At 38.5% G+C, this 117,600-nt stretch overlaps 1 protein-coding gene and 1 pseudogene across 3 annotated transcripts; both read left to right on the top strand.

The window, feature by feature from the left end:
• The first annotated feature begins 19,773 nt into the window (after positions 1-19,773).
• On the top strand, positions 19,774-20,300 carry LOC116868220 (annotated as a pseudogene).
• A 24,510-nt stretch (positions 20,301-44,810) lies between these two features.
• On the top strand, positions 44,811-116,748 carry SEC63 (SEC63 homolog, protein translocation regulator). Of its 3 annotated transcripts, none has more exons than XM_032858257.1 (22): positions 44,811-45,094; positions 62,100-62,199; positions 67,361-67,475; positions 69,008-69,120; positions 76,526-76,587; positions 77,190-77,248; positions 78,593-78,643; positions 79,855-79,963; positions 82,036-82,130; positions 82,229-82,361; positions 83,872-83,964; positions 85,373-85,527; positions 86,717-86,764; positions 87,337-87,484; positions 90,253-90,335; positions 93,038-93,097; positions 93,306-93,476; positions 97,431-97,589; positions 101,944-102,045; positions 105,502-105,600; positions 115,391-115,495; positions 116,522-116,748. In XM_032858257.1, exons 1-22 carry the CDS (start codon positions 44,971-44,973, stop codon positions 116,663-116,665), a joined length of 2,328 nt encoding a protein of 775 aa, XP_032714148.1. In that variant the 5' UTR covers positions 44,811-44,970; the 3' UTR covers positions 116,666-116,748. The 3 variants fall into 3 exon arrangements, with proteins under 3 accessions (XP_032714148.1, XP_032714147.1, XP_032714149.1); XM_032858256.1 differs by having other exon boundaries at positions 44,813-45,094; positions 93,303-93,476; XM_032858258.1 differs by lacking the exon at positions 86,717-86,764 and having other exon boundaries at positions 44,971-45,094; positions 93,303-93,476; positions 116,522-116,665.
• The last annotated feature ends 852 nt before the right edge of the window (positions 116,749-117,600 follow it).

Raw genomic sequence — 117,600 nt, 5'->3', positions numbered from 1 at the left:
TTCTTACTGAAAAATATGTATTTCAGGTCTTTAAGCTTTCATTTGGGCTTTTGCCATGCTGCACAAAAAGTAAATGAAGATCTCCAAAGAGAAAAGTGTTGACATTGATGGGGAATTTCTTCTAGCAGAAGAGTGTTTAACAGGAAGGTGGGATGACTCACTAAGTCAGTATTTTCCAAAAGCACCCTGCAGAATTCTAATCTTAAGAGATTAATTTTAAGATTAGTCTCTCTTTTGGAGACTTCTAATGTACATTAACACATTAAAGGCTCTGAGAATTGTGACAAGAAAGATATCTGCTTAACATTTATTTTATTCACCCTTTTTTCCCCTTCCACAAAACCTTATTAGTCCCCCATGTAAGTTTTTAAGAAAAATTTAAAACGATATTTTGGGGAATGCGGTCTTGAGCTAAGGTGTCTCTAACTATAGTATAATTCCCTGTAAAGGTTTTTGTTATCAAATTATTTTGAAATTTTTAAGCCAGCCCAGGCTTAAGCTCATCCCAGGAAGAGTCTGGTTTCAAGAAAATTTCTTTGGGGACCAAGCCTAATCTTTAAGCTGGGGGACCTGCCCATATATCACATGACCAGCCAGCACCAACAAGAAGGACATCTGGGACCCCTGCTTTTTTCTTTGCCCTGTTCACACCCTGAGTTTCTGAGAAATTCCTGATCTCCCTGGCTTGAACTTTCCTTTTATCTCTTGTTTTTGGCCTCATAAAAATCCGTTTGGGGAAAACCAAAACAAAGTACATTCGATACTCCTCTGATGTTGGCTTCCTTCCCTCTGCTTTGATTCACATTTACTCCTTAAATTTTATCTCCTTCCAGCACTTCAGAAATAATCCAACCAGATCGAGTTTATCCTAAAGGCCTGGTGCTGGATTTTGTCCACGCATTTATTCATTGAAGAGATACTTCTGGCTCCATAAGAGACACAGTCAATGAGCCAGGAACTGGGGCTCCAGCAGTGACCCAGAGGGATATGGGCCTGACCTCACAGACTTTCTGATCTAATGACAATGTCAGTGAGGTGGTCTAGTGCCCAGGCCAGGAACTAGGCAGGTCCCAGGTGAGAAAACCAGGAATTACTAACTTAAAGATAGTGGAGACTTGACCTTAACTGAAAATAGGCAATTGCAATTTTTTAAGATTTAAAATTGTATAACCTTTTTAATAGGTTGGTTATTGTTTCTTTGGCTGGTTTAATTTTATATGAAAAGCAAAATTCACTATAAGAGCATGATGATTTCCCTCTGGATTAACTGATCTTGTAGATAATATAACCATAACCAAGTTTGCTTGGTAGCTGCATATTCTAACTTCAGTAAAATAAGTGGAGACCAATAAACAGCTTCTTCAGAGCTGGTGGTATAACTCAAAACATTCATTTTTTTTTAAGTTTTGAGTCATTTTATTTGTTTGTTTGTTTAAGTAATCTCTATGCCCGACCTGGGGCTCAAACTCACAGCCCCAAGGTCAAGAGTCGCATGGTCTGCCAACCGAGACAGCCAGGAGTCCCATTCAAAATTTTTAAATGCTAAGGGGACAAACCACGAAAGACTGTGGACTCTTAGAAATCAACTGAGGGTTTTGGAGGGGAGGAGCATGAGGGGTTGAGAGGACCTGATGGTGGGGACTGAGCAAGGCATGTATCGCATGGAGCACTGGGTGTGGTGCATAAACAATGAATCTTGGAACACTGAAAAAATTAAATTAAATTTAAAAAATGCTAAGTGAATGGAGGGTATTCATATGTGCAGAAAAAAAATTATGAAGAACTTTTTATGTCCAAATTCTTTTGAACTGAAGATGGTGATTTTTTTGCAAGGTGCTCCTCAGGATGGGTTTGGAACCACTGGGCTTGGATAACTGGAGGAGAGCAAGGTTTTGAGACTCAGATCAGAGAACTTTGGCTTCAGACACAGTACAGTCTCTTTCTCTTCCTTGTTCTCCTTTGTGAATATGAAATTCTACCAATCCCTGCTTCTCTTTCTTCTCCCTGGTTTTGAGATGAACTGAGCTCCTTTTCCAGCTCCTTTTCCAGAGTGGCTTTTTGGAAGCTTGAGCTGTTCCCGGCCTCAAGGTGGATGGGTTCAGAGCTGAGGCAGCCCTTTGGGAAGGGAGTGATGGTCGCTTTCTCATCAGCCATTGTGGGTGACATGGACTTTTGGATCAAGATGTACTCAGGAGTAACTCAGGGGAAATTCTCTACCAAATCTCATGTTCCTGGCACCAGAACCAAAAGAAAAATATTTTTAAGAACCCTTTCTCCTGGATCCTGTGCTCATCTCCAAAAATGTGGTTATTATTCCCCAACTAGCCTTATCCATAGGCAGAGTAAGTAATTCTTCATTAAAAAATGACAACCCGTACATAAGTCCTGGGGATGTAATGTACAGCATGATGATTATAGTTAATAATATGGCATTGTATGTTTGGAAGGTGCTAAGAGTAGATCTTCAAAGTTGTCATCACAAGAAAAATAATTTTGTAACTGTTTGTGGGGACAGATGTTAACTAGATTTATTGTGGTAAGTTTCACAATAATACAAATACTGAATCATGTTGCGCACCTGAAAAACTGGAACGTTATGTATGTACCAGTTATATTTCAATTAAAAACAAATGCACAACAACAACAACGGTCATGTGAGGGGGAAAAGCTACCTTCACATCTGGGTGGGCTGTGGGCTAATTATGCTAATGATCATTCCTGTTCGTCCAGCTCCTGCCTTTCTCCAATATACTATAGTACCTATTTGCACTTATACCAGCAGATGCGTTAGAGAAAAGAAAAAAAGCCCAGAAAATTAATTCAGCCTTGCTGATGTTTAATGAGGATGACTACAGGACATGTCCAGATTCTTGTTTTTTTGAACCTTAGTTTTTCCTACAGTCTGTCTCTTCTTGCTTTTCTCATCTTTTAAATATTTCCTTCATCTTTTCTCAAAATCATTTCCTTGCTTCCTAAAATCACAGACTCATAGAGCTAGAAGGTCAGGATACTCCCCAGTATCTGGTTTAATAACCCCTGGAGGGAAAACTGAGGCTCAAAGAGTTGAAATGGTTTGCCCACAGCAGTTGGAAAGCAGGTCTTTGACCCATGGCCCTAAATTCTTCTTCCTGTGTAAGGCTGCCTTGCCTCTCTCAGAGAATAACAAGGAAAAAGAAGATTCCAGTGCTTGCAGAGGAAAAAAAAAGTCTCTTTTATTTGGAAAAAACCAATAACAATATCACATATGCATTTGTGCTTTCAAAAATATTAATTTTCTGAGTTAAAGAGCTATACCCATGTAAAAGAATAAAAGAGAAATCCCAATTAAATTAGAAAATAAAAATACTTCAGATATAAATTTATCATTAGATTTATGACTTGTTTATGGGCACCTGGGTGGCTCAGTGGGTTAAAGCCTCTGCCTTCGGCTTAGCTCATGATCCCAGGGTCCTGGGATTGAGCCCCACATTGGGCTCTCTGCTCGGCAGGGAGCCTGCTTCCCTTCCTCTCTCTCTGCCTGCCTCTCTGCCTACTTGTGATTTCTGTCTGTCAAATAAATAATTAAAAAATCTAAAAAAAAATTTCTGACTTGTTTCTCCAGTTAACTAATTAGCTGCCCCATATTTCTTAAGGACAAGGCTCTAATAATGTCCTCCTAATCACACTCTATTGAGCAGTGGGCACCCTCAGCCCTGGATGAATTAATTCAAGAGGCTTAGAACTCTCTTTCATGCCTACTTGTTTCTTTACTTTCTTTTCACAGATTTGGTTCACTCTTTTTCTTCTTCTACATTCTCAGGTGTTTGAAAGGTACCCATTCTAGTGTCTCTTTGTTTAGGTATGCTATAAAAATTAAAGTTGACACAAAAATGAAAGATCAAATAGAATATACTCAATAGAAATCTTCCTAGGGAGGGCTGCTTCCAATTCGGTCTTTAAGTATAACTTCAGAACATAGGACCTATGGCTCAAAGGGGTTGACAGAGACTGGCTGGAGAGTTGCTCATAGTTATAACGGGGTTTGTAGAGACCCATAGCGCCCTCTTAGTACCCTGCAGAAGAGCCAGCGTGTATGCAAATGGGAAGTATCCCCCAAACATTCTACAAGAGAATCTTGAGAACCACGTGGTCAATCTAAACCCCTCGTTTTGTTTAGCCTGCATGGCCCTCATGCCTTGACTTCATCTGCTTCTGCTAGGCTCCTGGCGGACCACTGTCCTCTCATTCACCATGTTCTGGCCCAGCTGTTTTTCCACTCTACTCCTTGAATTCCACCTGCTCTTCTCTGCTTGGAGGCCCTGGTGCTGCCCTCCCCTGTGCCCTTGACCTAGGATGCTCTCCCTTCCCAGGAGTGGCTCCTCATCCCCAGAGGAAGCCTTTCTGAAGCACTTAACCTGCAGGCGGCACCGCCTCTATCCAGTCCATTTCCAGCCCATTGTCCTATTTGTTTCCCTCATAGCACCTACCTGAAATGGATTTCATGATCTGAAATTATTGACTTAATTTTTAACTGTTTGTTGTCTGTGCCATTCCCCTCTCCCAAGAAGGTAAGCTCCATAAGAATCTGCTTGTCTCGTTCACCCCGAGTGTCCCCAGCATCTCGGATAGCACCTGGCATGTTGTAAACACTTGACGAGTATTTGTTGAATATCTGAATTAATGAATCCAACGAGCTGGAGGATTGTGGATTATTGTTCAGATAACAATGGGCTGTGCAATTACAATGTCAGCCAGACTCAGAATTGCCTGCCAGCATCCAAACCTCCAAGGACATCCATGTGGGAAGTAAGACACGTAGACTCCTCAGCCTAAGCCTGCTTCTAACTGGAACTTTGTCTAAACCTGGGCTGTACCCTGATGGCTCTTTGTACTGCTTCTATCACATATCAGTTTAAATTCCTCAATCAGAAAAAAGCCCAAGCTGTATCGGGTGGTGTGATGCACCTATTCATGATAGGTTCTGAGGACACAGAGATGAGGCAGGCTCCATCCCTTTCCTGAAAGATCTTGTAGTCTAACAGGGGGAAGACATGAGGGGCTTTGTTTGTAAATGGCCTAGACCATGGAAGTTTCATTAGCACATGAAGCAGTCTTAACAGTGCTGTACTATGATACAAGTTGTTGACAAGTTTCCTGAATCCGTCACCTCTTCAAGCCTAGGACACTTTAGATTCTGCTAATGTGTCCAGTGTTTCAAAACCAATTATGATTTTTTTTTTAAACCTACCCACTACTGAGCTCCTATTATATGCTAGACCTTGCCCTGGGCATTTTTTTTTTACACTTTTTCTCCCAAGGTAATTCCAATGTTATTATACTCATTTTTACCTATGATGACACTGAAACTCTGGAAAATTCAGTATCTTGTTCAAGGTCATAAATCACATCCAGGTGTTTCTAATGCCAGAGCCCAGGTTCCCTGTGCTTCGCCAGAGGCTCTTGTTTCAAATATTGCAGGATGCAGTTCCCCCACTTTTCACCGACCCTGGACCTCTTTCCAATTTCCCTTCTCAGCTCATGTCAAAGAACATCTTAATACATACCAGGTCACAATCTCATAGACCCAGTCTGTCTTTTTACAAAAAGGGTGCAGTCCAGTGGTGCATTGTACTGATAAAATCATTAGAGAAGGCTGTAGGAGTTCTAAGGCTACCTAGAAGACATGGGGTAAAAATGACACTAAATAATCCATTGCAGATGTGACGGACACAAGACCTGTAATGGGCTCAGCTTCTGCCTCCCCTTTTGTAACCACAGAGCCTTTCAGAGTGACACCATGTATCCCCTAAGTCTGTCCAGATTCTTCTCATCTCTTGCCTTAGCATAGGTATTTTTGGTCCTTAACAGTTACCCAGAAAGTATTCACTGATGAAAAGTAGCTGTATCTTCCAAGGGGTGTGACTTCCCCCAATGAATGAGCGCTTGTTTCCTGGTGAAGCCAAACTCTTCTCCACTTCAGGGATGTGATTCCACTCCTCCCAGTCCCCGTGGATATGATTTTCATAATTTACTTGGAAAATTGTGTTTTTACTCCTGCTCATTAAGTCTTATAAATATTACGATTTGCATGTCACATCCCCCAGCGAGTTTCCCCTTTGTAAACTCTGAGCTGTTTGGACAGGTGCAGAAATAGGCTGGGAGGTTGGAGTTGGTGGGAATGAAGACAGTCACTCCCTCTCTCCTCCCCACGCCAGTACCATCGGGCCATGGGCAGGGCACTGATGAGAACGTATAAGCACAGGGAGGAAAACTTGTAAGAGTAATTACTATTCTGCTGAGGAAATAAAATTGAATTTCCTTAAAACCCCCTTGGAGCATCCAGCAAATACTAAATTGTCTTTCAGCCTCTTGAGTCTGAACTAGTTTTGCAGGTATGTGTGACAACAGACTTCAAAACAAGGGCTTTTAGAGGAAACAGGTCTCTAACAAGCCGCTCTCCTCTCTAAACATGCTTCTAAAAAGGCATATGCCAACAGAGGAAGCGGGTAGGCGTGGGGATGAGGAACTGGGAAACAGTGGAAGAGAAAATGAGGGGATATGAAGAGGGAGGAGAGGAGATAGGGAGAGTCAGAAACAAAGGACACATTGGGGCTTAAGGGTTCGGCTTTCTTTTCTCTTTTGTTAGCCCAAGTAATGGAGCGACCCATGGCTTTCAAATCCACTTAAGCTCTTCTTGGGAGCTGGTGGTGGCCCGAGGCACAGGCTGACTCTCAGAGGAGAGCCTGGCAGAGATGGAGGCAGAAGTCAGACAGAGAGGTTCTGACACGTGAGCTGTCAGGTGATGTCAACAACAGCTGATCTGTCATAAGACCTTAGGAAGAAAACCAATGAGAACCTTGTTTCAGAGCAGCTAGGGCCCGGCCAGCTCCCTGCTAGGTGCTTAGAAACAGATTGACTGGCATAATGGAGTGGTTTTGTAATCTGTCATAATACCATAAGCCACAGACCCACAGACTTTGACCCCTCACAGGTATAATAAGCTCCTTTATTCAGCCGCACATGTTCTTCCTATGGGGAGGGAGGAAGGGGGCCCTTCTTCTAATTACATATCCACAGCAGATGTTTTGCTAGAGAACAAAGCACTGTATTCATTAGCAACAATCTTATAAACCAGGTTCTTTTTACTGGCCCATCAACTAATTGACAGTTAAGAATTCGTATTAATAACATGCTGCAGCCAGGCATGGCTTAAGCTGACAGTTTTATTAAAGATGTAGGCGAGGTGTACAAGCCGCCATGACCGTCAGTCCTCACGGAGGAATCCCGCTTACGAAGGGTCTTAACATGCCTGTGAAACCATGTCACCCCGGCCGAAAATTGTTCTCCTTGGGTCCAAGCCTCGGAGTCAGCAGGGTTCCTCGCTTGGGTGATTTTTTTGTTGTTCTTCCCTTTGCGACACTTCTGAACAGGGCAGTGATTTCGTCTGTTTTCTTAAAATCTTGTTGTTATGGTTCACTTGTTCTGGACCAAGGTACCTGGGTGGTGAATTATTCTGAGTCTTCCTTCCTTCTTTTCTGTGTCCTCTTGTTGAAAATGTTACCTTGGGTTTAAAAAGAACTATTTTTCAAGTCATTAGCAACTCCATCCAAAGTTACATGGTGGTAGAAACAGAGAAATCCCACACTTACCCTTACCCTATCACTGCCTTTTTCCAGTCTTTGCCTTCGAGCCTCCACCAATTTTCCAAGACCCAATTTAAATACTCCCTCCTCCGTGACATCTCCAATATCCTTCACTGATGGAAACCAAATATTTTCCTCTTCTGCGTTCCCAGCACGTGCACCAAACTTGTCTCATGCCCTTGACTCACTGACCGTCACCCCCTTGGCACAGAGTCTGTCCCATTTATGCCCTTATCCTTATCCTCCCTCCCGTGATCCCTTGCCTAAAGAAAATACTTACTATTTGGTGGGTCTGATTGAATTTATTCTTTACTGCTTGCTCTCATCTCAGTCTGTCGGTCTGTAAATGCTCTTTTGATCTCTGTTGTTTTTATAACCGCCTCTAGAATCTAGTCCTTTTCTGTGGCAAGACTCACATACCTCTTCTCGTCTCCCTGCTTCCGTCTCAGCCTCCTTGAGATGGAGCTAGCTTTCTTTCTTTCTTTTAAGATTTTATTTATTTATTTGACAGAAAGAGAAAGATCACAAGTAAGCAGAAAGAGAGGGGGAAGCAGGCTCCCCACAGAGCAGAGAGCCCGATGCGGGGCTCGATCCCAGGACTCTGAGATCATGACCTGAGCCGAAGGCAGAGGCTTAACCCACCGAGCCACCCAGGCACCCTGAGATGGAGCTTTCTAAGACATGCATACCATCACTCCTCTCCTCTCAGTCCTTCCACTGGTCTTCCGTCGGTCATTCAGCCCCCCCAGACACTTACAGAGCATGCACCATGTGCCATGCGCTGCGCTGGGAGCTGGGAGTTCAGCAGTGAACAAACCCTCCAAAATCCTGCACTTGGGGAACTCACACTCCGGTGGGAAGGATCACAATACTGAACAAGAATACCGCATGTCAAATGGTGACAAGTTCTACAGGAGAAGGAGAAAGAGGGACGGACAGGAATGAGAGATGGGAAGGCGCTATCCTGGGTCAGTCAGGAAAGGCTTCTGCAGGAAGGTGACTCGGAAAGGGGGCCTGGCGAAGGGAGGGAGCAAGCCAAGTGGGAACCTTAGGGGAGAGCTCTCCAGGCCTAGGGAACACAGGGAAGAAGGTCCTCTGGTGGGAAGGGGCATGCCAGTGTGATTGAACAGAATGAGGCTCAAGTAGGAGGGCGGGTAGATAATGTTGGACCTTGGGGGCATTTTGGGGACTTTGGGTTTTACTCTGAGTGAGAAGGAGAGCTTTGAAGGATTTTCAGCAGAGCTTTGATTTAACTTGTGTTGTGGTTTTATTTATTTATTTATTTTTAAGATTTTATTTATTTGAGAGAGAGATAGCCGAAGAGAGAGCATAAGCAGGGGGGACGGGGAGAAGCAGGCGCCCCGTGGAGCAGGAAGTCGGATTTGGGGCTTGAGCCCAGGAGCCTGAGACATCATGACCTGAGCAGAAGCCAGATGCTTAACCAACTGAGCCATCCACACATCCCCTGATTTAACTTCAGTTTGTACAAGCTCCCCCAGGCTGCCCTGTTGTGTGGAATACTGGGGAGCACTGGGTACAGACAGAGGTAGGGACACCTGGTGAGAGGCTTATGCCGCCATCCGACAGAGAGATGGCGGCTACTCGGACCAAGGTGGATCCTGCTGGTGGTGGGAAGAGGCTGCACTGGATGTTTCTGAAGGTAGAGCCAAAAGGAGGATTTGCTGGTGGTATGCATGGATGGAGAGAGAGAGGGACAAGTGGAGAGGACTCAAAGGGGACTGCAAGTTTTAAAATATTATTATTTATTTTAAGTTACTGGAAGCATGGCTTAGGATGAAGACAATGGGCTTTCCATTCTAGGACTCTCTTTGGCCCACCTCTACGTGGTGTCCCCTGCCTCCCTCTTTCTGTTTTCTGTGCTCTATTCCTACTCCGCCCTCACATTCTCTCAGATGCCTGGGTCTTTTTTCATGCTAATCCCTCCTACTGCGCAGCCAAAGTGTGGACATCTGTCCACCAGGCAAACTCCTACTCCTTCTTTAAGACCTCTAAAATGACACATCTTCTGTGAGGTCTGCTTGCACACAGGCACACGCACGCACACACTCACATAACCCTGAGCAGGTGCATCCACGCCCAGCTGTCTTTCCCATGGCTCTTTATTGTTACTTCTGTGGCACTTGGCTTGCTTATTCAGATTTCCTGCATCTGGGGCCTCCTGGAGAAAGCATGCTCCCAGAGGGGGGACCCTACCATGTTTATCCCTCCAACCTACTGCGGCAGTAAGTGAAAAGAGGTGGGGCTTCATTAGTTGTTTACTAACCCAGTGAATAAACAAGAAACATGGAGGGATGTGCCTCTCCCTTAAATCTCTCCATCTCCACCCCCTGCCCTTGCACAAAATGTTTGGGTTCCTCCCCCGAGCCTGTAACCGCATGACCATTCGTGCTACCTGGCAGGGCTGGGACGAAGGGACTTGATGAATAAGCACTGATTTGGTTGGGAAAGGCAGGAATAAAATTTCATTTGCACTTAAGTATGCACTTAGGACTGCTTTAACTGTTCCCCAAATTAGGCTGCGTTGCAAGGAATGACAGCTTTCAAGTTCACTCCCAGGGAACTCTCACAGGTCTTGGAACAGAAAGATTCATGGACCCAGTTAAATAAAAAGATGTATTGAATCTATTTAAAACACAAGATGGGAAGCAGGTGGACAGAGATGGGGTGAGTTAACACCCTTTTGGTAGGGGGCAAGCAGCATGGAAGGAAGATTATCTTTCTCTCTCTGTTTACGTTGTCCTTAGGAGGACCAGGGTTGGGGTTGCACAAGGTGGGGTGGGGCAGCAGAAAGAAGGTGCCTGGAACTACCACATGCTTGCCTTACGGGAAAGACCCATGGCAAGCAGATCTGCACAGACTCTTAGCTTGCCAATTAGCGTGCTGAATAGCTATGTTTTGTTTGTTTGTTTGTTTGTTTCTTTTCAGCGTAACAGAATTCATTGTTTATGCACCACACCCAGTGCTCCATGCAATACGTGCCCTCCATAATACCCACCACCTGGCTCCCCCAACCTCCCACCCCCTGCCCCTTCAAAACCCTCAGATTGTTTTTCAGAGTTCATAGTCTCTCATGGTTCATCTCCCCTTCCAATTTCCCTCAACTCCCTTCTCCTCTCCATCTCCCCATGTCCTCCATGTTATTTGTTATGCTCCACAAATAAGTGAAACCATATGATAATTGATTCTCTCTGCTTGACTTATTTCACTCAGCATAATAATCTCTTCCAGTCCCGTCCATGTTGATACAAAAGTTGGGTATTCATCCTTTCTGATGGAGGCATAATACTCCATAGTGTATATGGACCACATCTTCCTTATCCATTCGTCCGTTGAAGGGCATCTTGGTTCTTTCCACAGTTTGGCGACCATGGCCATTGCTGCTATAAACATTTGGGTACAGATGGCCCTTCTTTTCACTACATCTGTATCTTTGGGGTAAATACCCAGTAGTGCAATTGCGGGGTCATAGGGAAGCTCTATTTTTAATTTCTTAAGGAATCTCCACACTATTCTCCAAAGTGGCTTCACCAGCTTGCATTCCCACCAACAGTGTAAGAGGGTTCCCTTTTCTCCACATCCTCTCCAACACACATTGTTTCCTGTCTTGCTAATTTTGGCCATTCTAACTGGTGTAAGATGGTATCTCAATGTAGTTTTAATTTGAATCTCCCTGAAGGCTAGTGATGATGAACATTTTTTCATGTGTCTGATAGCCACAATATCATTGAACAGAAATATATGGAGACAATCTACAGAAAGAAAGACTTCAAAGGTAACACGATGTCAATAAAAACATATCTATCAATAATCACTCTCAATGTGAATGGCCTAAATGCGCCCATAAAACAACACATGGCTGCAGATTGGATAAAACGACAGGAACCATGCATATGTTGTCTATAAGAGACCCATTTCGAACCTAAGGATACACCCAGACTGAAAGTGAAGGGATGGGGAAGCATCTTTCATGCCAATGGGCCTCAAAAGAAGGCCGGGGCAGCAATTCTCATATTAGATAAATTAGATTTTAAACTAAAGACTGTAGTCAGAGATACAGAAGGACACTACATAATTCTTTTTTTAATTTTTTTAAAATTTTATTTATTTGACAGAGAGAGAGAGAGAGATCACAAGTAGGCAGAGAGGCAGGCAGAGAGAGGAGGAAGCAGGCTCACTGCTGAGCAGAGAGCCCGATGCGGACCCTGAGATCATTACCTGAGCCGAAGGCAGAGGCTAGGACACTACATAATTCTTAAAGGGACTGTCCACCAAGAAGATCTAACAATTGTAAATATCTATGCCCCCAATATGGGAGCAGCCAATTACATAAGAAAACTATTAATCAAGATAAAGAGTCATATTGATATGAATACATTAATAGTAGGAGATCTTAACTCGCCTCTCTCAGTAATAGACAGATCATCCAAGCAGAAAATCAATAAAGAAACAAGAGCATTGAATGACACATTAGACCAGATGGACCTCATAGATATACAAAGAACATTCCACCCTAAAACAACAGAATACTCATTCTTCTCAAGTGCACATGGAACCTTCTCCAGAATAGACCACATACTGGGTCACAAATCAGGGCTCAACCAATACCAAAAGACTGAGATTATTCCCTGCATATTCTCAGATCACAATGCTTTGAAACTGGAGCTCAATCACAAGGAAAAGTTTGGAAGGAACTCAAACACCTGGAAGCTAAAGACAACCTTGCTTAAGAATGCTTGGATCAACCAGGAGATCAAAGAAGAACTTAAACAATTCATGGAAACCAATGAGAATGAAGACACTTCGGCCCAAAACCTATGGGATACAGCAAAGGCGGTCCTAAGGGGGAAATACATAGCCATCCAAGCCTCCCTCAAAAAAATTGAAAAATCCAGAATACACCAGCTGTCTCTACACCTTAAAGAACTGGAGAATCAACAACAAATTAAGCGAACTCCACACACAAGAAGGGAAATAATCAAGATTAGAGCAGAGATCAATGAGATAGAAACTAGAGATACACTAAAACGTATCAATGAAACTAGAAGCTTGTTTTTTTGAAAGAATCAATAAGATCGATAAACCATTGGCCACACTAACCCAAAAGAAAAGAGAGAAAGCTCAAATTAATAAAATTATGAATGAAAAGGGAGAGATCACAACTAACATCAAGGAAATAGAAACAATCATCAGAAGTTATTATCAACAGTTATATGCCAATAAGTTAAGCAACCTAGATGAAATTGGTGCATTCCTGGAAAACTATAAACTCCCCAAATTGAACCAGGAAGAAATTGACAACCTGAATAGACCGATATCTAGTAACGAGATTGAAGCAGTGATCAAAAACCTCCCAAAAAACAAGAGCCCAGGACCTGACGGATTCCCTGGGCAATTCTACCAAACTTTCAAAGAAGAAATAACACCTATTCTCCTGAAGCTGTTTCAAAAAATTGAAGCAGAAGGAAAACTTCCAGACTCTTTTTATGAAGCCAACATTACCCTGATCCCCAAACCAGGCAAAGACCCCACCAAAAAGGAGAATTTCAGACCAATATCACTGATGAATATGAATGCTAAGATTCTCAACAAGATCCTAGCAAATAGGATCTTTAACAGCACAACAGCACATTAAAAAGACTATCCACCATGACCAGGTGAGATTCATTCCTGGGTTACAAGGATGGTTCAACATTTGCAAATCAATCAATGTGATCGAACAAATCAATAAGAGAAGAGAGAAGAACCACATGGTCCTCTTAATTGATGCAGAAAAAAACATTTGACAAAATCCAGCATCCGTTCCTGATTAAAACGCTTCAAAGTATAGGGATAGAGGGAACATTCCTGAACTTCATAAAATCTATCTATGAAAACCCCACAGCAAATATCATCCTCAATGGGAAAAAGCTCGTAGCCTTCCCGTTGAGATCAGGACCACGACAAGGATGCCCACTCTCACCACTCTTGTTCAACATAGAATTAGAAGTCCTAGCAACAGCAATCAGAAAACAAAGAGAAATGAAAGGTATCCAAATTGGCAATGGAGAAGTCAAACTCTCTCTCTTCGCATATGACATGATACTTTATATGGAAAACCCAAAAGACTCCACTGCCAAACTACTAGAACTCATACAGCAATTCAGTAATGTGGCAGGATACAAAGTCAATGTACAGAAATCAGTTGCTTACTTATACACTAACAATGAAAACACAGAAAGGGAAATTAGAGAATCGATTCCATTTACTATAGCAAGAACCATAAGATACCTGGGAATAAACCTAACCAAAGAGGTAAAGGAACTGTACTCGAGGAACTACAGAACACTCATGAAAGAAATTGAAGAAGACACAAAAAGATGGAAGACCATTCCATGTTCTTGGATTGGAAGAATAAACATTGTTAAAATGTCTATACTGCCTAGAGCAATCTATACTTTTAATGCCATTCCGATCAAAATTCTACTGGTATTTTTCAAAGAGCTGGAGCAAATAATCCTAAAATTTGTATGGAATCAGAAGAGACCCCGAATTGCTAAGGAAATGTTGAAAAAGAAAAACAAAACTGGGGGCATCACGTTACCTGATTTCAAGCTTTACTACAAAGTTGTGATCACCAAGACAGCATGGTACTGGCATAAAAACAGACACATAGACCAGTGGAACGGAGTAGAGAGCCCAGATATGGACCCTCAACTCTATAGTCAAATTATCTTCGACAAAACAGGAAAAAATATACAGTGGAAAAAAGACAGTCTCTTCAATAAACGGTGCTGGGGAAATTGGACAGCTATATGTAGAAGAATGAAACTCGACCATTCTCTTACACCATACACAAAGATAAACTCGAAATGGATAAAAGACCTCAATGTGAGACAGGAATCCATCAGAATCCTAGAGGAAAACATAGGCAGTAACCTCTTTGATATCAGCCACAGCAACTTCTTTCAAGATATGTCTCCAAAGGCAAAGGAAATAAAAGCGAAAATGAACTTTTGGGACTTCATCAAGATCAAAAGCTTCTGTTTGTTTGTTTTTAGATTTTTAAAATTTATTTGACTGAGAGAGACACAGCGAGAGAGGGAACACAAGAGTGGAAGAGGGAGAAGCAGGTTTCCCGCTGAGCAGGGAGCCTAATGAGGGGCTTGATCCCAGGACCCTGGGATCATGATCTGAGCCAAAGGCAGATGCTTAAAGATTGAGCCACCTGGGTGCGCCATAGCTCTGGATTTTATTTGCATTTCTGGGGCAGAGCATCCATGATGCCATAAAGAATAAAACCAAGATCACTGGCAGGTGGTTGATTTTGTAACTGTCAGGCTTCATGTAGCATAACCCATACTCCATGACATGTCTTTCCATCCTTTCCTGTCTATAGGTAACACTCTTGTTGTTCTGTCCTTTAAAACATATAGCATATTTTCCAGGTTACCAATTCACTTATTACCTAACCCTGAGCACATCTTATGAATTCTAGCTATGTTTCATAGTCTCTTTGCTCACTCATCTACATTTAACAGATGCTGGGAGTTCTAGCTCTCATAAGCTACTCGTTTACTTTCTATCTATGTGGATCCATTCTCATGAGTTTTATCCTCTTAGCTGTTTTGCTTTCTTTTATAGCAGAATTGGATATTCTTTTTTAAAAGATATTATTTATTTATTTGAGAGAAAGCGAGAATGTGAGTTAGAGAGAGAGCAAGCATGAGTGGGGGGTTGAGGGGAGTGGCAGAGAGAGAGAGAGAGGGAGAAGCAGACTCCCTGCAAGGCAGGGAACCTGACACAGGACTTGATTCCAGAATTCTGGAATCATGACATGAGTAGATGCTTAATGGACTGAGCCACCCAGGTGTCCCAGATTGGATATTCTTTTTTTTTTTTTTAAGATTTTACTTATTTATTTGACAGAGAGAGACACAGTGAGAGAGGGAACACAAGCAGGGGGAGTGGGTGAGGGAGAAGCAGGCTTCCCGCTGAGCAGAGAGCCCAAGGCGGCGCTCAATTCCAAGACCCTGGGATCATGACCTGAGCCAAAGGCAAACCCCTAACGACTGAGCCACACAGGCCCCAGATATTCTTAAATAATACAGCAAACACATGCACTTACAAGCTGGAAAAGAGAGATTCTAAACTGCCAGTTTTAGTGTATCTGTGCCCCTAATACAACACCTAGGGAGGTAATTATACCCAGTAAGTTATGCCTCTCACTCCCTACGGTGCATTCCCATGATTGGCTTCCAGAAGAACATGTTTAAGGGCAAAGGAAAAATGAAAGTCATAAAAACCTCTGGGATCATTAATTATGGAAACCCATGCTGGCTGGTTAATAACCATAATAGTTAATTGGAAAATTTTGTTTCCACTCACTTTGTAACTCAAAATCTTTTTTTCTTTTCCTGCTTACTTCCTGATGGTCCTAAACTGTTTCCAAAATGGTATTGCTTGGCTGAAAGGAAGGGAGTCCAAGGGCAGTGATGAGTATTTGCATGTATGGATTATATGTATGTCTGTGTTTATAGATTCACTCTGATGTTTTTTATTGTGCAATGTGCTTTTTAAAAATAATTTTTGAGGTATACTTCACACACAATAAAACACACCCATTTAAGGGTGCAATTCAATGGGTTTGGACAAATGTTTTCTTCTATATAAACACCACAATCAAGACAGAAAGCACTTCTGTCATTCCCCCCAATTTTTTCATCCTAGTGGCAATTTGACACAAAAAGTAAAAGGCTCTAAAATGTCCATTTTTAAAGGATTTCATTTTCCTTAAACCCCAATTCTTGCCTCCGTGAGCAAATTGAGATAAATTTAGAAAAACCTCCCCTAGTGGTTTCTTTCCAATAGGCGCTGGACAATACTTATACAATTCATGGTTTTTTGCTATTGGTGTCAGGAGAATAGGGCTTTTAGTCACTGATGTCAGCCTGGCCTTCTGCATCATCTTGAGAAATGGCCCAACCATGGTTCCAGCCTGACTTCTTCCCACTTCTGGACCCTCAGCCATGGTCTGACAGGATGCAGGGCTGCCTTTTAAATGTACCGCATTTAACACAAAACAGAATGCAAACTCTATGCATTTGTTTATATGAATTCCCGGTCTGTAAAGCCCTTTCCAGGGACCAGCTCAAGCCCTGCCTCTCTGAGAAGACTTTCCCAACCTACCGACGCTTTTCAAGATCCTCTTCCGTGCAGAGCGTCCATACTATGTGCTGTTCAGCACCCACGGTTACGGTCATCAGTTTAGTGTTTTGAGGGTGTCTGTCTCCTCCATACCTGGGCTGTGGACTCCTCAAGGACAGGAACTTTCTTCTCAATAGCAGTGTCCAGTGCCCAGTGAATGATCTGTGAATGACTGAGCTCATGAGACTTCCTTTGGCAGAATACATTACATGCGAACAGGTCTCAGAACACTTCTTGACTCACAACAGATAACTAGATTTTTATCCCATGTCCAACCTAGCCAACAACCTCAAAGGGACACCATGGGAGTGCTGGGTCCTGCACTTGAATGTAGAAGCCATTCTGCCTCAATGAAACCTGATGTGTAACCATACAAACTTATAGAGTATATAAAGCATGCGCATTTTTTTGTTTTTTGGAGAGTAGGAAAAGTGTTGCAGGAAGGAGAGGGAAGGGAAAATATCCATGGTTACTTTTCTTACAAATATTGTTTCACTGTATGGGAAGCAGTCATCACCGGGCTCCCTGAGTGCTTGATTCCTTTCTCCTTTGGTCTCTTTGGTTCCTTTTATCATGCATCCTCATTCTCTCCAATTCCTTCAAACTTCTCCCTCATGCCATGAACAATTTCAGTTTTCTTTAATTAAAAAGAAAAAAGAAAAACTATGTTTATCTCTCTGAGATCCTCCAACTCCCACAGCTGTGACTATACCTTCTTCCTTCGCTTCTCACCCGGTTTTCATAGTCACCTACCTTCATTGTCTTCACTTTCTCTGTCTTTTCACTCCTAAGCTTGCTCTAGCCTGACATCATCTACTGACATTTCTCTTGCAAAGTCTGCTGAACTCGTAACTGCCAGGACAAAAGATCAATTTTCAGTACTATCTTTGTTTCATTCACAGGCCTGATCATTCTTTTTTCTCTCTCTTTCAAATTTTCTTCCATTTCTCCCTAAGTTTTTCAGTCTCTTTCCTGTGAGCCTCTTTGTTTTTATCTTATCTTCCAAAATATTGCCATTACTCAGAATTCTCCCCCGGCCACTTTATCTTTTCCTTTAGACAATCTCTTTTCTCAGTTGCATGTATTTCCAAGCTTGAACTGTTTCCCGTATGATGATAACAGTGGAATGTGGTTTTCCATCCCAGCCCAGATTTTTCATCCAAGATTTAAGCATTGTCTATCAAATCTTCAAAGTCAACATGCCCCAATTCTACTTGGGCTGTTTAAACGGCACCACTATCTCTTCAACACCCAAGTCAGAAACCTGGGTAAGTAACATCTTGATTTAGCTCTCCTCTTTCCTCCCGCCCTTCATTCATGCAGGTCCCACTCCTGGTAGAGTAAATATCTTTTCTCTCAAGTTTCCCATATAATGTACATTGGAGTTGCATTTTACTTGGCAAGGTCCCAAAGGCAATGGGCACAGTGACAATTGGGAGAGTTAAAATCAAACTGAAAGATTTTTGTTTCAGTCTATGAAGGATTAAATGCTACAGGAATGTCCCTTCTATCATAAACTACTAGAAAACCAGATAACATATTTGAAACAACAGTGTCAGACATTGGGCAACAGGTCATGTGAGATTGTAATCCCTGAGAAAAGGTAAAGAAACAAGGGAAGACTTACCAGTATTATAGCTCATTGTCTGGAGGCAAATTCTAGGCTGTAGGGCAAGAAGAAAAAACTAAACAGAGCCTGTTGATCTTGCTGAGTTGAAAGGCAGAGATCTGAATTTAGGGAATCTGAGGTGTACAAAAGTCAAGGGAGGTGAACTCCAGAGAGCTACACAGGAGTTCCTTTGAGTCTTTGGCTGAGTACTGATCTGATCATATATAAGAGGAAACTCCCCAAGGCCTGGAAATAAACCACTCTAAAAACAGTAGGATAATAAAATGCTCAAAGTTCATGCAGGGATGAGAGTAGTTTGCATTTCTGCCAGCCAGAATAGAGGCCTCATATTAGATAAAGTACTTGCTCTTGTATCAGGCTTAACTTAGTTCTAGAGTAAAGGGTCCTCTACCATGCAGTTCTTCTGGTGATGAATTCTTTCAGCTTTTCTCTATCTAAAAGCATTTTATTTTGTTTTGTTTTCTGAAAGATATTTTTGCTGGGTATAGAATTGTGGGCTGACAGGTTTTTGCTTTTTTAAAGTGTTGTTCCGCTATTTTACTGCCAATGAAAAGTCTGTTCTCATTTTAATTGTTCCTCTCTATATATAATGTGTAGTTTTTTCTTTCCTGCTTCTAAGGTATTGAAAGCAATTTGATTATGATGTGCCTTGGAGTAGTTTTTTTCATGTTTCTTGTGCTTGGGGTTTATAAATTCCTTGGACCTGAGTTCTTAGTTTTCAACAAAGTTTGAAAAATTTCCAGCCATTATTTCTCCAAGTGTTTTTCTGTTCCCCTTCCCTTTTTTTGGAGGCTCAAATTGTTATATGTTAATCATCATATCAATATGTAATATAAATATAATATATTCATATTATGTAAATATGTCTATATTATTATATTATTGTGATAATAATATAATATGTATACAAAGCTACTTTGAGTTGTCCCACAGATCACTGAGGCACTGTTTAATTTTACATTTCTTTTTTCTCTGTATTTCATTTTGAATATTTTCTGCAATCTCACTAATTTGCAAAGTTGAACTTGCTATTATCTCATCCAGCGTATATTTTATCTCAGACAGTATAGGTTTAATCTCTAGATTTGTGTTTTAAAAAATATTTTCTGGAAGTGCACCCAGCAGTCCCGGGGATCTGTCTCTTGCTTCAACAGTATTTGGATGGAACAGATCCAGGAATGCTCCTTCCACCAGCCTCCAAACACCCTCCAAACTTTTTTCTAGTTGCAACTTTTGGAGCCATCTTTTCAGCCACTGTCTGCCTCCAGGTCCAGCCAATACCTTATTTTGAGCTTAGCTTCTTATTACAGATCAACCATGAGCTCCCAGATTTGTCAGAATTATTCCACTGAGGTGGAGGCTGCTGTCAGCCACCTGGTCAACGTGCATATGTGGGCCTCCTATACTTACCTCTCTCTGGGCTTCTATTTCAACTGTGAAGATGTGGCTCTGGAAGGCGTGGGCTCCTTCTTCTACAAGTTGGCTGAGAAGAAGCAAGAGGACGCTGAGCATCTCTTGAAGATGCAAAATGGTGGTGGTGGCAGTGCCCTCCTCCAGGATGTGCAGAAGCCATCCTAAGATGAGTTGGGTAAAACCCTGGATGTCATGGAAGCTGCCCCAGTTCTGGAGAAGAACCTGAACCAGGCCCTTTTAGAGCTGTATGCTCTGGGCTTTACCAGCACAGATCCCATCTCTGTGACTTCTTAGAAAACGACTTCCTGGGTGAGGAGGTGAAATTCGACAAGAAGATGGACAACCACCTGTCTAACCTTTGCTGTGTGGCTGGCCCCCAGGCTGGGCTAGATGAGCATCTCTTTGAAAGGCTCTCCCTCAAGCACAACTAAGAGCCTCTGGAGCACAGCAGCCTTTGAGGGGACCCTCAGGCATCTCCCTGGTGCCAGCGCTTCTGCCTGAGCCTCTCCCTGCAGCTACTAGACATTTTTAACCACCCTGGAGCCCTCTCCCAAGCCATGGACCAAATGGAAACAACAAAGCCTTTTGCAGCAGCTGGTGAAAAAAAAAATCTTCCTTGTTTCTACTTAACGTTTTGAACATATGGAAAATACCATTTTCATACTGTCTGCTAATTCCAACATCTACACCAGGTCTGGATTGGCTTCAATTAGTTGATTGTTGTCGCTGCACAATGATACATATTTTCTTGCTTCTTTGTGTACGTCGTCGTGTTTGGATGGCTGACATTGTGAACTTTACCTTGTTGGGTGACGGATATTTTTTAATTTTTATAAATATTCATCAACGTTGTTCTGAATACACTGAAATCATTTGATCTTTTTGGGCCTTGCTTTTAAGAAGTTATGGAATAAACTAGAATAGTGTTTAGTTCAGGGATAATAATCATTCTCCATGGTTAAGGCAATACTCTTTTGAGGATTCTACAAATGCTGTGAGCAGGAAGGACAGAAGGAGAGGGAGAAAAGGAATCTCCAGTAGGCTCCATGCCTAGTGTGGAGCCCTACATTGGGCTCATGATCCTGAGATGATGACCTGAGCTGAAATCAGGAGTTGGAGGCTTAACTGACTGGGCCACCCAGGCACCCTACATCCCGTAAGTTCTACATCCTAAATATTTACCTGTCTCATCACTACTTCCTAATCTTCTCTCCCTTTAGACTACGACAAGTCTCTCCTCCGAACTACCAACACACCTAGTCCTTTTCTCCCACAGCATAGCCAGAGAGATTTTTCTGAAACAAAACACAAACCATGCCTCTCTTCTGGCCTCTCACTACCCTTAGGATAAAGCTCACAGTCCATATTGAAGACTCAAGGCCCTTCTTGGTCAGGTCCCACCCTGCTTGCTCTCTTGAATCTTTTGGGAAACCATTCTTACCTTTCCCTCCTGGCTCCTACTCTTTCATCCTGGGGCTACCTGACTGGAACACTTCTCCCAGGGATTTTTCACTCAGTTAATGCCCGATTCTTCATTAAGCTCCCAGTTTAAATACCACTTCGTTAGGGAAGGCTTTCCTGACCACCTGTGTCCCTTCCCCACAACTCTGGTGCCGTTCCTGCCAGGCACTCTCATATTTCTTTGCTTCAGTGATCATAGGATTTATTTCACCATATTTTTCACTGTTTCTCCCCAAACAACTGCTGTGCCTATTCCCCATGGTGTCCCAGCACCTACCCCAGTGTTTGGTTCTAAAAAGAACAAATATTTATCCTGCATAATATATTGCATGTCTGCTCCTTCCATCCCACGCCCAGAGCCCTGTTCTAGGCCATGCCCCTATAACCCTGGCTTCCCGAAAAAGCCTCAGATCAGCCTCCCTGCCCGAGGGTTTCCTTCATCTAATCCACCCTGCTCACAGCAGCAAGAACCATTGTCCTCAAGCATCATTTTGATCATATCACTCCCCTTCTTAGAAGCCTACAATAGCTCCAATTGCCTCTTGAATTAAATTAAAACTCCTAATCATGGGTCTCAAGGGTCTCTACCAATTAGCTGCCTCCCTTCCCCCACACCTAGCTGCTGTCATCTATCCACAGTTCCTCCAGCATGGCTTCCCCTGCTGCCCTGGAAATCTGCGCCATGCCCACCGCCCCCCTCAGCTAGGCCCTGTGGCACTCTCTCCTCCTTTCTTAGCTGCTCTCTTTCGTTCGGCCATATCGTATCCCTTCCCGCACTGAAAAAACATATGGCTTAATAGTCATTTTCTTCATGGCTGTTTCCTAAATCAACCCCAAGTGGCTTTGTCCTTTCTCGCATAACCTGTTTTCAGGTGTGTAAAATATTTGCGCTTAGTGGTATGTTTTCAGTGTCTCGTGCCCTATGGCTCCTGCTAACTTATTTTGGGTCGTGTCTTCCCTATTAGTGTCCGGCAATTCCAAGGACAGGGATGATGTCTTTTCATCCCTTGTGACTCCCTGTAATCCTCAGGCAGGTTCTGTGCCTGAGGTCCTTGTTTACCTTTGCAACAGAGATGGAGGGGAGACTGGAAAGTGGGAATTCCTAAAGGAAACTGGTTTTCCTTCCGGTTTGCCCGACCAGACTCTAATCAATCTGATGGATGCAGCCCCAGGTAAGCAGCACATAGTTTGTGCTCAACATCCTTGTTCAGGGGGGTGGGAGGTTGGTGGATCTGAGTGTTGTGGTGAGGAAGAGGAACAAAGACAAACCTGTGGGCTTTATGTATATTATTTCACGCCCGTCTCCCAATAACCTGACAAATCACAAATGATCATCCCTGACTTACAAATACATTAGGAGTCAGAGAGGTGAGTATAATCTGCTTGGTCACCGATTCAGGTCTTCCTGATCCAAAACACCTGCTCCTGGCTTCATATCAAGGAAGCTGTTTCTGAATGAGTAGACCTTCTAGCAGGGGGCCCCAAATCTAAACCATAATTAGAATATACATTCTGACACATTTGTGTCCACACGACGTATATCCAACATATGCCACAAGGTTGTCTACCCCTTTATGTCTGAATAAGATGCTCACCAAGGCTGAGCCACAGGACTCTCTGCTCACCCTGTTTACATGTCCAGCCCTTGCGAAATAAGGTTCTTTCATAAATGATGGCTTTTTCAATATTGGTCAAAGATTTCTTTAAGAATTTGATGAAAGACAGGGACTCTCTCCCCAGAAAAAATACATCAGCATGATGGCTCCATAAGTCTTGACTTATTCAAAGATGCAAAGGCTAGCTTCAACATGGAGACCTATGAGAAAACCTGGGGATTGAGAAGAATTTAGAGAAGGGGCTTTTGGGAAAATACATTATATGACCCTTCATGTAATAGGCACAAAACTGGTTGTGACTATATTAATCTATGGTCCCTACTGGTAAATTTTAATCACACTTATATTTCCAGATCGGCTTTCGTTGTGATTGTAGACAATACTAACCTGCTATCTTTTCAGGTTTGTTTGACGCTCGCACCAGTCTGCTCTATTTTCAAGGGGGAAGCTCCTTCCCAAACAGCAAACTCATTTTTCTGGGAAACTCTTCCCTTTGTAGTTGAGGAGAATGGAAAAAGGAAAAAACTGGAGGTTTGGGGGAGGCTGTTTGAGGCTGAAGAGTGACATCTCTTGGTGGAGAGAAGGAAGGGACTTTTAATTAGACCGCTTTTCGCTGGGACATGTTGGAAAATGAGTGTTCATGGTCTCAGAGTGTCCGTGAACCCCTTAAAGTTGCATGAGAAATTTGGAGTGTGAAATGTGTATTTTTCTGAAAAAACAACGGTTCAGGGCTTTCATCAGATTCTCAAAGGGTTCTTTGCTCATGAAAGTTAAAGCATACTGGGTTGGCCCTGTATTTTCTGTGTTTGAAGTCAGATCACCTGCAGCAGAAACACTGCGGATGTCCGTTAAAAAGTCAAAAAAGGCCTCTACCCTTCATCTTCTGAATTAGAATCTCTAGAGGGTATGACCTGGACTCTGAATCTTTAACAAGTTCTTTAGCTGATTTGGTTAAATTTCTGAATATGATAGGAGGGTTCAATGTATAACATCACCTTTTAGAATATGATCAATGATTACTGTGTAGGGAAGTGCTTACATTTACCCAGAGACCTGGGTTCGAATCCCAGCTCGTCTACTCACTAGATGTGTTAGCTTGGCAAATGATGAAAGCCTCTGAACTTTAGTTCCCCCACCTGTAAATATGAGGCTAATTTATCTGTCTTGAAATAATACTGCTTAACACATAGTAAGGGTCCAAAAAGTATTATTTCCTGCTCATAGCGTTTTCTTAAACATCGAAGGTCTAATGTTTCTTTTTTTACGCGCTCTGTGAGGCTTTTTTCATGGACGTATTGTCAATAAACAAAACGAAACAGGTTAATCATTTTTTTTTTTAAGATTCTATTTATTTCTCAGAGAGAGAGAGCACAAGCAGGCAGAGTGGCAGGTAGAGGCAGAGAGAGAAGTAGGCTCCCTGTGAGCAAGGAGCCTGATGCAGGGCCCTGGGATTGTGACCTGAGCCGAAGGCAGCTGCTTAACTAAATAAACGACCCAGGTGTCCCAGGTTAATCATTTTCTACAATGCATAGCCATGTATAAAGGGGTTTTGTTATGCCATCCAATATGCCTGAACTGTAAACTATAAACTTTTCTTTGCCTTAACAGACAAATAAACAACATTCATATTTTGCAGGCTCTATGGACTCTCTGTGGACTCATGGTGATTTTAGAAAATGGAAAGCATACATGTCAGAATTTACCACAAGGACAAAGTCACCTGTGCTTGATAGTCACATTATTGAGAATGTTTGGTTTTATTGAGAATCCATGCACTGGTACATCCCCAGAAGCAAATAGCAAAAAGGAGGAAAGAAGAAATTCCTGTTGCTGTACAACAAGTCCTACTATCCTCTGGTAAAAACGCTTCCCGCCCCCAGGCTCATTCCATCTCCTTCCACCACCGCCTGCCCCCGACCCCCAGGGACATTGGATTGTTTCAAGCAAATTCCTTCTGATTTTGTAGTTCTGTCCTACTACAGCTGGATGTATTTTATCATTGGAAAATTTTTTACACAAATAGCCATTTTTACATACCAGTGAGCAGTTATCCCCGCTCAAGATGTAAGCAGAAAATATAAAGGAGATATAATGTCGAAATAAAAACAACAAATTCTTTGAATTCATTTTCACAAAGAGTAACTGAAGTTCTCATTGGATCAATTAAAGAATTTCAGAATTTGTCCCTGGTGCTTTTTTTCTTTTTTGAGGCTAGACATTTATTTCATTCAATGGTGGAAGAAGACTTGTTTGTTTGGAACATAGGAAATTCTGACTCTGTGGAGAACTGGTATCCAAGAGGTCTGCTTACCTTAGACTTACCATTTTCTCAGTCTTCAATCTATCAAGGCCTTCTTGAAGATTAGCTTGGGTTTTGTATTCTTTGATTGCCATCTGCTGGTGGTCTTCCATATTGGAAAATAAAAATGTCCGGGAAGATTCCAACAACTCGGTTGTTGCTTGATTTTAGCAGTTCTTGCCATGTTACAGAGAACAACACTTTTAATGTCCAACAAAGACCATGATGACACCAGAGAGCCACGCCGAAATTCCAGAAAACATGTCTCTCAGAAACATTCCAGGTGTAGCTGTTTCCTGGGAAGATGCTTGCACAGAGACTAGGAATCACTCTGTAGGTCCAGTTGCTCATTCGTTTTTTTAAAAAATACATTTTTTTAGAGCAGTTTTAGGTTCACAGCAAATTGAATAGGGAGTAGGGAGATTTCCCATATATCCCTGGCACCCACACATGCACAGGTCCCCCTACAAACATCTGGCACCAGAATGGCCCATTTGTTAGGGTTGATGAACCTGCGCTCACACCTCATTATCACCCAGAGACCATAATTTACATCAGGGTTCACTCTTTGTGTTGTCTATCCCGTGATTTTTGACAAACGTTATAGTATCATACAGAATAGTTTCACCGCCCTAAAAATCCTCCGTGGTCTGCCTATTCATCCCTCCCCAACCCCTGGCAACCACGGATCTTTTTATGGTCTCCATAGTTTTGCCTTTTATAGAATGTCATATAGTTGGAATAATACGGAACATAGCCTTTTCAGATTGACTTCCAGTTAATAATATGCATGTAAATTTGACTTCCAGTTAATAATATGCATGTAAATTTCTTCCTTGTCTTTTCATGGCTTGGTAGCTCATTTCCTTTCAGCATTAAATAATATTCTATTGTCTGGGTGTAGCACAGTTTACCTGTCCACCTGCCCGAAAGACATCTTGGTGACTTCCAAGTTTTGATACTTATGAATAAAGCTGCTTTAGGCATTCATGTACAGATTTTTGTGCGGACATAAGTTTTCAACTTATTTAGGTAAATATCCAGGGAGTGCAATTGCTGGCTAGTATGGTAAAACATGCTCGTCTTTAAAGGACTAAGTAGGCAGAGTTGGCCATGAACATCTACAACAAGAATGCTTTTTTCAACCTTTAGTCCCTGAGCCCGCGGTGGGGTTCAGGTGTTCAGGAATCCTGCCAAACTCACACACAAGCTATTGGGTAATTAATGTGAGTTTTCTGGGGGAGATGCCTCACTATTTTCATGAGATGCTCAAAGATGGCTCTGGTTCAAGAAGCACAGATCCCTGGAAACTTTGAAAGGAGTATAATTGAGTTGGAATTAGAAAATAAGAAAACGAACATTCCTGGAGAACTTAACATGAGCGCATGTTAAGTTCTCGGTAAGTAATAAGTAAACAGCTCCCACATTAAAAAAGAAAGAAAGAAAGAAAGAAAACCCAAAACAAAAAAGCCATAATGCTGAAAACAACAGCTGGATTTATTGAGAATCCAGCAAGTTAAATAGTTTATCTTTATTACTCTATCTCTAAACATATAACAACCCTAAGTTTCCAAATTATTTCCATTTTATAAAAATGACCAGGGATCAGAAATACTGCATTGCTCATGTTTGTGCAGCTAAATATGAAGCTGAAACTCAAATGCAAACCAGTTTAGACTCTGTTCGCCAATAACAAAGACAATTAAAACAAAACTTCTGCTTCCAGAGGCTTCCATGAGAACACAGGTGCTGCCCCCATCTGTGGTGAAGAGTAGTTACTCCCAAAGAGGTGGAGGAAATATTTGAGCGAAGTTTTGAAGGACAATAAAGACTTGGCTAAGCAGCAGAGATGGGGCAGAGATGGAATTCCGAGAAGGAAAAAGCACATGATTCTGTGGCATAGAACATGAGAAAGAGGCTGATTGAAAGTTCCAGAGCTGGTGCCATGATCCTTAGGAAGAATGAATCCTTGCCAACTCTTGAAGCAATAGGGCAAAGACTAATCATCTCTGGTCTTAAAAAGAAGAAATTCCAAAAATGAATTTAAAGTAGATAAATTGGACTTCATCGGAGTTATAAGCATTTGTACTTCCGAGGACACCAATAAAAAAATGAAAAGACAACTCACGGAATGGGAGAAAATACTTTTAACTCTCCTATCTAATATTGGACTTTCGTCAGAGTGTATAAAGAACTTTTTCGACTCAACAATAAAAAGACAACTCGATTTTTGAAGAAGATTTAATTTATTTATTCGACAGAGAGAGGGAGCCAGAGAGCACAACGGGTGGGTGTGGGGGGATAGGGAAACAAGCAGAGGGTGAGGGAGAAGCAGTTTCCCCACTGAGCAGGGAATCCGACGCAGGACTCCATCCCAGAACCCTGGGATCATGATCTGAGCTGAAGACAGATGCTTAACTAACTGAGCCACCCAGGGGCCCCATAACCTGATTTTTAAAAGGACAAAGGTTTTGGGTAGACACCTCTCTAAAGAGGACAGACAAATGGCCAATAAGCCTATGACGAGATGACCCACATCATCAGTCATCAGGGACATGCAAGTCAAAACTACAGTTTCATACCACTCAAGTCCACTAGAATGGCTAAAACAAAAAAGACGATAGGGGCGCCTGGGTGGCTCAGTGGGTTAAGCCTCTGCCTTCGGCTCAGATCATGATCTCAGGGTCCTGGGATCAAGCCCCCCATCGGGTTCTCTGCTCAGCAGGGAGCCTGCTTTCTCCTCTCTCTCTGCCTGCTGCTTTGCCTACATGTGATCTCTTTCTCTCTGTGTGTCAAATAAATTAATAAAATCTTAAAAAAAAACAATAACAAATGTTGGTGAGGATGTGAAGAAATTGTAACCCTCATACCAGATCACCACTGTCCAATGCTGGTGGGATTTTTAATGGGGCAGCCACTTTGGAAAACAGTTTGGCAGTTCCTCAAAATGTTAAACATAGTTACTGATGACCTAGCTCAGCTAGGTAGGTTCAGCTCCTAGGTACATACTCAAGGAAATGGAACGCACACCTCCTCACTGACAACCTGTCCCTGAGTGCTCATAGCCATATTATTCATAACAACCCAAATGTCTGTCAGCCAATGACTGGATAAACGAAATGTGAAACGGCCATGTTCTGGAATATTATTCAGCCATAAAAAGGAATGAAGCTCTGATGCAGGACACAATGTGGATGAACCTTGAAAACACTGTACAATTTGATAGAAGCCAGTCATAAAAGACCACATTAGGCAATTGTATTTATTTGAAGTATTCAGGGTAGGCAAATTCACAGAGACAGAAAGGAGGTTATAGTGGTTGCCACAGGCTGGGGGGAGATGAAGGGGATATCAGTGGCTGTTCTTGGATACAGAATTTCTTTTTGGGGTGATGGTGAGTTCTGAAATTAGATAGTGAGGATGGTTGCACAGCTCCATGATTATGTGAAAACCTCTGAAATTGTATACTTTAGTAGGATGAATTTTATGGTATGAGAATTATATTTCAAGAAAGCTATTGCTCCAAAAGGGGGTGCATGGGGGTGGGAATCATATTCATGAAGCAGAGTTGTCCTATCCATGAAACTTTATCAGAAAGGGCAAAGTGAGGGGGGCCTTAGGGAATGACAATAATAACAATTATAACCCCTCACTTCATTCACTTAACAAGTAGTTGTTGAGGACCTATCATGGTCCAGATGCTGGGGATACAGAGAAACAGACAAAATCTCTGCCTTCGTGGAGGTTCTATTCTAATGGGGAGATAGCCAGTAAGCAAATAAGTCAATGTGATCTCAGATAGTGCTAAGTGTTACTCAGGAAAAGAAAGAGGGGCAGGAGCTAGAAAGGGATGAGAGAGGGAGATGCTATTGTAGATGAGAGGCCTGGGAAGAGGTCTTTAGGGAGTGACACATGCACAGAGACCTGAATAATGTGAATTTTGTCAGTATTTCTCCTATGCGGCACTGAGCTTAGATGTGCATGTTATTTGATCCTCTTAACAACCTATAGGGTAGGGGTACCTGGTGGCTCAGTTGTTTGGGTGGCTGCTTTTGGCTCCGGTCATGATCCCAGGTCCTGGGATCGAGTCCTGCATCAGGCCCCTTGCTCAGCAGAGAGCCTGCTGCTCCCTCTGCCTGCTCTGCCTGCATTCCCCCTGCTTGTGCACTCTCTCTTTGATAGATAGATAGATAGATAGATAGATAGATAAAATCTTAAAAATAAAAACCTCTATAGGTTAGATACTACTGTATTCCCATTTTACTGATGAGAAGATTGAAGTAGAGCAAGATGGAGCTGGTGTTCATACCCAGGTTTGTCCTTTTATAAGCACTTTATCACTCTTCAAAGCTCTTTCATGCAAATGGAATAATGTATGCAGAAGTGCTTTGTGGATGATAAAGCACTATGCAAATGCAAGTAATTATAACTATTTTAATGTAATCTGGTTTGACCTCCATGGCATCCCTGGGAGGGAGATAAGGTGTGTAATGTTAGATCATTCTTAGACAAAAACAAACACACACAGCTGTGAAGTGCAAAGTAAAGTGACTTGCCCAAGGTCACCAAGTTAGTTAATGGTATCATCAGAACTAGCACCTATTTTTAAAGTTTTGTATTTTTATCTCTGGAGTAATAAATTCCCTGCATTTTTCTTGCCAAGCCTATTTATAAAACTATATTAATTATTAGAGTGAAAAACAGTTTAGCAGTCCTAAGTAAGTCTTCAGATGATCTTTTCTTCTGTATCTTTGACTCCACTCACTCTACAGGGTCCTTCTTTCTCCCTATCTTTTCCCATTCCCTAACTTTTCCAGACACTGACACACTCACATACAGACTCCAAGAATTAGAAAGAAGCCATCACATGCCTGTTAATTACCACAGGGAAGAGGCACTTTCTGTCTCAACTGAATGAGACCCAGTCATGAGCTCTCAAGATAGAGAATTAGAGTGCACTTAGTAAGAGAAATATGGATTTCTTAAGGTGACTATATGGGGTTTGAAAATTACTCTTCAAAGTGATCATACATGCTTGATTCTAGAAGCTCTAGGCCAGAGGGAATTGACAACATCCTTGAATGTTAGGGCTGTTGAGAACAGATAGTAGCATTTATTCTTTGCTTCATCCAAGGGACCAGAGATGGGCCCTTCCCCTGGCTATTGAGGACCAAAACCAGAGGCTTAGAGACTGTAGGATTTCAGAAACCCCACCCCGGGGATTTTTTGGGTGAATGGTGCCTTGAAGCTAAGTGTCTGGTTAGGGGCCTGACAATACTCACCTTCACCAACTTCCTCCCCATCTCCCATCCTCTGTAACGTTTTGTTCTGGACCTCTTTTCTGAACCTTTGGATAAATTATTGCTTAAGCCTTCTGTAGGGATCGAAGATAAGGCTGTATCTAAAACTGAGGACTCAGACCCCTTCCGAGTGGGCCTAGGAACCTCATGGCTGACCAAGAGGGGCCCTGCCCCAGAGGAGGGCAGCAGGAGTAATTTCTATTATCTTTCACCTAGAAAAGCAGCTAGGTGCATCCTATGAGGGAAAGAAAATAGAAGGGCTGAGAGCATGTTATATGAACATAGCAGAGTCATCTATCTTTAGAAAGAAAAAAAAAATGCAACCATCACTTCTCTCTTGACATTGCACACACCTCCCTCCTGTGCCCCTTCTTCCACTTCTCATTCCTGTTCCTTCTCTTCCTGACAGAATATTCCAGCTGCGGAGCACCTACACTCATCCCTGTCTCTCCTTTCCCTTCTAATTCCTACACCCTGGCTTCCCCCACCCCAACTATTCCATGAAATTGCTCTTCCTAAAGGCATCCAGCAGGGGTAGCCATCTTGCAGTGCCTACTAAATCAACATTTCCCAGAATGCATTTCCGCAGACCCTTGTTATGCCCCTTTTTTATTTTATGTTATGTTATGTTATTTTATTTTATTTTTTAAAGATTTTATTTATTTATTTGACAGAGAGAGATCACAAGTAGACGGAGAGGCAGGCAGAGAGAGAGAGAGAGAGAGAGAAAGAAGCAGGCTCCCTGCTAAGCAGAGAGCCCGATGCGGGACTCCATCCCAGGACCCTGAGATCATGACCTGAGCCGAAGGCAGTGGCTTAACCCACTGAGCCACCCAGGTGCCCCTATGCCCCTTTTTTAAAAGGGGGGAAATGGCCAAATACTTTGGGAAACCTCACATCTTATCCTTCATCTTAGAGATTTACATTCCAGTTAACATATCAAGAGTTTGGGGGTGTGCTTCAATCTCCTCTCTTCTCTTTGTTCTCTCTTCCTGCCTGATTCCAGTTCAGCACACCTTCATCTGATACCTGCAGGTGAGGGGTGGGTCTCCGCAGCTATAGCACAGGATGTATGACTGGTAATAAGGCAGCCCAACAGCTATTCATTTATTGGGGATGGAACTTTCCATCTGAAGCACTGGGGCTGCCCTCATCTTAGTTTTGGAACCCAAATCTGAGTCATTGACAATCTGAACAAATGAAACTGAGATTAATTTTTTTCTTCCTTTTGCCCTTTCTAAAAATCCTCTGGACCCCCTGACATTATATTAATGATAGAGTCTTAGAATTTGACTATGAAGTCCAGATTCCTTATTCTGATCTTCCAAGCCCTTTACCAACTGGCTTCACCAGTATCATCTTAATCCCATAACCAGGTGACTTTGCCGGAACATATCTAAGATTCAGATGCCCTAGGCGAGTGGAGCCTGATGAACTTCTTTACTTTATAACTACTTGCATTTACATGTATCAAAACTGAGGAGACCTCGGTAAAACACTCGAACCCCGTCCACAACTGGGGTGAAGACATGTATAGACAAGTCTGATTGACTGGGGGTCCCAGGTGGAAGCTGAGAGAGCACATTGGTAAGTAAGGGGAATCTTGGTGCCAGGAGTGGGGTAGGGAGCAGAAGCACAGAGGAACATCTCTGTCCTGGATTCCAACTGCCTGGATTCCAAACTCACCTCCACTGCTTCCCACATGTGTGTCCCTGGGCACATTTCTTTATCTCTCTAAGCCTCCTGTTCCTTGTGTTAAAAGTGGGTGCTGTTCTAGTACCTACTTTACAGAGTTGTTTGGGAATGAAATGAACTAATGTATGTAAAGTATTCAGCAAATATCCCTGTTATCAATCAATAAGGCTTTAGCATCAAGGAGTTTATAGGAGCGGTTCTGGAGAGAGTGGAGACTGACTTTGGAACTGCTTTTCATTTGTATGCTCTGGGGAGAAAATGTCTTTGTCTATGAACTGAAGGTTCTGCGATTTCTTGGCACTCAAGAATCCTTCCTGTGGACTTCTCCATTGGGTCTTCTATTCCCCACCCCCAACTTCAAAGAACACTCTGCTGCCATCACCAAGCAACATAGTGATACTGGGGCATATTCTTTTTGCAAGGGCAATGACATGGACTTCAACAATCAGATGCAAAGGCTCTAGCACTTAAGCAGTAACAACAATGATGGTGAAGGCTGGGCAATGGCCTCTCTGGATTCCACTGCAGTCTGAGCCTCTAGGGTTGTAACCTACTTGGCCATGGCGGAGAGCAATTTGCAAGTTCAAAATGGGCACATGAGAGAGCTCCCCTGGTCATTTGTGCAACTTCTGTATGAGGCTGGATTTCCCACAGCCTGCCAAGCAGGGATGGAGACCCATCAAAACTGGGACAATGAACCTAAATCTGGGGAAGCTCTAGACCCTTAGGCTACATTTATACACTAGTAGCAATCATTTATTGAGGACATACTGTTGCCAAGCACTTTCATTTTCCAAGCATACATGAAAAAGTTATTCCCATTTTACAAATGAAGTTAAGCCATTTGCCTAAGATCACATGGGTAGAAAGTAGTAGAGCCGGGTTTTGAACTGTAAGCTGATTCAGAAGCCCAAACCCTTCCTTTCTATGCTAGTCTGCTTTTCTCTATCTATACTTCCAGCCATATCTTCCAGTATTGCTCACACACTCTGTCTCAAATCTATCTCATCAGTTTGGTTTACAGTTCTTCCTACTTTTGTTTCCTAAAGTACTGCTTTTTTGAGGTTCAGTAGGCATATAGTGCCTTGCCTACATGGGAATCATAGTCACCAGTCCCTTCTCTTCTAGCTATCACTATATACTTCTGCAGCTTTTATTTACTGACAGTAGATTTGGGGGAAAATCTACAGCTTTGCTACTCAAAGTGTAGTTCATAGTCCAGCCACATAAGCATGGCTGGAGTTTGTTAGAAATGAGGAATCACAGGGGTGCCCGGGTGGCTTAGTCAGTTAAGTGTCTGACCTTGGCTCAGGTCATGATTTCAGGGTCTTGGGATCGAGCCCCACTGTGTTCCCTGCTCAATGAAAAGTCTATTTCTTCTTCTCCCTCTACTCTTCCCCCACTTGTTCTCTCTCTTTTTCTCTCTCAAATAAATAAATAACATTTTTTTAAAAATTAAAAAAAAAAGAAATGAAGAATCATAGATGCCACTCCAAACTTACTGAATTAGAACCATCATTTTAATAAAGTCCCCAGGGGATTCATATGCACACCAGAATTTGAGACGCATTAGTCTATAGATTTGAGCAGAATCCCTGAAGCCACCTAGCTTTGGGAGTAGCTCCTGATTCAGTACAGAGCTTTCTAAAGCAGATCAAGAACCCTCAAAATCATTTGATGGGGTATCACCTACTCCAACACTTAAGCAAGCTGTAGGTTTTCACGGTGGTTGAAGGCAATTCCCATGGTAAAGGATTGTGAAAGATGCTTCAACATGAAGAGGAGCTTACCTTTTATAAAGGACAGTAGTCATTCTAAAATATGACTGCCAACTAGAATTAGAGTGGGAGGTGGGGAGAGCAATTCTGATGTAACTGGTATAGAGAATGGCCTGGGCATTGGAAATTTCTTAAGTTCCCCAAGTGGTTCTTATATGCAGCAAAGTTTGAGACCACTGACCTACTGTGAATACTTTCTTCCAGTTAACATAATTCTAGGGTCTATGTTATATTCAAAGGTAACACAGGGTTTCCTATATTTGATTTTAAGACTCACCTGGAGAAATTGCTGAAAGTATAATAATCAGGCCTTATTCCCACCTCACTGAGTCAGAATCACCAGGGGCCTGGGAGCTGTAGTTTTAGCCAGCCCTTAGGTGCTGTTCTCCCCCTCACAGAGGAGATTTGGAGGACACCGTTTCCAAAGACCAGTGGATTAGAAGCTCTAAAACCTGTAGCAGTTCCTTGCTTTTATCGTTTTCTTATTTCTGGAAGAGCTCCTGATCTTTGCCCATCAGGAGCTCCTTGGGTTTAAAAGTGTAGAAAAATGGTCTTGGCATCATTCTACAGTTGTCTAAAGGGAAATGTTTTCTTATAAAATGCTCAGGCTGACTGTAGTCTAGAGCTTAGCACAGGTCTTGGCACAGGGTCTCAAATATTTGTTAAATAAATTTATGAGTGGTAAAATAACTCTACAAAGGAACACCAGAGTGGCCAGGAGAAGGAACCAAACAAGCAGACTAATTCCCTTAATTCCTGACTTTTGAGTCAGGAAGTTTACTTCCATAAACTTGACATATGACAAATAGATAAATTAGGAAGTGGTTATTCATTGCACAAAAGGGTGATTTGATTTACAGATAACTCATTAGAGCAGTATGGTTCCCAGACTAAGCAGAATCAGCATCACCCAGGAATGCGCGAGAAATGCAAATTTTCAGGCCACACTGTACAGCCTGAATCAGAGACTCTGAGCGATAGTCATATCACTCAGTAAAATGATAGTAAAATCCATGTTTTAACAAGCCTCCGAGGGGATTCTCTTGCAACTAAAGTTTAAGAACTACTACACCAGAGTTCTTTATAGGACACATTCCCCACCACAACGAGACAAAGGATGTCCAAGGACATACTTGCTGTTAAAGGGGACTTTAGCTGTATTCTGGGATCAAGTATCCCTATGCATCTTCAGGAAGCTTCCACACCGGAGTTGAGAATATCTTTAAGAAAGCACTTTATAAACAAATTATGCATAATTTGCATAATTTGCTTACATTTATGCATAATTTGCTTATATTTAATCTGAATAGTTTTATAGGATAAGACAGAAAAATATCACAGCTCTACTGCTCAGGATGAGCTCTTTTTTGACCTTTTTTCCGGTAATATGCTGAGCTGTAATGTAAAATATATTTCTTGCTATGAATAATGGTCAAAAGCAGTTTGAAAAGCACAGCTGTATATGGTACAAGATTTGGCAGTTCTTATGCATGTGATTGGAGAGTGTCATGTAAAATAAGTAGGCAGAAGGGCTCATTATAAGGATCAAATCAGTAATCCCTGCAAAGAAAGAACATTTCTCACGTTCTAAAAAGGCTTTTTATTTCTGTGGTCCTGCCTCCAATTTCAAGCAGCAAGCTGCCTTCCCAGGTTGGTCAATTGTTTTTCCCAGAGTGTCTGGGTGTTGGCGAGAGGAGATCATCGACAGATGATTAAGACACGTGTGCTAGGCTACTAGTTTGTGCGCACTACTGAAACTAACAACTGTTAAAAGCAATTCATTTAGCATTTACCTGATGTGGAAATGACTGAAGATCATTCAACTGAGAACAAACGGAGGCTGTTTATTCAGAGTTTGCCATAGCAAGGGACTCTGCCACCATCACTTGGGTTTGGCAGAGACTTAAAGCCAGGGGAATGGGGGAACTTTATAGTGCAAAGAAGGGAAGACTTCGTGTACGCTCTGATTAGAGGTTGTGGGTTTGGAGAAGCTGGAGACAGGCCAACTCAGAGCGGCTCATCCTGTGTGATTGGCTTAGGCAGCGTATTTGGCTGGTTGATCCTGATTCGAAAATGGGGGCACAAAAAAACCTGGGAAGCTGGCAATTTTTGCAATACTCCTGATGTTCTGGGCCGGTTGCTGAAGAGACTGTGTTTTGATTTCCTGAACTGGTTGCTGTAAAGTTTATGTGTTAGAGTTCTACTGTCACAGAGGTCTCCTTACCTATCAAAACAAGGCAAAGACTTAACCTGTAGGGCAAGTTTATTCATTGAAACACTTAGGGTCTCTTGCCAACTTGCCCAGTGAATCGGAAGTGAAAATGAGGGTTGAATCCAGGCAGCCTATAACTCCAAGTTTCCCTCCCTCTATCTGAGTAGTTAGTAGTTGCCAGGGATGACTCAGGGAAATGTGCTTTTGGTGGACTGAAAACGCCCACTGATGTGGAAATATCTTGGTTCATGGTCATTCAGCTCAAGGGTGGCTACTCTGAGTCTGTGCTAATCTGAGTGAGCCATGAGAGCTGCAGATCCCAGAGTGACCATAACCTTCACTCCTCCGTAACCCAACAACAGAGCAGGCTCCCAATCCAGCTGCTTGCTCTGGTCTTAGGCTGCCAGGCAAAGGTTGCCAACCTTAGCAACCCAGGCAAGTCGAACTTCCAGTATCTTCTTATTTCAATTAAGGGTCTCAGCCAGATGCCAACTGAAGCCCGGGAAGTAATGGCTAAAGGATCTCACCATTTAACTGCCCACTTTCCTGATCAGGAGCAGCCCTCCCAAAGGTTGAGAATCTCCCACCTCATGAGGCAGAACCTCCATCTCACCATAGAAGATACTCACTTTCTCATCTCACCAAATGCTCACTTTCCCTGTCTTCCCGGCAACTGCAGCACGGCTGTGACCCAGACCCACCCAGACCCACCCATTACGCACAACTGTATGGCTTAAGCCTCCACTCTATACAAACGCAAAAATCCCACAACACACTCCTTCCTATTTCTGCTGTTCCACAGTGTGAACCAAATAAAGTGGGGAGAAACAGGAAAGGACAAAAAGGGAAAAAAGAATCAGTGAAGCTTGCTTTATTTATTTTTTAAAATTATTTATTTATTTGTCAGAGAGAGTATAAGGAGGGGCAGCAGCAGAGGGAGAGGGAGAAACAGACCCCCACAACTGAGCAAGGAGCCTGATGTGGGGCTCCATCCCAGGACTCTGGGATCATGACCTGAGTTGAAGGCAGACACTTAACCCACTGAGCCACTCAGCCAACCCAGTGAAGCTTATTTAATTATTATTACTTTATTACTTTTTAGATTTTTTTTTTTTTTGATAGAGAGGGAGATCACAAGCAGGGGGAGTGGCAGAGGGAGAGGGAGAAGCAGGTTTCCAGCTGAGTGGGGAAGCCCTGTGTGGGGCTCAATCTCAGATCTCGGGATCTAAGCCAAAGGCAAACATTTAACCGACTAAGCCCCCAAGCATCCCTGAAGCTTGTTTTAAATGGAAGATTTTGATCAGCTTTCGCTCAAGCTTAAGCAGAAAACTTTCTGAGATTGTAACATTTAACATGAATTTACATAACAGGTAAGAGATAGAACATATAGAATATAACAAAAACAATTTTAGGGGCACCCGGCTGGCTCAGGTGCCTCAGACAACGAAGCAAGTGACTCTTGGTCTCAAGGTTGTGGGTTTGCATTCCACTGTGGGAGTAGAGATTACTTAATAATAAAATCTAAACTAAAAATAAAAATAAAAATAATTTTATCAAATAGTGGGGGAAGAAATTCAATAAACAAAGAAATCAATATAGATATATTACTTGGTGAGAAATGCCCTAAAGAAAAATAAAGCAAATAAGGAGATAGAAAATGAAGGAGAATGTTACTTTATTTTTTTTATTAAGTAGGCTTCACACCCAATGTGGAGCCCAACTCAGGGCTTGACCTCATGACCCTGAGATCAAGACCAGAGCTGAAGAGTCAGTTGCCTAACCAACTGAGCCACCCAGGCACCTCAGATACTGTTTTATAAGGAGATCAGGAAAGGCTTCTTTGAAGAAGCAATATTTGATCAGAGACCTGAATGATGAGGACTTCAAAGGGGACTACTTGTGTAGCTGGGGGAAGAATATTCCAGGCAGAAAAACTCACTATTAGCAAAGGCCCTGAGGACAACAAGGAGGCTGGAGTTAGTTAATGAGGAGGCAGTGGTGGTCATGGACCCAGAGAGGTGGGGCATAGGACAGATGACTTAGGACCTTGCAGATGCAAACCTTGGGTTTTCATTCTAGTGAGATAGGAAGACTGTAGAGGATTTTGAGGAAAGGAGGATTTTAAGTGATCTTACAGGGCTTTGAAGAATCTTACATGTACACACACCCAGATGTGTGTGTATATAAACCTGGGGAAATCAGAGTAAGATTTATAGATGGTACCAATGTCAATTTTCTGATTCTGATATTGTATTTTAGTTACATAAGATGTTGCCGTTGGAGGAGGCTTAGTGAAAGGTACATGGACCGCTCTCTACTATTTTTGCAACTTCTTGTGAATCTATAATTATTTCAAAATCGAAAGTTGAAAGGAGGGAAAAAAAGGATCCCTGACTACTATGTAGAGAACAGATGTGAGGCCTAAGAGAGGTGGGCAGCAAGACTGGAAGGAGAGGGGGAACAGGATGTGAAACAGAAGAGCCAGCCAAGTGAGGTAAGGTATGTCAAAGAAGTCTTTTTGGGGACATAACTTTTGTATTCGATCTTAAGAAGGTTTGATTGATATCAAAGAGTGCAAACTATATTCTGGGTAGAGAAGAAAGAAGAAAATAATAGAAATGGTGACCTAGTTCACCCTCTTGTTTCCTGCAGGACTGTCCTTAAACCATGCTAGTTCAAACCATTCCTTTTTTTCTCTTTCTTTAAGGTAGCCCAAGGGGACCGCAATGTCTCCCACTCATTCACTCCTTTAACAAAGTTCATTTTAAAAGCAAAATTGCTAATATGTAGCTTGGACTTAGACCTGGAATGGACTTAAAAGCATTTTTTAACTGTTAGTCCCATTCACAGACAGACTGGACTTTATGCTATTCTCCAAATGTTCTTTGAGCTGACTCCCATCTGGATTTTTAAATTCAATTTCTATTTAAGTTTTGAGGCCTAACTCAATGTCATCTCTTCCTTGAAGCCCTCTGATGTTTTCTGACAAGAGAAATGCCTCTTTCCTGTGAACTCAGCAAATATTTTTATCAGTATACTTCTTGCAGCGTTTGTCAGTTCCTTCTTTGGGTTTTTGCTACTTATTGAGATAGTATGTCCTCTTCATTAAATTGTAGGTGTATTTCCGGAGGTCATAGACTGTCTTAAACTCCCAACACTTATATTCCCTGCATTGGCTAACAGTCCAGCTCTCTGGACGTTAAACATTGAATGACTGAATTTCTTTTTTTTTCCACGTTAATTAATTGCATTTATTATTATACAATATATATTAGATAAGTAAAAATAAAATCAATGATTATTTTTTTTGTTTAGTCCAGTGAATGAAACTGGTTTTATTTTTTCGTATCTTCTTTCAATCTTATCTTTCATCACAGTTAGTTTTTAGATTGTTGAATTTCTTCTTCTTCATTTTTTTTAAAGGTTTTGTTTATTTATTTGAGAGAGAGAGAGAGAGAGAGAGAGAGAGGAAAGTGAGCATGAGCAGGGGGGAGGGGGCAGAATTAGACTCCTCACTGATCCCAGGACCCTGAGATCATGACCTGAGCAGAAGGCTTAACCAACTGAGCCACCTAGGCAACTCCCTGAATTTCTTCTTTATAAGAATCTGCATATTTGAAGGTTAGAGTGTATATTCATTTTGGATTTAGAGAGATATTTTTACATAGTGTATAGTTACTTCTGTGTATAATTGTTACCACCTTCAGGAATATCCCTTCTATCTCACTCTCTGGGCAAAGTCATGCCCTATTGTAACATGAAAGAGTGATACAACTTGATTAGAGATATCAGTATATTCCAGGAGGCCTGGCACCTGAAGTACATAGGTAATAGTGGGGAAACACAGTTTGAAATATACAGAGCCAGAAACTACTCTATGGAAAATTCTTCCACTCAGTAGGTGTTAAAATTGTAGGCAGAGGATTTGGTTCTCATTAAGCCTTATCAAAAAGGAAAATCTCTCTTGGTAGGATATATTCAATATGCAATGTATACAATTATAAATGTACCATATAGTCTTAGAAAATCCTGATGGAAATCATGCAACTAGAATTTATCAGAATTCTTCCATTTGTAGTACACAAACCTATAGCAATTATAATTATTATAAATATTAACTATTTTAGTAGACTTTGTTATTTTCTTTTAGATCAGATTTAGGTTCACAACAAAATGGAATGGAAGATACAGAGATTTCTCATATAATTTCTTCCCCCACTCATGCATAGCCTCTCCCATTATCAGTATCCCCCATAGAGTGGTACCTTTGTCACAACGGATGACCCTACATTGACACATCGTTATCGCCCGAAGTCCATAGCAAATATTAACTTTTGTACCTAATTTTATAATCATAATTTTATATTCTTTTTCCTAATTAGGGTCTCCCCCATTTTATATGCTTTAGGACCCACAAATATTTGTTTTTCAACAAGATGATTTAAGTTTTTCCTGAAGTTCTAATCTCTACTGAGAATTTTTTTCCTTCTTAATCAAATACATACATTTGAAATTTGCCCAAAGTGAACTCTTCTGTTTATGTATGGCCATTCTTCCAAGCTGTATTTCCATCTCGGTGGGAAATCTCATCAAGAACTGTTTTACGCCTTAGAGGGCAATGTCAATCATTATTATTATTTTTTAAATAAAGCACATTTGGGTATGTTGGTAATTAATTCACAAAAGAATGACCTGAGTTTCTTGAGATATCATTGACAACTGGTTTTAGTAAAATAAATTCTCAGTTTTGTAATCACAAAAGTAGGGATGGAATAAGGACAATGTTGACAAGTCCAACATACTCATGAAAAAAGAACCGAAATACAGACCTACTCCCAATACTTATGAAAGGCCACTGCCCTCAATTCCTCTTTTAAAATTGTTTTCATGGGGCACCTGGGTGGCTCAGTGGGTTAAGCATCTGCCTTCAGCTCAGGTCATGGTCCTGGAGTCCTGGGATCAAGCCCCAGGTCTGGCTCCCTGCTCAGTGGGGAGTGTGCTTCTCCCTCTGTCCCTCTCTATTGCTCATGCTCTCTCTCACTCATGCTTTCTCTCCCTCGAATAAATAAATAAAATCTTTTTCAAAATTTGTTTTCATGGTTCTGGAGTTGAGCATAATCAAGTCCCAACATCTTTCCAACCCATACCTCCCTTCATATTCTCTCCAAGTGTAAGACTGGGGTTTCATTGCATCCTGAGGTTATTACAGGGGTAGGGAATGAAAGAATTAAAATGGTTTGATGTCTTTTATCTACTCAAAGTTCCAACATGTAGGTCATGATCTGAAATTTTAACTGTAATAATGGCATGGAAGCTTTTTGTAAATCATAAGTCTTGTACAGATTTTACTTTGTTGATTACAAAGTTTAATGTAATGTTTAATGATTTGTCATTACTATGGGGGGAACTCTTCATCTCTGTTAAGGACAAATAAAAAAGAATTGGTTAATTTGTCTTAGAAGAGATTTAGCTCTTTTAAAAATTTTTATTTGTTTTAGAGAGAGAGCATGTGTGCAGGGGGAGGGGCAGAGGGAGAGACTCTGAAGCAGACTCTCCACTGAGCATCGAGCCCCATTTGGGTCAATCTCATGACCCTGAGATCGTGAGCCTGAAATCATGAGTTGGAATCAAGAGTCTGACACTTAACAGACTGAGCCACTTAGGCACCTGAGATTTAGCTCTTAATGAAGGAAAATCTTAAGTCTGAAATGAAGTAATAAGGGGTTTAATATTAAGGATGATTTTTGAGGCTTTGGCAGTGAAGGTTATTGTAGGGTGGGGGGAGAGAGAAAAGACTAGAAATAATTGCATGTCCCTGCCTAATTAATTCGGGTCTTTCCAGTCTCTTTGAGGCTAATTCCATTAACCGGGAAATTAAATAACATTGATTATGGCCACACAAATGTATTTTGCGATGTATAAATGTAAGTCAACACCAGCAGTATGGGGATGATTTGGAATGAAGGACAGATTTGCTCTAAGGAAAGAGTAAATTATTAAGAAGAACCTAAAAACAGTCAGGCTTTCTATACTTGAGAGGAATGATCTACCTAGCAACTGTAATGAAGATGATTAAAACATTAAAGACACATAGACAATACAAAAATGCCCTTTAAGACATGTTGTTAGATTAAGAACAAAATGTGTTTGTAGATCTAGTTCTACCATATTCACTTACTATTACTAAATATTTCATTAAAAGGCTCTCTTAAAAGAAACTATTGTGTTAATTTAAAAATATCACTGAATCAGAAATTGTGATTAATTAAAGGTATGGTTCAGATTTGCTTTGAGAATATTTGGGTGATCCGAGTTTATTTATGTGCAGTAACATTAAGTTCTAGGATAAAATGTCTTTCTATTCTTAAAAATAGAAGATACCTATGAAAAGAGAGGAGCCAAAATACAGACCTGCTCCCAATACGAAAGGACAAACTATAGCCCTCAATCCCTCTTTAAATTTATTTTCATGATTTCAGAGTTGAGCCTAATCAAGCCCTAATATCTTTCCAACAGCTCCTTTCACATTCTTTTTTTAAAAATTTTTTTTCCGTTCACATTCTTTAATCTGCTTAAAAAATCATGTTTTAGATTGCTTTAGAATTTAGCAAATAAATATGATTTGTTCAAAATATTTCATGGTTCATAAGCCCCTCTTATGCATGATCCCAAAGCTGCAGTGAAAAGATTATTCCTGCAGGAAAAAAGTCAGAAGAATATTTATCATCAATAATTTATATTGTCACAAGGTTATAAAACTGATGTATTACCTTTGCACAAATGCTGAGTAAATGTATAATCAGAGTAATAAAAAATAACCTGTTCAGCATTGTTAAAACCTGGGACAACTTAATAACAAATTCAACATAAACAAAAGAAACTTCAGGAACCTACCCACTTCAGCTGAGCCAATTTTATGGCTAATTTGTTTCTGGAACAAGGCAAATTGTTCTCTGCATATCTGCGTTTGGGTAATCAGACTGCCATGCTGACTTCATAGTTCAAGCCTCTTCTCCTCACTTCTCTCTTATTTTTTCACCTCTAATACAGCTTTTGAAAACTTCACATTAGAAGAAGGTAAGGAGGGAAATGCAGAGAAGACGATTTTTAAAAATTTTCTTTCAAAATCGGTAGGAGACTTGAAAGTGAAGAGACAATACATGTGAACATAATCCATTATGAAGAAAAGCTTTACCGATTATGATAAATGCTAGTTTTGAGGACACAAAATAAATGACACGTGACCAGATTTCTCTTCCAACAACGGAAGGCATATTGAAAGGAAGTTAGTAAATAGACTGTAGTCTTAAAACATGTTTTAAAAAATAGTGTAATGTGTGGTATTGGCTTATTACATTTTTCTAAGCATTTTCACTATAATTCCCTTTAATCTTCACAACCACTCTGTGAGTTAGGTCGGGTGGGTCTTTCCTTTTGATCCAGAGCGGGGAGATGGAGACACGGGAATAGACGTCAGGCAGGACTGCAGTGGACCATGAGGGTCATTCCCAGATTAGGACATCAGTTCTCTCTCTCCCAGTTCACCTGACTCTGGCCCTTGGGACCTCAGACGCAGCCAAGTGAGAGGTTCCTGCTTCCCAATCCATCCTTTTCAGAGCACCGATCATACCCACACCTTGCAAGGAGAGCCAGCTGCGCTGCGGGAAATGTTAAGGTCCATGACGAGGTGGTGGCTAAGGGCACTGGCTTTGTGGCGTCTGAGTGATCTGGGTTGGAATCCCCAGACTTTTCTTTACTGTGCATGACTTTAGCCAACCTCTCTGAGCCTCAATTTCCTCATCTGGAGATAGAGCATGCTTTGATTTATTCCAAGGGGTTTACTGACGATTAAATGAAATAAAGCAATAAAGGTCTTCGCCTACGGCCTGGATCGAAGAAAACGCTGGTGATCTGGGACGGGGTAGATCATCTCTATCCGATTGCGTAATCTGCATCTGCAAAATGGGCGCAGTGTAGATCGCAATCTAGTAGCAAACCCTACTTTGCAAACAAACCACAACAACCACCCCCCCAACTCCCTGTGCCGCCCAATTCTGAATAACCCTTGTTTTCAAAATGTGGGAACTGGAAGAACGGATCTGGAACCTAAAGAAATGTTATTATCAACGGGGGAATTTATAAGCGAGAGGGCGGAAAGGGTGAGGTAAGGATGAGAGAAGGGAAAGACAACGCAGCCTCAGCTCTGCTCGGAAAAGCTGCGGCTCCAGGAGCATCCAGGTGAACCACGCGCACCCACTGTTCCGCGGGTCTTTGCCGGGACCCCCTAAAATGAAGCCCCGAAACCCCTGTTGGGACTCTGGGAAAAGAGGGGGAGGAGAAAAGGCGGGGAGAACCGGAGAACGCTCTGGCTAGGGGCGGGGCTCTAGGGGGAGGATCTACAGGAGTGCGAGGGGGAGGGGCTATAGCTTGGGGGCGGGTTCAAGGGCGGGACCTCGCCGAGTTCCACGGCTGCGCGAGCCACGTCTGCCTTAGCGAGAGTGTTGGGGAGAGGCAGAGGGAGGGAAAAACCGAGCGGGGCGGGAACTGTCTCTTCTCGCGAGAGCTGGCGACGGCAGCGGCGGTGGCGGCGGCGTGTCCGTGAGAGTAGCGTGGGGGCGGGGAGGAGAGGCGGCGGTAGCGTCCGAGCTACGCCACACAGGGCCGGGGTGCTGGGTGCTGAAGCGCAGAGCGGGGTCGTGGCGGCGGTGGTAAGAGGAGAGAGGCGGAGGGGGGGGGTGCCATGGCAGGACAGCAGTTCCAGTACGATGACAGCGGGAACACCTTCTTCTACTTCCTCACCTCCTTCGTGGGGCTCATCGTGATCCCGGCCACATACTACCTCTGGCCCCGAGACCAGAATGCCGGTGAGTCTTGCCGGCAGCTACCCCCGGACCAGTGCAGGCCCCGCCAGCCCCTTTGGGCCGCGCCGCCCCCGCCCAGCCCAACCCAGCCCCCCAGCGTCGGGGTGATCCAGCCAGCCCGGCCGAGCTTCGCGTCCGAGGCGTCCGCCGCTGGCGGGGCCCGGGCTCGGCGGTGTTTCCCTCGGTTCCTCTCGGGGCCCCTCTCCATCCCCGTTTTATTGTCTTTTCAGGAGTTTCGCTTCGCCCCCTCTCACCCATTGTTCTGGGCGCTCCTTGCAGCCTCCTCCTGCCTCTTTGTCTTCTCTGCCTCTGATTTTATTGGTTATTTTTCTATATGGAGGGAGCAGGATGGGTTGGGGAGAATGGGGATTGGGAGGTGAGAGAAGAGTTGGCAAAGGAGAAAGCCGAACGTGCAGGCGCAACTGTGAGCCCCTTAGCCACGGTCCTCTTCCCTCACACCCCCGTTTCCCTGTTGCAGCTGTCGTTACAGATGTTTTGGGCACCGTCTGAGCCGGGTGGCATGCTTCGGACTCCCAGCTGAGCTCACCAGCCGCCCCTCCCCCGTCCCTGTCCCCTGTTGCTTTTTCATTTGTTCACTAACACTGTGGGGTTGGAAGCAGTGCCGTTATTCCCCTTAGCAAAAATAGGCTGTTCTCTATTTCCTTTTCTTTGGAGTTTCCTGTTTATGGCGGAAAAAGTGCAAGTATGAAGGATTAAGTCGAGTAAGTAGTTGTGAGGTAGCTGGTCCATTCGCTTTTAGTTCTAAATCTTTTCACGTTAAACACATGGGATTAGAGCACCAAATAACATAGATTCTATTCGAGGCATTTTATGTTGCGCTGTACTAGGATATATGACAAGTGATATTCTTAAATCTAAGGGAACTGCCAGGCCCTAATAGCTTATTTAACAGTAACCAGGAGGTTTTGAGTGTTAACATTTAGGGAAAGCTTTCTGTTTCACAGGAGGTATGCTAACTTGATTAAACATCATATTTGAAGTTGGGTGTGGTGGAAGTCTAGGTTGTCCAGCTTATATACTCTGTTTGGGGAGATTGTTAACAGGGAGGCATTGAATCAGCTCAGAACTTGTTATGCTTTAAGACTGGCTCAAAAATTCTGTAAAATTCTTGAGTTACATAATGGAATTAAATTGAATTTAGGATAAGTAACAAAGGATTCCTTTTTTTTTCTTTTAAAGTACATTCGATTGTAAGTTTAAATATCCAGTAGATGCAGAAATCTGCCCAAAGTTGCCAGTTTTCTTATTCAGTGGATAGTTTATGAAAATTGGATTTTGGACTCTTGTGCCTTCTTTTCCTAAGTGCATTTAAATTGTCTGGTTTCTTTGGACAGTGGTTGTAGATAGATGATTAAGTCTTAATATTGTAATGGTTTCCCTTATCTACAAAACCTAGGCCATTCTAATAATTTTGAGTTAAAAATGCACTTTTCAGTAAAGTAGTTTATTTGCACTTAACCCTTTGTGTGTGCATCTGGTTGTGTGGAAGACAAAAGGATATTGGGAGAGCAGGTAGGTTTTGTTAGAATGTGTTTCTAGAAGCCATTTCAGAAATTAGTCATTTTAACCTACACTGGGATTTTAAACTTTGAAAGTTCTATTTTTGTAGTGGGTTTTGTATTATAAAATTTGCCTGATAACTTATCGGCAAGTTATACTTGAGCTCCTTCAGCATATAGTCCATCTTTGGAAAAGTTGTAGGGAATTAATAGTGACTATAAGTTATAGCCTTCAAATATCACTTTATTTAATCCTCTTAAAACACACTGAAGTAGGTACTATTATTATCTCTATCCTTATGTGAAGAAACTCGAGTTTAGAGAGCATTCTCTAACTTTCTCCTTCGTGGGAGAGCCTGATCTGCTTGGCTTTAAGGTCTTGTGTTGTCTCCTTATTGCTAGATAGAAAGGTGCTGATTTGCCCCTACTTTACATCTGGCTTCAGGCTTGCCTTAGTAAATGTGTACGTGTTGATGTATTTGTTTGGTCTTGCTCCCAATTGTGCTGTGAAAATTAAGGTGGATACTTAAATGCTATTCTAATCATCATGAAAATTGGTGGACACCACTTGGACTATTTTTGTGTATCTACCATAAATGAGTTGTTTTTTTAGGATTACAGTGCTATTAAAAGGATTTTTTTGTCATAATGACTTCTTTCTGAAGTTCAGTTTGCAATGTCTTGAATAAAGAGAGAAATCTTAAAAGTAATAGGTTCACCCAAAGCTCTGAAAAAGAAAGTATTTTTTTCAGGTGTTTGCAGCAAAATCGTATAGTGACTTGTATCAACAGGAGGCTACTTAAAATCTTGATTCTTCTCACTTAGAAAATAGTTATTAACATGGCTGCTAATTTGGAATATTAATTTGTTTGATTATTGGTGCTATTTTAGACCCTCAAGGGCTTGTAAAGGTGGAGACATTGTAATGTCTTTCTGAAATCTTAAAAATTCTAAATTATTTCCTCAAGGGTATTGAATAAAGGATGTGGACTTATAGTAGTGTTTTTGATTAACACAATGGGATATTTTAATATTTGATTTGAAGCTTATTTCATTTTCCTGTGAAACTGTAACCAAATACAAAAATGTAGGCATAGGAGTTTGAATTTCAGAGTTCTTATGGCAATCTTGACTTTTTAGAGATACTCTCTGCAGGAAAGCACGAAAAGGGTTTTTTGCTAGTAAGTATACATTTTTAAAGTTCAGTGTAAGCAATCTTTGTTTAGTTTTTTAAAATGGTGATACATGTGGGTTTTTTTTTTTTTTCTTCTTTTGGGATTTTATTTATTTATTTGACAAAGACACAGCAAGAGAGGGAACACAAGCAGGGGGAATGAGAGAGAGAAGCAGGCTTCTCACTGAGCAGGAAGCCCAGTGCGGGGCTTGATGTGGGGCTCTATGTAGGGCTCCATGGGGTGCTCAGTCCCAGGGCCCTGGAATTATGACCTGAGCCCAAGGCAGACGCTTAACGACTCAGCCATCCAGGCAGGTGCTCCTCATGTGGGTCTTTTAGTTTCAAGGTTTAGTTATTTCAGTGTTGCTCTTCTAGAATTATTGGGCTCTTGAGTCCGTTAGAAAGCATGGCACCATTTCACAGATGGTAAAATCTAGGGTTTGAGAAAGAGAAGTAGCTTGGTCATTGGCATATTTGATATGTTAATTGAAGTTACTCTATTATCCTGAACACTAATGGAATCATTTTGCCTAGATTTTTGTCTAATCTACCTGGCCAAGTGCACTTAAAATTAATACACCTTTTAGTAGTTGAGGGGCCCTATTTATCTTACTCTCCTGGTTGTTTGCAAATTGGCTGAATAAGTTGACTGAATACTTTTTCAGACCATTATGGACAAAAGCTCTGGATGAAGTAAAAACAGAGGGTTTAGATTTCTTTAAAACTGGTACTCAACCCTGGCTCCACATTAGAATCACTCGGGGAGCTTTTAGAAAAGCTTTTACCCACCCCCCAGATATTCTGATTTATTTGGTCTGGAGTGGGTGCCATGTTTTTGGTGTTTTTTTTGTTTTGTTTTGTTTTTTAAAGATTATTTATTTATTTATTTGACAGAGAAATCACAAGTAGGCAGAAGAAGGCAGAGAGGCAGGGAGAAGCAGGCTCCCTGCTGAGTAGAGAGCCTGATGTGGGGCTTGATCCCAGGACCCTGGGATCATGACCTGAGCCGAAGGCAGGGGCTTAACCCACGGAGCCACCCAGGTGTCCCCATGTATTGGTTTTTTAAAAGGTACCTATGTGATTGTAAATTGTAGCTAGCAAAGATAACTCCCTTGGTAGTGGTCTTTTGCTGGAGTTGTCATTTTGGGAGATGGTGAATTTTTATATGTGCTCTTTCTTAAAAACAAAAATCACTAATGCCTTAGCCTTTTTGTTTTATATAGTTAAGAAGCACTTATTGTAGAAAAGTTCTCTAAAGTTCTTGTAGTTGAAAGCCAAATATATTTGTTAAAACAACGTTAATAATATAAGTTTACAATGGTATTGGACAAGAGAAAACTGCTTGTAATTATTAGAACTTCAAATAATCAAGAACATGCTTTTATTTGTTCCATAGGTGAAGGTCTATTGATCCTTTGAATTGAGATAAATTATATCATTACTTTTTCCAACTTCTTGTTTTTTTAACTCCTTAACCTTATTTTTTTTTTTAAACTTCTTTGACCTTACCCCTTATTTTACTTTTTCAAAACTGCCTGGTTTTGAAACCTGTCTAGATGTGCTGCTTTACTAACAGTGTGATCTTAGGTGGGTTATTTAACTTCTGTGTTTTTGGTTTACTCATCTATAAAATAGAGACAATGGGTTATTTGTTTAATAGAATTAAAATGAGAATTAAACAAATAGATATACTGTACTCAGGTTTTTTTCCCCATGGTTTGAAAGAATTTATGAAACTTAAAAAAAAAAGTTACATTTCTTTATTCTTTGCTTGTTCCCCTCTCAAACATTGATTCAGCTGTCCCCTCTCAGTGATGCAGCTCCTTGACTGGGGAATGTGAGTAGGAGTCCACTTTTAGTGCTTAGTAGTGTGGTAAGAAAACTCTGAATTTGGGAGTCAGAAGTTTTGGTTTTAAGTTCCAGCCTAGTCCCTATTTTGTTATTTCTAAATTCGGTCTCATTTTCTACAAATAATAATAATGATATGGCCTATAAGAAGTGATTATGAGAAGTAAAGCAATAAATGTTATCTAAACGTGCTTGCAGGGGCACCTGGGTGGCTCAGTGGGTTAAAGCCTCTGCCTTCAGCTCAGGTCATGATCCCAGGGTCCTGGGATCGAGCCCCGCATCAGGCTCTGCTCGGCATGGAGCCTGCTTCCCCCTCTCTCTCTGCCTGTTTCTCTGCCTACTTGTGATCTCTGTCTGTCAAATAAATAAATAAAATCTTTAAAAAAAAAAAAAAAGCTTGCAAAATCAAACACATTGTAGAAATTCCTTCATTTAGTAGATGTTTATAGAGCATGAATTTTGTGCTAGATGCTGCTTCTAGGTGATGGATCAGACTTTTCAGTGCATATAACATTTTTCCTAATAAGTTGTGTATACACAGTACAGAAAAGCACACACACACATACACACACAAAACAGAGCAAATATTACTTGTAATCCCATCACTCAAAGGTAATGAAACATTTTAGTGTGTGCACCTCTCTTTTTTTCGTCCTGTGGGGATGACTTTAGACATGGTCCTTCCTCTTGGTGGGTAAGGCCCTACACCCCACCTCCAGCTTGAGACAGATAATTATGATTCTCATCTCAGCTCTACTGCTGTCCGTTTGAATGTTTGCTAGCCCCAAGGTGGGTATGCTGAAAGCACTCAAAATAGCACTTTGAACTAGACCCAGGTATTAACCCAATTTTATTAATTTGAAGACTTAAGTCCTAGAGAAGGTAACCAATTTACCTAAAGCCATATAGCCTTTAATTGGAAGATTGGGTGTTGGATCCAAACCCATCTTAATGCTAGAGTTTTTCTTCTTAACTATTACTCTTATACTGCCTCCTATAATTAATATAACACATTATAGTAAGTATTAAAATGGTAAGTGGAAAGTGCTATGGCAAGGCATGAATAATTTTGTAGGGGATTTGGTGTTTCATGCAAAGAAGATGATTTGCGATAGGTCATAAAAGGTAAGTGGGGAAGTATATTCCTTATGTAGGAGAAAGTATATGGAAAAGCATGGAGATGTTCAATAAATGGTAAAGATTGAATATGCACTTAAAAGTAAATCGGCCATTTTAGGAAATTTATACTTTGTTTTGTAAGTTATTGGGTAAACAATGGAAGATTCTAAGTAGTTAATGACATGGTCAGCTTTGCCATTTTAGGAAGCTTATATTTTATCTCGTAAGATATTGGGTAAGATATTGGAGTTTTTAAAGTGTGGTAATGACTTGGTTAGTTTTGCTTTTGTGGAACATTATGTGGAGAGTGATTCGTGGGAGGTGGTGGTTGCTGGGTAGGGAAAAACTAGATGGAGAAGGAGGACTCCTTTTCAGAGGCTTATTAGTCTGTTGAAATGTAGGGGAATGGGCAGATTAGAAAATTCTAAGACAGTTTGGACTATTTGTATAGAATATAAAAGGGAATGAGAGAGTGGAGTACAGATTTAAAATTATCACTTTCTTCTGTCTTTGCTTATTTCTGTCTCTCTTAAAAGCTGTTTGGTGATTGGCCCAATAATAACCTACTTCTATCAGTTTTGGGATTGAGTGCATGGAAAAGCATGGGGGGGTATGATCATTTTTATTTAAAATAAAATATTGGCCTTATCTATTGATTTATCTAGGTTTCTAATTACAATAGAGTTGATTATCTCAAGCTCTTATTGAGTGTATTTGAACAGAAAAGAACTGGCTAGTATCAGCGTTGTGTTCACAGGAGTATACTTTATGAATGTCCATATTTTATTTAGAGCATGTATTCTTCATAAGACTAGATCATAAGACTAGATCTTCATAAGACTAGATACTAGAGATCTGAGAAGTTTGAGTAATTTTTAAAGATTTTTTTTAATTTGAGAGAGAGAGCAAGAGAGAGTACGAATGCGGGTGGGGGTTGAGGGGTGGGAGAAGGAGACGTAGGGGCTCCATCCCATGACCCTGGGATCATGACTTAAGGGGAAGGCAGACACTTAACCACCTGAGCCACCCGGGTGCCCCAGTTGAGTCATTTTAAAATAAAGTCATTCTCCTCTGTGTTCTACCCTGACAGAAAGGGGTATCAGACATGTACTATATATGTGATTAAGTCCTACACAGTAGAGGGGACCAGCGGGCACCTTGGCAGTATGACTTATGGTACATTTAGGCTTTGTAGGTGTGGTGACCAAACACTGGATTAGTAAATGCATTGTATAAAATAGTTTTTATTTAAGTCTTTTTTTTTTTTTAAGATTTTATTTATTTATTGACAGACATCACCAGTAGAGGGTGGGGGGGGCGAGAAGAAGTCTCCCTGCTGAGCAGAGAGCCTGATGAGGGGCTCCATCCCAGGACCCTGAGATCATGACCTGAGCACTGCAGGCACCCCTTAAAGGTCATTTTGCATACTTGCATGACTTTGGAAGAACCTGAAAAAACAAAGATAGGTTTATTTTCATTTTCTCAGATGTTTGTTCCCTTACTCATACTTTTTATTTAGACATAGAGGAGGTCACAACAAATATATCTATATTGTACTTGGACATCCTTTTAAAGAATGTTTCCTATCATGAGATTATCGGTAAGAAATGTTGCACCATTTCACCATCACATTGTTTTCTTTGAAAAGTGTTGTTGGTTATTCATTCTCTTAAAAAGGTCCTTACATTTTGAGAATCGCATTTGTGTCAGTGTGGATGGAAGGGATTTTCTCATAGATTCCAGATTTTTTTGGCTTTAGGTTTTTTGCTTGTTTAGTTAAATCTAATAGTTATTAATTGAGCCTTCATTGTTTGCCTATACTAAGAGGGCAGAAGATAGGAATATGAATGCAGTGTAAATCTTGTTTACAAGACTTTTTTTAAGATTTTATTTATTTATTTGACAGAGATAGCAAGTAGGCAGAGAGAGAGAGAGAGAGGAAGCAGGTTCTCTGCTGAGCGGAAAGCCTGATGCGGGACTCGATCCCAGGACCCTGAGATCACGACCTGAGCGGAAGGCAGAGGCTCAACCCACTGAGCCACCCAGGCACCCAAGACTTTGTTTTGATAGAGTTTGTAATCTAGGTAGGGCGGGAGGATTAGGATTAGACAAATATATGAATTATTATATCCAGAGCACAACAAAGGAAATGTAAGAAAAGTGAAAACAAGTGCTGTTCAAATTAGCTAGATAAAGTATTTGTGTCTAGTTGGGAATGATATTGGGGATCTAGAGGTATTTTGTCTAAATAGTTAAAGGATAAGAAAGATTTAATGGGTGGAATGGTGGGGATGGGTAGTGTGAAGAAACCACATGAGGGGGGCACCAGGCTGGCTTAGTTGGTGGAGCTGTGACTCTTGATCTCGGGGTCATGAGTTTGAAGCCCACGTTAGGTGTAGAGATTACTTAAAAATAAAATCTTTAATTAAAAAAAGTCACATGAAGAAAAGTACAGAGACTGGAAAGCATGGAATATATTCAAAGTACAGATCCGCTGAAGCAGAATTCATTCAGTGAGTAAGTGAGAAAAGGTTAGAAAAGTTGATTTAAGTCAGGTGGTGGAGAATCTTATATGCCTAGCTGAAGAGTGTGTGATATGGTTGACAGTATGTCATTTTTGGACGTTTTAGAACATATTTTAACAGTTGTGTTGTATACGAATTAATGTAATAGCATCTCATAGAATGAGAAAGAACAGAGGTCATGATCCTGGGGTCCCAGGATGGAGTCCCTCGTCGGGCTCCCTGCTCAGCAGGGGGTCTGCTTCTCCTTCTGACCTTCCCCCTCTCGTGGTCACTCTCTCTCTCAAGTAAATAAATAAAATCTTAAAAAAAAAAAAAGACAGGAGATAATGAGGGTTTGAGCAGTCATGGTGGCAATAGGAAGATAAGTGACATACTTGAGATATTACTGATGTGGAATCTTTTTTTTTTTAAATTATGTTGGTAAAGTATATATAATATAAAGTTTATAGTTTTAGCCATTTTAGATGAACAATTCAATAACAATTACATTTACAATGTTGTGCAACCATCACTGCTATTTACAATGTTTTTCATCACCCCAAAAAAACTCTACCTATTGAGCAGTAACTCCCCCCCTTTTTTTTAAATCTAAAAAAAATTTTTTTTAAAAGATTTTGTTTATTTGACAGAGAGGATAGTGAGAGGGAGCTGAGCAGGGAGCTTGACACCAGGCTCGATTCCAGGACTCTGGGATCATGACCTGAGTGGAAGGCATATGCTTAACAACTGAGCCACCCAGGCGCCCTGTAACTCCCCATTCTTTCTTTCCTCCAGCCCCTGAAAAACTCTTATTCTTTATACATTTGCCTATTCTAGGTATTTTATATAAGTGGAATCATACAATACTTGTCCTTTTGTGTCTAGCTTATTGCATTTGGCATAATGTTTTCAGGAGTCATCCATGTTGTAGTATGTATCCGAACTTCATTTTTATTGCTGAATAATATTCCATTGTATGACTATGCCACATTTTATTCACCTGTTGATGAACACTTGAATTGTTTCCCCTCTTTGTCTATTGTGAATAATGCTGTAGTGAACATTGCCATAGTATCTGTTTAAGTCCTTGTTTTCAGTTCTTTTGGGTATATTCCTAGGAGCAGAATTGGCAGGTCATATGGTCCTTAGCTTTTTGAACTGTTTGCCACAGTAGCTGCAACATTTACATTTCTACCAGCATATATACATGGGTTCCAATTTCTGCATATCCTCTTCAACCCTTATTTTTCATTTTTAAAGAATTATAGCCGTTGTAATAGATATGGTGAAGTGGTATTTCACTATGGTTTTGATTTGCATTTCCTAGAGGCTAATGATGTTGAGTAATCATTACTTTTGTCTGTTGGCCATTTGTGTATGTTCTTTGGAGAAATGTCCATTGAAATCCTTTGCCCATTTTTAAATAGAGTTGTTAATCTATTTTTGTTGACTTGTAGGTGTTCTTCATATATTCTGGATATGATCCCTTATTAGATACATGGTTTGCAAATATTTTCTTCCATTCTGTAGATTGTCTTTTCACTTTCTTTTTTTTTTTTAATTTAACTTTAGTTATTATTATTATTATTTTTTATTAACATATAATGTATTATTAGCCCCAGGGGTACAGGTCTGTGAATCACCAGGTTTACACACTTCACAGCACTCACCATAGCACATACCCTCCCCAATGTCCATAACCCCACCACCCTCTCCCTCCCTCCCCCCCCCAACCCTCAGTTTGTTTTGTGAGATTAAGAGTCTCTTATGCTTTGTCTCCCTCCTGATCCCATCTTGTTTCATTTATTCTTTTCCCACCCCCAAACCCCCCTGTTGCATCTCCACTTCCTCATATCAGGGAGATCATATGATAGTTGTCTTTCTCCGATTGACTTACTTCACTAAGCATAATACCCTCTAGTTCCATCCACGTCATCGCAAATGGCAAGATTTCATTTCTTATGATGGCTGCATAGTATTCCATTGTATATATATACCACATCTTCTGTCTTTTCATTTTCTTGATTATGTCCTTTGATGCACAAAAGTTTTTAACTTTGATGAAGTCCAAGTTATTTTATCTTTTATTGCTTTTATTGTCATATCTAAGAATCTATTGGTGAATCCAAGGTCATGAAAATTTATCCCTATATTTTTTTGTAAGAGAATTACAGTTTAAGTGTTGAGTTATGTAAGTTCTTTATATTTTGGATAATAACCCCTTGTTGGATATATCAACTGCAGATGTCTTCTTCCATTCAGTAGGTTGCATTTCCTTTTTGTTGGTTTTCTTTGCTGTGTAAAAGCTTTTTATTTTGGTGTAGTCCGAATAGTTTATTTTCAGTTTTGTTTTTCTTGTCCTCTATCTCTTCTTTAATGGTTGTTATTCTTTGTACCCTTTGTAACTGTAGGCAAGTTACTTAACCTCTATGAGCCTCAATTCTTTTTTAAAGTATAATACGTACATACATATCCCCAGGGCTATTGGAATGTCTGAATGAGAAAATTCATGTATTTAACAAATATTTATTAGGCATCTACTATTTGCCAGTTGTTAGTAGTGGAATGTGGGGTAAACAATGTAGATGGGATCTCTATTTTCTTGAAGCTTACATCCTAGTGTGGGGGAGATGATCGACATGCTACATATAAACAATAAAATACTAGATAGTGCTATATACTGTGTAGAGAAGTAGGATTTTCAGAGAAAGTCTTCCTGAGAATGTTCCTTCAAGCCAAGTGACGTAAGGAAGCCAGTCATTCAGAAATCTGAATTGTTCTTTTGGCCTATTACTATGGATGAACAGTTGTGTGTGTACAAGAACCTTTAAGGCAAAAACAAGTTGGGCATATTCCATGAACAGAGAAGACCAGAGTGGCAGGAGTTTGCCAGGTCAGGAGAATAATCTGGGATAAAGTCAGAGAGGGAGCTGGGATGCAAAGCATGTCTGTAAGCCAGGGTGAGAAGCTTGGAGTTTATTTAAAGTTCAGTGGGGAGCTATTGAAGGTTTTTAAGCAGAGAAGTGACAAGATCTTGACTCAATATTCTCCTGTTTCTTATTGAGTTGAAAATAGTTTTTTGGTCACTTTGCTTATGTATCCTTTTACAGACGATGTCTTTTCTACTTAAAATGTTTAATTAAAAAATTTTATTTGCATATTTAAAAAGTCACATACTATAAAATAGCATACAGATTGTCCCAGGTTATAATGGTTCAGCTTAAAATTTTTGGACTATAAAGTGTGAAATTGATACACACAGTGGAAACTGTGCTTTGAATTTTGAATTTGGTCTTTTTCTGGGCTGATGATATGTGGTACAGTACTCTCATGATGCGTGGCAGCAGTGAACCAGAGCCCCCCTCGGCTCTGTGATCGTGAGGGTAAGCAACCATTCCATACCATACACACATTCTTTTTTTTGTTTTTTTTTCCTACTTTCAGTACAGCATTTGATAAATTATCTAGGTTTCTTTCTTTGGTGTAGGTGGCAGATGAACCCAAGTTTCTGAAACCTTTCAATTTAGGTAACCTGTGATTGTGTGTGCTGGCAGTGGTGTCGTGTTTAGTCAGTCCCTCTCTCTGTCCCAAATCCAGATGGTTGGTTCTGACCTCGCCTTGAGAATGACACATTTTGGCTACCTGTTCAGATTCAAGTTAAGATCATAACAGCAGCTTTAGTTTCTCTTAGTGTACTTTGAGATTAGGATGATTTAGGGAAGCTATGGTTTTGGTGGTCTAGAGCAGTGATTACCAGTTTTTCACTAACAAATTATCATTTTCATGCCTTTCCTCTTTTGCAGCATTCTGGGAACCAAGCCACACTATTATAGTAAAATGTGTTTTCCTATTTTTTTAAATTAATAAAACAAAATTGTCCCAATGGTGAGTGAGCCAGTATCATCATGGTGAGGTAATAAATTCTAAACCAACTGCAGAAAGACTTTGGGCAGCTAGAAAACTGATGTATAATGTCTTTTAGACTTTTTGGATTATTGAATATAACCTTTTGACTCTTGGTACTATTTTCTTGGACCCCTGAGGGATTTAGGAATAGTTTTAATAGCCACTGAATTTTGGAAAGAGAAATATTGTACTTTTTTCTTTTAAATAAATGATGTCCTCTCTATATCATTTAGCTTTATTAATTTAAGTCATCTGTATTATAAGGTATGTTCTAAAATTTATTTCTCAGTGATTTTTAAAATTTTCAAAATATCAATGTATTTGTATATTTATTTGACCTGAAAAAATGGAGTCATACTTTTTTTTTTTTTTAACCAAGTTTGATTTGTCTAATTGATTTAACAGTGAGGGCTGCCTTTGCCAATTTCGTTATATAGGGGATATTTTCTGTAAATTGAATGATTCAAGGTAATCTGCAGCTTCCAAGTTTTAACAAAATATACTTAAGTTAGAAGATAAAGCTATTTTGTCTAATAGTGGCAAAATGTACTTTTCACTTTTAAAAATAAGTTTTGGTATTTATGGGATATTTATAAGCTTATAAGTGACAGCATAGCAGATATTTTAATCTAATTTTAATAATTATCAACTTATATAATATTTATGCTGTCTTGATAGCACCAAAAAAAGTAGCATCAAATTAACATCTAAAAGTTTATAGATGTCAAACCTGAGTATGATAAACTTAACTATGTTCTTTGGCACTATGTGCTAAAGCATTTAGAGGTGAAGCCTATTGATGTTTGCAGTTTACAGGAAGATAGTTCAGATAAAAAAGAGTGGGAGGAGAAAAAGGAAACTAGAGGTAAGGCTGAGAGTTGCAAAATGTTAACATTTGGTGAATTTAGGTGAAAGGTATTGTTCATTGTAATATTCTTTCAACTGTTCTGAAGGTTTGAAGATTTTCAAAATAAAATGTTAGGAAAAAATAGTCACGGGGAAGAAAAAATTAATTTTAAGAGGTATTTGTCAGTATTATAAGAAATGACTTATCAGGATAAAAATATGCTACATTAGGATAGAATTACGTGGGGGAAGTAGAATAAAGGGTTGGTTTGTTCATGAAATTTTGTAAATGTATGATGGTGGCTATGAAATTGCTGAGGTATTTAGATTGCATTGGTGTGTTTAAAAGTTATGGAACTATTCTATTTTAAAATGTTAACTCCATGTCAAAAATGACATCTTTTGCAACTCTTCAGACTTCTTATAAAAAATTTGGGATGCCAAATTGGAAATCTACAAGTAGATAATATGATTTTTAAAAATTCTTTTTGATAATCAGGCAAACAGGTTTGAAAACTTCAGTTCTGGCTAGCATTCTTTCAGCTCTTTGGGTTCTAGGAATATGGTGCTAAGAGTTCACTGAGATATACTACACCCTGTCAGATCATTCTGGCATGGACAGATAGGTGGCTGTGACTCTTTTAGCTAAGACATTGTATAGCTTATGAAGCACCACCATAATAACCTTCCCCCAAACCTGTACTGTTTCCACAGACATAAAAACTTTATGTTCAGCTGCTGAGAGCAATCATAATATGTTGTTACATTGTTTTTTAAACCACAGAGTTGTTTTATGACTTTGTAGTTTCCCTTTTCTATAAATGTGGATGATATCTTTAAAAACTATAAGTTAATGGTGTTATTAATATAATTTTTACTAGCCATGACAACTAGAAGTTTATAAATGAACTTTTTTTTTTTTTTTTAACATTCTAAATATCTTGTAAAAAACGTACTGGAAGGACTTCACTTGTGATATTTACTTTGACTTGAGGTCATTCATGTAGAGATTTGGAATGTGTGCCTTGAATATTCAGTTGTGCTAGAAATCTAAATGTCAGTGTGTTACTGTGTAAACCATAGCTTGTAGTACTTATTGATTGATTTCAGTGTTATCCTAAAAAATTAAGATCTTTTACATTTTGGACTGGAAGAGCGAGGCATAGAATGTACATGTACGCGCTGTGAAAAACTATGGGGCTGAAAATCATGTGTACTTTTTTTGGGCCAGAGATTGGGAGAATATCATCCCTTTGAATCGATCAAGCCATCTGGTTGATGGAAAATTCAGCATTGTTTTTATAACCTTTTCAAACATTTCCTTGGTTTTATAGTTGAAATGGGAGACTGTGGAGGCTTAATTTAATGAAATACAGATTAAAAAGTCACCAGTGATATTTTCAAAAGTGTCCATAATTTAACCATGAGAATAAAAACATTAACATTGCCACTTCATTCTCAGACCCTATTTAAGTTTTGTCTCAGTGAAGTTCTTTATAGCAGAAGATCCAGTTCAGAATCACACATGACATTTAATTAACATCTTTCTTTAATCTCCTTCAGTCTGGAACAGTTCTTCAGCTTTTTGACTTTGAAGATTATAGGCCAATTATTTTGTAGAATGAACCTGAATTTGGGTTGTCTGGTGTTTTTTCATGATTAGATTCAGGTTATATATCTTAGGCAGGAATTTTACAAAACTGATTCTTTGTGTCTCTTAATACATTCGATCAGATGGTATATGATTGCATTTTGTCCCAATGCTGTTGGTGTTCGCTGATCATCTGATTAAGATAATGTCTACCAGGCTTTCCATATTAGTTTCCGATTGCTTCTGTAACAAATTTCTACCTTAATGACTTATTGCAACACAAATTTATTCTCTTACAGTTCAGGAGGCTGGAAGTCCAAAATCACTTTCACTGTTCTAGTTATGGGGTTGGTAGAACTGGTTCTTCCTGGAGGCTCTAGAGTTGAGTCTTTTTTCTTGCCTTTTCTAGCTTCTAGAGACAGCCTGTGTTATTGGCTTATGACTCCTCCCTCCATCTTCAGAGGACATCACTCCAACATCTGCTCCCATTTTCGTATCACCTTTGTCTTTAACCTTCCTGCCTCCTCCTTATAAGGACCCCTGTGATTATATTGTGCCCATCCAGTTAATGTAGGATACATCTCCCCATGTCATCTTAATTTAGTTGGCTTTGTAAAGTCTTTTTTGCTATGTAAGATAATGTATTCACCGGTTCAAGGTATTAGGATATGGACGTTTTGGGTGACAGTTGTTCAGCCTACCGTATTTTCCCACTGTAAAGTTATTCCTTTCCCTTTTATAGTATTTTGTGGAAAGACACTTGGACCCCTTGTTCCTATTATTGGAGAATGGTATTTAGAAACTAGATCTGGATATTAATATGCTCACTGCTCTTGATCTTACCCACTGCTCCTAGGCTCCCTTAATAGTGTTAGGGAATATATATGTATAGAATACATCTGTATTTCTATATTGAAAGATATTAGTTCATACTGATATCTTTAGTTCCTATTCAGTACCCCATGATATATTCTTATTTTTGATTTTTTCATATGTGTAACTCCCTTCTCTGATGGTGAAAAACTTGACTCCAGTTATCTTTTATGTGTTAATTTATTTGATCAGTCCCCCTGTGTAATACCGGTCTCCTTTGCTGTTGCCACCCCTTCCCATTTATGGATCCCACTTCACACCTGCTTCTGATACCTCCTGCCACATACCTGTCCTATGTGGATGCTTTCCTCAAAGCATGGTGGTAACAGGGTAGTTGGACTTCTTGCATGGTGGCTTTGGAGCATTCTGTTATATGCAAAGTTCTTTTACTTATCATCTCATTTAAGAACTCCAGTTTTGTAGTTTCTAGTATTGTGGAAAAATTTCCATTTAGTATTAGCCAGCTGGATTCAGTGTAGACGATCTCAGTTTTGTTGGCAACAACCAAAGCATTATAGTCCGGAGCCAGTGGACCACATGTCTTCTTCTCCCATCAGGCCTGATCAGGGTGTTGACCTTGGCCCTTAACAATGTCATAGAGGTTCTTCATAATCTGTTTGATCTGGTGCTTGTTGGCCTTGACATCCATAGTGAACACAACAATTATTGTTGTCTTCCATCATCTTCGTGGCTGACTCATTGCTCAGGGGGAACTTGATGGCATAGTGGTCAAGCTTCTTGCTCTTCCAAGGAAAATATTTGGGCTGCCTTTGGAGTGTCTTGGGCTACCAGAAGGTGGGTGACACACAGATTTCTTTCTTTTGTCTTACTTTTTTTTTTTTTTTTTGGTGGCTGTGGTTGCCTTTCAGCATTGCCTTCTTGGCCTTCCAAGCCTTTATTTTGGCTTCAGCTTTGGGAGGGGGAGGGTTTTTTCCTTTGCTTTTCTATATGCCATCTTCATGAAAAGGTACATTTTTATTTTAAAACTTAATTTTTTTATACTTGGGAAAGTTATTCAAGTGATGATAGTGAGTTTAGTAAAACAATACATGATATTTTGGCTTTGGTTTAATGTCTCTTTAATTGAATTGAAGATTTTTCCTGGCTACTAAAATAATGCTGTTTCTTTAACTCCTATATGAACCTAATTTAACTTCTTATGGGTTTGAGTGACTTCTCTCATTTAACATAATTATTCTCATAATTGAACAATACTATTTCTCTTTAGCTTCCTTAATAAGCTGCATGTTTCAACTATTTTATACTTTTTGTGCCTTCTGTAGTAAAAGGGAAAGGAAGGGAGCATTTCTCAGAAATTGCTGATTATGTGACTAAATATTTTGGGTTCAATTCAGTTTTTGCATTTTTTAATTAGAAATTATTTAAGTCATGCATGAAAATGGTTGCCTGGTAGTTGAACAACATTTTCCAGATTGATCATTTGTTCTGAGTGGCAGAAAAATTAACCAATATGGTCAGTTTTTCTTAAAGATTATTTGAGTAGGTAGTATTTTATACTCCAGTAAAATTTTAGCATGGTAATAAAGGTTAGTATGGTATTAAGTGGTTTTGCCTTCAGTGTGACAAATGCTTTAACTTACCACCTTATTTTTTTTTTTTTTGACAGAGCAAATTCGATTAAAGAATATCAGAAAAGTATATGGAAGATGTATGTGGTATCGTTTACGGTTATTAAAACCTCAGCCAAATATTATTCCTACAGTAAAGTAAGTAATTGATTTCAATAAAAAAAGTACATAGTGCTTATTCTTTGCTAGGTAACACATAAAATATGGATATAGTGATGAATAAAACATATGTTTAAAGAAATTGTAGCATTAGGTGGGGGTAGGGTGTGAATTTGGGAGCTTTCTAAACAGAGTGATTTAGAAGTTCAAAGGAGAGAGAATGTACTGACTTGGGAAGGAAGGGAGAAGGGGAAGTCAAACCTTGAAGGAAGACCTGTGCATCTTGTCAGGATTTGGATTTTGCCTTAAAGACTATGGGGGAATCTTTAAAAGATTATCAAAAGCAGGGAGGTGACATAATCAAGTTTGCATTTTTTGTAGTGATATTTAAAGTTTATTGAGCACATACTGTATGCTAGATGCTGTGCTGGGGCTTTGTGTGTTATCTCATAATTTTATTATTAACTTCAGAGTATATGTTTTTGCTGTTTTGTCAGATGAAGAAATTAAAAGGAAGATGAGGTAACTTGACCAGGGTCCTGGAGCTAGAAGTGGTAGAGCAGGACCTTTTATTTTGGCAGGCCAGTTTGATTAAACAGGCCATTAGCATGTTTAATTAGAGCAGGCCTGTTTGACTTTATAAGGCTATGGGGTATGCTGGTTTAGAGCCTAGGCTTTGGGTTTTCATCCTGAGTCATCAATTTTGCAGTAACAGGTGAATCTGATAGATGAAAGAGTTGCCATTTTTGGAGGATTGTATCTTATAAATTACTTATATCTGTCCATCCAGTAGATAGGGGAAGAACTAGCAGAGGAAGTTAGTAAAAGTAGAACCATTTATTTTTTAATCTGGGCTTAAATAATGATAATTTCAACTTATCTGTGTAACTTCAAGGTGTTTAAATGGTTTTTCTTTGTAAGGTTTTACTTTGCTTAGTTTAGTTCCTCTGCAGAGGGAGGGAAATTTTAGTTTTGGTGTTAAGACTTCTTCATTGGTGTGAAACTAAAAGGCAAAATTAGTTTTTAGAAGAGTATTTTATGTTCAGTGTTTATTCGTTGCTTTTGCTTCTCATTTTAAATTATAGTTTCAGGAGGTAGCAAGGCAAATATTTTTGGCCTCCCAATCTCTTCCTTTTTGGGTTTTGATCAATACTTTATGGGTATCTGAACCCCAGTTTTTCATGGAAAAAACCCAACTCTGAAGTTCTGTTCAGTGATTAGTAAATTGCTTTACTTAAATGGAAGCACAGATTAAGGGATGTTTGTAAGTGAGGAAGAATTAAACAGATAACTGGGTAACAATTTAGATAAGGTCAGAAACATCAAAATCTTTGTGCTACTCAACCTTAAAGCATTGTTTCACAATTAAGCAGTCATGGTGTAATGCTCTAATTTCTGGAAGTTGACTTTTTTTTTTTTTTTAAAGGTTTTATTTATTTATTTGATAGAGATCACAAGTAGGCAAAGAGGCAGGCAGAGAGAGAGGAAGGGAAGCAGGCTCCCTGCTGAGCAGGGAGCCTGATGCGGGGCTCCATCCCAGGACCCTGGGATCATGACCTGAGCTGAAGGCAGAGGCTTTAGCCCACTGAGCCACCCAGGTGCCCCTGGAAGTTGACTTTTAAAGAAAAAGCGCAAGACTTCACAAAGTTGATCACTGACACTTTATGTAGGGAAAAATGCTTATCTTTTCACAGGACCTAAATATGTTTTTAAAAAATTGGGTGTAGATCATGATGAAATCCATTCTGTTTCCACCTTTGCTTTAGCTTTCAGGAAATTAAAGTGTGATTTTATTGGTGGTTAGTTTTCATCAGCCTGGGGGCTTCTGGTATGAGCTTCTCTAATCCTCCCTTCCTTCTTAGAGAGCCAGGTGCAACATGTGGAGCATCTCTCATGGGTTATAGTTCATCCTAGGTGGGTTTTTTTAAATATTTATTTATTTTTTAATTTTTATTTTTTATAAACATATAATATATTTTTATCCCCAGGGGTACAGGTCTGTGAATCGCCAGGTTTACACACTTCACAGCACTCACCATAGCACATACCCTCCCCAATGTCCATAACCCCATCCCCCCAACCCCCCTCCCCCCATCAACCCTCCGTTTGTTTTGTGAGATTAAGAGTCAGTTATGATTTGTCTCCCTCCCAATCCCATCTTGTATCATTTACTCTTCTCCTACCCCCTTAACCCCCCATGTTGCATCTCCTCTCCCTCATATCAGGGAGATCATATGAGAGTTGTCTTTCTCCGATTGACTTATTTCGCTAAGCATGATACCCTCTAGTTCCATCCACGTCATCGCAAATGGCAAGATTTCATTTCTTTTGATGGCCGCATAGTATTCCATTGTGTATATATACCACATCTTCTTTATCCATTCATCTGTTGATGGACATCTAGGTTCTTTCCATAGTTTGGCTATTGTAGACATTGCTGCTATAAACATTCGGGTGCACGTGCCCCTTTGGATCACTACGTTTGTATCTTTAGGGTAAATACCCAGTAGTGCAATTGCTGGGTCATAGGGTAGTTCTATTTTCAACATTTTGAGGAACCTCCATGCTGTTTTCCAGAGTGGTTGCACCAGTTTGCATTCCCACCAACAGTGTAGGAGGGTTCCCCATCCTAGGTGTTTTGATTTCCTCTCCCTTCTACCCTTGTTTGCTTTTAAGTCTTGTTTTAGTGATTTTCAGTTTTACTTTTATCTTTGTTTTCTGAGCTTTCTTAGCCTTTGGGGCACTGGCAAAACAAAATGTGGAATTATTAACTTATAGATATTCACATGTTCTGTAGCATATCGAAGGTAAGGCAGACTTTGGGTTTGAGTTAAAAATTACCATGTAAATTATTTTCATTATTCATTCAATAAGTAGTCATTGTGTGCCTATTATACCAGGAACTGATATATTGTGATTAACAAATAGATGTGGTTCAGCAACTTAACAGTTGTGGGAGAAACCAGCAAGTAAACAAGTAATGATAATAGAGTTTAGTAGGGCTCTGGCAGAGGGGGCAAGGGTGCCATGACAGAGCAGAGGAAGGGCTTTCTGTCTTGGGACAGGAAGCTTCTCTGAGTGAGGTTTGGGTAAGACATACTGAGAACAGCTAACAGGAATCGATTGTTTACTATCTGTGAGGTACCTTCTAGGTGCTTTACATACCTAGTCTCTTTTAATTCTTAAACCCATCCTAAAAATTAGAAACTGAATTGTAAAGGACAAAGCAACTTCCGAAGATCTCTAAGTTAATAAGTGATAAAGCTGGGATTTGACTTCAGGTAGATTTGTTCCAGAGACTATGTTCTTAAGTACCTCTCCCTAGATAGCTAGGAAAAAGCGAGAGTGTTCTAGGTAGGGATTCTTTTCCCTTTGGGGAAATGGGTAGTATGGAAAGCAGTTTGCAGTATTAGGTACTTAATAAGGATTAGAACGTTATTTTGGCCAGATGGAAAGAAATTTGTATCTGAATGCCAACTTCGTTTAAGCAGTTAGTCAGAATTTCAGTAAGTTAGTAAAAAATTCAGTAAGATCCTGTCTACGTGCTCATGGAGCTTGCAGTGAGTTGGAGGAGAAAAGTCATGGTTTCTGCTTCTTTGTGAGTAACTCTGGTTTCCCCATTGATCACTTTGACAAGGGTAAGGATTGCTTTGAGGTGAGTCTTGAAGGATGAATAGTTTGGGTGAGCAGAAATGGGGAATGGGAATTCTAGGTGGAAAGATTGAAGAGCAAAAGCATGTTGGTAGGAAAAGCTTAGGGAACTTTGGGAGTGGGGTTTTTGGTTTTTGTTTTCTTAATTTGGGTGATAAAGGTCAGTAGGTGGATTGGAACTTGTTCCTGAAGGCTCATTCCAAATAAACATATTTAAACTAGGTTTTGACCAAATGAGCTTAAACACATGTAACATTTTCTGTCTTTGAAAAAAGGTCTCTCTAATTTTGTTTGATTAGGTTCATAAGATTCATTTTATGTGTTTGTTTAACAATTCCTCCTTAGCATAACAAATTGTGATATAAAGAGTATAAAAAAAAATTACTCAATTTCATCACTGAAATATAGCCACTATTAAGATCATTTTCCTTTAATATTTTTAATAAACTTTTATTTATTAAAAATAGCATATTATACATATATCTTTGAAAGCTGATTTTCTTGTTTTTATTTAACAAGGTAGATAATCTTCCACAGCAGATATCGTTTTTATTGGCTAGGTGGTATTTCACTTTATTACTATACCATTAATTTATTTGTTTACTACTCTACTGATGGGCATCTCTGGTGTGTTTTCTGTTATTATTTCTGTGTATTCAGTGTATTATTTCTGTTCTATATCTGTAATCAGCTTTTTATACTTTATATGCTTAATTCTAGTTATTTCCTTCTAAATTTCTTGAAATAGTTAAAAGGGTTTGTATACTTCTTTAGGGTTTTGATACCTTATTGCCAGGTAGTCCTTCAGAGTGTAAAGGGTATGAGTGTTCCTTTTTTTCAGCCTCTCCAACATTAATAGTATCAGTCTTTTAAATATTTTTACTAAACAGAACATACTGGAGAAAAGGAGTTAGGTTTTTTTTCAACTTCTGTATTCTGTTATATCCCTTTTTATCCTACTGTTTACATCTTTTTATATCTGTATTGGCTAATGATTTGGCTGTGTCTTGGTTTATTAGTCTCCTATAAATGGTTTATTTAATTGGTTCCATATAAATGGATATTTAATTTGTTTCTTAAGTTTTACTGTTATAAACAAGGCTATTCATTCTTCATTGCACAATTGACCCATTATTTTTTGCAGTTTATCTTACTTAAAGTCTAATTATTAGGTTAAGAACAGCTCTTGTTTTTTTTTTTTAATTACATAAATGGTTTACTGAATACTTAGTATATTTTGATCTAATATGAGACCAATAAGTTAATAAATTGAATTAAGTTCTATACATAAAATTCTGCAAATAGTAATGAAGGAATATTACATGCAAGATTCTAGATGCAGACTGCTGGGTTCTAGAGAATTCAGAGTAAAAAGTCAGGTTGTGATAGGAATTTACAACTCAGAGATTATGGAACTGAATCAATATCATAGCGATGTAAGACACTTTAGATTGTTTTATAGCCTTGTTTGGTCATGTTTTTATAGACTCTTAAAGGAAAACCATATAGGTATATTTATTTATACTTTACCTATCTTTTTCCCAAACAGGAAAATAGTTCTGCTTGCAGGATGGGCATTGTTCTTATTCCTTGCATACAAAGTTTCCAAAACAGACCGAGAATATCAAGAATACAATCCTTATGAAGTATTAAATTTGGATCCTGTAAGTAGTATTTTTATACAATGCACAATAGTTTATTGACCCTGTGAAAATACTGTAAGCCCATATCCTAAAAGGAATTGGGTTATGCTTAAAGAAATCAGACTTTGGATATGTAATCCATTGTTATTCTAATGTATATATGTTTTTTAAGCTACAGATGTTAATTTCCATCCTATAAGGCTTGGTTTTAAATTGCTAAATATAAGAATATTGGAAGATGATGGGCGCCTGGGTGGCTCAGTGGGTTAAGCCGCTGCCTTTGGCTCAGGTCATGATCTCAGAGTCCTAGGATCAAGCCCCGCGTCGGGCTCTCTGCTCAGCAGGGAGCCTGCTTCCCTCTCTCTCTCTCTCTCTCTGCCTGCCTCTCTGTCTACTTGTGATCTCTCTCTGTCAAATAAATAAATAAAATCTTTAAAAAAAAAAAAAAGAATATTGGAAGATGAGATGAGAAGTTAGGATATTTTTAAAAGACTTTTATAAGATTGGTTTAATGCAAAGTTAAAACCAGGAGGTTCATTTATGTTAGTTGGAGGGTAAAAATATCATGATCCTGTGTTAGTTGACACTAAAGCAGTGTGTTAAGTCTTTATGTCTTACAAAGAACTGGTTTCATCGTTAGTGGAAATTGAGGTTAACCTTGGATATACTCCCTAGGTAATCTCTTGATTGAACTTGATTAAGATGGGTCCCAATAGAAAATTAGTCTTTTATCAGTGGAAAGTTAGAACTGAAATGAATGCTGGAGACCATCTAGCCTTTTTTTCCAGTGGAGAAAATGAGGCCTGGAAAATTTGTGTCTTGTCTGGAGTCAAACTGAATCTAGTGCTCTTTCCATTTTTTCCCCAAACCACTTTCTTTACTTCTAGTATTTGCTCAGTAGATATCCAGGTATTCATGTAATACCAATACAAAACATGTCTTCTAGTTTTCTGTTTTGTAAAAGCCGAATTTGCATCATATCATCTATTTTTCTTTTTGTGATGATTATGGTCATCAGGAGAGATTTTTTTTAAGATTAAAAGATTTGGGGGGGCAATTTAATGCCATAAAAATCAATATGAAAAATTTATTAATAGAAATTGAGTCTAATTAGGAAACAGCTAAGGTAAACTTCTTGAGTGTTTAATATTAAAATATTTGTAAACAAATGAAACTAGATATTCTTCTGATTATTTCTTAGAAAAGAAGTTAACCTTTGATTTGAGAATTTCTTGACAGACTTAATTTACTGTGATCATTTAAATGCTACTATCCTTTTATTTTAATATGACATTGTGTGGTTTTATTCTTAAATCATTGGTGCCTAGTATACCACACAACACCTAGTGGGTGCTCAATAAAATAAACATTAGACAAAATAAGTATATTTTTATTTAAAAAATACATGGTATGAAACATGGGACAGCATATAGGAAGAAAACATTTTCTCTTTCTGAAAATGTTGAATAGTTTATGTTTAAAGTTCAGAATGGGATGAATTATGTTTTTACAGCATTGTGCTTATTTTTACTTAAACAAAGCTTTCTTTTTAGGGGGCAACAGTAGCAGAGATTAAGAAACAGTATCGTTTGCTGTCACTTAAATATCATCCAGATAAAGGAGGTGATGAAGTTATGTTCATGAGGATAGCAAAAGCTTATGCAGCGTAAGTATCATAGGACCCATTACACATTTTTAGGAGTGGTTAAAAAAAATAGTTGTCATATGCTTTTAAATACTGACCTTATATGTTGAGTCTTATTTATGGAACTGCCTGACAACCCTAAACTGCTAATTTAACTAAACTTGAATTCTAAGTATCTTAGAGTAGTGCTTTTGCCCTGGGAAGTTGGTTAAATTAAGTATATGCTTAGGAAATTAATTAACATTATTACCTAAGTATTAGGTACAATGAGAGTACCTAAGTAGTACATGATAATGTTAATTAATTTTCAAAGCATTCTCATTAGAAGAGGATATATTTATACCTTGTTTTCATTTCTAGCCTTTTTTTAGACAAGCTCTATTTCTCTTATTTTGGAAAAGTAGCTTGTCTTACTAAGTTATCTGAAGACTAGTTTAATTTTTGGGAAACAAGGTAGAGTATATAAAATTATAGGTAGTTTTTCCTTGAGTGTTAATATGACAAGAGATAAACGTTAGCTGGATTCTTCAAGACTCATAGGCATGTCCCCATTCAGCTCCTATGTTAAATTAAAGAGTAAAATACAGACAAGATGTTGCCTATTTTTAGAGAACTCAGTGATGTATAATTTTGTGCTGATTTTAAAAATAAAAGTAAATAATAGGAAGGGCGCCTGGGTGGCTCAGTAGGTAAAGCATCTGTCTTTGGCTCAGATCATGATTGCATGGTCCTGGGATCAAGAGGGAGCCTGCTTCACCCTCTTCCTTTGCCTGTCACTTCCCCTGCTTCTGCATGGTCTCTGTCTCTATGTCAAATCAATAAATAAAATCTTAAAAAAAAAGAAGTAAATAGGATACTCAGATGTGATAGCAAGTGCAACTGGTATATGACTTACAGAAGTTTGGGAAATGTTCATTTTGTGCTTAATGAAGTATATTGACTGTGTCTCCTTTCCTCTCTTTTGTGAGTTGCTTGTTATATATATATTATTCTGTGATAAAGCAGTGTCTTCAGGAACTTCCTGAAGCATGTACTACATTTTGTTTTCTGCATAGCAGATGTTCTCCAGATTGCTGTCTTTCAGTTGGTGTCTCCCCCTTTTTTCATTGTGTCTTCTCCAAGCATTTACTTTCATTGCACAAGTGTTTCAGTGCTTAGTTGCTGTCTTCAGGTAATTTGAGAAAAACTGAAGATAGCTAAGATTGTTTAATTGGTAGTTTTAATTTTAGTGCTTTTGATTCCCCCCCCCCTCAGTTTTCAGGTATTGTAATGTTCTTAAGTTCATGATTTTATTCTCAGGTTACTGGAAATCTGACTCTTTATCTTGTATGGTCTCTATCCTAAAAAGTACAAAAGAATAATATATGGCCTTTGGTTTTAACTTAATTGTATGATCAAGCTTTAGAATGTTTTTTTAAGTAGGGGCTCCTAGGTGACTCAGTCATTAAGCGTCTGCCTTCAGCTCAGGTCATGATTCGAGAGTCCTGGGATGGAGCCCCGCATCGGGCTTCTTGCTCAGTGGGAAGTCTGCTTCTCCCTCTCCCACTCCCCCTGCTTGTGTTCCCTCTATCGCTGTCTCTTTCCGTCAAATAAATAAAATCTTTTAAAAAAATGTTTTTTAAGTAAAATGTATTAAATAGTTGATGGTCCATCAGACACATGAAGGAGTAAAATGATTATGGGACCCAGAACTTTGAGATCTTGTAACTTGTGTAGGTATAAATGGATTAGATAAATATAAGTTCTCGCTGATTGAAGTTCCCATTTTATGCATAGCCCTAGCAGCCTAAGTATAACTCAGGCAGCCTTTGGAATGCATTTACAGGCTTTGAACTGCAAAGTTTTTATAGAATTTGCTTTGGCTAGTCAGGATATTTTCTCTTCCCTTATTTGCCCATTATAATAACAAGCTGGGTCATTCCTATTGCTTCATACTGGTTTCTAACTTAAAGGAAAGGAGGTCTGGTTATTTTTGAAGAGTTAGACAAACTGTTGGATTTTCTGGTTCATAGTTTCTGGTTTCTTTTGGATATAGTTGGGATTTGGTATTGGGTAAAAAGCCCATGTTTAAGCTACTTTATAACAAGTGGAAAATGTAGATGTTACTTTAAAGCTCAATTTTTTTAAACACATGTTTTCATGTGTTCCTATGTATGAATACGTAACTTAGCTTTATGTAGTGAGCTCGGGGTCATTCACCTATAATTTAGCGAAAACATTCTCTAGATCAGGATATAAGATCTGGGGTCCCTGAAACTATATACAGAATTTATGTGTATTTGTAACTATGCAATTTTCCAGGGCCAGAAGGTTAGAGATTTTTGTCAGATTTCTAATAGAATCTATGACACAACCTCCCACCTGCAAAGTTAAGGGATATAATCATGTTTAGGAAACTTTATACTCAATTGAATTTTTAAAAATTTTGTTAACATCATTGGTTTTGTTTAAGCTCATTATATATGAATTATACTAAAATGACATGACTTTTTTTTTTTTTAAAGATTCTTTTTATTTATTTGACAGACCACAAGTAGGCAGAGAGGCAGGCAGAGAGAGACAGGAGGAGGAGGCAGGCTCCCTGCTGAGCAGAGAGCCCGATGCGGGACTCGATCCCAGGACCCTGAGACCATGACCGGAGCCGAAGGCAGAGGCTTCAACCACTGAGCCACCCAGGCGCCCCGTAATGACATGACTTTTTTAAAAGATTTTTTATTTATTCATTTGAGGGATAGGGAGCAAGAGAGCCAGCACAAACAAGGAGAGAGGCAGACTCCCCACTGAGCAGGGAGCCCTACAGGGGGCTTGATCCCAGGATCTAGAGATCATGACCTGAGAGAAGGCAGATGCTTAACCATCTGAGCCTCCCAGGCACCCCTAGAATTACATGACTTCTAAGTACTTTAGGTTTTAGGAATGGTGTTATACTGAAGCACTAATGAATAGCCAAAAACGTTGCTTTCTTAAAAAAGTTTATGATATAGTTCCTTTAATTTGATTGAGTATGGAGCATGGTGCCTGTCACACAACAGTTGTACAAAGTTAGCTTAATGAGTGAATTATTGGAATGGCAATTAGCTGTGTGTGCAGTTTGAAAAAAATCAAGTGCTTTTATGATGTGAGCTATACTTTATTTTGCAAAATCTGAGGGTCTTGTATGAAGAACAGAGCAGTTTATTATGCTGCCATCATCAGAAAGGTAGAGCAGATAATTATTTTTTGGAAAAGAATCTGATTAGAAGAAAAATAATAGCAAAAGCCCTGGGTAAGTGGACAGTTGTACAGGGAAACCGAGGCAAAATTTTTTGAGAAATATCCCTCCCTTAGCAAAAAAGAGCCACTATAAGCACCCCTTCTTACAAACTTGCAACCTCTCCTCAGTGCTTTTTGTTGGCTTCTGTATTTTTCTGTGGACTTAGGTCAAATGGTATAAGTGGAGTTAAAGTTAAAAGGGGACTGAAGATGTCAATGTACTTGTTTTCATAAATGACCAAATTGTAAGTTTAAAATATTTTCAATCCTTGATGAACATAGGTGCAGAAATCCTCAACAAAATATTACCAAGTCACATTCAATAACGTTAAAAGGATCATTCACCACAATTAAGTAGGATTTATTCTGGAGATGCAGGGATGTCTCAGTATTTGCTAAATCAGTCAGGGTGATATACCACATTAATAGAAGGAGGAATAAAAATCAGATGATCATCTCAATAGGTTCAGAAAAAACATTTTGTAAAATTCAACATCTGTTTTATGATAAAACTCTCCCTAAACGCTTAGAGGGAATATACCTCAACATAATAAAGGCCATATATGAAAAACCCACAGCTGACATCATATTCAGTGGTGAAAAACTGAGCTAAGACAAGGATCTCTACTCTGACCACTTCTATTCAACATAGTACTGGAAGTGCTAGCCAAAGCAGTCAGACAAGAAAAAATAAATAAGTAAAAGACATCCATACTGGTAAGGAAAGAGTTAGACTGTGACCTTTTGCAGATGGCATGATACTATACACAGAAAACCCTAAAGACCACCAAAAAACTTCTAAAAGTAATAAATAGATTCACTAAAGTTGTAGAATACAATATTAATACCTAGAAATTGGTTGCATTTTTATGCACTAATAATGAAATAGCAGAAGGAGAATTTAAGAAAAAACAATTTCATTTATAATCGCATTAAAAAGAATAAAATACCTAGAAATAAACTTAAGGAGGTGAAAGACCTCTGTACTCTGTATAAAACACTTAATGAAAGAAATTAAAGATGATACAAATAAATGGAAAGATATTCAGTGCTCATGGATTGAAGAATTAATATTCTTAAAATGTCTGTATTACCCAGAGCAATCTGCAAATCCCATATAACCCCTATCAAAATACCAATAGCATTTTTCACAGAACTAGAATAATTCTAAAATTATATGGAACCACAAGAGACCTCAAATAGCCAAAGCAATCTTGAAGAAAAAGCTGGAAGTATAACAGTTCCAGTTTTAAGATATACTACAAAGTTATAGTAACTAAACTGTATAAAATAGAACAAAAATAGAACACAGATCAGTGGAACAGAATAGAGAGCCCAGAAATAAATCTGCATTTATATGGTCAATTAATCTATTACAAAGGAGGCAAAAATATATAATGGGGAAAGTCAGTCTCTTCAAAAATGATGCTGGGAAAACTGGACAGTTATATGCAAAAGAATTGAACTGGACCACTTTCTTACATCATACACAAAAATAAACTCAAAATAGATTATGAAGACCTAGTTATGAGACCTGAAATCATAAAACACCTAGAAGAACATAGGCAGTAATTTCTTTGAGATCCGCCATAGCGGCATTTTTCTAGATAAAAATCATAAGGCAGGGGTGCCTGGTAGGCTCAGTCAGTCAATAGAGCATGCAGCTCTTGATCTCAGGGTTGTGAGTTAAAGCCCCACATTCGGCGTGGAGCCTACTTAAAAAGATTTAAAAGAAGATTGTAAGGCAAGGGAAACAAAAGCAAAAATTAACTTTTGGGACTACACCAAAATAAAAAGCTTTTGCACAGTGGAGGAAACCAGTAAAACTAAAAGGCAACCTGCTGAATAGGAGATGTTTGCAAAGATATATTCAATAAGGGGTTAATGTACAAAATATATAAAGAATTTACATAATGCAACACCAGAAAACCAACAATACAATTAAAAGAAGGGCAGAAGACCTTAATAGACATTTTTCCAAAGAAGACATATAGATGGTCAATAAACACATGAAAAGATGCTCAACAGCACTAATCAGGGAAAAGCAAATCAAAATCACAAGTTATCACCTTTCATCTGTCAAAATGGCTATAATCAAAAAGAAAAATAAGTGTTGGCAAGGATGTGGCAATTTCTATGCACTGTTGGTGGAAATGTAAATTGGTATAGCCACCATGGAAAATAGTGTGGAGGTTCCTCAAAACATTAAAAATAGAAATACCGTATGAGCCAGTAATTCCACTGTTGAGTTTTTACCTAAAGAAAGCAAAGACATTGATTCAAAAAGATACATGCACCCCTATGTTTATTTCTGTATTAATTATAATAGCCAAGATATGGAAACAACCCAAGTGTCCATTGATGGATGAGTGGATAAGGAAGATGTGGTATACATACACACACACACACACACACACACACACGACTATTATTCATCCATAAAAAAGGATGTGATTGTGCCATTTGTAACAACATGGATGTACCTAGAGGGTATTATGCTAAATGAAATAAGGCAGAGAAAGACATACCATATGATTTCACTTATATGTGGAACTTAGAAAACAAAACAAATAACCGAAGAGCAGAAACAGACCCATTAATACAGAGAACAAACTGAGGTTGCCAGAAGGGGCAGGGATGGGGGGATAGGCAAATTGGGTAAAGGGGAGTAGGAGATACAGATTTACAGAAAAAATAAGTCATGGGAATAAAAGGGGATTTTTAAAAATAAGTCATAGGGAACATAGTCAATGGTATCATAATGGCATTGTGTAGCAAAAGATGGTAGTCACACTTGTAAACATAGCATATCTGTTAAATTTGTCAATCTCTATTTTGTACATCTGAAACTAATGCAGTATTATGTGTTAATTCTACTTCAATTAAAAAAAAATTAGGGGGCGCCTGGGTGGCTCAGTGGGTTAAAGCCTCTGCCTTTGGCTCAGGTCATGATCCCAGGGTCCTGGGATAGAGCCCCACATTGGGCTCTCTGCTCAGCAGGGAGCCTGCTACCCTTCCTCTCTCTACCTGCCTCTCTGCCTACTTGTGATCTCTGTCTGTCAAATAAATAAATAAAATCTTTTAAAAAAAAAATTAGGGGCACCTGGCTGGCTGAGACGGTAGAGTGTGCAAGCCCCACGTTGGGTATAGAGCTTACTTAAAAAAATAATAAAAAATAGAAATTATGGTTTAGAGAATAAAAATTGAAGTCACTGAAAATTTTTGCTATTTTTTTTAAAGGTACTTCTGTATTTTCTCTCTTGTTGAATAGAAAACTACATTCTATCCTATGTGTGTATTTCTGGAAAGGTTAAAATTTGATTTGGACATAAACATAATCTTTTGCCACTTGGTCTTCAAAAAATGCCTTTCTAATGATGTTACTCATCATTTTGTGTGTGTCTGCCTTGTCTGCTTAACAACATTGTAAAGTTTTTGAAGGAACTGAAATTTTCTTTTAGTGTGTTTTTAACATCTATTTTGGGACCTGGAATAAAACCACTTTCATTCTGTGCCTTGGCCATAGCCCAGATCAAGAGTTATATTTCTTTTTACGTGTTCGAAAAATCACTCTGTCATTTTTATATTGCTGGGTTAGGAAACTCTTGCTTTAGCAGGTATTTTCCAAGTCCTTCTGGCATTTGTTTTAGGAGAAAATTGTGACCTCGGTATAATGCAAATGACCTTTTCTATAGCAATGGAATTTTATAGGTGTTCATTTTTTCCTTTGAGAATGTGGTACCAGTTTTGGAGGGATTATTATCAATTTCTATTAAGTTTATAAGTAGGTACATATTATTAAAGTATAAATAATGGTCACTGAAGAAATTTTGGAAAATATATAAGGATATAAGAAAAAAGTCACGTATAATCCTCCCTGCCTTCTCAGAAAAATGTAGTAACCTTTAAAGTTTTATCTTCCAGCTTGAACTGGCAAAACTTGAGAACCCATGGGCCAACTAGGAATTTCTGTGAAGGCTCAGTAGTTCTCATTTGCTTAAATGTAGAACTCCTTGCTTTCCTCTCTTTTTTTGCTGATTTCAGAGAGGCTTTTCTTGATTTTCTAAAATTAATATCTATAAGAAATGAGTTGGTTAGCTAATAGAGTTTGTATATATGAGTACTTTCCAGATAATGGCTTTCTAATTTTGCAGTTTTATTCTTTTAATGATAGTTTAACTGATGAAGAGTCGCGGAAAAATTGGGAAGAGTTTGGAAATCCAGATGGCCCTCAAGGTGTGGTAAATAATAATTAAAAATTACTGGTGATATGGCGTGTGTGTGTGTGTTTATGTGTGTGTATGTGTATATATATATGTATAAAATGGAAATATTAATAGATTGAAAGGAATATTTTGATCTTTTTAGTTTGTGATTAAGAAAATTATAACTCAAGGAGTTAAATAGATATGTAAATGAGTTCTCTTTAGCTAATTTTTATTTTTCTTTCTAGCAACCAGTTTGAAAGATAGAACTTAGATTGGATTGATGAGACGAGTAATCACTGTAATTATTCAGAATTTCCAGCTAGCAGTTGATAAAAGTTGGCTGAAAACAATCTGTTTTTCTTTATTGACTTTAAACATTTTCTTGTATATTCATAGTGTTTGCATACCCAGGAATTTAGATTTACTAAGGAGGAATTCATGTACTTTGGTTGATTTTCTCTCCCCCTCCCTGAAAAATCCATGAACTTTTATGTAATGGGAACACACATTATATAATCTTTCTCAAAGCTTTTTTTGGGGTGGGGGGAGTTGGGAGGCAGAATTTCAGGATATAACTAAATAATAAAACTGAAAGTGGAGATTCTTCTAAAATAACTCTTTCTATTTTAGCCACAAGCTTTGGAATTGCCTTGCCAGCTTGGATTGTCGACCAGAAAAATTCAATTTTGGTGAGTGCATGTAAATAAGACACATTATCATGTGTTAGATATATCTTAGTAATATAAAGAGAGCTATAACAAAATACTGATGTGCTGTTTTTAATGTAACTGTACTGTGAAAACTTTTTACATGATAGAAAAAAGAATTGGTTCTCATTCGGTTGTTGTACGGGCAGTGTGTTTTAAATGTAGTTTTAAAACCTCAGTTGTGATTTCTTTTGGAGCAGTTTCAGGTCAGGTCTTATCCTTGGTTTGGAGAACTATGGTTTTATATGGTATCCTAAATAGTACTCAAAATTGAAATTATCCTTCATTTCACATTTATCCAAGCTAAATTATAATGTTAACATATACTAAATTAATGCTATATATATCCCCTATGGTACTTAGGGAGGCAGTAGGATATCAGAGTTTCTTTTTTTTTTAAGATTTTATTTACATGGGAGAGAGAGAGAGGAGAGGCAGAGGGGGAGGGAGAAAGAATCTGAAGCAGACTCAACCAGCTGAGCCACCCAGGCACCCCAGGCTATCAGATTTTAATCAGTGATAATGCTATAACTCTAAAACATCTTAAACTAAGATAAACTAAGAATAGATGTTTCCCTATTTCACATTTCTTAAAAACAATTAGGGGCTGTCTTTGAAGCAATAAAAAACAAAATTCATATAGTCTGTAATTTGTTTAGAAAAATGGCTGTTTAATGTTATTTCATGGCTGACAAGCATTCATCATCTTCAGGGATAAATGGTTTTGTATATAGAAGAGTCTGTCATGCTTAGAATTACTGTGGGAATACTGGAGAAGAGAAAGATAGTTAGCTAACTGATTTGGGATCAAGTAGTAGTAGAAAAATCTAAGACCAATAGATAGAAATTACTTGTCAACAGAACATTATGAAGTTGCTCCTTGATGGGAACCAGGCTTCTATTATTTATTTCTAAGACACTAACTACTTGCTAAGGTGTGCATTTGTAAGTATCTGGATGGACAATATCATTTATAAAGCTGGTTTGATGGTGTTATCTACTCAGCAGATTAAAAGATAATTTATTATAGTAGATAAAAGCATACATTTTTAGAGTCGAAATGTCTGGATTCCGCTCCTCGCTCCACCACTTAGTGGCTATGTAACCTGCGGCAAGTCATGTAACCTGTGTGTGCTGCAAGTTCTCTATTTGCAAAAGGGAGATAATAATGGTACCTTTCTCACTGAGTTTGAAAATAAGGATTAAATAAAATAATATGTGAGGAGTGCTTTTGAGAGTGCCTCCCCCATATAGGCCTAAAAATAAGTGTTCTTAAATGTTACAATTGACGTGTGAAAACCATAATTATTTTCTTTTCAATTCTAGGTTTTACTTGTATATGGATTAGCATTCATGGTTATCCTTCCAGTTGTTGTAGTAAGTTCTAATTCTTTATTAACAATTTTTGGAAAGGGAATTGATGGCATGCTTTGGAGTCTCCCTATAAGATTGCAATTTGTATTAGAATATAATACATGGATCCTTGAATTTTAAGAATCTTATATTCAGCTAAACTTTAAAGGTCTTCTAAAGGTGATACCATTTGAGTATGTTAAAGTATCTCTCCTCCTGATACAAAAGTTACACACAACTGAAATAATACAGGTGTATTTAGAGTTTAGAATGTCTTCCTTTATCACCTTCATCAACTTCAGCTTCATTTCTTTGTTAGGAAAATCACCAATAAGATTGGTATTCTCCCTTTGAGATTTAAAAAAAATTTTTATTTATTTTTGAGGGGGGAGGGGCAGAGTGGAGAAGGAGAGAGAGAATCTCAAGCAGACTCTCTGCTGAGCATGGAGCCCAGTGCAGGGCCGGTTCCCAGGACCCTGAGATCATGACCTGAACAGAAATTGAGTTGGATGCTTAACCAGCTGAGGCACCCAGACACCCCTTTCAGATAGTTTTCTGTAGATTGTATATACATACACACTTTAAAAAAAATATGTTATCTTACTGTATGTATTATTTTGTGACTTTTTTGCTTCCTATATTGGAGCTATAACATACAGAGCAACTTTATTTTTAAAAACTATTTCATAATACTCAATATGGAGATAACATAAAGTTTATGATTTTACTGTTTCTTTTGTGACTGGTGGTTTTCTTTCTGGGCTTATAGTTCCTCTGAGTCCCCATAGTAAGCTTGATAATTAACTTGTCTTGCCTTCTTCATAGGTTTGTTGTGTGAGGATCCAGCTACATGGAATCATGTGAATGAAATAGCATATCAACTATAAAATTGCTCCTGCACTATAACTTACCAAATATTTATTAAATACAAACTGTGTCAGGAACCAGCTTGTTGCTTTTATGCAGTGGGTTGTTTTGTTTCTGTTTTGTCTTCAGCTTCTAACTGAACCATAAATATTTTAATCCTACATATAGTGAGGTAGGTTGATGTTTAGGTGTTGGGCAGTATAAATACTAGCTGAATAATTTGAAATTTGTAACAAAGCATTTGTTCTTAAGTTCAGGTATTGTTATGAACAGTTAGAAAATTTGACCAGAAACATACTCTGCATCAAACCTAATATTTATTGTGATTTTGATGCTTTATTTATTGTTTAATTTTATTTGCATTTTAGGGCTCTTGGTGGTATCGCTCAATACGCTATAGTGGAGACCAGATCCTAATACGCACAACACAGATTTATACATATTTTGTTTATAAAACCCGAAATATGGATATGAAACGTAAGTAAATTTAAGTAGCTATGATTTTATTTTCTGAATCATTTATATGATACATATTCAACTGGAGACATTTCATTTCAGTTTTGTATTCTGTTCAAATAACTAAAGCTGGAGGAGAATGCTAACACTATTTGTCCACATGTACTGTATTTCTATTATTACCACTTACTCAGCTATATATATATATATTTTTTTCCCCCTAGAAATTTTATGGCAAAGCTTCATGTGGCTAATTTTGTAATAATACTAGCTAATATTTCTTGAGTATTTTGTTGTATACCAGGCATTGCTAGGGAATATGTATGTGTTAACTCATTTAATCTTTATTTTGCTCCCATAAGTAAGTTACTGTTTTTAAGCACATTTTGTAGATGGGGAAACTGAGCTTAAGGATGCATACAGTAAGTGGTAGAATTAGGATTGAACTCAAGCAGTCTGGTTTCCAGGCCCTAAATCAGTGCATTATACTGTATTAGTTTCAATAAAATAAGTAGAGGTCTTGGATATGTTGAAAGAAAATTGCCAGAGTGTTTCATTCCCAGAGTCTTATTTCAGAATTTCTTTATGGAAAAAAAAAACGTCATCTAAAATACTTTCTTTGATTCCATAAAGCTAACATTATAAATTTCATCCTTGGAGCATATAGTATTGCCTTTCAGAATCACTGCTCTGCAGAACTTATAGACATATAGACAAGCCCTCCTTCCCCTCCTTAGGGAAAAAAAAAAGGAAGATACAAATTTTAAAAAATTTTTGTTCCAAAACCTAAATGGAGTTTTCTGTAGTTTTGATTTGCCAGTTTTATTAATTTTTTTTGATAGAAAAAGACTTCTCAGAAAAGAGACTTCTCAGAATCTTATGACTATGTGAACAGATCTTTTATTTTTGGAATGAGCAAATCTTTTACTTCTGAGGAATAAGTGGCTGTTACTTTCTGTTTTGTACACATATATCACTTTTCCTTATGTTGAACTGAAGTATCAATATAGAAACCCCCTTATGAAAGTGCTTCATGTTTATAATGTGTTTTAATGTGTTTTTTGCATCAGTGATCATGATTTCTATTTCTGATGGTGACACTTTTCCTTACACAGTTCTGCCTGAAAAGCATTGTTTAGCTGCTGGTGGGCTTGGCTATGTATCCTAGATTACTTCAGTGTTGGTGTCATTTATTGTATAGCTGTTTTAGGAGTTGTTTCATGAAACATTTGAGGGTAGTGATTGGCATACACATATACTGTGCCTGCTGTGTGTCAGGCATGTCCTTAGAAAGTGAGGCCCATAGAGAGGTGAAGAACATTGTCCTAGGTCATTTAGTTAGGGAGTGAAACTCTAGGGTCTATGTTGTTAACCTCTGTACCGTCCTGCTTTTTGTGAATACATTGTATGTATTTTCTGCCAGAAGGTAAGATTGATGACTGTAGTGCCAGTCTTTAAAGAGCTAACGAGTAATGCTAATAGTATATGTAGCTGCGAATCATGTGTACATCAAAGAACACTTCCCACAAACCCTCCAGAATTCCGTAATAAAAATTTCTGTAAATTACAGAGTATTTCAGTTTACTTAAGACTTTGAGAAGTCATGAAGTAAAGACACCTAAAACTCTTTTTAACTCCTTGTTTCTCAGCCTTGCTTAACTATGGAGTCCCCTCTTTTTCACATAATAGTTATCAATAATTAATAATTACTTATTATTAATAATTTAATAATAATTACTCTATAATTAGTTAATAATTACTTAATAATTACTCTATAGAAAGTTTCAGTGGAATACATGCTTAAGTCTAGAAACAAATGCTGTTTGAACTGATTTTCATGCATCCAGTGCTTCGGGCCCTTAATTTGATGTGTATTTCTATTTACTTGTGATAGGTAATATTGTACGTGTTTTAAAAAGTGAAATGTTTTTTATGGGAAAAATGAATACTTGTTAGTGGAGTGCAGATGATTTTTAGCTTTACGAGCAAGTGGAAAATTGCCTTAGTGTAGGATTAATGAAATATCATAGGAGAGGAAATTATTAGGTAAGCAAATGTATTTATTTACCTTCATGTTACTTTTGTTTTCTTAGGTCTTATCATGGTTTTGGCTGGAGCCTCTGAATTTGATCCTCAGTATAATAAAGATGCCACAAGCAGACCAACAGATAATATTTTAATACCTCAGGTTAGGCCTATTGCCCAGATTCTTTGATATAAGCATTTAGGTATTAAGGTTAATGCTTTTTTAGGTATATTTTTTAATAATTATTTTATTTACTGTAGCTAATCAGAGAAATTGGCAGCATTAATTTAAAGAAGAATGAACCTCCACTTACCTGCCCATATAGCCTGAAAGCCAGAGTTCTTTTACTGTCTCATCTTGCTAGAATGAAAATTCCTGAGACCCTTGAAGAAGGTATGATTCTAATATCTGCAGGGTTTTTTGTTTTTTTAAGATTTTATTTATTTTAGAGAGCACACATGAGCTGGGGAAGGGATAAGGAGGGGGAAAGGCTCTCAAGCCGACTTGAAGCTGAGGATGGAGCCTGGGGTGGGGCTCCATCTCACGAACCTGAGATCATGACCTGAGTAGGGTGCTTAACTGACTGAGCCACCCAGGTGCCCCTCTGCAGGGTTTTAATGGTACAAAAGCAGTGCATTTAATTAACCTCGTGGTGCAGTGTTTTGGTCCTGTTCTTTTTTCATCAAATAATTGCTCAAGGACCTTTTAAAAAGAAATCTTTATGCTGCATAATTCACAAATATTTTGAAGGTCTAAAGTAAGATATTTTGATAAATGTTAAAATTTAGTATTTTAAGGTGAGAGAATACTCTGAGAAATGTTTATTCAGTTGCAGATTATATAGTAATTTCTAGTGACTTTTTAAAAAAGATTTTATAAGCTTTTCAACCTGTTTGGGGGAAGAAAAATGGATTTCACAATAAGTATTTTAGTCAACCACCACTACTACCATCACCTCCAGCAGTGATTCCTGATAAGGGTTTAATCTTTATTGAAAGCTTCCTAAATTGCTTGAAGCCTCCTCTCTATGTAAAAGAAAAGCAGTGGATAGGACAGTGCTGTTTCCAGGGGTGTCATGAATTTGTCATTTCTTCTTTACTTGGCATTACTTCATTTGAAGTTTCAAGAGAAAATTATTATTCCTAGGGAATAAATGTTCTTTCTGAATAAAGCTCCTCTTCATCTGTCCCTTTTTGAAGCCAAAAATATAATCAAATGCTTCTGAAAACAAGGCTTGTTGATGCTCAGTAATTGGTGGTAAGATAGGATACTTGTGATGGAATGAAGGATCGCTATTTAGGCATTGTTGGAATTGCAAATTAATCAGTAATTCTGATTTTCCTAATATTCTGTACAGATGTGAATCCATCTCCATTTCTTACCAATTATCTAAGAAACAGGGAACAAATACTTTTTTAGGTTGAGTACTAACCCCAATGGATGATCTTAATAGTTAACTGTTACATGCAATAAAAATGAGTCTGTCTCTTTCCCCTTCCTCCCCCTTCTCTTTCTGCATTGAGTTAACTTTTATTCTCAGTCTTAGCCTTTGGACTTATTCATAGTTGTAGAAACTAGGTACACAAGAAGATTCTTAAGGTTCTTAAATATAGTAAGATTAGAATTAAGTTTAAAACTGTTCTAGAAAAGGGAGGTAACTTACAAAGCACACCACCATAATACTAAAAATTTGCCTTCAGAACATCTAATCTGAGCTAGGGTTCTCTGATTTTTGCTAGTGCTGCTTAGGGGAAACTGTTGTGTTCAACCTGTAAAATTCTGAGGTCATGTGAAATATTTGTGGGACAGCTTAAATTTAGTATTAGTCTAGGACTATAGATGATAAAGATGTTTTAACTATAAAAGTGGAATGATTTGTTTCAGGTTTTCTATTGCTTTGCAGATCAGCAATTTATGTTGAAAAAATGCCCTGCCCTGCTTCAAGAAATGGTTAATGTTATCTGCCAGCTAATAATAATGGCTCGGAGCCGTGAAGGTGAGGTGGGAATGTAATTAATTATGTTGTCCTTTTTCTTGCAAGCTTCTGCAGAGTATACTTCATAGTTTCAGGATTTATGAGCACCAACAGTAATTCTGCCTGTAGAGAAGTTGAATCGGCTTTCCAACTTCTGGTTCATGGTTTTTCTTACTTCTTTCCTATATTTTCCATTATGCAAAGTCTTTATCACACTCATGTTTTTGAATTTACTTATTGTCTTAATTGTTTGTCACTTATTTGTAAAGATTTAAGATACCTTTTCCTTTTTTTGAATATTTTTAGAGTTAGGTTTTTCTGTATTTTAACAATGAGTTTGAAATAATTTAAGTGATGATGACTCATCTGACATGTATTTTTCGCATGAAGGGAAAAAAGACTGAGGGGAAAGAAAAAAGAATGAGGAAGTTTGTGGTCAGTAATGGAAAGGGAGACCCTTAAGAAAGGAGATAATGGTTGTGGTTTGTTGTTATGGCTGATATCAGTTCTTGGCATGGTATCAGTATGTTATTGATACTGATAATTTACTGTTTTGGGAGGTGATGCAGAGAATTATTCTAGCATTAACCAATGCTTGTTGGATAATAATTGTTGCATTTGAACATGTTTATATGTTTTTGGTATCTTACAACTTTTTTTTTAAATTAAATTTTAGGAAGTAACATACAGTGCAGCATTGGTTTCTGGAGTAGAATTCAGTGATCATCACTTACATACAACACCCAGTGCTTATCACAACAAGTGCCTTCTTTAATACCCATCACCATTTAGCCCATCCCTCACCCACCTTGTTCCATCAACCCTCAGTTTATTCTCTGTCATTAAGAGTGTCTTAGGGCTTCTCTCTCCTCCCCCACTGTCCTGCCACTTCCTATATGTTCATCTTTTCTTTCCTAAGATTCCACATATGAATGAGATCATGTGGTATTTAATCTTTATCTGACTTTTTTCACTTAGCATAATACACTCTGGCTCTGTCCACATTGTTGCAAATGGCAAGATTTCATGCTTTTTGATAACTGAGTAATACTCCCATTTTATATATATGCACACCACATCTTTACCCATTCATTGGTTGATGGACATTTGGGCTCTCTCTATAGTTTGGCTATTGTTGATAATACCACTATAAACATTAGGGTGCATTCTCCCTTCGAATCTGTATTTTGTATCCTTTGGGTAAATACTTAGTAGTGCAATTGCTGGGTCATAGAGTAGTTGTAGTTTTAACTTTCTGAGGAACCTCCATACTGGATCTTACAACTTCTAAAGGAAAATCAACACTATGATCTTAAAATTTGGGGTGTTAATCATATTCATATGAGTCATGTTTTTGTGATGAGTTGTATACTCTGGAACATATAAAAAGTCCAGCCTTGTTTTTTCTTTTATTCCTGTTCTTTCTAAGAAAGGGAGTTTCGTGCTCCAACTTTGGCATCCCTAGAAAACTGCATGAAGCTTTCCCAGATGGCTGTGCAGGGCCTTCAGCAGTTTAAGTCTCCCCTTCTACAGCTCCCTCACATTGAAGAGGACAATCTTAGGAGAGTTTCTAATCATAAAAAGGTAATTCTTTGCCACTTTAAAATCTGCTTTAAACAGTTTGTCATGTTACTTAAAGGCAACACAAAGTGAAAAGTGTTCTAGAAGGGTTTACTGTGAATTTCTTAGATTTAGAATGTCTTAAACACTCTACAGCTATCCCTAAAGTGGTTCCGTTAGCATTTTCTTAATTAGGTGTTTTATACTATTTACCTGCTATAAGTGATTTTACTATTTTGGGGGGGGGGTCAGTGCATTTTAGCAATTAAGACTTTATATTATGGTATCAGAAATAAATGTACAAAGTAAAACTGCACTGTGTGCTTTCCACTCGTTTGATGCCTGGCTTTAAGGTTGGGCAATGGTTTATTGGTTGAATAGGAATAAAAAAAAATGAAGTTCTCAAAACACAAGTAGATCAAATAAAGATGCTTCTAGTTTAGGTAATATAATCTATAGTAAAGATCTGATAATCTTAAGATATGGCAAAAATATGTGTAAATGAAAAAAATTGAGGAAATATAAGAAAAAGCAAATTATAATTCTGATAGGAGATTTTGAACATTACTTTGTATACGTTAGACAAAGTGGGTGGGAGATAGACATTGGATTTGGTAGCATATTAATGTAGAACTAATGTGTATTAGAGATTCACATATGGGTTCTCTGTCCTTTCAGGTAATTGTATTGCTCTTATAAATTTGTTCACATTTTTCATTGAAAACTGTGTAATCCAAAAGTGGGCATTCTCTATTCCTCATGATCTAAGCCCTGTCTGTGAAAGTAAAATATTAATAACTAATACCAAATGCCTGGAAATTAACACTGTTCTAAGTATCCCTTAAGCCTAAATGGGTATTACTGCGGTAACAGACAGCTGTATTTAGAAAATAACAAAAATGAGAATATTGTATAGTAAAATGTTAAGGGTGTAGTTGTACTTGGAGATAAGTTCATACTCTTACAGGTTTTTATCATTAAAATTGAAAATATGGGTCAGCAAACTGAACATATCAAATGACAGTTGTTCTTGGTTGGGTCAAGATTCTATGAATATTACTGTTTTTTCCCCCTAACTTTATTTTTTCTAAATGAAAAAAATTACCCTGTATTAACTTTGTAATTAAAGAAAAATCCTAAATTTGAATTTCTTTGGATAAAAGGCCATGAAATGCTATAAAGTTGTATTTTTTGCTTTGAAATGTGTATGCAGATCTTCCTCAGCTTACAGTGGGGTTACATCCTCATAAAGCCATCGATCGTAAGTTGAAAATATCCTAAGTCGAAAATGCATTTAATACACCTAGCCTACCAAACATCATAGCTTAGCTTAGCCTACCTTAAACATGCGCAGAACACTTACATTAACCTACAGTTGGGCAAAATCTTCTAACACAAAGCCTGTTTTATAATAAAGTGTTGAATATCTGTCTCTTGTCATTTATTGAATACTTTTTGAATACTTATTTTTCACTGAAAGTGAAAAACAGAATGATTGTATGGATTGTTCACCCTTGTGATCGCGTGGCTGACTGGAAGCTGCAGTTCGTTGCTGCTCCCCAGCGTAACGATAGTGTGGTATCCAATATCATTAGAACTGGAAAAGATCAAAATTCAGAGTACAGTTTCTACTGAGCGCATTGCTTTCTCAGCATTGTAAAGTTGAAAGATTGTAAGCAGAACCATTGCAAGTTTGGGACCCAGTATAATCTTAGCATTTTTCTAAAAGTTTCTGGATTTTGTTTTAGTGAAACATGCTAATTTTCTTTTTGTGAAAAATTCTATGACTTTGGAATTTATTTTCTTTCTCTCTCTCTCTCTTTTGAAATTCAGTACAAAATTAAGACTATTCAGGATTTGGTGAGTTTAAAAGAATCAGATCGTCACAATCTACTGCACTTCCTCGAAGATGAAAAATATGAAGAGGTTATGGCTGTCCTTGGTAGTTTCCCATATGTGACTATGGATATAAAATCACAGGGTAAGTGGGAGGTTTCCCTGTTGACCATTTTTTCCCTTTTGATAGATTGGCTTTTGTTTATGTGGGTTGAAGTTCTCAAAACATTTGATACCATAATGTGTAATTAGACTTCCCAGAACTGTAGTTTACCTATCAGATTGGCTGTAATGGAATATGATATATGCTTAATAGTTTTGAGAACACTGATAGAATCCCATAGAACCTTACTTTTATCTTCCTCAGAATGGGATTAAGCCTGAGGACTCTGTTTTGTAGTTCAAGTTTTAGGAATATCTTAACTTTTCAAAGAATGAAAGATTTTCAGGTGCACTGAAAAATACTTGAAGTGTATATTGTTAGTGTAAAAGAAATAGCTGCTTAGTTCTAAAATTAATTTTAAAAAGTCCAGTTTACTTTAGTAAGCCTTGGAAATTGCCACGTTCTGTGCCACATTTCATGTTTTTCTCAACATGTCTCTGTGTCTGCTGGGGTGAAAAATTGATTTTTCTACCTACACAATTGTCTTATGAGTCCCCATTTTAATAGCTGAATAATAGTATCTTATGGTGGTGACAGAATTAGAGATTGTTGCTCCATGCCTTCATTGTAACATTATTCTGCATTTTGACATTTATTAAGTTCCTGTTGTGAGAACAATCTTGTGGGACCAAGAATACAAGGATGTAATAGGAATGATATCTGTCTTTAAACAGTTTATAGTGTAGTTGAGGAAATAGGACGTAGACATAGGATTAAAAACAAAGAAACATAAGGCAGGTGTTAAGTGAATGACACAGACATTGTGCTCTCTGTTCATTCAACAACTGTTGAGTGCCACTCATTTTTTTGGGTTTTTGGGAAATACTAGTAAGACAAAGCTTCTGCCTTATTGGGTTTGCATTCTAATGGAATTGAAAAGAAAAAAATGGCTTTCAAAGACTGGAGTGTTTGAGAGGTAAAGTAAACTGCAATCTGGTTTCGTTTTGGCTTGAGTGTAGGATACATGTAATGAAAGCTGGGACTGTGGGGAGTTTGGATTTCCTTGTGATCTCACTGGGAAACTTCATGATGTATTTCACTCCATAGCATCTTGCATAAACAATTTACTATATTTTCACAGTGCTATCCAAATGTGTAATATGAGTAATATAGTTAATGGAGGGAGAGTAGAAGAATTTTAGAAGCAGGAAAGGGGCATCTTCAAGATCCAGTGCTAGAGATGATGGATCACTTTCCCACATTGCTTAGAGGCTGTATAGAATCTCCTGTAGGCTTTTTCTCCACTTGAAAGCCTCAAATGGCAGGTAGATATTGTTAGAGCTGTTAATTCGCATGTAGTGCTCATGCAACTCTGAGTTGTGCAGTGTTGACAAATGTGTAGCCCAGATTTGATATGAGATAATGGAGACTTCCAGATTGAAGAAAGGATATTTTATCCTTCTTTTTAAATAATTATTATTATTTTTTCTTTTTTAGAGTGTGAGGCAGGGGCCGGGGGGTTGCGGGGAGATGGCAGAGAGGGAGTTGGGGAGGGGCAGAGGGAGAGGGAGAGAGAATCTTAAGCAGGCTCCATACTCAGCTTGGAACTGACTCAGGGCTTGATCTCCATACCCTGAGATTGTGGCCTGAGCCGAGATCAAGAGACGGATGCTTTATAGACTGAGCCACCCAGGTGCCCCAGGATATTGTATTGTTCTTGATGCCCAGCTGTTGCACCTCACAGCCAGTAATGGAGGAGAAAGCAGTTACAGTTTCTTGGAGGCTGTTCTTTTCCAACTGGTGGTGTGTTAATGTAGGCCAGAACAGAGTATGCTAATCTAAATCTGTGTAAAATAAACATAACCAACTTAGAAAAATCTGTAGGGAGAAATACAAAGTGAAGAAAACTCTTACAGATAAAATTTGGAGGAAAAATGAATTTGAATAAGATAGGATAATTTATTTTATTTATTAATCTTAACATTAATGTTTATTTTAATGTTTATTAATTTTAATGTTAAGTTTATTTCAATAGCTTTTAGCAGTATGTGTAGCAAATGTGGTTTCAAAAAAATTAAATTGCAAAAGCTTTTTAAGCTTTTGTTTTTACTATAAACAAAACTCTTAAGTTCTTGCCTTAAGAAATAAATTTAATGTGACTTGGAATACTGTTTTATTTTTGACAGGCAGACCGGCATTGATCATATAGGTAAAATCTTGTGAATACAAGGTTTGCACAATTTAATAGAGTGACAGATTTTTATATCATTAAGAAAGAAAGTTGTGGTACAGTCGTCCTTACATTATACTTTGTTTTAAAAGACCAGGGTTTGGGGTGCCTGGGTGGCTCAGTGGGTTAAAGCCTCTGCCTTCGGCTCAGGTCCTGATCCCGGGGTCCTGGGATCGATCCCCATATTGGGCTCTCTGCTTGGCAGGGAGCCTGCTTCCTCCTCTCTCTTCTCTGCCTGCCTCTATGCCTACTTGTGATCTTTATCTGTCAAATAAATAAATAAAAATCTTTAAAAAAAAAAAAAAAGACCAGTATTTGAAGCTTGGCAGTGCCAATATAGCCATGATGTGACCTCAGGCATTTTACTTTAGTTTTGAACCTCCCTTTCTTTAAAGTAGAAATAATCTTCAGAGAGCTATTTTAAAAATTAAATGAGTGCATTGTTGAAGGCATCTAGTGGAGTGTTTTATATAGCGTAGACAGTCAAAATATTTGTTACGAAGTTTAAAATATGTTTGAAATACTGAAATACCAAATGGAATTGTATTGTTTACTGTGATTTTTTACTGTCGTCTTGTAGTATTGGATGATGAAGACAGCAACAACATCACAGTAGGATCCCTAGTTACAGTGTTGGTTAAATTGACAAGGCAAACAATGGCAGTAAGTAATCTCTTTTTATTTTTATGCTTTAACAGTTATGTGTTTAAAAAAGTATGTGTTGGGGCGCCTGGGTGGCTCAGTGGGTTAAGCCGCTGCCTTCAGCTCAGGTCATGATCTCAGGGTCCTGGGATCGAGTCCCGCATTGGGCTCTCTGCTCAGCAGGGAGCCTGCTTCCCTCTCTCTCTCTCTGCCTGCCTCTCTGTCTGCTTGTGATCTCTCTCTGTCAAATAAATAAATAAAATCTTTAAAAAAAAAAAGTTACATGTTGAGAGGTGAAGGGAAAAGGAGGTACAGACTTCTGATTATTGAAAAGTAAGTCATGGGATTCAGAGTATAGCACAAGGGTATTATAACAGTGTTGTATGGTTACATAGTGTAACATATGGAGTTCTTGAATCACTATGTTGTACTCCTGAAACTAATGTTTAACATTGTGTGTCAACTATACTTCAATGAAAAAAAGGGAAAAAAAGTTATGTGTTAAAGTTCTAATATGTGTTTTCTCATTTTAAGTCACATATTCTCAAAGTCAAAACTATTACAGTAGTAAAATCTAATTTTGCAAGTCCTATTACTTGTTTTGATATTTTAAATTAATATTCATAGTTTTTCACATTAGTTTTTACATACAAAAAACCCTTGATAATAGATTAATTCTTTATGTGATGATTTGTTAATTCCCTATAAAACATTGTAATAATAAGGTAATGTGAGTATAGTATTTAAAGTACTGTATAAAGATTAATTATTGATTATTGTTGGAAATTTCTTTACCTGTTCCTTCTTGGTCGACTCTGAATTTACTCTTAATTTTTTAAATTATAGTGAAAAAATTTTTTTTCTAATTATCTGAAAAAGTCATGCTGGCTGGGGAAAAAACTTCAGGTAATGCAGAAAAGTATAGGAAGAGATTAAAATCACCTAAAGTCCTGCCACTCTGAGATGATTGATCTTGAAGCTCATCACCTAAGATACCCTAATGCATGAGTACCTGTGGGGTTAAATGATGCTTTCACTATTATGGATTCTTTCTCTCACCCACCTCCCTCAGGAAACCCCTTGTCAGTCTGAGAGGACCAGAATTGAGTCTTGTGTGTATCCTTTCATCTCTTTCTCTGAGCTCATATTTACTGCCTGGGTCTTTACACTTTATGTATATATAAATACACCCTGGTACTTTTCTGATTTCCTTTCATTAAATTCAATCACATTGTATATGTTTCCTGTACATCTTGTTTTTCTTAGTTTCTGTTACATATTTATATTACCTCCCAAGTCAACTCTTACCTCCCAAGTTAGAACTATAGTTGTAACTCATTTTTAATTAAATGTACTATTTTTAACTCTGCATATTCAACTAGTGGGAGATTTTAGCCTGTTCTACGCTGGAGCCTGTGAATATCTAACGTACTCTGCCTTTAAACCCCATCTCTAAGATCTCTGGTCGGAAAAGCATACTTTAGTAGGATATATCAAATCAAAGATGTTGATTTTATGGTAACAAGTGGTAAGGAAGCATTTGTGTTATGGGCGCTGGATGAGAAGTGGGAGAAGAGGAAACCTCAAAGCCAGTGGCTAGAATTGGGCATAGAATCCAAATTTATATAACCTACATGCTTTGGAATTCCCAGTCTGAAAATGAGTAAAAATTGGTCTTAGGCTGTTGACACTTCTGGGGTAATTGGTAGGGAAAAAAAAAAATTGCCTTGGAAAAGGGAAAGAATCAAATATTTATCTTCAAGTTCTTGTATGAACCGAACCTCAGAGTAATTAAGTATTAGAACCCAGCTAATAAATGAAGAAATGAAGCAGAGATGGTAGAATTAGACTAGGGATTGGCACACTTTTTCTATAGAGGTCCAATTAATAAATTTTTAGGTTTTATGGGCCACTTGGTTTCTGTAGCAACTACCGAATTCACAAATGGGCATGGTTGAGTTCCAGTAAAACTTTTATTTGAAGACCGGGCAGTGGGCCATAGTTTGTGGACCCCTGAATTAGGCTAACAGTTTAAAGCCTAAGTTATCATTATTTTTATTTGTTAGCTTTAGTAATTCCAGGACGTTTATTAAACACAACCAACATCACTTATGATCTTCTAGTATAGATTCTCACTGAAATGTTACTGGAATTTAAATCCTAAATTTATGCCTTTTATTCTGATCCTAAGTGGATTATATAGTGGGTATGTTTTTCGATTATATCGGTTTTTTCAGTGTTTCACCCCTTATGTATTTTATTTATATATGTAATTAATTAAAAAAAAATTAAAAAATTTTGTTTTTCTTAAGTAAACTCTACCTCTAGTAAGGGGCTTGAACTCAAAACTCTGAGATCAAGAGTCTCACACTCTACCAACTGAGCCAGCCATGCGCACTTCCATAGTTATTTTAAACAATGAAATATTCTTGAATTTATAGTGAGTTTATGTATCTTAAGTCATTGCATTTGTAAATTCAAGTAGAATGTACTTTTCAAAATGTATTCAAGACCGATGTGAGATATTTCTGAAGGTAACTTTTGAAGTGTCATTTAGTAATTGCTGAATTGCACGCATCATTTAGTAATTGCTAAAAAACTGATCTTCTCCCTCCCCTTACCAGTTGTCACAAGGTAAAAAACTTATTGGTAATCTATTTTTAAAGATTACTTTATCTGAAAGATAAATATAGGTTGATAGACTTCATATTTTTCCTCCCTAGGAAGTATTTGAAAAGGAGCAATCTATTTGTGCTGCAGAGGAACAGCCAGCAGAAGATGGGGTAAAACTTGATTTTTCTTACTTCTCTTTCCTGGTGAAGCTTCGAAGTGTTTTGTTAGGTTCTCTGATTGATTTTTATTGTTGTGGGAGAGTAATTCAGTTTGTGAAAGCATTTAGTTTAGCCATTTTTATCTAAAAATTACTCTGACTCCCAAATGAAACTATTGCTGTAACTTCTGAGTGTGTATGTGTGTTGTGATTTATAGCAGGGTGATACTAATAAGAACAGGACAAAAGGAGGATGGCAACAGAAGAGCAAAGGACCCAAGAAAACTGCCAAATCAAAAAAAAAGAAACCATTAAAAAAAAAACCTACACCTGTGTCCTTACCACAGTCGAAGCAACAGAAACAAAAACAGGCAAATGGAGTTGTTGGGAGTGTAAGTTTTTTACTGTTATCATCATTATCTTTGAGTTATACACTAAAATGTTCAAATCCTATGTGTTTAGCTCCTCAAATTTTACATATGTATGTACCTGTGATACCCAGATTAAGACAGAAAACTTTCGCACCCTAGAAAGCTCACCTGTGTCCCTTCTCAGTCAGTGACTCCTCCATCTACCTCCATACCTTCCAGTTCTGGCTGTTATTACCATAGATTACTTTTTTTTATCCTTAAACTTCATTTAAGTGGAAATATGTTTGTCTTGCTTTCATTCAGCATTATGTCCATGACACTCATGTGTGTTGTGTGTAGCAGCTGTCCATTCTTTGTGTGTATGTGATACTCCATCTTCTGAATACACTAGTTTTTCTATCTGTTCTGTAGCTGGTGGACATTTGGGTTATTTCTAGATATTGCCTGTTATTGAATAAAAATGCTGTGCTTTATGTATATGTCGTTTTGTGGACATTTCATTTTCTTGGGTATGTACCTAGCAGTGGAATAGCTGGGTCATAAAGTAAGTGTGTGGTAGCACACTGAAAGAGCTTGTTTTCCAAAGTTGTGCTATTCTATATTCCTACCAGCAAAACATGAGTTCAGTTGTTCTGTATCCTCACTAGTGCTTGGTTTTATCATTCTTTTTTATTATAACCACTACAGTGGGATCTGTAGTGGTATCTCTGTGTGTGGTTTTTATTTACCTGATAACTAATGATATTGAGCATCTTTTCATATACTTAACCAGCCATTTGAATATCCTCTTTATCTATTGGGTTGTCTTAAGGATTTATAGGATTCCTTTATATATTCTGGATATGAGTCCCTTTTTATCCTCTTAATGGAAACTTTTGATGGTACTTAATTTTAAGAAAGTCTTTCATTGATTTTATGGTTAGTGCTTTTGAGTCCTGTTGACATTTTTGCCTATCAATGATTTTAATATTTTATTTATTTATTAGAGAGAGAGAGCGAGTGAGCACAAGCAGAGGGAGCGGGAGAGGGAGAAGAAAGCAAGCTCCCTGCTGAACAGGGAGCCCAATATGGGGCTCTATCCTACAACCCTCAGGTCATGACCTGAACCCAAGGCAGATGCTTAATTGACTGAGCCACCGAGGTGCCCCACAGTATTGAGTCTTTTTATTCATAATCATGCTTTATCTTTATTAACTTGGATCTTCCTTAATTTTTTCTCAGCAGTGTTTTATAATTCCCAGTGGCAGAGGTATGACACATCTTTCATAAGATTTACCCTTTTATATTTGATACTTTCTGGTGCTGTTGCAAAAAAACATTAAAAGAAACCCATTCTTCAGTGTTTATTGCTAGTGCATAAAGTTACAGCTGTCTTCTAAATATTGACCTTGTATCAGGGAGTCTTGAACTGACAATATGGGTGTACCGTGTTTTATTGTGCGTCAGTTTCTTGCACTTGGCAGATACTGCATTTTTTACATTGTGAAGGTTCATGGCAACCCTGTGTTGAGCAAATCTGTCAGTATCATTTTTCCAGCAACATTTGCTCACTTTGTGTTTCTGTCACATTGTGGTTATTCCCTCAATAATTTCAAACTTTGTATTATTGTATTTGCTATGGTGATCTGTGATCAGAGATCATAGTTCGCTGAAAGCTTGTATGATGGTTAGCATTTTTTAGCAGTAAAGTATTTTTTAATTATGTTTTTTTAGACAGAATACTGTTTACATACTTCACATACTATAGTATAATGTGAATATAACTTTTATATGCAGTAGGAAACAAAAAAAGTCATTTTTACTTTATTGCGATAATCTATTTACCGCAATGGTCTGGAACCGAACCTGGAATGTATCCAGGGTGTGCCTGTGATTCTGACCATTAGTAGGTACTTTTAGATTTTCTGTGTACACAGTCATGCCGTCTGGGAATAAAGACAGTTTTACTTTTTTCTTTAATCTTTTTGCTTTTTCTTCCTTTCTTACTGTATTGGCTGAAACTTTCAGTGTAATGTTGGTTAGGCGTGAGGACGGTGGTCACCCTTGTCTTGTTTATCTCCAGGAGAAAGGGAACAAACTACTAAGCGTGATGTTGGCTACAGGGTTTTTGTAGATATTCTTTATCAGGTTTGCTGAGAATTATTATCTTGAGCAATACTGAATTTTATTAAATGTCATCTCTCCATTTGTTGAGGTGATGGTGTGATTTTTCTTCTTTCTGTAATATAGTGAATTATGTTGAAGCATTTAGAAATTTTAAACTGTCTTTGCATTCCTGGAACAAATACAGCGTATTATCCTTTTTCATATTTATCTAGATTTCATTATATTTGTTTAGGATTCCTACATCTATTTTATTTTTTTCCTACATCTATTTTTATGAGAGAATATTGTTTTCCTTTCTTGTAAATACCCTTGCCAGGTTTTGTATCAGGTTTATACTTACCTCATTAAACAAGTTAGGAAGTATTCTTTCTTTCTCTTTTTCCTGGAAGAGTCTGTGTAAGATTGGGTTTGTTTCATATTTGGAAGAACTATCTAGAGAAGCCATCTGGGCTTAGAGTTTTTAAAAAGGGATTTTAGTTTTAGAGTACACTTCTTTTTCTTTTTCTTTTTCTTCTTTTTTTTTTTTTTTAAGATTTTATTCATCTACTTGACAGAGAGAGACACAGGGAGAGAGGTAACACAAGCAGGAGTAGCAGAGGGAGAGGGAGAAGCAGGCTTCCCGCCAAGCAGGGAACCCAGTATAGGGCTTGATCCTAGGACCCTGGGATCATGACCTGAGCTGAAGGCAGACACTTAACGACCGAGCCACCCAGGCACCCCTAGAGTCCATTTCTTTAACAAATTCTACTTTTTTCCTTATATCAATTTTAGTAAATTACACTTCCCAAGGAATTTGTCCATTTCTTCTAAGTTATCAAGTTTATTGACAGAGTAATTGATAATGTCCTCTCTTTGTAATTTCTTTTGGATCTGTAGTAATGTCTCTTTTATTCCTATTATTATATTCTCTTTTTCCTTTGATCAGTCTTGCCTAATAAGTCTTCTCTCAGTTTTACTAATCTTTTCAAAGAACCAACTTTTGGTTTTGTTTAGATTTCCCTTTGCGTATCTGCCTTCTCTTAAATTGATTTCAGGTCTGTTTTATTTACTTTGAGTTTTTTTGTATTTAATTTGCTGCTCTTTTTTCTTCTTGAAATGGATTAGTAAATATTTTGTCTGGGATATTGGCTTTCCTTACTACATTATGCTGTATCAGCTATAGAAGATAATATTAAATTCTCAAAGCAGTACTTTTCTATGAGCTTTCCATATCCTCATTTCAAATAAAATACATTGTATAAGTGGGGTGCCTGGGTGGCTCAGTTGGTTGAGTATCTGACTCTTGTTTCTGCTCAGATCGTGATCTCAGGGTCATGAGATGGAGCTCTGTATCCTCAGGCTCCACACTCAACAGGGAGTCTGCTTGAGATTCTCTTTACCTTTGCCCCTCCCCCTTGCTCGTGCCACATGCACATGCTCACTCTCTCAAATGAATAAATAAGTCTTTAATTAAAAAAAATATGTATTATATATTTGATGTTTTGAAAGATGAGCCATGTTGCCATTGTGGTAGTAGTATACTTTATGCTTTAAAGATAAAGTATTTTTTACTTTACAAACAAACACAAATATTTTTTATTTTACAAATTTTTATTTTGTTTTAAAATATTTTTATTTTATTTTATTTTTTATTTACAAACATGAAAAGTAAATAAAATAACTAACAATAGACAAATAATCCAAATGTTAAAGTCTTTAGTCTGATTACCACATATTTGTAAATACGTGTGTTTATAATTCTTTAAAATTCTGTATGAATAGTGAAATTATAATCTTGAGCTAATTTAATTATAATGACATTAAGTTAGCTTCAGGGACTCAGAATTCGCTGAGATATTCAGAACTTCTGTGGTTGCTTTTTTCTTTCAGGAAGCTGCAGTAAAGGAAGAGGAAGAAGAAGTTTCTGACAAAGGCAGTGATTCTGAAGAAGAAGAAACCAATAGAGAATCCCAAAGTGAAAAAGATGATGGTAGTGACAGAGACTCTGATAGAGAGCAAGATGAAAAACAGAACAAAGATGATGAAGCAGTAAGACTTATAGGTTTAAATAATTAGAATTATATACCTCTGATAGTTACGTTTTTTGTTGTTTTTCATTTGTGTACTTGTTTGTATGTTTGTCTTAAACAATACCAGTATATTTTATAATCTTCTCTTATTTTGCAAGAATATGTTTGTGGGATGGTGGCCAGAATTATAAAAAAGAATAGTTTCTAACAAGGATTGGCTCTCTTAATTTTCTTAAATCTTAAATTGCTGTTAGTATAGGATGCAGATCTGAGGTGAAGTCAGTTTTGTGTCTTACAGTAATTTTCACCATTGGAGCTGAGTCTGTAAATCAATTAGGAAAGGTGGGTTATGGTCTAAGCAATTACTTAGAAGAGTCTTTCAAAAGTTCCAGGTAGTGTTTAAAAGTAAAGAAACATTATTGTGGATTCTAATCTCAAGAGGTTGGTTAAGGAGAAGACTAACATTTACAGAATGCCACCTTATTTCAAGAGGTATATAAGACATTAAGAAAAGGAGGAGTCTCTAAGGGACTTATTAAGATTGTGAGGGTAGAGAGAATAGAAAAAAAAAAAATCTCATGGTGTGGCATTAAGTTGTACCTGATTTTTGGATGGGCTGTAGAAAAGAGGGTTTGGTGGACAAATAATGAGTCCTTAGAAACTTACTGCAAATTGTCTGTAAACTGATCAACCATTCCTTTGTTTGTGTTGTTCTGTTTTTTCTGACTGGGCTAAAAGTTACCCTTGTGGATTAGGAGAGAAAAGGGGATTCCCTGACTAGCCTGTGAGGCACAGGTAGAGGCAAAAAAGAGGATAAAAAAGTAAAGGGCAAAGGATAAAAGTATAAGGAATTACAGGCATGCCTTGGAGGCTTAGTTCCAGACCACCACAATGACACCAACATTTCAGTAAAGAAAATCAAATGAATTTTTTGGTTTCCTATTGGATATAAAAGTTATGTTTATACTATTTTGTAGTGTAGTCTAACATACATGCCTTAACAACATACATGCTTTAATTAAAACATTCTTTATTGTTAAAAAATGCTAACCATCATCTGAGCTTTCAGCGAGTTGTAAACTTTTTGCTGGTGGAAACTCTTGCCTAAGTGTTGATGGCTGCTAACTCTTCAGTGGTGCTTGCTGAAGGTTGGGGTGACTGGGGTAGTTTTTTAAATAAGATGACAATAAAGTTTGCTGCATTGACTGTTCCTTTCACAAATGATTTCTCTGTAGCATGAGATGCTGTTGGATAGCATTTTATCCACAGTAGAACTTCCAGAATTGGAGTCAGACCTCTCAAATCGTGATGCTGCTTAATCAGCTAAGTTTCTGTCATATTCTGAATCTTTTGTTGGCATTGCAGCAGTCTTGACAGCGTCTGCACCAGGAGTAGATTCCATCTCAGGAAGTCACTGTCTTTGCTCAGCCACCAGAAGCAGCTTCTCATGAGAGTAACCTTTTCCCATGAGATGGCAGCAGTGCAGGCCCACCTGCAGGCACCACCTCTAATTGCAGACCTCTTGCTGTTCCTACCACATCCGCAGTTACTTCTCCCACTGGAGTCTTGAACCCCTCCAGGTCATCCGTGAGGGTTGGAATCAGCTTTTTCCAAACTCCTGTGAATACTGATATTTTGACCTCTTCCCATGAATCATAAATGTTCTTGATGGCATGTAAAAGGCCGAATGAGAAGATTTTCATTATACTTTGCCCAGATCCACCAGAGGAGTCACTCACTGTGTGTGGCAGCTATCACCTTAAAAAAAGTATTTCTAAACTAGTAAGACCTGAAAGTGGTAGTGATTCTTTGGTCCATTTGCTGCAGAATGGATGTTGTCTCAGCAGGCGTGAACACAGCATCAATCGTACTGTGTCTCCGTCAGAGCTCTCGGATGACCAGGTGCATTGTCAATGAGCAGTAATACTTTGCAATTTTTAGTAGTTGGTCTCAACAGTGGGCTTAAAATACTCAGTAAACCATGCTGTAGACAAATGTGCTGTCCTTCAGGCTTGGTTGTTCCATTTAGAGAGCACTTGCAGAGGAGATTCTGCATATTTCTTAAGGGCCCTAGGATTTTCAGAAAGGTCGGTGAGTTGTGGCCTTCACTGAACATCACCAGCTGCATTAGCTCCTAACAGGAGAGTCAGCCTTTTGAAGCCAGGCATTGACTTCTCTCTAGCTCTGAAAGTCCTAGATGGGCTCTTCTTCCCATATAAGGCTGTTCTTCAGTATTGAAAGTCTGTCCTGTAGTGTAGCCACCTTGGATTCTCCGAGCAGGATCCTGTGCAGAACTTGCTGCAGCTTCTACACCTGCGCTTGCTGCCTCGCCTTGCCCTTTCCTGTTACGGAGATGCCTTCTTTCCTTAAGCCTCATGAACCAACCTTTGCTAGCTGCAAATTTTTCTTCTGCAGCTTCCTCACCTCTTAGTCTTGATAGAGTTGAAGGGACAGATCCTTGCTTTGGATTAAGATTTGGCTTAAAGAAATATTGTGGCTAGTTTGATCTTCTGTCCAGACCCCTAAAACTTTCTCCACACGTGCACAAGTTTGTTTCGCTTTCTTACCTCTCGTGTCTTCCCTGGAGTGGCACTTTTAATTCCCTTCAAGAATTTTTCCTGTGCATTCACAACTTGGCTAACTGTTTGGCACAAGAGGCTTAGCTTTCAGCTTATCTCGGCTTTCAACTTGCCTTCTTCACGAAGCTTAATCATTTCTAGCTTTCGATTTAAAGTGAGAGACTCTCAGCTCTTCCTTTCAATTGAAAACTCAGGCTATTGTAGGGTTATTAATGGGCCTAATTTCAATATTGTTGTGTCTCAGGGAGGCCCAAGGAGAAGGGGAAGAGATGGGGAACAACCCATTGTTGTTGCAGTCAGAACACACACATTGATTAAGTTTGCCATCTTACGAAAACATGGTTCGTGTTGTCCCAGACAGTTACTGTAGTACATCAAAGATCAGTGATCACAGATTACCATAGCAAATATAATAAAAAGGCTTAAAATATTGCAAGAATTACCAAAATGTAACACAGAGACTCAAAGTGAGCAAATGAGTGTGGTTGGAGAAATGGCAGCAATAGACTTGCTCAACACAGGGTTGCCACAAACCTTCACCTTGTGAAAATCACAATATCTGCGAAGCACGCAGATGTGCAAAGTACAGTTAAGTAAAGTATGCTGTAATGTGGTGGGGAGTTTGCCATTGGGAGTGGTGGGGGAAAACAAGGATGACTTTTTTTTTTTTTTTTTTTTTTTATTTTATTTATTTACTTGACAGAGATCACAGGTAGGCAGAGAGGTAGGCAGAGAGGCAGGCAGAGAGAGAGGAAGGGAAGCAGGCTCCCCGCTGAGCAGAGAGCCCGATGCGGGACTCGATCCCAGGACCCTGGGATCATGACCTGAGCCAAAGGCAGAGGCTTTAACCCACTGAGCCACCCAGGCGCCCACAAGGATGACTTTTTAGCAGTTGCTGGCCCTTGACTGTTTTTGTACTTTGGGAATTAAATTGATTGCCAAGAAATTAAAGCCTATTAAGGGAATTATTTCTCTAGGCATGCTTTGAGAAAGAGTTGACATACTCCTTTCTGAGTATAGTATTAGAATTAGGAGAGGTGACAGACTAGTTTCTTTAGATACCAAAAATACATTCATTCAGTTGTCAAATAATTATACAAACAGTTATTCATTATCTGTCACACGGCAAGCACTGTGTTTGATGAGAGAGGAATGCAAGCCAAATGTAAAACAGTTTCTGCCCTTGAATGATAGTAGGCTAGTGCGGAAGGCAGACATGTAAGTAAACATTAGGGTACAAAAGAGATTATGCACAGTTTGTGCAAGGTACAGTGATAGCACAAGGGAGGGAATGATCAACTCAGTTGAGGGTAATTTCTGGTATTCAGGAGCTCCTGGTTTAGGTTTTAGCAGCTCCCGAAGAAATAATAGTAGAAATTTGCCAGGTTAGAGAAAGAGAAAACAAAAATCCAAACATGGTTTAGGAGGAGTGAAACAGCTTGGTGAGAATTCAAGGTAGTTTGAAGTGACAAGAATAGAAAGTGCAAAATAAATAATAATAATGATGATAATAAAAAAAGAATAGAAAGTGCAAAGAGACAGGCAGTGACAGGAGACTGAAGAGATTGGCCCAGGTCAGATCATGACTGTGTAGTTCATGCTAAAGGGCTTAGATTTGATTTATGAAATAATATGTTGTAACAGTTTTGAGCAGGGAAATGATCAGGTCTGTGGGACTGAACTCGGTGGTAGTTAGCATTGTCAGGAATAATAGCTGGAAGAAGGATGGAAACTCTTCAGTGAGAATAATTGAAAACATGCTTGATTTCAAGTGTTTGATTTTTACTTTACTAGGAGTGGCAAGAATTACAACAAAGTATACAGCGAAAGGAGAGAGCTCTCCTGGAGACCAAATCAAAGATAACACATCCTGTTTATAGTCTTTACTTTCCTGAGGTGAGTTATTCATGTTTTCCTTACTCCATTTACTTTCTCTTCAGGTATTTTTCAGTTGCTTGTTATCCCTCTATGGTGTATACTGGCTCAAATGTGCTAAAGATGACCCATTCTTGATAGGCCACATTTTGAAGGATACCTTTCAGTGCGAATCAGATTTAGTGAACGTGTCGTTTAATGGGGGGATTGTTAACTCTGTAAGTACTTCTGTGGTTTCCTGGGCTTCTGTCTTTTCTGTGCCTGGATGACTAGAGGTTGTGCTGATGATTTCTCTTTAGCAGTTCAGGCAGTCTTTCCGACAAGTGTGTATTTTGTCCTCATCGTAGGACTACATGGGTTTTGTGAATCCCTCACGCCTGTCAAGTTTTGGGTAGGAAGAAAAAAGTTCTTAAATATTTTTCTCATGGGTTTTCTCTGATGGTCCTATACTGGCCACCTGGAGCCATTACAGTTGCTCTGGCCCTCGTAATTGCCCCAGTCCATGGGAATAGCCAATGGCTGTGAGACCAGCTAAGTTTGTAAGAGTTGAGAGTGGCTGAGCCCCAAGCTTAGGACAGATTGATCAGTGATCTTTGTTCTCTTGTCCTTATTTGGTTTGTGCTTTTGGCCTGCTCAACTGTGGATGTTGAGTTTTTTGTCTTTCCAGTGAATTTGGGAATTGCATGAGGTTTTGCTTTTGCCACAGTTCTGTCTATGGCCAGAGGTCAAGAACTGGTTGTCTCTTAGTTCAGGGAAGCTGTTCCACAGACTGCTTCACAGCTTTGCCATAGAACCTTCTGCTCAGCACTCATGTTTGGCAGGTGATTTCATGTATAAATCTGCTTTCTGCTTTAGAATGTCAATCCAGAGTTGCTGGGGGCTGCCGAAGGCAAAATTCCCAAGTAATTTGGCTTCCCTAATAATAAATGAATGGCTCTGCACAGACTGTTGTTTTGACTTGGAAAGAAGTCAGCCCAGGATTCCATGTTAACGCGCTTGCTGATCTTCTGGCATGTCCTGAGCTTTAGCCCATCTGTTGAAGGCATTTTGCCCATTGCAGTAGTAGCCTGCCAACCCCAAGGCTCCTGAAGTCAAGCAAGTGAATTCCACTCATTGATTGGCTTTAAAAGTGCCATGGGATGTTATAAGCTGCATAATTTGTACCCTTATAACAGACCGTTCATTTTAGACTGTGCTTAGTTAATAAGCAAAACGTTCATTCACTGCCTTAGAACATTTAGCCTTGAAAATGCCTTTTTCTAATTTAAGCTACAACTGCACTGTACACATCTCAAAGTACCATTTATCAGATAAAATTTATTTAGGATTTTCCTAACATCTACCTGTCTACCTTCCATGTACCTTCCAGACTGCCCTAACAGCCTCCCTACCCACTTAAACTGCTTTAAGTTTTATGATTATAATTGACTTACATGTTACTGAAACTCATTCAATGGTGAGGAATCTCACCCAGCAGAAAAACTATTACATTGAAGATGCAAATAACTCATGTGACAACGTATTTTCCACTTTTACTATGTGCATCAGAGAGTCTGTGCATAAGTACAATGCCATGGATTGATATTCACTAGCTTCTTAATAACTATTCTTGAATGAATCTCATTTTAATCAAGTAACCTGGGAGATCAGAGGGAAAGACATTCTCTTAGTGAAGAGGTAAAGAAGAATTGCACATTCTTGAGTGCTTCTTATATTACATATACGTTCTGGTAATGAGATTTCAGACAATGAAATGTCAGAACTAAAATGATTCAGGTGTCTACCTCATTTCATTACTAATCATGATTATCATTTTTTTAGAAGATTTTTTTATTTAATTGACAGAGCGGGCTTGTGTGCACAAGCCGCGGGAGGGGTAGAGAACCAGGCTCCTGGCTGAGCAGGGAGCCCACGACAGGATGATGCAGTGCTCGTTCCCAGGACCGTGGGATCATGACCCGAGCCAAAGGCAGATGCTTAAGGACTGAGCTGCCCAGGCGCCCCCATGATTATTATTTGTCATGATCAGTATTCTAGACATTCTAACATTGCTGGTATTATCTCAGCTCATCCTCACAACATGTCCCGAGTTAGGCACTCATCATTTAACAGAGAAGAAAAGTGACATTTAGCGAAGTGAAATAGTCCAGGTCTGTGTGGCTTTGAAACAGGCATTGGCTAAACAACAGCCTGCAGACAAGTCAGCCTCCCTGCCTGTTTTACGAATGACGTTTTATTGGAGCACAGTCACACTCATTGTGTTCGTGTTACTGTGGCCGAGTTGAGTACTTGTGACTCAGACTCTGGCCTGCTTTGAGTCCATTATGTTTTTACCCACTTTGTGTGTGCAACACATGGAGACAAACACACATATATACACATATATCTATTGTGGTAGTCCCCCTCGGGTTAAGCAGAAGTTAGATTAAACATGTACTTCTGACTTACTTATTCTGCTTATTAATGTTGTTGTAGTGCTTTGAAGTTTACAGTTTTTAGTTGACCTTAGTGTAGCATTCTTAGAAAGATAATCAAATTTTAATGTCTTGTGGATAAAATAAAATAGGAAGTGCGAGTGATTTTGGCTTAAAAAGACATTTTCCCTATGATACTGTTTTCAGTAAAAAGTTTTTTTTTTTTTTTAACTTTCTTTTGGATAGTTGAAAATTTAGAACTGTCTAGTGTTGTTTTGGTTGAGTATTTACAATAGAATAGAGTTTGTTTATTCTTTAGTTCCAAAACATTTTCTTTAAGCCATTTTAGAAAGCTGTCTTCCCTGACCAATTCTTAAGCAGCGGATACCAAGAGATGACTAAGCAGTTATCGATGTGTCCCGCGTAGCAGTACTCACTGAGTACATTGAAGCTTGGTGCTTCCAGACTGTATGGACTTCTGTGGCAGTTTCTTTACTGACCTCTTTTTCTATTCCTAATCTTTTATGAGGTTCTACTAAAAATGCTGCACTTAATAAAATCATGTGCAGTGAAGAGTATAGATAGACTTTTAAATCTGAGATGCTCTATTATGAGTGATATATTTTAATGATTTCTGATTTGGTTGCCCAAGTCCCTTCCACTCCTACTTTCTGGCTTTTGCTTCTTACTAGGTAAGATTACCAAGATTATTTGCTAGATGATATTGTAGTGTGGTTTATAATGTTTTATTTTTTAGGCTGTCTTTTGTCATTTAAGGCTAATACAGGGGTTTTTAATACAGAGGGCCATCATTAGGACTTTTTAAGGGGCCATTTGAAACCCCCAAATTACATGCAGAATTCTTTTGGACAGCAGATCTACAAATGGGTAAGAATGATTTATTCATTCAGTAAATATTAAATATTTCTTTTGTACCAGGCACTGTATCTATGCTGGAAATACTGCAGTGATAAAACCAGAACAATACGTTTAAGAGGACACGAGGTAGAACAGTTATTTCTCTAGTTCTTTCTGATAATATAAACTTTTTTTTTCTTTGCAGGAAAAACAAGAATGGTGGTGGCTTTATATTGCAGATAGGAAGGAACAGACGTTAATATCTATGCCATATCATGTGTGTACACTAAAAGATACAGAAGAGGTAATTATCCAACAACATTATTTCAGTTTTTACAAACATATGGCATCTCACCATCATGCTTCTTCATAAAGTCTTTCTTAGAAGTCAGCTTATCGTATATGGCTTATTGTATTTTATTTGTTAAGGCACATTTTATAACTGTTCTTTAGTGTCTTTTGGGAGTAGCCGATTAGAAATTTATACAGTGTTGTTAGAGGTAGGCAACTTGATCAGTGTTCAAAACTTGTTTTCAACTTATTCTTGGGAGTTTTTACTGTTAGTGTCTGAGAACATACGCCTTTTGTTCTCCTGTCCAGCACTTAGTTGTATTTTACAAAAATTTATGATTTTTATCCTCATTGGATTAGTGCTAAGATAAATATCTTTGGTCTTAAAAACAAATTTAAGAACTGGTAATTAGATTTTTAGAGTGGAATTTTTGATTATGTGGTGTTATTCATTGGTAATGTCATCACTACTGTTTCGTGATGAGCATGTTTTGTTTATCTTGTTTTTCTTCATTGTTTCATGCTACTTCTCTAGAAAGAGCAAGGTTTTTTAGAATTTCAAGATAGTTCTGTGATACTGATTTTTAATCCAAAAGTATTTTTCCCCTTTTATAACCAAGTAGTGAATGTATGAAGTAGTTTGTTGTTGTTTATTTGACACTTAGAGTTAGTATTAACTTAAAGGATATTTCTTGGATAGAGCAGTTTTATTACTATTTTTTAAATTTAAGTTTTACCTATTTTTGAGCAGATAATAAATTCACCTAGTTAATACTTCATAAGATACACAAAAGTGCATCCATTGAAACATCCCTCTCAGTCACCCATTTTCCTTCCTGGAGGCCAATGATGTTAAACAAAATTTTTGTGTATTCCTCATGTAATACTGTATATAAATTACAAGGAAATACACATATGTATTTTCTCCAGTATTGCATACAAAATAGCATACACCTTACCTTTTTCTCTCTGATCTTTTATTTTAAAAAGTTTCAAACCTATAGAAGTGTTGCAAGCATACTATTATGAACTCCCATATCCTTCATCTCTATTCATCAGTTAACATTTTGCCTTATATTTAAGATGGTTTAATATCTTCCTCTGCATGTGTGCCTGTAGACATCATGACATTGTAACCCTAAATACTTAAACATGTATCTCCTAAAAACAAAGGTCATCTCCTACATAAGCCCAATAAAATTACTATATTCAGGAAATTTAACATTGATATGGTATTTATCTAGTGTGCAGTCCATATTCAGATTTCCTTAATTATTTCACTAGTATCTGTTACAGTTTTTTTTTTGTTTACAAAATTCAGGATCCGATCAAGGATCGGATGGATCAGGGATCGGATGGATCAAGGATCATGCATTGCATTTGGTTGTCAGTCTTCTTTATTCTAGAACTCTTGGTGTTTTGTTTTTAAATTTTTCATGCCATCAAAATTTTTGAAGAATCCAGGCAAAATATTTTGCAGAATATCCATCAATTTAATTTATCTCATTGGTTACTCATGATTATATTCATCTTAAATATTTTTGGTAAAAATACTACATAAGCAATATAACCTTCTTATGGGGCACATTATATCATTTTGCCCCACACTGGTGATACAATGATTAGACATTTAATTAAGGCTTTTCTCTACTATAAAAGGTATTTTTTCCCTCTAATCTTTCAGGTAATATTTGGGCACTATGTTAAAATTCTCTACTAGTCTTTTATCTGCTCATTTTAATATACATTGATGATTCTTGCCTTAATCACTTTTTACTATGCTACTTATACTCAGTGTAAGTATAAATTTTGTATCTCAGGAGTGAAACTGAACGTCTTCCAGTGTATTTGAGTTGTACTTATTTTTATGTCTGTTTTTGACAATTGTTCATTTTTGTTGAGTTATTGGTCTTTTAATTGGTTTGGGGAATTGTTTTAAATGTTACATCCCTTTTGCAGTTGTTTTTACCAAACAAAAGTACAAACATTATTTATTTGGGTTTTTTTGGTAGTGTGATTGAGTAATTTTTTCTTTTACGATTTCTGGGTTTTATGGTATATTTAGAAAGTCAAATTGTGAGATTAATGTTAAAAAATATTCCCATGAATTTTTTAGTTCATTTTTCCTAGTTGGTTGTTTTAATATATAACCTTGCCTACAAAATCTGGATTTTGGAGATTGGAGACAGATCACCAGAACATCCAAATGCCATCTTAATAACTTATTCTTCCTTTGTATGAGTGGAAACAAAATTTTTTCCTTAAGTTTTTATTTTAATCACCTGGTGCTCATCACAAGTGCACTTCTTAATCCCCATCACCTTTTCACCCATTCCCTGCCCGCCTCTTCTCTGATAACCATTGGTTCTCTGTAGTGGAGAGTCTGTTTTCCTGGTTTGTCTTTCTCTCTTTTTTACTCCCTTTGCTCATTTATTTTGCTCCTTAAATTTCACATATGAGTGAAGTCTTATGGTGTTATCTCTCTCTCTGACTTATTTCACTTAGCATTATACGCTCTAGCTCTATCTATGTCATTGCAAATGGCAAGATTTCATTCTTTTTTTGTGGCTGAGTAATAGTGCATTGTATGTATGTGTATACCCCATCTTTATCCATTCATCAGTTGATGGATATTTGGTCTGCTTCCATAATTTGGCTATTGTAAATGCTGCTGTAAATACAGGGGTGCATGTATCTCCTTGAGTTAGTGGGTTTTTTTGTTTTTTGTTTTTTTTTTAAAGATTTATTTTACAGAGAGAGAGAGAGAGAGCGCAAGGGGAGGGGCATAGGGAGAGGGAGAGAGAATCCCAGGCAGACTCTCTGCTGAGCACAGAGCCCAACATGGGGCTTGTTCCATGAACCTGAGACCATGACCTGAGCCGAAACCAAGTCAGATGCTCAACTGACTAGCCACCCAGGTGCCCCTGAATTAGTGTTTTTTACTTTTTGGGTAAATACCCAGTTATATGATTGCTAGATTGTAGGGTGCTTCTGTTTTTAACCTTTCGAAGAACCTCAGTGATGTTTTTCACAGTGGCTGCACCTGTTTGTAGCCCACCAACAATGCAAGAGGGTTCTGTTTTCTTCATATCCTTGGCAATACCAGTTGTTTCGTATATTTTTGATTTTAGCCATTCTCACAGGTGTGAGGTGATATCTCATTGTAGTTTTGACCAGTGTGTCCCTGATAAGTCATGTTGAGCATCTGTTCATATATCTGTTGGCCACCTGTATGGCTTTTTTGAAGCAATGTTCATGACTGCACCACAGTCGATACATCCAGCTACATCCGTTGAGCCATCTCTCACCAAAATGACTAGGAGGAGGAATGCCCAACAGAAGAAAAATTCAGAGGCTGGGCCTTCTGCAACAGAGCTAATGGCTATCGACATAGACAATATGTCAGGAAGGGAATTCAGGCTAACAATTACCCAGGCAATAGCTAGGTTGGAGAAAGCCATGGATGACAAAATGGAATTGATTAGGGCAGAACTGAAAGCCACCAGGGATGATGTTCACAATGTTCTCAATGAGTTCCAGTCTAATCTAAATTCTCTAAAAGCTAGGGTAACTGAGACAGAAGATGGAATTAGTGATCTGGAGGACAAACAGAGAAAAAGGATCAGGAGGAAGCCTGGAACAAACAGCTTAGAAGCCACGAAAACAGAATAAGGGAAATAAATGACGCCATGAAATGTTCCAACGTCAGAATTATTGGAATCCCTGAAGGGGAGGAGAAAGAAAGAAGTCTAGAAGATATAGTGGAACAAATTCTCCATGAAAATTTTCCCAATCTCGCGAATGGAACCAGCGTTCATGTACTAGAGGCAGAACGGTCTCCCCCCAAGATTATAGAATCTTGAAAGTCCTCGAGACACCTGATAGTAAAAATGAGGAATCATAATTGTAGACAGGCTCTCTTGAAGGCAGCGAGGACAAAGAAGCTCCTTACATACAGAGGAAAGCCCATCAGAATAACGTCAGACCTGTCCACAGAAGCCTGGCAAGCCAGAAAGGGCTGGCAAGATGTATTCAGGGCACTAAATGAGAAGAACATGCAGCCAAGAATACTTTATCCAGCAAGACTGACATTCAAAATGGATGGAGAGATAAAGAGTTTCCAAGACCGGCAAGGCTGAAAAGAGTATGTGACCACCAAGCCGACACTGCAGGAAATACTAAGGGGGGGGGTTCTATAAAAGAGGAAAAATCCTAAGAATATCATTGAACAGAAATATGGAGACAGTCTACAGAAAGAAAGACTTCAAAGGTAACACGATGTCAATAAAAACATATCTATCAATAATCACTCTCAATGTGAATGGCCTAAATGCGCCCATAAAACGACACAGGGTTGCAGATTGGATAAAACGACAGGACCCATCCATATGTTGTCTACAAGAGACCCATTTTGAACTTAAGGATACACCCAGACTGAAAGTGAAGGGATGGAGAAGCATCTTTCATGCCAGTGGGCCTCAAAAGAAGGCTGGGGTAGCAATTCTCATATCAGATAAATTAGATTTTAAACTAAAGACTGTAGTCAGAGATACAGAAGGACACTACATAATTCTTAAAGGGACTGTCCACCAAGAAGATCTAACAGTTGTAAATATCTATGCCCCCAATATGGGAGCAGCCAATTACATAAGAAAACTATTAATCAAGATAAAGAGTCATATTGATCATATTGATATGAATACATTAATAGTAGGAGATCTTAACACGCCTCTCTCAGTAATAGATCATCCAAGCAGAAAATCAATAAACAAGAGCATTGAATGACACATTGGACCAGATGGACCTCATAGATATATACAGAACATTCCACCCTAAAACACAGAATACTCATTCCTCTCAAGTGTGCATGGAACCTTCTCTTTTGTCCATTTTAATTGGAATACTTGTTTTTTGCATATTGAGTTTTAGAAATTCTTTATATATTTGGATACTAGTCCTCCCCCCCCCTTTTTTTAAGATTTACTTATTTGAGAGAAGAGGGAGCAGGGAGAGAAGCAGACTGCTGACTGAGTGAGGAGCCTGACACCGAGCTCAGTCCCATGAGCCTGAGATCGTGACCTGAGTCCAAATCAAGAGTTGGACACTTAATCAGCTGAACCATCCAGGTGCCCCACTGGTTACTAACCCTTTATCAGATAAACCATTTGCAAATATTTTCTCCCATTCCGTAGGTTTTTGTTGATTGTTTACTATGCAGAAGCTTTTTTATTGTGATGATGTCCCAATAGTTTATTTTTGCTTTTGTTTTCCTTGCCTCTGGAGACCTATCTAGAAAAGAGTTGCTATGGCCAATGTCAAAGAAGATACTGCCTGTCTTCTCTTCCAGGATTCTTGTGGTTTCAAGTGTCACATTTAGGTCTTTAATCCATTTGAATTTATTTTTATATGTAGGGTAAGAAAGTGGTCCAGGTTCTTTGGGCACGTTGCTGTCCAAAACCATTTGTTGAAGGGACTGTCTTTTTCCCACCAAATACTCTTTCCTGCTTTGTTGAAGATGAATTGACCATATAATTGTGGGTTTAATTTAGAGATTTTCCGTTCTGTTCCATTGATCTTTGTGTCTGTTTTTGTGCCAGTACCATACTGTTTTGATCACTTCAGCTTTGTAATATAACTTGAACTCTGGAATTGTGATGCCCCCAGCTTTGCTTTTCTTTTTCAGTATTACTTTGGCAGGGTCTTTGTGGTTCCATATAAATTTTAGGATATTTGTTCTGGTTCTGGAAAAATGCTGTTAGTATTTTGGTAGGGATTGCATTGAATGTGTAGATTGCTTTGGGTAGTATAGACATTGTAACAATATTTGTTCTTCCAATCCAGGAGCCTAGAATGTCTTTCCATTTCTTTGTGTCTTCAGTTTCTTTCCTCAGTGTTTTATAGTTTTCAGAGTATAGGAATAAACATCCTTGGTTAGATTTATTACTGGGTATTTTACTGCTTTTGATACAGTTGTAAATGGGATTGATTCCTTAATTTCTCTTTCTGCTGCTTCATTTTTGGTGTATAGAAATGCAGCAGATTTCTGTACGTTGATTTTGTAGCCTACAACTTTATTAGTTCTAGCAGTTTTTTGATGGAGTCTTTTGGGTTTTCTATGTATAGTATGATGTCATCGGCACATACTGAAAGATTTCTTTCTTACCAATTTGGATGCCTTTTATTTCTTTCTGTTGTCTGATTGTTGTAGCTAGGACTTCCGGTACTATGTTGAATAAAAGTGATGAGAGTAGACATTCTTGTCTTCTTCACGTTAGGAGCAAGGCTCTCAGTTTTACTCCATTGATGATGGTGCTAGCATTGGGGTTTTGCATATATGGCTGACCTTTATTATGTTGAGGTATGTTCCCTCTACACCTATTTTATTGAGGGTTTTTTTGGTTTTGTGTTGTTTTGTTTTTAAGTAGGCTCCCCACCCAGCACAGAGCCCAATGCAGGGCTTGAACTCATGACCCTGAACTGAGATCAAGAGTCAGACATTTAACTGACTGAGCCACTCTGGTGCCCCTTGTTGAGGGTTTTTATCATGAATGGATGTTTTACTTTGTCAGATGCTATTTCTGTGTCTATTGGAATGATCATATAGCTTTTATCCTTTCTCTTATTAATGTGATGTATCCCATTGGCTTGAGAATATTGAACCAACCTTGCAACCCAAGGAAAAAATCCCACTTCTTCATGGTGAATGATTTTTTAGTGTATTGTTGGATTCATTTTGCTAGTATTTTATTGAGGATTTTTGCTTGTTTTCATTAGAAGTATTGGCCTGTAGTTCTCTTTTTTTGTGTTATTTTCATTTGGTTTTGGTATGAGGGTAATGCTGTCCTAGAATGAATTTGGAAGTTTCCCGTCCTTTTCTATTTTTTGGAATTGTTTGAGAATAGGTAGTAACTCTTCTTTATGTTTAGTAGAAATCTGGTCCTGGACTTGTTTTTTGATTACTGATTCAATTTCTTTTCTGGTTGTCATTCTGTTCAAGTTTTCCTATTTCTTCCTGTTTTAGTTTTGGTGGGCTATATGGCTCTAGGAATTCATCCATTTTTTCTAGGTTGTCCCAATTTGTTGGCACATAGTTTTTCATAATAATCTCTTATAATTGTATTTCTGTGGTGGTGGTTGTTAATTTCTCCTTCTTCATTTGCAATTTTATGTATTTGGGTCTTTTTCTTGATAACTGGGTAGAGGTTTATCAGTTTTATTGTTTGATTGTTTTTTAAGGACCAACTCTTCATTTCATTGATCTGTTTATTGTTTTCTTTAGTCTTCTGGGTCATTAATTTGTTCCTCTGCTGCTCCCACCCTGCCATTCATTCCATCAAGTGTGTCTAATTTTTTTATTGAGCTCCTTATCTCTGCTCTGTTATTCCTTATCTCTGTGTTAATGGTCTCACTGAAGTCTTCCACTCTTCACTCAAGCCCAGTGAGTATCCTTATGATCATTGCTTTAGGTTCTCTACCAGGCGTGTTCCTTACATCTGTTTTGCTTAGATCATCTGCCATGGCCTCGTCCTTTTCTTTCTTTTAGGAGAGATTCCTCTGTCTTCTCATTTTGTCTGTGTCTCTGTGCCTGTTTCTCTGTGTAGGAAAGTCAGCTATGTCTCCTGTTCTTGAGAGTAATGGCTTTACTTAGAGGAAGTCCTGTAGTGCTCTACAGTGTAGTGTCCCTTGTTCCCTAGGGCCTGGCGTCTCCCAATGTGTGCTGTGTGGGCTTTGCTTTTGTGTTCTGGCTGCTTTATTTTTCAGGCCAGTTGTCTGCAGAGGGTCCCTTTTCCTCTTGGTGGGCAATGTTTGGTCCCTGGCCTGAATGTGGCAAGTTTTAACTAGGTCTGTTCTGGTCTGCTTGTGAAAGTCCTGTTGCCACCACTGTAGGAACTGAGGCCCTGCCAAACTTGGGGCCCACTGTGCTGGGACTGAGGCAAGTGTGACTGGGAGGGGTGGTTCCACTGGAGTACAGGTGTTTGGGGGCTTGGTGTAAGCAAGTTAGGTAGTGAGTATCGGCCCATCGCTGCTTCCTGCAGGTGGCCCTCTCTTGTGCTGAGGGGTGAGGGTGGGGGTAATGGCCCCAGGGTGGGGTCTCTCTGTGGTGCCCTCTGAGATGAGTGAATGCCCTCCCCACTGTGTGCCCCATGCACTTTTTCAGGTCGCTGTTTCCATGCTATATGTCCATGGACTGTTTGCCCTGCCTTTTCTCTGAGAGCAGCCCCAGTGCCCTCTGAGCTCTCCCAGAGCCAAGCACGCTGACCTTTAAAACTCCAGCCTTGGGGCGCCTGGATGGCTCAGTTGGTTAATTGTCTGCCTTCAGCTCAGGTCATGATCCCAGAGTCCTGGGATTGAACCCCACATCCTGCTTTCTGCTCAGCAGGAGCCTGCTTCCCCTCTCCCTGTTGCTCCCCCTGCTTGTACTCTCTCTCTCTATCAAATAAATAAATAAAAATCTTTAGTTTTTTATATAATAATAAATAAAGCTCCAGGCTTTAAGCCCTGCTGGTTGCAAGAATTCACAAAATTTGCTGTCTTGCTCTCTAAGCCCATTGCTATGGGAATTCCTTTTCCCCGTGCACTCCCCCTGTGTGCTAGGTTGTCTCATGCCCTTCTCTCCAACTGCTGCTCCCTCCCTGCTACAGTGGCCATGATCCATTTCTATTCCAAACTGTGTCTCTACACTCCCTACCTAATCTTCGACATGGCCTCTTCTCTCACAGCCCTTAGTTCTTTGATTGCCACGGTATTTAGAATGATTAGATGGTATCTAGTTGTGTTCATGGGTTGTTGTGAACCTAGGATTCTACTTCCCTGCCATCTTCTTTCCCTGGAATTGAAATTTTTAAGAGTTTGTAACTCTTTGTGTATGAAGCTTATGATTTAAAAGGAAATAAGTATCTTCTTGACATTTTAAGGCACTAGGCACATTTTAAAAAATTTCTTTCATTTGAGTATAGTTGACATACAATGTTACATTAATTTCAGGTATATAACAGTGATTCAGCTTCTCTATTTGTTATACTATGTTCACAATGAGTATAGCTATAGCTATTGTCTGTCACCATACAGTGCTATTACAATATTATTGACTCTGTTTTCTATGCTGTACCTTTTGGTTACATGACTTATTAATTCCATAACTGGAAGCCTGTATTTCCCATTCCCCTTCACCCATTTTGCTCATCCCCTCATCCCCCCAACATTCCCTCTGTCAACCATCAGTTTCTTCTCTGTATTTATAGATCAGATTCTGTTTTTTGTTTGTTTATTCATTTGTTTTGTTTTTAGATTCCACATATGAGTGAAATCATGTGGTTATTTCCAGCACTGGGCATTTGTAAAGGAAAAACTCATTTCTGTGTGTTTCTCATTTACTCACACTACTGTCACACAACACTTTTGACACCAGGTGTGTGGGTTTTTCCCCACACCAAGCAGTTGTCTCTTACACCAGCTGAGTGTCCTGCATCTTAGCTCAATGCTGGCACTATATATCTGGAGTTAGCATCAGATCCCACAGGGTAAAGGCTCAGTTCCTTAAGACTCCACCCCCCAACCCCTCACCACGTGCTTCAGAATGCCAGTTGCAAGTCTCAAGTTGTCTGTACTTCTACCCAACTGGCTATGAATTGGGGTTTCCATGACCCCCTCCTTGAGTCTGATAATTTGCTAGAATGGCTCATAGAACTCAGGGAAACACATTTACTAGTTTATTATTAAAGAATATAATAAAAGACCTAGATGATGTTCTTTCTTCCATTTCTCAAAATAAGGATTTTAAGTGCTGTTTTTTTTTATTCTAGGTAGAACTGAAGTTTCCTGCACCAGGCAAGCCTGGAAATTATCAGTATACAGTGTTTCTGAGATCAGACTCCTATATGGGTTTGGATCAGATTAAACCCTTGAAGGTAAGAATAATGACTCTTCAATAAATATGGTTGCCTGTTTAATGCATGCTTAATATACTAGGAAAGCATTTCTGGATCTGAAATGTAGAATAATGGAAAAAGATGTCCTCTCATACTTTGTATATGATACACTCAGTGGTCTACTCTTTAAATAAACTAAACTTGTTGAGTTAAAGGAGCATGATGCTTTAGAACCTTGAGTATAAATTTATTAGACTGATTTAGAATATTAAATATAGATTACTTAATTGATACTCCTAATATCCTCTAGTATGCTCTGACTTTACAGGGCCTCATCAACTGGGTTCTGGGTTTTTGTTTTTGGTGGTTTTTTTTTATGTTTGTTTTTTAGAAAAGTACACATATTTTCCCACAGATTCTGTTGGAGTGTTTATTAGTTTCTGAGATTAGTTTGTTTTTAATCATCTTACATACTTTAAGTATTATCTGAAGTACGTTCCTGTCAGTGTTTACCAGTTTCACTTGAAACCATAAAAGGCCTTCTGTTGTGTAAACGCTGTGTTGGAGTATTACTGTGTGGTGCACTGGAGTCCCAGAGTAAAGGGAGCTGGGAGAGGCAGGCCTGTGTTTTCCCGCAAGGGTGCCGTATTTCTTTCCATTGCTTATAGAATTGTACTTTATGAGTATGGAGGCTACAAAATACCTTTTTGAAAGTCATACTTGAGAGTTTTTCTTCTTTCAGCAGACTTATTAAGACACCAGACACACTAAGACATAACTCAGTGTTCTTGCTCAAGAATCACAATTAATCTTTCATTGTACAGAATTCATAGTATAGCTTCTATAGAATTAAAATGTCAAACCGTATTAGAAATTTGACTATATTCACATGTTAGTGGATTACCTTTTTATTTCTGGGACAAATATCTATTTTAAATATGTTAAATTTGGAGCTAACAACCATTTATGGTCTATTTCTTTATAATTGCTGTGGTCAAAGAAAACCTTTTCTTTATCAGATATTTCCCCAAATTTCTGATGTCTGCATTTAAATCTTCTTTGTAGTTGGAAGTTCATGAGGCTAAACCTGTACCAGAAAATCATCCGCAGTGGGATACAGCAATAGAGGGGGATGAAGACCAGGAGGACAGCGAGGGCTTTGAAGATAGCTTTGAGGAGGAGGAAGAGGAGGAGGAAGATGATGACTAAGCCGTGCTCTGAATGGACCACGTATTTGCAACTCTTTGCTGTTTCGGAAGTGTATAATAAACCAGAAACAGTGCAGAACTGATGCTGAGGGAGGTGTTAGTTCTTTACTAGAAATGGGTGCATAATATAACTAGGCCATGGGGAAGCCTTGAAAAACGCTTCAGGCTTGTTAAAGCCTTTCAGGTATGGGATGGTGCATTTATTTCATCGGCAAACGATAATAAACCCTTTGTTATAACTGTCCAGAGTGTGGGCTGTGTATTACCTGATCAATTTATGGTCCCAGTAAAAGTAAAGGTACATGAAAACCAGTCTGTAAGTGAGCAGTTTTTCTTTGTTTAGCTTTAGTTTTCAGCAAACATTAAAGTGTGATAAACACCACACAAATATTTTAAGTAACATCTGCTCAAGTTTTAATCTTTTGATAAGCTCTGTCATTCATTTATTGACATTTTGCAGTGATACAAGACTATTTATAACAGCTCCATTCATAGCTTTAAACTTTTTATTTTTACCTGTCTTGGTCATAAGTTGGCATTCTGTCACATTCCATATAATATAGAGGGCTACATTGGGGATTTTCCTTTTCTTAATTGCCCAGAGTTATCAGACAGATTATAAACATTGCTTTTAATGGCTTAAAACATTTTTAAGCCTCTATTTTAGCAGATCAGTGCAGGATCTAATTCTTTTTATAAGCTATAGGTCTAAAAACGATTGTGGGACCATATGTTCTCTGATGTTCTCTGACTCATTTATTAAACCTTTTTTAAAAGGTTCACTATAAAAGCTGAAATACATTCTTAGCTTTTAATCTACCTGACTCAGAAGACTTTTAAGGAAAAAAAAAACATAACATACAAAGGACGCATCTTTTTGTATTCATTTTGGACTCCTGTCAATAAAATAGAAGTTTGACTCATTTTACGTTTGTA

This window comes from Lontra canadensis, unplaced genomic scaffold, assembly GCF_010015895.1.
Source record: "Lontra canadensis isolate GAN:19392208 unplaced genomic scaffold, GSC_riverotter_1.0 scaffold14, whole genome shotgun sequence".
Classification (NCBI taxonomy): domain Eukaryota; kingdom Metazoa; phylum Chordata; class Mammalia; order Carnivora; family Mustelidae; genus Lontra; species Lontra canadensis.
The sequence above is the reverse complement of the archived record's forward strand: the minus strand, read 5'-3'. Positions and strand labels throughout refer to the sequence as shown.

Coding starts and splice junctions, on each gene's coding strand:
- SEC63 (XM_032858256.1), top strand. CDS start 44,971: ATGGCAGGACAGCAGTTCCAGTACGATGACAGCGGGAACACCTTCTTC. Junction 77,249..78,592: donor ACCAGAAAAATTCAATTTTG/GTGAGTGCATGT, acceptor TTTCAATTCTAG/GTTTTACTTGTATATGGATT. Junction 105,601..115,390: donor CACTAAAAGATACAGAAGAG/GTAATTATCCAA, acceptor TTTTTATTCTAG/GTAGAACTGAAGTTTCCTGC.